The following is a 133,489-nucleotide window of genomic DNA, read 5'->3' as shown; positions in this document are numbered from 1 at the left end:
TAAAGATGCCAAATATGATAGAATCATCCAGTAACGTCCTTAATTCTTTCTTCTACATTGTTTCTTGGTCTTCTCTCATTGTCTTTATGTTGAAAACTACTATTACTCTGCTTTTGTTTTCTTTGGGTTAAATCCAATAAATTTTCTTCAATTTTATGCGTCTTATCTTAGTTATCATTTAAAACATTTTATTCTTGAAAATAATAGCTTACTTTTTTTTCTTGATTTTGACTATGTATCTACTTCAAAATTGGAGTTTTGTTGCTGAATGATTTCTTTGACCTTACTCAAAGTTGCGTTTTCTTTTACTCTTTAGTGACTACAAAAATTAATTAATCTCATGACCTTTTATCATTTTGTTCTTGGTGAAGGAAAAAAGAAACGACTTGTGAAAACTCAAAAGTTAATAAAAGTTGAAGTCTTGATAAAAAAGGTTTATTTTCAAAAGCAAGAAAAGATGAAAGCTCGAAGAGAAATGGATAAAAATGAAAAAGAAATTGAGAAACATGTTATGTGAAATGAGAAGTTGAGATAATACACTGCAACAAAAGAAGACAATAGCCAAAGGTCAAATCCTAAAAAATTTAATTAAGCAAAAATGAGGCCTTGCGAAGTGGGAAGAGCTTCTTTTGGAGGAGCATTCATATCAAAGTTATTTGTTTTTTATTTTAGTAGGATTTTAGAATTTCACTTTATTTTATAAATTAGTTTTTAGTATATTTTAGGACTTTTAAGTTTATTATATATTTTTAGATTTTAGATTGGATAAAGTATAAAGAAATGTTAGTTTGATTTGTGCAAGGAAAGTAGTTTTTCGCTCCAGCAAAAGATTTATCCGCTGGAGCAGCGCGACTACCTGATAAGTGCCGCAAATTTTGATTACAAAAAAAAGAAGAAGAAGAAGAAGAAGAAGAAGAAGAAGAAGAAGAAGAAGAAGAAGAAGAAGAAGAAGAAGAAGAAGAAGAAGAAGAAGAAGAAGAAGACTACTCAACCTTAAAAGAAATGTATAAGTGTAACTCACATATACAGCCCAAGTCCAGTTGAATATTGTATATAACCAAATTGAATAAAATCGTTTATTTATCAGCTTTCTTAATTTTTTTAATATATCTTTATTCTATAATATTTAAAAATTTCACTAATTTGAAAATAAAATATTTATTTTATTATGAAAACTAATTACAAATAGAATTTATTTGAATTAAAAAATTGTATAATCAAATTTTGATCAAAAAGTAAAAAGAGGTAACAAAGAATCGACACATGCATGCATCTTCTTTCTTCTCCATCGTTTAGTCGTTGTTCAATAAAGTTAATGACCATGATTCTTTTTCTTTGGGCCACCCTTGGCCGACCACTTTTGATTTAATTTCTTTTTGTCTCAAGATTCAAAATTAATCCTAAGTAAAATTATTATACAGGTTCGTGTGTTACGAATTAGATTATATTTTATTTTTTTCGTTAATAGAATAGATAAATTAGTTTTTACATGTTAGGTTTGATAGTAAATCGGTCTTTTTGATTAAATATTTTATCAGTTTCTGTTATTAAAAAGTCATTGTAATTTTTATGATAGTTAACTCTATTCCCTTTAGTCATGGTAACTTTAGTCATTACTTGATAAGCTTTATATATATATGTATGCATTTTAGTCATGGTAATTTTAGTCATATATGTGATCTTATGAAAAGTTTACGTATTTTTTGTAGTGATCAAATATTTATATGGTATTGTGTAGATGGATCGTAATCAACATCATGCAATTGTCGGAGTCGTGGCTTCAGTTTTAGCTTTTGGGGCTCTCTGGATTAAAAAATTAAAAACTAGGAAGGAAATTACTTCTCACCCTCATGTGAATAGAGATTATGAAAGAGAAAATTATATTAATAGTATTTTATATAGTGGTGACTAGCATTGTATTGATGTGATAAGGATGAGACCGATTGTATTTTTTAATTTGTGTGATATTCTTAGTAGAAATAATTTGTTACAATCAACTAAATCGGTATATATTAGGGAGCAAGTGGTTATATTTTTACATATAATTGGTCATAATGTAAGGTTTCGAGTGATAGGATCTAGATATTATAGATCAAATGAGACAATTGACCGTTATTTTAGGGTTGTATTGAGAGTTATTTTGAAATTGTATAAGCTAGTTATTAGATTACCTGATGAGTCAATTCCTAGTGAAATCAGAAACAATCCAAGGTTTTATCCTTATTTTAAAGATTGTATTGGAGCATTAGATGGAACTCATGTTCGTGCATCCGTTCCACTTAACATTCAAGGAAGATTTCGTAGCCGTAAAGGGGGGACGACACAAAATGTATTGGCTGCCATTACATTTGATTTGAAATTTTCCTATGTTCTAGCTGGTTAGGAAGGTAGTGCACATGATTCTCGTATTTTAAGTGATGCACTTTCACGCCCAAGAGGATTAAGAATTCCGAAAGGTAAGAATTATACAACATTAAATACCAAATAGTTCTAGTAAGCTCATAATTTATTAGTAATAATTATGTTTTGTCAAATTGTAGGTAAATATTATCTTCTCGATCTTTGGATATGGCATCCGTAATGGATTTATTACCCCATATCGTGGTGTTCGATATCACTTAAAAGAGTTTAGTGCTCAGGGGCCTGAAAATGCAAAGGAACTCTTTAATTTTCGTCATTCATCATTACGAATCACTATTGAACGTGTTTTCAGGATTTTGAAGAAACGGTTTCGTGTATTAGATGCTGAACCATTTTGGTATTTTCAAACTCAAGTAGATATAGTTTTGGCTTGTTGCATCATTCATAATCATATCATGGGAGTTAATCCTAGTGATTTACTTAATCAAGGATTATCGAGGAACTGAGTCGATTTGATAATATCAACTCTTACGGAGCGAGAAGAAAGAGAAGAAGCAAGAGAATGGTCTGCTAAGAGAGATGAAATTGCACAAACTATGTGGACTGATTATATGGCTAGAAATATTAGGTAGGTTTAGGGCTTAGGGTTGTTGTTTCTATGTTATGTATGTTTTAGTATTAAAATTGTTTTTTTTTTTGTTAATGTTGGATTCTAAAATTTTAGTTTATTATATTTGTTGGATTCTGAAATTATTATGTCTTGATTTTGCTAGATATTGATTATGTTTCAAGCTTGTTAGATATTGAGTTTATTATGTTTTAAGCTTGTTGGATATTGAAATGATTGACAATGACAATTATTAATGTAGAATGGGTAAGGGCAACAAAGAAGGGACCTCCAAGCAATTCAGGTGGACAAAACCGATGGAACATCTTTTTCTTGAAATTTTAGCAGAGGAGGCCCAGAAAGGAAATAAGCCTTCTAATACTTTCAAAGCAGTTTCTATTAATCGAGTTGTCGAAGCTATTTCTAAAAAATTTCAAGTCCAATGCGATGCAAAACATGTGGAAAATCATTTGAGGACTGTAAAAAAACAGTGGCAGATTATATGCACAATTCGGGGTGAAAGTGGTTTTGGATGGGATGATAACATGAAAATGATCACATGTGATAGAGCGACATATGATGTAGCAGTAATGGTAATATATGTATATATATGGTAAGTATATTTCAATTATTTTTTACTTGTTATTCTAATTTTGTATAATACCTAACAGGCGCACAAGAAGTATGAGCCATTTTTGAATAAAAGCATTGATCATTATGATGAAATGGCTTTGGTTGTTGGCAAAGATATGGCAACAGGGAGTTTTGCCAGAACATTTGCTGACATAGATTTGGATGATGATAACATAGATTCATTGCCTATCATTGCGAGAATGAAGCGATCGAAGAGGTAAGAACAAATGTATCTTCATCGGCACATCCAAACGTAAAAGAAAAAGGCTCAAGAAAGTGTCAATGATGAACAAATTAAATTTGTGGGTGAACAACTTGGCAAAATTGCTAATGCTTTGGAACAATTTACTGCGGATAAGACACCACATCTTTACTGAAGAAGTGATGTCAATGGAGGTAGAAGGATTTGATGATGACTTCCTTTGTTACGTGTTTGATTATTTAGTGAGTCATGAATCTGAGACAAAAGCTTTTTAGTTAAAAGTAAGAAGCATAGAAAAATTTGGCTTCAAAAATTTTCTCAAGGTTGAAGATATTGATACTTTTAATGTGGTGTAATATTAGTTATCATATGGTGTAATATTAGTTATGCAATTGGATAATGTTGTTGTTATCATGTGGTGTAATACTAATTATGAATTTGGATAATGTTATTAATTTCTAGTATTAATTGTGGTTTGGAAGCTAATTTATAATTATTCAATCCTTATTTTTATTTTTTATAACACAATTACAAATAATTTTATTTGACTTTAATTGTTTTCAATTTATGACGATTAATATTCTAATTTAATAATTGAGTATTATTATATATTTAAAATGATTTATTTATTTATAAATAAATCATTGCAATACACGTAAAAATAATTTAAAATATAAATTTATTGATATATATATAAAGTAAACTCAATCAAACAAAGAAAAGATAATAAATTTTAAATATATAAATTTTTATTAAAACGACTTTTAGGAAAATATTTTGAGAATCTGCCAAACAACAGAAAATATTTTACAGATTCATCCAAACAATGAGAAAAGTAAATCATTTTCCGAAATCATTTTCCAAGAAATTATTTTTCAGAAATCATTTTTCGGAAAACATTTTACCTGCAAACAAACGGAGCCTAAAATTCAAATTTGATCCAAATGCTTGAGAGAAGAAGCTCACTTCTACTTCTACTTCTTCTTTTTTCCAATCACTTGGTAATTTAGATACTAAAAATAAGTTTAGATATGACATATAGCATATTTAAAATAGGTAGATCTAATTGTAAGTACTGAATGTTCTTATCATATAAACAACTTAAATCGACATATTAAAATACATAATGTTTGTAATACATTAAATCCAAGTTGTCTACAAAATACATATTATTGATGATTAAGTAAATGGTTAAACACAATATAAATATAAATAGTTAATCTGATGAAAATATATTTTACAAAGGTAGAAGATGAGGGTCATACGATTTAAACTCGTGTCGAACGAGTGTCTAACAAAAATTTTAACCATCATTCTAAATAAACCAAGACAACTAGTGAAAATATTTGTCTTTATTAATAGAATATTAATACTTAAACAATCAATTAACCCATGTTAAAATTTACCTAAGGATTCAATGAACTCTAATAAAAAATCAAAACCACATACCACTTTTAGAGTTGATGTCAAAACGAAGTTCAAGTATTGGTACATCTCATGGAAAACAAATCAAAACAAAACAGGAACAAGATAAAAGCAGGAAATTTTCCTATCAGCCGTCTGAGGTTTTTTCTTCTTTTCTCTTACAATGGCTTGCAGTGCCACTGTTTAGCCTCTGTTCAACTTCCTACTCTCACAGTCACAACAACCCAAGAGACCTCTCTCTATTTATGTTCCTTCACCAGTAATAAGCCAAGACTTTCTCCTAAGCCGTTTTCTTCTCAATCCAAATATTACATGAAGATCCCATGTAAGTGTTGGAAGTTTTATGTAATTCAAAAAATGCAGAAAGCCTATGTTACTCGACTTTGAGGTTTTTGTTTGTAAGTCAGTATACTATATTAAATTAATAGAAATTAAGTTGAGAGGGTGCACTTGTGCATTGAGTTCAATAAGTTAATATAATATACATTTGAGTTTTTCTATTTTTGAAAATATATTTTATTAGATTTTTGAGAGTGTAAGAAAAATGAACTTCTTAACTTGTAACCAAAGGTAAATCTAGGGGGCGCTGGCAGGGGTCCGACTCCCTTAAAATGTAAAATTACTATTTAGGCCGTTAAAATTTTTCAAAAATTTTAAATTAGTAAAGGTAAAATTATACTTTGCTCCCTTAAAATTATAAAAATTTGATTTAATCTTTTAAAAATTATAAAGATATAGACCATAAAAAATTAAAATTTCATCTGCCCTCCCTAACAAATTGTTCTGGCTTCGCCCTTGCTTGTAACACCTATATTTCCCCTATTTTTAGCTTAAGACCATTTTCAAATTATTTTTAGCTAATTCAATCAACTTACATTTGTTAGATTTAGCCAGTAAAACTCGAGAGAGAGAGTAAATAATTACTAATTTACTAATTTAAATGATGGTGTGAAATGATGGTGCGAAACATTAATTTAAATAGTTTATTACTAATTTAGCCCTAAATTATAACTAAAATATAATTTTAAATTTTTTTAAAATTCTTAACGATAATTCTAAAATTTTTTTAAAAATCTTTAAAATAAAAATAAAATATTAAAATTATATTAAAGTATTTTTAAAAATAAAATTATAAACAAATAATTTCTAAAAATTCAAAATATATATGTAAAAAATCTAAAAATATTACAGAAAAAAATGTTTAAAATTTATCAAACTTTCAAGTTGAAACCTAGAAATCACCATCTTTTTACAAGACTTTCTTCCCAATTTTAAAAAATTCAAAAAAATCTAAACTTCCCAAACTTTATTGAAGCCCTACTTTACAAGATTTTCCCCTACTTTAGTAAATATTCATCTTTGCATCTCCTATCGTCTCTCCTGATGGTGTATAATATTCGTTATAAAATTTTGATTTATTTATTTTCACATCCCTTAGTTATTATAAACTTTTCCATTTGAATATGTTATTATTTAATAGCCTAAGAAACTTTAATTTTAAGTTCTGGGCTTTGAATTTTTAATATAAATATTTGGATTCTGAATAAAGATTCAATGGGTTTTGAAATTTTAGAAAATAATGTTTTAAATTTACGAAAAAATAAAAGATAAAAGGTGAAATTTTAATTTAAAATAAAATCTCAAAACTATCAACATGTTTCTAGAGGTGGAGAAGCAATGAAAGGAGCTCATTCTCTTTATCTTCTTCTTCGTTATCAAAGAAAGCTGTAAAAATCGAAAGATTTTGTTTATTGTAAATATGTTCTTTCTTTGGTTTTTTTATATTTTAATAATAATAAAACTATGATTTTATTGAAATGAGTGCTTTTAGAATTGCATTGGAAACCGTTGTCAACAGGTATCATTGGTGTCTCATTGCATTAGATAATTTTTAAAGAAGTTTAAACATAATTTTAATATATTTTTAATAATTTATATTTATTTTAAAGATTTTTTTAATTTTTAGAATTATTGTTAAGAAAAATTTCTAAAAATCAATATGATATTTTAGTTATATTCGGGATCAAATTAATAACTAACCATTTAAATTAACATTTCATGTCATCATTTAACTAATAAAATTAACATAGGGGCTAATTTGCACATTTGAAATGTATAAGGGCTAATTTGCCCATTTTTAAAAGAGGGGTCGAAATGCAATACGCCGCTATATACAGGGGCTTTCTTGGTACTTTTACCTCATGGAATGTTTTTTTATTGTTTTTCTAGGTTGCTGTCAAGAGTGATTATTCTTTAGTAGAAGAAGCAAAGTCATTTTCTTGGTCTTGAGTGATTTTTGCCTTACGGTTCTAGCTTGTTTTCTTCCCTTTCCAATGTTTTTTTTTAATCTTTTCCATTGTTTGCTAATTTCCTTTTTCTTCCTCCTTTCCTCTTTCTTAATTTTTGGGGTTTGAATTGGCTATATGTTTTTATTATTTGTTAATAATTGAAATTTTGAAGAGAGAACAACAAAGGACCCAAACTTGGGTGTTAGTGTTGGTTACAATGTATATCTCCTGTACAAGTATGGTTAGACATTTCTAAAAAAAATTATATATTTGGAGTATCTTACTAGAAACGGATATTTTTAAAAAAATGAAGATTTCTGTTTGGATTTGGTTAGTTTTTAGTAAATAAAATCCTTATTTTACTAGGATTTTCTCTTGTTACTTGATTGTGTTTGTTAGTTAAAATCTTTAGACTTAGATTATTTTTAGCTTGGTTTGTTATGTAAGACTCTATAATGTAAAGCCAATTTTGTTTCAGTTTAATGCATTAGATTTTCTCTATCAGTTCTTTTTCTTTTATAAATTCTCCTTAAGTTTATAACATTTGGTATTAGAGCAATATTTTTTTTAGTATTTTGTAATTCCAAAATGACAATAGAGAGTTCTTTTTTGCAATCGACATCACCAAAATTTAATGGGCACTGTGATTATTGGGTGATGCTCATGGAGAAATTTTTATGATCAAAAGAACATTGAGACCTGATGAAGAATGGAGTTCCTACAACAGAAGTTACGGTTCTAATAGAAGCACAAAGAAAGCAAATCGACGATAAGAAACTAAAAGAATTGAAAGAAAATAATTATTTATTTCAAGCCTTAGATTATTCGATCTTGGAAATGATTCTCAACATAGACATGACAAAAGACATATGAGATTATATGATGTAGAAATATAACGGTTCAAGACGAGTTAAGGGTGCATATTTACAAGTTCTTCACAAAGAGATTGAGGTTCTTCACATGAAGGAGGGAAAATCTGTGATTGAGTATTTTGCTCGGACTCTTATCATTGCTAACAAAATGAAAGCAAATGGTGAAGATAAGGGTGATGCTATTGTTGAAAAGATTTTGCGTTCTATGACTTCCAAGTTTGACTATGTTGTATGCTTTATAGAGGAATCGAAGGATACGAGTACACTGAAAATTGATGATTTACAAAGCAATCTACTTATGCATAAACAATTTACGAGCTCTCATATTAAGAAAGAACATGCCTTAAAGGTTTCTCATAAAAACCAATTCGGAGAAAGGGGTCAAGGTAATGGCAGAAGAAGATGTGAAAGTGAATGAGCCAAACAAAGTTTTAACAAAGTTACGATAGAGTGTTATCATTGTCATAGACTTGAAAATTTTCAATGGGAATTTCCACGAAAAGGAAAATAGGCCAATTATACAGAGACTCAGGAAGAGATGTTGATGATCGATACAAACATTTCCAACCAATAAGATACATGGTTTCTTGATTTTGATGGATGTTACAAAGATTTTGTAATTATATATGTGGAAAGAAGGAACAATTCTTTAATTTTGATGGATGTTACAAAGATTTTGTAAAGTAGGGAAACAACTCAAGCTTGATTGCAATAAGAAAGGGTAATGTAAGGCTTTGAGTGAATAAAATAATACAGATTATCACATGTGTTTTCTATGTGCTGGAGTTGAAGGATAATTTGTTGAGTATCGGGCAATTACAAGAAAAAGGGACTTTTCATTCTATTTCAATATGACAGGTGTAAGGTTTTTCATCATGAAAAAGGTTTAATTAAGGATGCAATAATGTCTTCAAATCGGATGTTCATTTCGCATGATGTATCTCAGCCTATAGCATTTGTTTCCTTCAACATAATTACAAAAGCTTTGGTGTAGTTTTGGCATTGTTGTTATAGACACTTAAGCTTTAAAGGCTTGAAGATTCTTCAAAAAAAATATGGTGCATGGCTTATTACAATTCAAGTCTCCTTTAAAGCTATGCAAAGACTATTTAGTAGGGAAGCAACAATGAGATCCATTTCCAAAGAAGAGCTTCACAAATTCTATAGTTGGTCCATGTTGATATTTGTGAATCGATCAAGCTACTTTCCAACATAAAAAAAGAGAGGTATTTGTTAACTTTCATTGATGATTTCAATAGAAAATTATAGGCTTTTTTTTTTAGTTGGCAAGTTTGAAGCTTTTGTTGTTTTTAAAAGATTTTAAACTTATGTTGAAAAGGAGACAAACTCTTTATTAGATGCTTACATGTAAATTGAGGAGGAGAGTTTACATCACAAGATTTTATTAGTTTTTGTAATGAAATTGGCATAAAAAACAATTGATAGCTACATACACATCACAATGGAATGAGGTTACAGAGCAGAAGAATAAAACCATTGACGGCAAGTTAATTTTGTGCTTTTAATTCATCTATTTTTGGCTAATTTTTTAATAGAATACTACTAAACTTATGATTTCTTGCTTAAATCTTATTAAGGATGAAATTGGAATGCCAAAATTTAAAATCAAGCAAAATGGGCTAAATTGAAACAAGAAACAAGAAAAGGGGTCGAATTAAAAAATTACAGAATTAGTAGATAATTAAATTAGATTTTTGAAATTATCAAATTCTATAAATAGAAAAAATCTAATTTTAGTTGATATATTCCTAGGAGGAATCATGCTAAATTTAGCATATGAAAAGTGTATAAATACCTTGTATGGGTGGCATGAAAAGACACACTTGAATGAAATTAAATACAATTGCTTTCTTTTATTTCATCCAACATCTATAGCTTTTTAGTTTACTGCCAATTTCTTTCTTTTTCTTTCTTTTAGGTTCAATTACTTTGTAAGTCCTTTCTCTTTTTCACCTATCACCATTACAATCAATTTCACTTTTAAACCCTAATTCAGTATGATAAATTTCATGTTCAATTAAACCCCATTTAGTCTTACGTCAGTCATCATTCTTATTGAAAATCGTGAGATATGAACCTGCACTAAAACCTTTCAACACGGTATTCGTTATCTTTCCAGAATATGGGATAGTCACAATCATCTCTTAAAGTTAATTCAATTTCAATTCAAAAAGCGCATGTTGGAATTGTTTGGCGTACAGTTGAGAAAACGAGACGGTCGTCTGCTAAGCTTAGATTCTTGCGAACAAATTGGCATGTCCAATTGGAAATAGCTAGTTGGGTTCCGTCAAGGGAGATAATGATTGAATTTAAGTGACCCACACAGTTGAGGTTGTTCATTCGAGTTGGGCTTTTCTAGATCGCAAGGCTGTAGAGATCTAAAATCACGAACGCGTGTAATGTGGTTAGATAATCGGTAAGATTTGGTTTGCAGGTCATACTGGAACCAACTACACAAGAAAGAGTTGGTGGTTAAGGCATTTATAACCAACTTATCGTTAAGAGAAAGGAAATTCATTTTCAATGATCGGTTCAAATTCAGAGTGTATCGAGGCTACGGCTAAGCATTCACACATTGATTTACCGACTTAATTTAAATTACTTAATATTTTTTTTTTGAAAATATCATTTTGTTGTTATTTCATTTCATTTTATACTTATTTTTATTTATCAACTAAACTCCCCCTCATTTATTTTTCAGCTCTACACATATAGGTCGTGGGCACGACAACAGCCTAGACTCAGGAATTTGGTCTTGTAAACAGGAAAATTAGGAATCCTAGTCCCTATGGGATTGAATCTACTACTCTATAATACTATTTGATTCAATTAAAGCGTAGGAAATTATATTTGGTGGTTTCGACGCCTATCAAATTTTGACACTGTTGCCGGGGATTGAAAATAAATCTAATTTTCATTTATTTTACTTATGATCGTGTCAGAATTGGAGACTTTAAAAGTTGAACCAAAAATCGAAAAGTTAGCTCGAACACTACAAAGAGAAGTTATTCGACGTGGAAATCAATAACAAGTGAGAGAGGTCAAATATGAAACATTGTCTTACACGGAAGCAATAGACGATACACTCAGTGAACTAGAAGAAATGGTGAATCTAACCATTCGTCAGCTCGCTGTGGCACCGAATAAGCAACAGTCGCTGTGCATAACTTATCCGAAGAGAGGGACACCATTTGAATTAAAGTCGGGCTTAATTCATTTATCACTCACTTTCCACGGTTTGCAAAATGAGAACTCCTACACTCATCTTAAGGAGTTTCACATAGTTTGCTTAAGCATGAAACCTCTGTCGAAACCATTTTCAAATCGAGTTTTGGAAAATGGGAATCGATTTTAAAAAACGAAAACGGGAGTCGCCACCAATCTTTTTAGGTGTGATTGGATCACCTTTAAAACATTTTGTTTTAAAATCATTAGTTTTGGTCCACGAAATAAAAGAATGGGTTCGAGTCGGTTACGTCGAGGAAGGATTAGCACCTCGTAACGCCCAAAAATTGGTACCTAATTGATTATCAAATGTCTTTAATGTCGGAAATTTAAAAATTTTAAGATATAATCTTCTTTAAAATACTTTGATTTTGAAAATTTGGGTTCACTCGTATCAAAACATTGACACTAAGTTAACCCTTTTGGAAATCCCTATCTCGAAACGACAAATCGCCACATCCAATAAGTTAGGACACAACGCTCTGAAATTCCAAGACAGTTGCTCGTATTTTGAAAATCTTAAAAACTTAGAAGGGTACTTGACTATTCGAACTCAACGAGAAAAGTTGCAACCCAATAAGTTAGGGCACTACTTTTCTCGAAGCTTTCAAACACCAAGTATTGCCTTTATAACTTTTGAAAATTTTGGAGCCTTATCTTTTTAAAGATGATGCATGGGAAATCGTATTACATTATAAATCATAATAATATATTATTGCACTAGGTAGATAAAAAATGAATACTATGATATAAAGAATAACTCATACGAGGCAAAAAATGCAAACAAAGATATATGTATAACATGTATTGAAAATGAATAAACAAAGTATATAAACACACGAAATAATATTTAAATGATGCATGATATAAAAAAACATAAATCAAATAATGTATGGTATACAAATAAAAGAAATATAGTGCATATTATAAAAATAAACTTAACACATACATGTACAATATAAAACATATGAAAAGAAACTAATATATATAAAAAAATAATTGATTGTTAACAAAATATACATACAATTAAAAAACAAGACATTTCATAACCATTTTAAAATAGCATTTAATAGATAATATAATAAAAGAATAATAATTATATGATAATATATTGGTTTAGAAGTATGTAAGAGATTTCATAATATAACAATATTAGTTTTAAAAATAATATATAGTAAATAAATAAATAATTAATAAAAATATATAGTGTGAGTTAAAAATATGATTTAATAATAATAATTTTCATTTTTTTGAAATAATATATACAATATAAATGTAAATAATATAATTGACTATACATGATATACATAACATATATAAAAATAAATATATATTATATAATAAAATGTAATATAAATATATAAGAATTATAATAGATATAATATAAAATAACATGTAAATATATATATAATTAATAAATATATAATATATGTGAAAAATATAATAATATATAAAAATAGTGATAATTTGAGGAAAATATTATATATTATACATATAAAAATAACACTTTTAATAATTTTAAAGTATAAAAGTAAAGTTAAAATTAATTAAATATTAATAAAATATATATAGTAATAAAATAGGAGCAAATTTAAGGTTTTGTAAAGCTACAGGGTAAATTTAAAAAGCTAAAACTGAATTAAGGCTCAATTTGAAACACCCGCAAAATCAAAGGGGGTTACTGAGAAAATAACACTCTTTCCAAAACGTCGCCGTTTCCCCCTAATACGATTGCAAATCATTAGGGGGTCGAATTGAAACAGAATAAAATGTTAATGCCAAATTTCACAATAAATAAAATAGAATCGAAAGTATAAAAATAGCGAGAGGATCAATTGGGCAATTAGCCCAATTCTCAAAAATGCGCGGACCTTCCCCGAGTAATCGGGTCAACGCGCGGATCCTATAGTTGTAAAACGACACCGTTTTAAACAGACTATATAAGCCACATTTCACCCCTAAAAATCATTTTAACATCCATTTTTAAAAAAAAGAAACAAAAAATCCTCTGAAGAGGATTCGGGGGCCGATCCCGGAGCTGCTGAGCTTCTGTCCAAGGATCTCCTCACGTGCTCACGCGGCGCCCTGTACGGTGGTCTGAGGGTTAAAATCCTCGTCCTTCCACAGGTAATCTCTTCCCCCTTCTTAAAAGCTACTATTTTTGCTAAAAATAATGTACATACATGCATATATTCTAAAAAACACACGTTAAATCACCTTTTCTTTGAAGCGCTTGTATTCTCTTTTATTTCGTATGAGTATCTGTGTGTATCATCATCGTTACAAGAGTTACAAAGGCTTTTTATAGCCTCTTGATTTATTACATAAGGAAAGAAATCTCGATTTCTTGTCTATGGTATCTTTGTGATATCTTGAGATTCTTTTAATTTCCTTTTCTTGCTCTTCAGATCTCTTTGTGTTTCCTTCTCTTGCGGTATCCCAACGAGAATCTCTCTCATTCACCGATGTTCGACGTTAATGAATCCAACGCCGATTCGGCATGTCTCGTAGCGTTGATGGTGGTGGTGACGAAGGTGGTGCTAAAGCGCGATCACGGAAATTGGATGACGCGTCTGGAACCTTCGCTGGCGCGAGAAGATAGTGGGAAGAAACCCTAGGGTTTCTTGCTTGGGGCTGCAACCATTTGGGTCAATTGGGCCTTAGGAAATTTTGGGTTTGTAACGGGTATAGGCATTTTGGGCTAAATGGTTTAATTGGGTCTTTCTGGGTTTGGGTTAGTAGGCTATGGGTGGCAATAGTGGGCTTGCTGAGTAGGGGTTAGTTTTGTAACCTGGACTGTTTATTTTTTTTTTAGTGGACTTTTAAAATATTTATTTATTTATTATTTTTTGCTTGGTTGTTTAAGGCCCGGACAAATTTGGCCTCTTACAACCTCAAGGAGTAATAAGAGATCAAATTAGACTTTGAGCTTTTCCTTTTTCATTAGCCGACTCTGCTAGAGAATGACTATGTTAATTACTTCTAAGATCTGTTAATACATGGTCTGATATGTCTCGTTTATTTCTTGACAAGTTCTTTCCAGCCGAATTAAAGAGAGATATTGTTGGAATACGGAAAAAAAGTGACCAAATCACTTTATGGCTATTAGGAGCGATACAAGAAGTTGTGTGCAAGCCTGGCCTAACTGAAAAATCACTTCTTCAATATTTGTATAAGGGGTTACTCCCTAGGGAAATGAAGATGATTGATGCCACCAGTGGAGGAGCACTTGTTAACATGACTCCTCAAAAAGCAAGAGAATTAATTTTAACTATGGTTACGAATTCCCAACAATTTCAACTAACTACAATACCTACAAGACGAGTTCATGGGTTAAGTACTCCATCCTTAGAAGATAAAATTGATAAACTCACTAATGTATCTCAAAATTTATTTGCAAGAAAAATGAACCCAATTTGGTTATGCGGGATTTGTGCCATGGCTGATCATCTAACAGATTCGTGTCCAATTTTACATGAGAATACAACAACAAAAGTAGATACTGTTGGGAACTTCCTACGGCCACCTCAAAGATGTTATGATTCACAATCAAATACTTATAAGGCGGGGTAGTGGGATCACCCGAATCTGAGCTATGGATCAAATCTCAAAACAATTAACCATATCAGCCAAGACTACCTCCGACTCAACAGTTTCAAACCTCAAGGTCATCTCTTGAGACCATAGTGGGGAAGTTAGCTCTTATTACCAAATTTTCAACAAAAGACTGAAGTGCACCTACAAGAGTTAGATAAGCAAATGAATAAGCTTACACTTACGGTTAGTCATTTGGAATCCCAAGCAAAGTTTCCATCTCAAACAGAACCATATCCACGACAACATGTAAGTGCTATGACTTTAAGAAGTAGAACGATTTTGGAACCAACACTTGGTACGAGTTGTGATCACGAAACTGATTGTGGAGCACAAAAACTTGATCCAGCAGCTACCATGGGTTCAGCACCATAGAAACTATTTGTGGTACCACCCCCATACCTTGGAAGGCTCGCCCAATGTAATAAGGAGCGAGAAGTGAAAGAAATCCTAGAGATTTTCCAAAAAGTTGAAATTAACATACCACTACTCGATGAGACAAAACAAGTTCCACGCTATGTGAAATTCTTTAATTCTTAAAAGAATTATACACTAGTAGGAAGAAGCTCATAATAACGAAATAGTAGGTATGGGAGAAAACATTTCCATGATTTTACAAAGGAAAATTCCACTTAAATGTAAGGACCAATGTATGTTTGCTATATCTTGCAAAATAGGTACTGTTGGTATTAAAAAGGTCATGTGTGATTTAGGTGCATCTATTAATGTTATACCTTTATCTATTTTTAAATTACTAAACACGGGTCCTTTGAAAGAAACATAGGTGATCATCCAATTAGTAGATAGATCAGTTGTGCATCCGGGAGGGATGTTGGAAAATGTCTTCATAGAGGTAAATGAACTAACCTTTCCTATAGATTTTTACATCGTTGACATAAAGTATGACAACTCAACAAATTCTTTTGATATTCTACTTGAGAGACCATTTTTAAGCACCGCATGAATAAAAATTGATGTTATGAATGGAACACTCACCATGGAATTTGACGTTGAAGTGATCAAGTTCAATGTTTATAAGGATATGGGTCGTCCCAATGCAATGACAAATGTTTCTATTGTCAATATAATTGAACCATTGACAAACTTTAATTTTGAATATAAAAAAGGGGATGAATTACAAACTTTTCTATGCAGAAATTTAGATCTCGATGGTATAGAAAAAATGAAGAATTATTGATGATCAAAGAACCAATACGTGAAGACGTCATTCATATAGAGGCCCCGAAATTGGAGCTCAAACAGTTACTGGAACATTTAAAGATTCCGATAGAGGAAAGACAAACCTGAATGAAAAAGCTCAAAAGACGCTTCAATCCACCAATGATGGAGGAATCCAGGAAGAATTTCAAGGTCAATAGGCAAATGTTGAAACATTTTTATGAGAACTTCCAAGTGAACGTAAAGGATGAGTTAATTCTCAAGGAGCCAAACGAATAAAATTAAGTTCGTCGAGCTAACGACGTTAAATAAAAGCGCTTTTTGGGAGGCAACCCATATTTATTTTAATTCATTTAATTTTGAATTAAGTTTAATTTATGTTGAAAATAAAAATAAAAATAAAAATATTTTTATTTAATCTATTTTAATGTGTTATTTTCCAAGAACGATGGTGAAGGCTGTCCCTTTTCATTCAAAAATAAATCAAAATCGGATTTATTTTATGGCATGGGCACACCTTGCCAAATTTTAGTGCTAACATTTGTTGAAACATACACCTAGGACTGAATCGACCAAAACCAACCCGAACTACCCAAACCACCTTTTGCCAAATTAATACGAGGAGTACACTTGACCCTTCTATTTATTATTCTTTTACAATTGCACATTGAAGGCAATGTGGGCTAAGTAGGGAGGATTCATAAGACATGCCATGTTATTACTTGTTCATCTTTGCATGTGTTAATTCTTATATTGAGGTTATTTTTTATTTTTTTCGAAATTGAACATTCAATTCCTATGCTTAGTTAATTCAAAAAATTGGGTAATTCATGAATAACTATTTATTGCTTAAATTTGAACGACATGTGTTTTGTAGAATTGAAAATATTATGGCTAAATTAACGTTTCATGAAATTGTTAGCTCTTTAAACTTGCTCAATAAAAGTACTCGAGTCTCATTTTAAGTAATTTTTCTGTAAAAAAAATTTGAAGTAATAAAAAATATATATACTCTACTAATGACTTAGCTATGAGTGAATATTTCAAAAAAGTGACCAAATTGAGTATCCGGGATAAGGTGCTTGGGTTGTCATCTCATTTCGCGTAAAAAGATTCGACTACATCCCAAACTTGTGGAAAATTTGATTGAGTATGTTTGCTTTGCAAGTTTGATTAAGCTTTAATTTAGTGAAGTAGTTGAATTTTGCGTAATGTTAGAAATTTTATAAGACACTTGTTGGTTAAACCTAGCAATTTCTTATTTTTTTATTCACCTAAATTGTTTGCATTACTCTTCGTTGAGGAATAAGACTTGATTTCAAAAAAAATTGTCGAATGATTTCTAGTATGAGAATACACATCATGATTGAGGACAAGCATCGATTAAGTAGGGGGAATTTGATAGCAAGTTAATTTATTGTTTTTGATGTATCTATTTTTGGCTAATTTTTTGATAAAATACTACTAAACTTATGATTTCTTACTTAAATCTTATCAGGGATGAAATTAGAATGCCAAAATTCAAAATCAAGCAAAATGGGCTAAATTGGAACAAGAAGCAAAAAAAAAGGGCCGAAGTAAAAAATTGTAGAATTAGTGGTTGATTAAATTAGATTTTTTAATTTGTCAAATTCTATAAATAGAAAAAAATATGATTTTTATGATTTTAGTTTGATATATTCTTAGGAGGAATTATGCTAAATTTAGCAAATGAAAAGTGTATAAATACCTTGTATGGGTGGCATGAAAAGACACACTTGAATGGAATTAAATACAATTACTTTCTTTTATTTCATGCAACGTCTATAACTTTTTAGCTTACTGCCAATTTCTTTATTTTTTTTTCTTTTGGGTTCAATTGCTTTGTAAGTCTTTTCCCCTTTTCACCTATCACCATTATAGTAAATTTTACTTTTAAACCCCAATTAAGTATGATAAATTTCATGTTCAACTAAACCCCATTTAGTCTTAGGTAATTGTCATTCCTATTGAAAATCATGAGATATGAATCTGCACTAAAACCTTTCAACACGATATTTGTTATCTCTCCAGAATATGGGATAGTCACAATCTTCTCTTAAAGTTAATTCAGTTTCAATTAAAAAAACATGTGTTGGGTTGGAATTGCTTGGCGTACAATTGGGAATACGAGATGGTTGTTTGCCAAGTTCGAATTCCTGCGAACAAATTGGCATATCCAATTGGAAAAAAGCTAGTCAGGTTTTGTCAAGTGAGATAGTGATCGGAGTTAAACAACACACGTGATTGAGGTCGTTGATTCGAGTTGGGCTTTTTTAGATTGCAAGGCTACCGAGATCTTAAATTGCGAACGTGTGTTATGTGGTTAGATAATCAATAAGGGTTGGTTTACAGGTCGTACCGGAACCAACTACACAAGGAAGAGTTGGTAGTTAGGGTGTCCTTGATTGTTATAACTAACTTATCGTTAAGTGATGCGGTCGTTGAAAGTACCAAAAATATCCTATCCTTATAATATATTGAAAATAATAGTATAAGGGAAGTAGGGTCAAATCCTCAATGATCGGATTTGCACAATTGCTTGTTCCTCGAAATCCTAGTCAGAATCGTGCCCAAGAAAACCTGTGTACCTGGGAAAAAAATAAAAAATAAAATTAAAAGTTTTGATCTGGAAAAAAAATAAAATAAAAACATAATTAAAAGTTTTTTATTGAAATTATGAAAATTAAAATAAAAATAATAGAATAAATAGAGTTGAGGAAAATGTGTTCTTATGGAGAGATTCTAGCCTCCGGTTTTCTAGATTCGCCTTGGGTTCAATCCTCGGCTTTTAGGTGATCCTTCTCAAACAGAATAAGCCAGTTATAGTGGAAGAGGACGCCTACGATCACCAGCTCCAAGAATTTAGACTTACAATTTAGCGGAGCCTGACTCTAGCCAACAATCACTTCTGTGGGATCATCTTATGTTAGATCATCACTTCTCAATGGCGAATCTCACATCATTTTGTCTCTTGGGCTCGCAAACCTCTAATGCAGTAAGATAACGAGCTAATTGTGCAACCTTCCCAAAACATAAAAAGTGGCCGCCTTTGCACACATTGAAAAGATCACCTTTTAAGGGACCTAGACGGAAGTGTCAGCCCTGTATTACAGAGAAACGATGAATATTCGTCGAGAATGCTAAGTACGAATTCTAAGCCTCGTGAACCCTTTTTGGGGAACTTTGACAACCTTTGGCTAGATAAATTTAGTGGCTCATGATTTTTGGGGAAAAAGAAATAAATATAATGAAAATAGAATTTTTATTGAAAAAAATATGGAAAGAACAAAAAGGCTAAACTTATGGGGGAGAGAGTGTTTATAGAAAAAGATGAGTGCAATTTGTGTCACTCCATCCCCTATTTATAGTACTAAGAAACATAACCTATTCCTAATTAAATTCTAAAAGATAAATACAAATAAATAAAGATAATTAAAGATAAATGAAAATAAATTCTAAAATTAAATCTAAATAATAATCCTTAATAATTATCATATAATTAAATATTAAATAGAGTCTTGTGCTATAAAATCTCTTCTTTTGCACTTTTGTCCTTATGTCTTCCATACTTGCATTTTTGGCACACATTTTTCCCTATGTTGCATGTTGGCCCATTTTATCTTCAAATTTGAACTTTTTGCCATTAAATTTCCTTTTACCTCCAATTTAGTCACTGAAAGATAAAAAACCATAAATAGCTCAAATTAGTAGGGTCATATTCAAAATAAACATGCAATTAGCATATAAAAATATGTCGTTCTAGAGTATCATCAAATTCCCCCTATTTAGCCCATGCTTGCCCTCAAGTATGGTTCCTATCCACTATGAAATTTAGAAATTGCCATGAAAGAAGTACCACTCCAAAGTTTTATAAAAATTAGTCAAAATGCATATGAGAAATAAAGAAAACCCTTATCTTGCTTTAAGTAAAATTGAAAAAGTATTCAAATTAACGCACACAAAAATTAAGAACAACTTAGATTATTTCATGAAAATTAAGTGATTTACCAAACCTATCAAGACACCCTATTTGTTTCTACCTTTATTCCCCAAATTTTATTAATACATCTCTTTTTTAAAAAAAATATTTATTTATTTTTGCTTAAGAATATATCGAACCTTTTGACGCGAAGAGAGATGACAGTCAAGCACCCCATCTCGGTTACTCAACCCAACACACTCCTAATTTTTATTTTTCTTAATAACATATCGAACCTTTTGACGCAAAGAGATATGACAGCCAAGCACCTCACCCCGGTTACTCAGCCCAACACATTCTTAAAAATTAATTCTGGTTAGTGGAGTTTTACCTGACACGTCACACAACCTTTTGACATGAAATAGGATGACAACCTAAGCACTCTACCCCGGTTACTCAGCTAGTCACATCTGAAGCTGTACTCATAACCACGGAAACATTATTATTAAACGAGATTTTAATTTTGAAGGACTTAGGAGCAACAATCAAGTGTCAAAAATAAGTTTCAGCAACTACCGTAATAGTCATGAACATATTTTAAGCATGCAATTGTATTAAGTGTCCTCTCTGTATTTAGACTTAATCAAATTTACTAAAAGCAAAATAGGGTTAACTCTATTAATCATAATTATTTTAACATACTATAAATAAAAAAGTTGAGATGAAATCAATTATAGCAAAACCATAATTTTATCAGAAGATAAAAATCATGCTTGTAGGTCAAACAATGGGCAATTCCTGGTAAAAATCTTGGGCATGAAAAGAGGCAGAATATTCTAAAAAAATAAATATGGGCAGAATTCAGCAACAACAACCTTATAACAGTAAAAACAGCAGATAAAATGACAGTAATAACGAGGAATACCTCCCCCTACTTAAAACACATTGTCCTCAATGTGGAAGAAAATAAACAAATAGGTGGAAAAAGTTTAAAAGAACTCCCCGTGTAATTACTGTTGTTCGCACATAATGGTAATGAGATCAGCTAGTTACTGGCCAAAAGTGTCGAGTTGAGCCTCGATGCGCTCTAAGTGTTGCTCAATGGTCATTGAAGGTTAGGCTTGAGTGGGTACTTCATTCTGATTTTACTGTAAAAAAACTCGTTCAGCCGGTGCGGAGCAAATACCTGGAGGGACAAAACGGAAAGAAGATGGAGTGCCAAGAAGCAGTACCATTGAGTCGAGGCATCGAGCATCCAAAGGATCAGCCTGACAAGCAACATGCAAATCTGAAATAGGAGAATTAGAATCATGCAGAGAAAATAATAGTTGTGTAATAAATGAGCCTAAAATTAGAGGACGCTTTGCATTTATAACATGTTCAAATTGAAGCGCATACCAATAGCCCAAATTTACTGGACGACTGGTATATATACACCATAATAAGAATAATTTCGTCTTCGAGACAGTAGACGGAGCATCTCGACGACCTGAAAAATTGTAAGCCAAATAATGGTGTATGTAACATAAGGCGGGGTTACGAAACCATAAATCCTTTGATGTTTTTGAGCTCTATATGGATTCAGTATTATCAGTTAACAAAGCAAAGGCCTCAACAACCTTAAAATCTGCAGGAAAAGTACATAGGCTATTTTTATAATTAATGGACATAGTATAGTCCTTAGTCACAAAAAATAATGCAATATTAAAATCAGTGAGGGATAAACTGTAACACCCCTAACTCGTGACCGACGCCGGTGTCGGACACGAGGGGTTAACGAGACAAATCCTCTTAAAGTACCGACCAATTTGGCATTTCTGGACAGGCTGGAAAACTGCGTCACCGTCGCCTTAAAAATCATATCTCGAGTTCCAAAACTCGGAAACTGGTTTCGTAAATTTTCCTGAATTTAGACTCATATATCCATCCATGGATTTATTTTTAGAATTTTGGTTGGGCCAATTGGTACAGTTTATTAGTTAAAGTCACCCATGTTACAGGGATCGACTGCTCTGACCTCCGCGCGTTACAACTTGAATATCTTTCTGTACAGGGCTTTAATACTGGTGCCGTTTGTTTCTAATGAAACTAGACTCGAAATGGAATCTGTACATATAAGGCATGACTCCTAATTCTTTCTGGATAATTTATGGTAAATTTTCAAAGTCACGACAGGGGACCCAGAAATCGTTCTGGCCCTGTCTCACGAGAACTTTAATATCTCCCAGTATACTGCTCATATGGTCGTTTCGTTTCGTCCATATAAAAATAGATTCATCAAGGATCAGTTCCATAATTTACTCACTATTTAATTCTACTTATACTATTTTTAGTGATTTTTCAATCTCATCTCACTGCTGCTGTCCGCAACAGTTACTGCAGTAGACTATGCCAATTTCATGAATTTTTCCTTGGCCTTAATCATCCATCATACATGACACAAATTATGGCCACCTTAACAAAATTTGAGTTTCTAAGACTCGTGGCTATAGGTTCTAGCATCCCACTCGGCGACCACATAGGCCATTTTCACATGGCTTAAAGTTTACAACCCACAATTCGACAAAATATAATAGCCTATACATGCCAAATGTTCTTCAACAACAAAAAACAATACCACAAGATTTCAGCCGGTGTGATGACTTCAACGACGGTTCCGAGCACGCAACAATACGAGTCCAAGAGACCTAAAATGGGTGACAAGAAAACACCGAGTGAGTTTACAACTCAGTAAGTCATAAGCATTCGTCAATCCACTGATAAAGTTACTACTACATGTACAACAAATGAGGCTAGGTACTCGTCCATATCGAATCTATACCATAATACCTCGGACCTTTTGGTCCAATCTCGTACCAATTCATACATCCACATTTCATATTCTACACAACAAGATAATCAAGCATTTTACACATTAACTCATTTTCCAGCACAACCATACAATTTCAATCATCACATAGATTTAAGGCTTACCAAATTCAACCCCAAGCATGAACGTATTACCTATTCGTCATGAGCTCAAGGTACTTACCGATCCGCTGTCCATACTCACTCGATGGAGACACACCCTCCATATAATTGTTCGATTGGAGATATTTATATATATATAGAGTACGCACACACAGTGCTTAATACTCGATTTCGCACACTTAGTGCCATGCGATTTAGGCCCACACACAGTGCCATGCCCTTCGAGCTCGCACACTTAGTGCCATATATTTCCAGCATGCACACTTAGTGCCATATATTTCCAGCACGCACACTTAGTGCCAATCTAAATCACCGTACACACGTATTGCCCGACACTTAGTGCCGAAAGCAAACTTTCTACACATTTCACTATTTCTTTTACATTCAACAATTGTCATCACTCCATACACATACATTTTCATTTATATATATATATCATCCCATTAAACACAATTGCATAAATTTTACAATCATTTAAGCAATATCAAATACGTGCTTAATGACTTACCTCGTGTTGGGTAAAATAGTTCCAAGTCGGCTACTCGATGACCTTCGTCTTTCCTTGCTTGATTCTCCTTCTTTAACTCCTTGAGCTTAATCAATAAATCACTAGTTTAACCATCTTGCTAAACATTCATAATTCAACTACACATGCATATGTATGCTTGTATATTCGGCAACCATTCTTACTAATCGTCCATTTGGTCGATTATACACCTAACCGAATATGCACCAAAAACTTGATTCAACATTACCTACATACTCACTTTAATGGCGAATATATATATATATGTACAATGTCAACTAACATCTTTTAATCACCTAATTTCATCTCATGAACATTTAATCAAATTTTCCCAATCTAGCATATTTTCACATCCATTTGTAACATCATGTACAAACACATATACACATATATCAAAACACAAATTTTTACCTATCATGCAACAAGCATAAATCGCACTTATGAGCATGCCATGGCGAATACATCCCACACCATCCCCTTTCAATTTTTGGTCATGGTTAAACAAAGAAAACTCCATGTCTTACTCAAGAATGCTAAAAGAAATTTCAAGAGTAGTCAATCCATCATTACATGTATCATCAACAAGCTTCACATTTAGCATGCAATGGCTTTAACACAATATCAACCTTGGCCAAATACCATTTCCATGGCATAACAAGGATTTGAACCATGGGCTAACATGAACATCAAGTTAGCAACTAAAACATGCATGAATCTCATGACACAACCTCAAACATACCTTAATCTTGACACAAGTATGACCAAATCTCCTTCTAGTTCTCTTCTAAACCAAGCATGAAGCAAAAATCCTTCCTTTTTCCTTAGTATTTTCAGCCAAGATTTTGAGAATGGATGAACAATTTTTTCCTTTCTTTTTCCTCTACTCACGGCAACAAAGGGGGGCATCCATGCTCATTTTTTTTCATTTCTTTATTTTTCTACATAATCCACTAACTAAACATGTTGGAAACATGTTCCCTTATATATTCTTGTCATGGCTGGCCACTCACCTTAGGAAGTGGGTTATTTGACATGCAAGGACAACTATTTTCCCACATGTATTAATAGGCCACCTTACAATTGCCTAGCACATTTCTAAATTTTCTCACATAAGTCCTATTTGATAAAAATTCACTTACTATTAACAAAATCCAAACACGAAATTTTCACACATGCATATATACATATAATGAGCATCAATTATGATGGTTAATTATTATTATGACTCGGTTTGGTGGTCCCGAAACCACTTTCCGACTAGGGTCGATTTAGGGATGTCACAACTCTCCCCACTTAGAAATTTTCGTCCCGAAAATCTTACCGTAAATAGGCTCGGGTATCGCTCTTTCATAGAGTCCTCAAGTTCCCAAGTGGCTTCTTCCATTCCGTGTTTATGCCACAACACCTTCACTAACGGGATTTTCCTATTGCGCAACTCTTTTACTTCACGCCTCATAATGCGAACCGGTTCCTCTTCATAGCTCAAATTAGGTGAATCTCAATCTCGAGATGGAGCAATTACGTGCGATGGATCAGACCTATATCGTCAAGCATCGAGACATGAAAACGTTGTGAATCCTTTCGAGCTCAAGGGCAAAATTAATCGATATCGATGGCCCAACTCGTTCGGATACTTCATATGGCCCGATAAACCTCGGACTCAATTTGCCCTTACGACCAAATCTAAGCACCTTCTTCCAAGGTGAAACTTTGAGAAAGACCTTGTCTCCAACCCGATATTCAATATCTTTTCTTTTCAAATCCGCATCGACTTTTGGCGATCCGGCGACTTTCAAACTTTCACGAATTACTCGAACTTTTGCTCGGCATCCTTAACCAAATCAACCTCAAGAATTTACCTTCACTAAGTTCGGTCCAGAATAATGGGATACGGCATTTACGACCGTATAAAGCCTCGTAAAGGCGCCATCTTAATACTTGATTGAAAGCTATTGTTGTAGGCGAATTCAATCAAAGGTAAATACTGTTCCCATGAACCACTAAACTCAAGGATGCAACATCTCAACATATCCTCGAGTATTTGAATTATCCGTTCGGATTGACCATCGGTTTGGGGATGAAAAGCGGTGCTAAAATGCACTTGGTACCCAAAGCATCTTGCAATTTCTTCCAAAATCGCGACGTAAATCTTGGGTCTCTATCCGACACGATAGAAATAGGCACCCGTGTAATCTCACAATCGAGAAGCGTACAATTCCGCTAATTTGTCCATTGAAAAATCCGTGCGTCACGGGGATAAAGTGAGCCGACTTAGTTAGTCTATCGACAACGACCCAAATCGCATCCTTCTTACTCACGACAATGGCGGTCCGGATACAAAGTCCATTGTGACTCGATCCCATTTCCATTCGGGTATCATGATCGGTGAAGTAATCCCGATGGCACTTGATGTTCCGCTTTCACTTGTTGACATATCGGACACCTTGAAACAAATTGAAATGTCTCGTTTCATACCGGGCCACCAAAATTGGCGTTTGGTCATTGTACATTTTAGTACTACCCGGGTGGATTGACATTCGACTACAATGGGCTTCATTTAGAATTATCGAAATAAGTTCAATTCTTTGGAACACACGACGACTTCTAAACCTTAAACAATCGTCATCATCAATTTGAAACTCGATTCCTTGCTCGTAACACACTCGGCCCGTTTTGCAAGCAACTCCTCATCAACTTTTCGAGCTTCCCGAATTTGATGAGCCAACAATGGTTTGGCCTTCAATTCGCTACTAACACATTGTCGGGTAGAATAGACAAGTGTACATTCATCGTCGTAAAAGCAAGCGGTGATTTCCGACTTAAGGCATCCGCAACCACATTGGCCTTTCGGGTGATAATCAATAACGAGTTCATAATCTTTTAACAACTCGAGCCATCGTCTTTGTCGCAGATTTAAGTCTCTTTGAGTCATCAAATATTTGAGACTTTTGTGATCCGAATACACATGGCACTTCTCACCAAATAAGTAATGTCGCCATATCTTTAAAGCGAATACGATGGCGACCAATTCGAGATCATGGGTCGGATAATTTTTCTCATGTGGCTTTAATTGTCTCGACGCATAGGCCACAACTCGCCCTTCTTGCATCAATCGCAACCCAACCCAAGTAGGGATGCGTCACTATAAATGACAAACTCTTTGCCCGATTCGGGTTGCACTAGAATTGGGGCTTGATCAAATAAGCTTTCAGTTGATCGAAACTTTTCGACATTTCTCCGTCCATTCGAACTTAACATCCTTTTGGAGTAAGCCGTCATTGGCGTGGCTATCATCGAGAAACCTTTACAAATCGTCGGTAATAACCGCAAGCCCCAAAAAGCTCCTAACGGTAACATTCCTTGGTGGTTTCCAATCGACTATGGCGAAATTTTGTTCGGTCCACCACCGACACCGTCACGGACATCACGTGCCCCAAAAAGCTAACCTCTTTCAACCAAAATTCACATTCTTGAACTTTGCGTATAAGCTGCTTATCTCGTAAGATTTGCAACACTAGCCTCGGTGTTCAAGATGTTCGGTTTCATCTCTCGAATAGACCAAAATGTCATCGATAAATACAACTACGAACCGATCCAAGTATGGCCTGAAAATTCTATTCATTAAATCCATAAACACCGCTGGGGCATTAGTGAACCCAAACGGCATCACCAAGAATTCGTAGTGACCGTACCTCGTTCTAAAAGCGGTTTTGGGTATGTCCGATTCTCGGACCCTCAACCTGATAGTACCCGACCTCAAATCTATCTTTGAAAACACCGAGGCTCCCTTTAATTGATCAAACAAATCGTCAATTCGTGGCAATGGATATTTATTCTTTATCGTCACTTTATTGAGTTGACGATAGTCGATGCACAACCTCATGGTTCCGTCCTTCTTCTTCACAAACAATACAAAGTCGCCCATGGAGAAAAACTTCGATCGAGCGAAACCTCTATCCGTCAATTCTTGCAATTGAACCTTCAATTCCTTTAATTCGTTAATGCCATACGATACGGGGCTATTGAAATCGGCGTAGTACCGGTACAACCGATGCGAATTCCACTTCTCGAACCGGTGGCAATCCGGTAACTCCTCGGAAAAACATCCGAATACTCACAAACCACTGGTACCGATTCGAGTTTCCTTTCCGTCTCTTTACTCCCAAACACATACGCAAGGTATGTTTCACACCCTTTTCACATATCTTGACGGTCATAGAAGATATTATTGTCGGCACTCCTTTAAATCGATGAGACTCGACTCGGACTACCTCATTATTTGCACTCCTCAAATTAATGGTTTTCCTTTTGCGATCCACCTTTGCATCATGTACGATCACCAATCCATACCAAGAATAACATCAATTCATGAAATGGTAGAAGCATCGGATCGGTAGGAAAGCAGATTCTCGAATTATTAGGGGCATCTCTTGCACACTTTATCAACAAGCACGTATTGACCCAAAGGGTTTGACACTGAATTACGAACTCAAGAGACTCAGCGGTAGAGTCTTCTTTGGATGCTAAGGTTTCACATACATATGAGTGAGTAGAGGGGTCAATCAATGCAATCACAATAGTATCAAAGAGAGTAAAAGTACCGGTGATAACGTCGGGGAGGATGCCTCCTCTCGTGCGCGGATGGCATATGCTCTAGCAGAGCACGGGTCTCGGATCGGACGGCCGTATTAGAGGCTCCTCTCGATTACCACCCCTACCTCCAGAGATTCTCGGGGCCTACCTCCACCGTCGTTCCACTAGGTCTTGCACCTTGCGTCTTATTCCTCTCATCTAGCTCCGTGCAATCTCTAATGAAGTGGTCCTTGAACCGCATCCATAACAGCCCTATTAACAGACTTACCCCAACATTCACCTAGGTGTCGTCTTCCACATTGGGGCATTCAGGTCTCTCTTGACGATTATTGCCCACACTAGCTCTGAAGTAGCTCGAGTCCGTCAATGGTCGGGCTCTAATGGAAATTCCATGATCGTCCTCGACTTCATTGGTGTCCTCCCGAACCTCTTTACACCGAGAACGGAGCTTTACTCGTCGATCTTTTACGGTAATCTCTTGCTTCAAATTCAGCCTTCTTCTTCTCCTCCCAAGTTCTTCCGCCTTGCGAGCTCGTTCGACTAGTGTCACGAACTCCTTTATCTCCAAAATTCCCACTAGTAACTTTAACTCTTCATTCAATCCTTCTTCAAATCTTTTGCACATCGCAACCTCATCAGCCACACACTCCGAGCATACCGACTAAGTCTTACGAACTCATGTTCGTATTCGATCTGATCATCCGGCCTTGCTTGAGTTCCAAGAATTCCTTACGCTTCGATCGATGAACCGTTGACTAATGTATTTCTTTCGAAATTGGATTGGAAGAAATCCCAAGTAACTCGTTCATTTGGGACTATGGAAATTAAAGTCCTCCACCAATAGTAAGTGAGTCTCATAACAAGGATATAGCACACTTAAGACATTCGTCGGGTGTGCATGATTCATCTAACACTCTAATGGTGTTATCGAGCGAACTTCGGCCTTTTCGGCATCATCAATAACTATGGCCTTGAACTCCTCCCCACGCTTCCTAATCAAGTCCACAGGTGGTTTACTCACCTCACAGGATCGAGAATCGGAGGCATTGCGGAGTCTTGGGGTGGAGTATTTAAATTCGGGAATGGTTGGACAGCCGGGTTGGTTCGGGCATATTCGCGACCCACTCATTCATCATAGTGAAGAAGGCATGTTTCGCCCTTCATTTTGATTATTCGCGGATGACCGAGGCTCAACAGGCGGTGTCCCTTGCGCAGAGCAGCCGCTACACTTTCAACGTCATCCGCCAAGGGTCTCTCTACCGGGTTCCATCGCTAATCAAAACAAAAATTTCAACCGTCGAAGTCATCACATTATTAAGCACTATCAATTTGGCATGTATAGCTAGACTCACACGCGCTATGGTAGTCCTAGAACCGACTAAACCATAGCTCTGATACCAATAAAATTGTAACACCCTAACTCGTGACCGACGCCGTGTCGGACACGAGGGGTTAACGAGACAAATCCTCTTAAAGTACCGACCAATTTGGCATTTCTGGACAGGCTGGAAAACTGCGTCACCGTCGCCTTAAAAATCATATCTCGAGTTCCAAAACTCGGAAACTGGTTTCGTAAATTTTCCTGAATTTAGACTCATATATCCATCCATGGATTTATTTTAGAATTTTGGTTGGGCCAATTGGTACAGTTTATTAGTTAAAGTCACCCATGTTACAGGGATCGACTGCTCTGACCTCCGCGCGTTACAACTTGAATATCTTTCTGTACAGGGCTTTAATACTGGTGCCGTTTGTTTCTAATGAAACTAGACTCGAAATGGAATCTGTACATATAAGGCATGACTCCTAATTCTTTCTGGATAATTTATGGTAAATTTTCAAAGTCACGACAGGGGACCCAGAAATCGTTCTGGCCCTGTCTCACGAGAACTTTAATATCTCCCAGTATACTGCTCATATGGTCGTTTCGTTTCGTCCATATAAAATAGATTCATCAAGGATCAGTTCCATAATTTACTCACTATTTAATTCTACTTATACTATTTTTAGTGATTTTTCAATCTCATCTCACTGCTGCTGTCCGCAACAGTTACTGCAGTAGACTATGCCAATTTCATGAATTTTTCCTTGGCCTTAATCATCCATCATACATGACACAAATTATGGCCACCTTAACAAAATTTGAGTTTCTAAGACTCGTGGCTATAGGTTCTAGCATCCCACTCGACGACCACATAGGCCATTTTCACATGGCTTAAAGTTTACAACCCACAATTCGACAAAATATAATAGCCTATACATGCCAAATGTTCTTCAACAACAAAAAACAATACCACAAGATTTCAGCCGGTGTGATGACTTCAACGACGGTTCCGAGCACGCAACAATACGAGTCCAAGAGACCTAAAATGGGTGACAAGAAAACACCGAGTGAGTTTACAACTCAGTAAGTCATAAGCATTCGTCAATCCATCGATAAAGTTACTACTACATGTACAACAAATGAGGCTAGGTACTCGTCCATATCGAATCTATACCATAATACCTCGGACCTTTTGGTCCAATCTCGCACCAATTCATACATCCACATTTCATATTCTACACAACAAGATAATCGAAGCATTTTTACACATTAACTCATTTTCCAGCACAACCATACAATTTCAATCATCACATAGATTTAAGGCTTACCAAATTCAACCCCAAGCATGAACGTATTACCTATTCGTCATGAGCTCAAGGTACTTACCCGATCCGCTGTCCATACTCACTCGATGGAGACACACCCTCCATATAATTGTTCGATTGGAGATATTTATATATATATAGAGTACGCACACACAGTGCTTAATACTCGATTTCGCACACTTAGTGCCATGCGATTTAGGCCCACACACAGTGCCATGCCCTTCGAGCTCGCACACTTAGTGCCATATATTTCCAGCATGCACACTTAGTGCCATATATTTCCAGCACGCACACTTAGTGCCAATCTCGTCACCGTACACACGTATTGCCCGACACTTAGTGCCGAAAGCAAACTTTCTACACATTTCACTATTTCTTTTACATTCAACAATTGTCATCACTCCATACACATACATTTTCATTTATATATATATATCATCCCATTAAACACAATTGCATAAATTTTACAATCATTTAAGCAATATCAAATACGTGCTTAATGACTTACCTCGTGTTGGGTAAAATAGTTCCAAGTCGGCTACTCGATGACCTTCGTCTTTCCCTTGCTTGATTCTCCTTCTTTAACTCCTTGAGCTTAATCAATAAATCACTAGTTTAACCATCTTGCTAAACATTCATAATTCAACTACACATGCATATGTATGCTTGTATATTCGGCAACCATTCTTACTAATCGTCCATTTGGTCGATTATACACCTAACCGAATATGCACCAAAAACTTGATTCAACATTACCTACATACTCACTTTAATGGCGAATATATATATATATGTACAATGTCAACTAACATCTTTTAATCACCTAATTTCATCTCATGAACATTTAATCAAATTTTCCCAATCTAGCATATTTTCACATCCATTTGTAACATCATGTACAAACACATATACACATATATCAAAACACAAATTTTACCTATCATGCAACAAGCATAAATCGCACTTATGAGCATGCCATGGCGAATACATCCCACACCATCCCCTTTCAATTTTTGGTCATGGTTAAACAAAGAAAACTCCATGTCTTACTCAAGAATGCTAAAAGAAATTTCAAGAGTAGTCAATCCATCATTACATGTATCATCAACAAGCTTCACATTTAGCATGCAATGGCTTTAACACAATATCAACCTTGGCCAAATACCATTTCCATGGCATAACAAGGATTTGAACCATGGGCTAACATGAACATCAAGTTAGCAACTAAAACATGCATGAATCTCATGACACAACCTCAAACATACCTTAATCTTGACACAAGTATGACCAAATCTCCTTCTAGTTCTCTTCTAAACCAAGCATGAAGCAAAAATCCTTCCTTTTTCCCTTAGTATTTTCAGCCAAGATTTTGAGAATGGATGAACAATTTTTTCCTTTCTTTTCCTCTACTCACGGCAACAAAGGGGGGCATCCATGCTCATTTTTTTTCATTTCTTTATTTTTCTACATAATCCACTAACTAAACATGTTGGAAACATGTTCCCTTGCCCATATTCTTGTCATGGCTGGCCACTCACCTTAGGAAGTGGGTTATTTGACATGCAAGGACAACTATTTTCCCACATGTATTAATAGGCCACCTTACAATTGCCTAGCACATTTCTAAATTTTCTCACATAAGTCCTATTTGATAAAAATTCACTTACTATTAACAAAATCCAAACACGAAATTTTCACACATGCATATATACATATAATGAGCATCAATTATGATGGTTAATTATTATTATGACTCGGTTTGGTGGTCCCGAAACCACTTTCCGACTAGGGTCGATTTAGGGATGTCACATAAACTATGCATGGTACCCAGTAACCGAAATTTGACAACACTAGGTGTATCCAATGAGATTTGACTGTGTCGTTGAAAACGAAATATGGAATAAAATTCCAAAACCAGCTCATAATAGGCACAGTGAGTAATATCAAAATTTCCAACCCAACTAATAGTGCGAAAATATAACAGCAGTTTCAAGACATAAAGCATCCAAAACAGGTAATGATAAAAATTTACAAGGCACGAGTTATTTATGGCGTAAATGATAGTAGTATCAAATGCTAAGTTACCATGTAAATGACACTTGGGTGGTAAAATATTTGCTCGAGATCAGTAGGTTCGACCGCGAGTGGGCAGTGGTTGCTGTCGTCGTGACTCTCGGAGGTACTGGAGCGAGTGGGTTATTCGGAGATGCTAGCGTCTGAGTCGTGTGAAGAACTCGTAAGCGCCTCTACTAGTTGGGTCGGTCAACATGGTGGACGTCAACGAGACCGGCGTTGCAATGGTTCAGGAGGCACGTCCGGGGGTGGCATTGATGGGTGTAAAGCAAGGGGTGGGGGCGACGATGGTGGAAGACAAAGAAAGAGGGTTGAGGGTGATAGTGTGTGGTCGGCACGCGAAGGAGAGGAAGAAGCTACCAGTGTCACGCGAAGTGGAGAGAAAGCGAAGGGTGCGTCGCGCGGGGAAGACGACGTCGAGGAGGGCGAGTCGTGCGACGGCGATGGGAAGGGGACGCGCGAAGGAGAAGAAGACGAAGAAGATGTCCCGTCGGTCAAATCAACGGCTTGAGGAGCGGAGAAGTAGAGAAGTGGAATCTACGAGAGTTGATGGTGAAGGACGGCTCATCAGTAGTGCGACTGTGGGTTCTTACCATGGCGTGCGGCAATTGGCGATGAGAGAGGTGGCTTCGATGTTTTGACAGCTCGGGGGAATTAGGGGAAAAATGGTTAAAATTTTTTTAAGGTTTGGGTTGTATTTGGCTGAAAGGTGGGCGTTTGGCTGTGGGATTAGGGTTGTCATGGAGCAAGGATAGGTTACTCCTGGTTGGAATAGGGATAGGATAAGGGTTGTATGCAAAAAAAAAAAAAATCTCATTTTTCTTCCTATTTTTGCCTCGATTTACCTAGACTCAAGAAGAGAATTTTATCAATATCCAAAAATAAAGTAATAAATAATAAAATAAATAAGAAATAAGAAAATATAAAATAAGTAAAAATAAAGGTTGGGTTGCCTTCTAACAAGCATTTGTTTAACGTTGTTAGCTTGACGCTGTGAATGGTTCTATGGTAGTTCCAGATGGATTTTTTCAACCATGTGGGCTTGAAAATTCTCGTAAAATGGCTTCAATTGTTGACCATTGACTATGAACCGCTTTCTTGATTCTTCACTTTCTATTTCAACTGCACCATGTGTAAATACTTCGGTCACAATAAAAGGTCATTGCTATCGAGATTGAAGCTTACCTGGGAATAGCTTTAATATAGAGTTATAAAGTAAAACTTTTTGTCCTACCGAAAAATGCTTCTAAGTTATTTTTTTATCATGAAACAACTTTATCTTGTCTTTGTAAATACGAGTATTCTTGTAGGCATCATTACAAATTTCCTTCAATTCTTGGATGTCTAATTTCCATGCCTTCCCTACGGGCTCTAACTCCATGTTACATTGTTGAACAACCCAATAAGCTTTATGTTCCAACTCTACCGGAAGATGGTAATCTTTTCCAAAAACAAGCCGATGTGGGGTCATGCCAATTGGTCCCTTATACACCATCCGATAGGCCCATAGTGCATCATTTAGTTGAAGACTCTAATATTTTTGGTTAGGCCAAACTGTTTTCTCCAAAATAGACTTGATCTCCCTGTTCAAAACCTTTGGCAGGCCATTTGTTTGGGGATGGTAGGCTATCGCTATACGATGATGAACTCTATATTTTTTCATGAGTGCTTCCATGACTTTATTGCAAAACTGGATGCCATTATTACTGATCAAAGCTCGAGATGTGCCAAACCTAGAAAAAATAGTTCGGTTTAGAAACTCCACAACAGTTTTAGCATTATCATTGCGAGTAGGCTTTGCTTCTCTCCACTTAGAAACATAGTCTACTGCAAGGATTATATATACGTTTCAAAATGAGGAAATAAATGGGCCAATAAAATCAATGCCCCATACGTAAAAAATCTCACATACATGAATGGGGGATAGAGGCATTTGATTTTGTTTAGTGACGTTACCTGTATGTTGGCATTTATCACAAGACTTATAGAAATTATATGCATCTCAAAAAATTGTGGGCCAATATAGGCCACACTTTAATACCTTATGAGCATTCCGTTTAGGACCAAAGTGACTTCCACAAGCTTCAGTATGATAAAAAAGTAAAGATAGAGGTTACCTCGATTTCTGGAACACATCGTTATATTATCTGATCTGAACAGTGTTTCCACAAGTATGGGTCATCCCAAATGTAACATCGAGCTTTACGTCTAAGCTTGTCCTTCACGGAACGTGCTAACTCAGTGGTCAACGAACCTGTGGTTAAGAGATTTACTATATCCGCATACCATGGGTAATGAGCCTCGGTCGAAAATAAGCTCTCATCAGGGAATTCATCTTTTATAGGAGTGCCATCATCAGGTATTTTTAACCTATTCAAGTGGTCAGCTACCAAGTTTTCACATCCCTTTTTGTCTCGAATCTCAATGTCAAACTCTTGGAGCACAAAATCTATTTAATGAGCCTTGGTTTTGCTTCCTTCTTCATGATCAAGTACCTGAGAGCTGCATGGTTAGAAAAAATAATCATCTTAGATCTCAATAAATATGACAAAAATTTATCCAAAGTAAATACAACAGCTAAGAGTTCTTTTTTTGTGGTGGTGTAGTTGCTTTGTGAAGTATCTAAGGTTTTTGAGGCGTAGCAAATGACATGAGGCTCTTTGTCTATCTTTTGCCCTAACACGGCTCCCACACTGGTTCGCTTGCATCGCATATAATTTTAAAGAGGTAGTTCCATTCTGGTGCTTTCACTATAGGAGCGGACACCAACTTTTGCTTGAGTGTATCAAAAGGCTCTTTGCATTTCAGACCGAACTTGAATTTCTTATCTTTCTGCAATAACTAGCATAGTAGTTCAACTACTTTAGAGAAGTTCTTTATAAAATGCCTGCAAAATCCTACATGGCCAAGGAAAGAACGTATCTCCTTTACAGTAGGAGGATATGAAAAAGAATTTATAATATCAGTTTTGGCCTTATTGACCTCAATTCCCTTAGCTGAAACTATATGACTTAGAATCAAACCTTTGTCTACCATAAAATGACACTTTTCATAATTCAAGACAAGATTAAATTCTATGCACCTATTTAAAATTATAGTGAGGTTTTTAAGACATTCGTCAAAATAATTCCCATACACAGTAAAATTATCCATAAAAACTTCGATAATTTTTTCCACATATCCAAAAAATATACTCATCATGCATCTTTGGAAGGTGGCTGGTGCGTTGCAAAGTCCAAATGGCATCCTTCTGTACGTAAATGTGTTGAATGGGTATGTAAAAGCGGTATTTTCCTGGTTCTCTAATGCAACTGGGATTTGGAAGAAACCTGAGTATCCATCAAGACAACAAAAGTGAGTTTTACCAGCTAATCGCGCAAGCATTTGATCTATAAAAGGAAGAGGGAAATGATCTTTTCTAGTGTAAGAATTAAACTTCATATAATTAATGCAAATATGCCACCTATTTTGTACTCGGGTTGGTACCGAGTCACCCTCAGCATTTCTCTTTACTATTACGCCCGTTTTCTTGGGCACGACTTGTACAGGACTTTCCTATCTGCTGTCAGAAATGGGGTAGATTATGTCAGCATCCAGCAGCTTGATTATTTCATTTTTTACTACCTCCATCATATTTGGATTCAACCGTCTTTGTGCCTCTTGCATTAGTTTTATGTTTTCCTCCAAGTAGATTCTATGTGTGCATGTCAAAGGGCTTATCCCTTTTAAATCAGCAATGGTCCAGCCAATCTCCTCCTTATAATTTTGTAGTACTTGGATCAAACTTTCTTCTTCGAGTTTAGAGAGTTTATTTGAAACTATAATCGGTAGGGCATTACCTTTCCCCAAAATTGCATACTGAAGACGTTCAGGAAGCTATTTTAATTCTAAATCTGGAGCCAGCACAACAGAGGGTAAAAGTTTAGTGTTTGATGGAGACAATAATTCATTAACAGATTCATAATCATCAAATATAAATTCAGATTTATATCAAATATAAATTCAGATTTATCTTCATAAATGGACTTAAAAGTCTTCTCTACTAATGAGTCAATTATGTCGACACAGTTTATGCTCAAGATTTTGCTTAGATGACTAATAGCATCGTAAACATTAAACTTCACGATCTCCCCATCAAATTCCATCATAAGAGTTTCGCTTCAAACATCGGTCTTGGTGCAAGCGGAACTAAGGAAAGGTCGTCTTAACAAAAGGTCTGAAGATCCAAGAGTGCTATCCTCCTCCATTTTTATCACATAGAAATCTGCAGGGAAAATAAATTCGTTAACTTTTACTAATATGTCTTCGAGAACTCCTTCGGGATGCACAATAGACCTGTCTGCCAATTGAATGATAACACCTGTTTTTATCAAAAAAAGTTGCATTAAGTGATTCATATATAGAATAAGGCATTACATTTATTGAGGCCCCTAAATCACACATAGCCTTCTTAATTCCCAAATGGCCTATTTTGCATAGTATTACAAACATACCCCTATTAATTTTCCGTTGTAACACTGCAGATACATTCTCACCAACACTTACCTTTTCATTACCTGTTAATTTTCGTTTATTGGTGCAGAGTTCTTTAAGGAACTTGGCATACCGCGAAATTTGTCTGATAGCATCTAACAGTGGTATATTGATCTCGACATTTCTGAATGTTTCGAGGATCTCGTTATCTTCTTTGCCCTTTCGATATTGATTTAATCGTCCTAGAAATAGAGGTTGAATTTTTGGCAATGGGGACTTCGCTCAGACCTGTTTGTTATTTTTGGGATTTTTCTGGGCGATTTCTTGGTCAAGATTCCAGTCAGGAATTGGTTCTAGTACCTTTCCACTTTGCAGTGTCACTGCATTCGCGTTTTATCTCTATTTCGGTTCTGTTTGTGACGACAGCTTCCCTTGAAAACTCATTTTCTCAATTGATGTGGTCAATTCTCTTATAGATGCCTCGGTTTTTGTTGAAAATCAAGCATATTAGCTGCTAATTTATTGACCAAAGTTTCCACAGAATTACCTGAATCTCATGGCTGTTGTGGAACCTGATTTTGGTATGGCTGGTTATATCGTGGATGGGCCCTATAACTCAAGTTAGGGTGGTTCTTCCATCCTGGGTTGGAAGTATTAGCGTAAGGGTCGTATCGCCTTTGTGGTAGCCCAGGGAAATTTCCCACAGCATCTAAATGAGCCATAGTATCATCATACAAACTGGGACATGCATCAGTTGTATGCTCAAATGTAGCACATATTCCGCATACTCGGGCTGATTTTGCTTTTTCAACAAGAGAATTCAAAATATTAGTAAGTCTATCAACTTTATCTTCTAATGTTGAATTACTTAGCTGGTAAACCCTTCTAGGGGGTTCAAGATTGGCTCGGAATTGCTGAGTATTTGCAGCTATCATGGATATCAAGTCCTTTGCTTGTTGGGGAGTCATGTTGACTAATGCTGCTCCACTAGCGGCATCCATCATGTTCATCTCTATGGGTTTCAAGCCTTCACAAAAATATTGGAGAAGAGATTGTTCCGTTATACCGTGTTGTAGGCAGCTCGCACACAACTTCTTAAATCACTCCCAGTAGTCATAAAGAGACTTTGCTTCTTTTTGCCTTATTCCAACTATCTCCCTTCTTAACTCAGTTGCTCATGATGTTGGAAAAAGGCTGATGAGAAATAAACGGGAAAGATCAACCCAAGATCTAATAGGTCCAGGAGGTAAATAAAATAGTCATTCCCTAGCTGAATCTGCTAGGGAAAAAGGGAAAGCACGCAATTTAATTTGATCCTCAGTTACCCCCTGAGGTTTTATGCTTTGACAAACTATATGAAACTCTTTCAGATGTTTGTGGGGATTTTTGTTTTGCAATCCACGAAAAGTTGGCAGTAACTGGATTAAACCTGACTTCAGTTCAAAATCAGCATCTATAGTAGGATACTCGATACATAATGGTGGTTGTTCTGTTAGAGCTTCGGCCAGTTGCCGAATCATTTGAGCTATTAGTTGATGTGCTAGATTTGGGTTGTCGTTAACCCTAGTGTTAAGCACTTCTTCTGGTGAACCGACTTATACTTTTTCACTTTCAAATGTTTGAGTAGGGTTTTCATTAACCCGAGACTCTACTTCATCATCGATTTCGATTTCTGGTGGTGGGTTACTCTGAGTGCCAACAACTCCTGACTGCTTTTTCCATAAATTTGTCTCCTTGCGATTAGCTCTTACAGTCTTCTCTATTTCTGAATCAAACGCAAGAGTACCTGGAGTAGATCTGGTCATAAGAAACAAAGAACAATATTAATATGTTATCGATCCCCGGCAACTACGCCAAAATTTGATGCAGTCGTTGAGAGCACCAAAAATATCCTATCCCTATAAAATATTAAAAATAATAAAAATAATAGTATAAGGAAAGTAGGTCAAATCCTCAGGGATCAGATTTGCACAATTAATTGTTCCTCAAAATCTTGGTCAGAATCGTGCCCAAGAAAACCTGCGTACTTTGGAAAAAAATAAAAAACAAAATTAAAAGTTTTGATCTGGAAAAAAAATAAAATAAAAACAGAATTGAAAGTTTTTATTGAAATTCTGAAAATTAAAATAAAAATAATAGAAATAAATAGAGTTGAGGAAAATGTGTTCTTATGGAGAGATTTCAGCCTCCTGTTGTCTCGATCCGCCTTGGGTTCAATCCCCGGCTTTTAGGTGATCCTTCTCAAACAGAATAAGCCAGTTATATTGGAAGAGGATGCCTACGACCACCAGCTCTAAGAATTTAGACTTACAATTTAGCAGAACCTGATTCTAGCCAACAATCGCTTCTGTGGGATCATCTTATGCTCGATCATCACTTCTCAATGGCGAATCCCACACCATTTTGTCTCTTAGGCTTGCCAACCTCTGATGCAGCAAGCTAACGAACCAACTGTGTAACCTTCCCAAAACATACAAAACGGTCGCCTTTGTACACGTTGAAAAGATCACCTTTTAAGGGACATGGACGGAAGCGTTAGCCCCGTAATACGAAAAAACAATGAATATCCGTCGAGAAGGCTAAGTACAAATTTTAAGCCTCATGAACCCTTTTTGGGGAACTTTGACAACCTTCGGCTAGATAAATTTAGTGGCTCGTGATTTTGGGGGAAAAAGAAATAAATATAATTAAAATGGAATTTTTATTGAAAAAAATATAGAAAGAACAAAAAGGCTAAACTTATAGGGGAGAGAGTGTTTATAGAAAAAGATTAGTGCAATTTGTGTTACTCCATCCCCTATTTATAGTACTAAGAAACATAGCCTATTCCAAATTAAATTCTAAAAGATAAATACAAATAAATAAAGATAATTAAAGATAATTAAAGATAAATGAAAATAAATCCTAAAATTAAATCTAAATAATAATCATTAATAATTATCATATAATTAAACATTAAATAGAGTTTTGTGCTATAAAATCTCTTCGTTTGCACTTTTGCCCTTATGTCTTTCATACTTGCATTTTTGGCACCACCTTTTTTCCTATGTCGCATGTTGGACCATTTTATCTTCAAATTTTCACTTTTTACCCTTAAATTTCCTTTTGCCTCAAATTTAGTCCCTGAAAGATAAAAGACCATAAATAGCTCAAATTAGTAGGGTCATAGTCAAAATAAACATGCAATTAGCATACAAAAATATGTCATTCTAGAGTATTATCATTAAGAGAAAGAAAATCCATTTTCAAGGATCTGTTCGAGTTCAGAATGTACCGAGGCTAAGGCTAAGCATTCACATATTGATTTATCGACTTAATTTAAATTACTTAATTTTATTTTCGCAAATATCATTCTGTTATTATTTAATTTCATTTTATATTTATATTTTTTTATCAACTAAACTCCTCCGTATTTATTTTTCAACTCTGCATGTACAGGTCGTAAGCACGGCAGCTACTTAAACTCAAGAATTTGATCACTTAAACAGGAAAATTAGGAATCCCAATCCCTGTGGGATCGACCCTACTATTCTATAATACTATTTGATTCAATTAGAGCGTAGAAATTATATTTGGTGGTTTCGATGCCCATCAACCATTATGAATATGGTTCGTAGCATGCTTTTAGAAAAGAAAACACCCAAGACCTTTTGGCCTAAAGCAGTTAATTGGGAAATACATGTTTTGAATCGGAGTCTCACATTAGCAGTGAAAAATATGATGCCAGAAGAAGCATGTAATAGAGTCTAGCCGTTAGTTGAGTACTTTAGAGTTTTTGGCTGCCTTTCTTATATGTATTGTTAAAGTTCACCACCAACTCAATTAGTGGCCTAAAATCTTGGGCATATGTAACGCCCCAATTTTTGGGTTTTCTGTGTTTCTGTGATTTTTAAAATTTGTGTGTGTTCTGACTGGTTAAAATATATATTTTAGTAGGTTAGTGGGCCTTTGGAAGGCCCAAACTTAAGTTAAATCCGTGGTAGTCTTCGGAATTTTAATTTTATGAACAGGTGATGCAATTGGCGTTTGGGCTTTTAAGAGTAAAGGGTAAAAGATGACACAAAAGGAGTGTGGTGTAGTGGCAAGGTGGCGCCACTTAGGGACAAGGAAGTGGCGCCATAGAGGAAGCAAGGGTCCAAGTTTCAAGTCTTGGCTCTTGCAATATATTTTGGTTTTTTTTTTCAATAAATCTAGAAGCAAGTAGGTGTGCTTTAAAGTTTAATGTGTTGCATTTATGACACAAATGAGTTGATGGCCTAGTGGTGGTGACGTGAGTTGGCGTGTGAGAGGACTTTAGTTCGAATCCCTTGGCACGCAAAGGTTGATTATTTTGCTATGTTGGGACGGCAAGAGTTGGTGTTGGTTTTAAACTCTGGTGATGGAGGGATCCCACATCGGGAAGCTAACGTAAGAGTAGATGGAGAGCTGGCTTTAAATAGAGCAAACCATGAGGAGAGTAGGCATACCTTTCTTGGCTGATCCCTTTCGCTTTGTGATGTGCTCGTTTGGGTTGGGCATCAGCTAAAAGTGTTTGGAGCGCGGATTAACTGCAGTCTCCTAACAGGTGTGTATTTCTCATTACTCTAGCAGTATGACGGTTATTTCGGGCTGCGATGGGCTGAAATGGGCCATGTGGTCCCAATAGGTTCGTCGGACCAAGTGGATAAGTTGTAGAATTACTAAAATACCCCTATAGGGTAGGACTATCAATTTACCCCTGGAGGGTAAATGACTATTTTGCCCTTCATGCGTAAATGACAAACTTGTGTGATGATTGGGTTAGTTGACGTGGATTTATGTTAGTTATCGTTAATTCGTAATTCTAATATGTTAGTGATAGATTGTAGGATTATTGCGTGGGAGATATCGTCATCAATCGTCATCAACCGGGTGTGTAAACGACACCCTCCCTTAGACTGAATCGGTAAAAGTCGAAATACCGAAACGTTGGTATTTTGTGAACTTCATGACGTCGCGAGCACTCGTGAATAGTTGTTAATGAATATGGTGTATTTGGATGATTAGAGTGCAGAGTGTGCATTTTCGTGCACAACGCTATTTCTGAGCTTAATGGGCCGAAAGCGGGCCAATGGGCCAACGGGCCCACTTTGGTAAAAAGACGAGGTAAATACTTCTGATTACTTGGTAAACGTTAGAATGAGCATGAAACCTTAGCAATAGGTAATAATTACTGAAATACCCTTATGCATGCAAAATTACGAATTTACCCCTAAGGTTATTTTTTTCTGAAAAGCATGATGTTCTGTTTCTGTATATGTATGCCATGACATATTATTTCTGTTGCATGGACATGGGTTTATATTGATGGAGGAAGCATTCTGGCAACCTCGCTGCAATCTGGTGGCCTCGTCACATATATCTGTTCTGGTGACTATGTCACAATATCTGGCAGCCTCGCTGCAATCTGGTGGCTTCGTCACACACATATATATATATATATCTGTTCTGGTGGCCTAGCCACAATATCTGTATCTGGTGACTTCGTCACAATATCCGCGACCTCATTGCAATTTACGTGTGTGTAGTGGTTGGGTGGGTCGAGTAGTCTCCCACATGGTGTTAAGACTGATGCAGGGGAGTTATGGATGGCTCTGGGTTGGGATTTACGTATTCATGATATATTTGTTCAGATCCGCTATGGGCCTATGGGTTTCATTCGATTTTGACTAGGCCAAGGCCCGGATAAGTCGACTCGAGGTTTGATCTGTTTTGGGCTATGGTTGAGTTATGTTACACATTGAGTTTACCAAACTCACCCTTTATTTTCATCTCTGCAGAAATCCCCAACCATAGTGGGCTTGGAGTCGTGAGGATTCGAGTGGCCACATCATCTCGCAAAGTTGGTTTTCTAAGTTAGTTTATTTTATTATTTTTATATTCGATTTAACTTTGGGTTTTAAGTTGTAATAAGGCCATTATTTAAATTTCTTTTTTTCGCTATGGTTTTATTTTCTGATTATATTTATACTATGACGAAACTGCTAGTGTTAGGCTATGCGGGTTTTCAAAATTCATGAACATTTTCAAGGCTCAACAAGCACAACAAATGGATAGCCTAAAGATTGATAAACCGGCTTTTCATTTAACCGTTCTTTTTACAAAGACCACCCCAATCACTTAAACCAGCGAATGCATACTAAGTCGTAAGTCCATGTGACACGTCAGATCTGGCCATAACGTCTGGGCCGGGTTTGGGGTGTTACATTTAGTTGTATTAGAGCCAAGTTGCAACAACTCGGCTGTAGAACGGGTCTAAAAATGGGAGTTTGTAAAGAAACACTGAATAAAGGTTTTCGAAAATCTTTTTTTTGGAACTTGATTATAAATTATTTTCGAGAATGTTTCCAATATTTTCTCTTTACAAATAGATGATTTTAAAGATTAAAATCGGTTTTCTAAAATTAAGTTTTTTTAGAAGGTGGCACATCGAATCTAAACCAAGTCTCGTAAGTTTTCGAGCCTTTTGATTGTTTCAAAATATCATTATATGCTTGTACAAAACCTTATCATGGTACTTTAGCTAGGGTAACACTGGAACTATAGAAACTCTGATAAGTAGACTGAGACTGTAGCTAGGCTACCGCAAAAGAAAACAAACTCAAACTCTGAATTACTGTTATTCATAAGACCTCTGTAATAAACACTAAAATATTAAACTGATTCATAAAATTCTTAATCAGATAATAAGAAATGAGTAAACGAGCAGCTCGTGGAAGAGGCTGTGGACGTGGTCGAGGTAATGCTCAGGCTGAATCTTCGTCTTCAGGACATGTCTTGGCGAGAGATACACCGTACCACTGCAACGGAGGTAGAGTCTCATGATTGAGGTGCTGGGACGATGCTCTGTCGAGCAATGTTCCAAGTTTTGGAAAGGGTTCTTTGGGCAAATACGTTAATGTAATTCGGGGTCTATTTTCGGCGGCTCGGGCCAATGGAGCAGAGATATTTAGAGGCGTATCTGGTGTAGCTCCGAATGTGGCTGAGTATTGGTTAGAAGACACAAAGCGGATTATGGATGATCTGGACCGCTCTTGGAGCAGAAGCTGAAGGGAGCCATATCGTTACTCAAGGATGAGGCTTATTAGTGGTGGCTCGCGGAAAGAGATGGAACTCCTGCTGACAGTGTGACTTGGGGGCTGTTTAAGACAGCCTTCAAAGGAAAGTATGTTGGGGCTAGTTATGTGGACGCTCGCTGGAAAGAATTTCTGAACCTGGTCCAAGGGAATAAGTCAGTGGCTGAGTATGAGTCTGAGTTTCTAAGACTGAGCCGGTATGCTTCTGGGATTGTCACTACAGAGTATGAGCGTAGCGTATGCTTCGAGGATGGTCTGAGAGATGAACTTAGGGTGCTAATTGCTCCGCAGAGGGAGCGTAACTTCGCTGCTTTAGTGGAGAAAGCTAAGATAGCTGAGGAAGTGAAGCATACAGAAAGACAGAATCGTGAGAAAGATCGGAACCATTTTAGGAGAGATTCACGACTTCCAGGTGGTATGAACAGGAATGTTAATAGAGCAAGGGTAATAGAGTCAGTTCGAGCAGTACCGATGAATGCTGTTAGACCGCAGGGTTGTAGGAATTGTGGGAAGATGCATATGAGCAAGTGTCGGAAACGTTCTGGTACTTGTTTTCGATGTGGATCTATGGAACATAGGGTTAAAGATTGTCCCCAAGAACCAGATCAGGTTCAATTTTTAGAGCAGAGGGTCGCTCAACCAGTGAGGGGTGGACCATAGTTTCCGAGAAGACGTGGGCAAGGCAGAGGTGGTAATGGAAACGGTGGAGAGAAAGGAGTGCCTGATAGGGGTGCTGGATTTGTTGAGGCTCATCAGCCGTCGTTGGTGTATGCTGCTCGTCGCCGAGAGGAGGGTGATGCACCTGACGTCATAACTGATACGTTTCTGATTTCCAGTATGCCATACACTGCGTTGATAGATGTTGGATTTACTCATTCATATGTTGCATGTGCTATATCTGGGTCGCTGAGTGTACGCTCTAAGGAGACCATGAATGGGGTATCTGTACTAAGTCTTTTGGGTCACTCGGTTAGAGTAGATAAACTGTATAGAGATGTGCCTATAGAAACTCAAGGAAAAGTTTTTTCTGGAGATCTAATAGAGCTACCTTTCGGAGAATTCGATCTCATTTTGGGAATGGATTGGCTTGTTAAGCATAAGGCTACTGTGGATTGTGCTACTAAGCGAATAATGTTAAAGACCACAAAGGATGAAGAGGTTTTGATGATAGACGAGCGTAGAGATTATCTGTCTAATGTAGTGTTGGCACTGAAAGCTGAGAAATGGATTCGAAAGGGATGTGATACTTATTTGGCATTTGTAAGCCAATCGGAAACTGAGGATCTGACAGTGGATAAAGTTAGAACCGTCAAGGATTTTTAAGATTTTTTTCCAGAGGAGCTTTCGGGTTTGCCCTCGAACCGAGAGGTTGAATTTGGAATTGACTTGTTGCCTGAAATGGCACCGGTGTCTATTGCACCTTATAGGATGGCACCGAAGGAGTTGGTGGAGCTGAAAGCCCAAATTCAAGATTTATTGGATAGAAGCTACATTAGACCAAGTGTGTCTCCGTGGGGAGCACCAGTGTTGTTCGTAAAGAAGAAAGATGGGTCAATACGGATGTGCATCGATTATCGGCAGTTGAACAAACTGACGATTAAGAACAAGTACCCACTGTCGAGAATCGATGATTTATTCGACCAACTTAGAGGAGCTTCAGTATTTTCCAAGATTAACCTTCTATCTGGGTGTTATCAGTTAAGGGTTAAGGAGGTGGATATTCACAATACGACATTCAGAGCTCGGTATGGTTATTATGAGTTCTTGGTTATGCCATTTGGGTTGACGAACGCACTTGCGACATTTATAGATCTGATGAATCGAGTGTTCCAGCCATACTTGGATCGATTCATGGTCGTCTTTATCGACGATATTCTGGTTTATTCTGAAACTGAGGAGAAACATGATGAGTATATTCATATTGTGCTACAAGTGCTGAGGGAGAAGGAGCTTTATGCGAAATTCAGTAAGTGTGAGTTCTGGTTGAGAGAGGTAACTTTCTTGGGGCATGTTATCTCTGCTGAAGGGATCAAGGTGGACCCTCGAAAGATTGAAGCAATTCTGGAATGGAAGCCACCAAGGTCAGTGTCAGAAATTTGAAGTTTTTTGGGTTTAGCTGGGTACTATAGAAGGTTTGTGGAAGGATTTTCTGTGATGGCAGCGCCTTTGACAAAGCTTATAAGGAAGGGAGTACCGTTTGTTTGGACTGAGAAACAACAAGAATCTTTTGAGAAGCTGAAGAAAGTTCTGACCGAGGCACCTGTACTGATTCAACCGGAGTCTAGAAAAGATTTTACCGTATGCAATGATGCATGACATGTAGGGTTAGGCTGTGTGCTGATACAAGAGGGTAAAGTGGTTGCTTATGCATCACGACAGCTTAAACCACATGAAGTTAACTATCCTACTTATGATCTGGAGTTGGCAGCGGTAATCTTTGCGCTTAAGATTTGGAGACATTACCTGTACGGAGAAATGTGTATTATATACACAGATCATAAGAGTCTTAAGTACTTGCTGACTTAGAAGGAGCTGAACCTTAGGCAGCGGAGATGGATAGAGTTGCTTAAGGATTATGACTGCGCGATTGAGTATCACCCAAGCAAAGCTAATGTGGTGGCTGATGCCCTAAGTCATAGAACTATATCTGATCTGAGAGCCATGTTTGCTCGTTTGAGTCTGTATGACAACGGTAGTCTGTTAGTAGAACTGCAAGTTAGGGCGACCTGAGTGGATGAGATTAAGAAAAAACAGTCGAGGGATAAGTCCATGGTTTCTCGATTCCGATAGGTTAAGAATGGGGATACTTCTGAGTTCAAACTGAACAGTGAGGGAGTTCTGTGTTATCGAGGTAGAGTTTGTATTCCAAAGGACTCTGACTTGAGGCAAGTTATTCTGAAAAAAGCTCATGGAGGTCTGTGTGCTATGCATCTTAGACGAGGTAAAATGTATCACGACTTAAAGGAGTTATTTTGGTGGCCTAGATTGAAGCGAGAGGTAACGGAAGTTGTGGGAAAATGTCTGACTTGTCAGCAAGTGAAAGCTGAACTTCAATTACCTTCCGAACTTTTGCAGCCAGTGAAAGTACCACTTTAGAAGTGGGAGAGGGTAACCATGGATTTTGTGAGTGGGTTACCCTTGACACCGTCGAAGAAGGACTCGATTTGGGTAATTGTGGATAGGTTGACCAAATCTGCTCATTTCATACCTGTCTGCACTGATTATTCACTTCAGAAGTTAGCCAAATTGTATGTGGCGGAAATAGTGCGACTTCACGGAGTGCCAGTGTCGATTATTTATGATCGAGATCCTAGATTCACATCTCGGTTTTGGTAAAAGTTGCATGAGGCGTTGAGTACGCGGTTGAACTTTAGTACAGCCTTTCATCCTTAGACTGATAGTCAGTCGGAAAGGGTTATTCAGATTCTGGAAGACATGTTGAGGGGATGCATTGTCGACTTTCGAGGAGTTGGGAGGATTACTTACCGTTGGCAGAGTTTGCATACAACAATAATTACCAGGCAAGTATTCGAATGGCTCCTTATGAGGCACTGTATGGGCGAAGATGTCGTACACCTAGTTGTTGGACCGAGTTGGGTGAACGACAAGTTATTGGACCTAAGTTGGTGGCAGATACTGAGGATAAGGTCAAGTTGATTAGAGACTGATTGAAGGAAGCATCTGATAGACAGAAGATATATGCAGATTTGAAGCGCAAGGAAATTGAGTACACTGTGGGTGGTATGGTCTTCTTGAAGGGTTTGCCTTGAAAGAAAATATTAAGGTTTGGGAGGAAAGGCAAGTTAAGTCCGCGGTTCATTGGGCCTTATCAGATTCTTAAGCGAGTGGGTCTAGTAGATTATCAATTGGAGCTACCTCTAGAGTTGAATAGGATTCATGATGTTTTTCACGTTTCCATGTTAAGGCGGTATCGTTCTGACCCTACTCATGTTGTTCCGGTTGCAGAGATCGAGGTCCAAACAGACTTGACTTTTGAGGAAGAGCCTATGCAGATTTTGGATCGAGATGTTAAGATTTTGAGGAGGAAATCAGTTCCGCTAGTAAAGGTACTGTGGCGTAATCATGGCAGAGAGGAAGCTACTTGGGAGCCAGAAGTGGCAATGCGTCAACAATATCCTCATCTTTTTTATTCAGGTAAAATTTCGAGGACGAAATTTCTTTACGGAAGGTAGAGTTATAACGCCCCAATTTTCGGGTTTTCTGTGTTTTTGTGTTTTTTAAAATTTGTGTGTGTTCTGGTTGGTTAAAATATATATTTTAGTAGGTTGGTGGGCCTTTGGAAAGCCCAAACTTAAGTTAAATCCGTGGTAGTCTTCGGAATTTTAATTTTATGAACAGGTGATGCAATTGGCGTTTGGGATTTTAAGAGTAAAGGGGTAAAAGATGACACAAAAATGAGTGTGGTGTAGTGGCAAGGTGGCGCCACTTAGGGGACAAGGAAGTGACGCAATAGATGAAGCAAGAGGTCCAAGGTTCAAGTCTTAGCTCTTGTAATATATTTTGGTTTTTCTTTTCAATAAATCTTGAAGCAAGTAGGTGCGCTTTAAAGTTTAATGTGTTGGATTTATGACACAAATGAGTTGATGGCCTAGTGGTGGTGGCGTGAGTTGACGTGTGAGAGGACTTTGGTTCGAATCCCTTGGCACGCAAAGGTTGATTATTTTGCTATGTTGGGACGGCAAGAGTTGGTGTTGGTTTTAAACTCTGGTGATGGAGGGATCCCACATTGGGAAGCTAACATAAGAGTAGATGGAGAGCTGGCTTTAAATAGAGCAAACCATGAGGAGAGTAGGCATACCCTACTTGGCTGATCCCTTTCACTTTGTGACGTGCTCGTTTGGGTTAGGCGTCAGCTAAGAGTGTTTGGAGCGCGGATTAACTGCAGTCTCCTAACAGGTGTGTATTTCTCATTACTCTAGCAGTAGGATGGCTATTTCGGGCCGCGATGGGCTGAAATGAGCCATGTGGTCCCAATGGGTTCGTCAGCCCAAGTGGATAAGTTGTAGAATGTAGGGTAGGACTATCGATTTACCTCTGGAGGGTAAAATAACTATTTTGCCCCTCGTGCGTAAATGACTAACTTGTGTGATGATTGGGTTAGTTGACGTGGATTTATGTTAGTTATCGTTAATTCGTAAGTCTAATGTGTTAGTGATTGATTGTAGGATTATCGCGTGGGAGATATCGTCATTAATCGTCATCAACCAAGTGTGTAAACGACACCCTCCCTTAGACTGAATCGGTAAAAGCTGAAATACCGAAACGTTGGTATTTTGTGAACTCATGACGTCAAGGCCTTCGTGAAACGCTTGTTAATGAATATGGTGCATTTGGATGATTAGAGTGTAAAGTGTGCATTTTCGTGCACAACGGTATTTTTGGGCTTAATGGGCCGAAAGCGGACCAATGGGCCAACGGGCCCACTTTGGTAAAAAGTCGAGGTAAGTACTTCTGATTGCTTGGTAAACGTTAGAATGAGCATGAAACCTTAGCAATAGGTAATAATTACTGAAATACCCTTATGCATGTAAAATTACGATTTTACCCCTAGGGTTATTTTTTTCTAAAAAGTATGATCTTCTGCTTTAGATATCGTATGCCATGACATATTATTTCATTGCATGGGATATGGGTTTATATTGATGGAGGAAGCGTTACGGCGACCTCATTGCAATCCGGTGGCTTCGCCACATATATATATATCTGCTACGGTGACCTAGCCACAATATTCAGATCTGGTGACTTCGTCATAATATCTAGCGACCTCATTGCAATTTACGTGGTGTGTAGCGGTTGGGTGGGTCGAGTAGTCTCCCACATAGTGTAAGGGTATGCAGGGGTGTTATGGATGGCTTTGGGTTGGGATTTACGCATTCATGATATATTTGTTCAGATATCGCTATGGGCCTATGGGTTTCATTTTGATTTTGTCTTGGGCTAAGGCCCGATAAGTCGACTCGAGGTTTGATCTGTTTTGGGCTATGGTTGGGTTATGTTACACATCGAGTTTACCAAACTCACCCTTTATTTTTATCTCTGCAGAAATCCCCAACCATAGTGGGCTTGGAGTCGTGAGGATTGAATGGCCACATCATCGCAAAGTTGGTTTTTCTAAGTTAGTTTATTTTATTATTTTATATTCGATTTAGTTTTGGGTTTTAAGTTGTAATAAGGTTGCTATTGCAATTTCTTTTTTCGCTATGGTTTTATTTTCTGATTATATTTATACTATGGCGAAACTGCTAGTGTTAGGCTGCGCAGGTTTTCAAAATTAATGAACGTACTTCAAGACTCAACAAGCACAACAAATAAAGATTGATAAACCGGCTTTTCATTCAACCGCTATTTTTACAAAGACCACCCCAATCACTTAAACCAGCGAATGCATACTAAGTCGTAAGTACATGTGACACGTCAGATCTGGCCATAACATCTAGGCCTGGTTTGGGGTGTTACAGCATATCAGCAAATGAAATATTCAAATTAGTTTCAATAAAGTTGTTGAATAGTTAGCTAAAATCGTGGTTTCATATCTAATTGTGATTTTGCTTCTGAGTTACCCTATTTTTTAGTTAAAGTTGTTGTAGTTTAGCCTATATAAAGGATGTAAATCAGTGAACAAAAAGTGTCTTGAGTTCTTGTTTTTCATTGAGTCTTTTGTATACAATTTATAAAGTGTTATTGAGTGAGTTTTTTTTGGTTTTTTTTTCACAAAAAATCCTCCTATTTAGTCTAACAGTGTGGTATCATAGCTAGGTTCCTAAAGGTAATCATAGTTGATCTTTCAGTTGTTGGAGCAGTAAAAAAAGCTTAATAACCAAAATTACAACACATGGGTAATAGGTATGAAGTCTTACTTGCAGGCTCAAGATGTGTGGGACATAATTTCATGAGATGAGCCTTCACCATTACCTCAAGAAGCTAAAACCTTAAAAAAGTGGATGGCCAATGCAGGCAAGGATATGTTTGCAATTAAAACCACTGTAGAGGAAGAAATGTTACCAAAACAGGCATGGGATACGTTAGAAGAATTTTTCTCACGAAAAAATAACACAAAGCTACAGCTCTTAGAGAATGAATTGTTATTAATTAAGCAAGGAGATTTGGAAATCAACCAGTACTTCACTAAGGTAAAAATCTTATGCCGTGAGATTTTTTAACTTGATTCTAGTTCTCGTATTGCGGATTCTAGAAAAAGAAGAATCATTATTCATGGATTGAGACCGAAGTACAAGAGTTTTGTTGCTGCAATTCAAAGATGGCCAACACAACCATCGCTTGCAGATCTTGAGAATCAAGAGGCTTTGGCAAAATAAATGGGTGGAGTCTCAATCAAAACTGAGGATATGACACTTTTTAGTGGAAAGAGCAAAGAAAAACCCAGGTATAATGTCAGAAGCAAACCAAGAAAGAATGATGGCAAATCAAAAAGTCATTATAGGAGTTCTCAATTTGGAGAAACTCAAAAGCGTAGCAACTGCAACAACCGATTCAACCAAAAGAAGAAGTTTGATGGTGATTGTTATAATTGTGGCAAAAAGGGTCACATGGCCAAAGACTGTTGGTCCAAAAAGAAAGTTGTTGAGAGTAATGCAGTGACATCTAAAGGATATGTTCAAAATGATGATGCGTGGGATGCTAAAGCATCATTTGCTGTGGAATAAGAAGACTTGGCACTCATAGTAACAACTTCTTAGAAGATTGGCTACAAAAACGACTGGATTGTTGACTCTGGTTGTTCTAATCACATAACTGGTGATTAAGAAAAGCTTTAAGATGTTACAGCGTACAAAGGAAATCATATGGTAGTAACGACTAACAACTCAAGGTTACCTATCACCCATGTTGGTAAGACGACTATCGCACCTCTATTTAGTTCTGATCCAATGTTAATTCAAGGTGTTTATCATGTGCTTGGCATGAAGAAAAGTTATTGCCTATGGCACAATTAACATCTGCAGGCCACCAAGTTTTGTTTAGTCCACAGGGTGTAAAGATATTCGAAAATATTAAAGTTTCAGGAACACCAACCATGGAAGGGAAGAGAATGGAATTTGTCTATATGATGTCGGCAGAAACTGCTTATGCAGACAAAACAAAGAAGAATGAGACGACAAATTTGTGGCACACAAGGCTTGGACACGTCAGCTATCATAAACTAAAAGTTATGATGAAGAAATCAATGCTAAAGGGTCTTCCTCAACTTGAAGTGCGAGATGATACTATTTGTGCAGGATGTTAATTCAGTAAGTCGCATCAACTACCATATCAAGAATCTAAGTACAAAGCAAAGGCTCCGTTAAAACTAGTTCATTCTGATGTATTTGGGCGTGTCAAGCAACCTTCAATTAGTGGGATGAGCTATATGGTGACTTTTATTAATGATTTCTCAAGGTATGTGTGGGTTTTCTTTATGAAAGAAAAATTAGAGACATTTTTCAAGTTTAAAGAATTTAAAGAAGTAGCTGAAGTAGAGGTTGTTAAAAAAATTCAATGCTTCCGCACAGATAATGGTAGGGAGTACACATTAGATTAGTTTTTTACCTATGTCAGAAATAATAAGATTCATCATCAATTCACATGTGACAACACGCCACAGCAAAACGGAGTTGCCGAGAGGAAGAACCGACATCTTGCTGAAACGTGTCGGAGTATGCTTCATGCAAAAAAAATACTTGAAAGATTTTGGGCAGAATGTATGAAGACTGTTGCTCATGTCATTAATAAACTTCCAATACCAAAGCTTAGTTTCATTTCACCCTTTGAGGTACTATGGGATACTAAACCTGTTGTTGGTCATTTTTGAGTTTTTAGGTGTATTTGCTATGTATTTATTCTAGGTCATTCAAGGAACAAGTTCGATAAGAAAGTAATCTGATGTATCTTCGTTCGATATGATAACCAAAGGAAAGGATGGAGGTGTTGTGACCTTATGACTGACAAATGCTACACATTAGACAATGTAGTGTTTGATGAAACTTTTTCTTGGTAGACTCCACAACAAATGAAGTTGCCAGATTCTAAAGTAAAATAAGATCAACCCCAAAGGAAAATAGAGGAGCAGTTTTTTGAGATACAACCAAGTCATGTAGCTAATGAAGAAATTAGAGACAATGAAGTTGTTGAGACAACAACAAATCCTCGGTGAAATGGTGTTCATCAGAGGCAGGAGGCCGAAATCAATCCAGAGAGTGAAAAAACTTTGCAGCCACAACTTAGAAGATCAACTAGATTTCGTAGGTAAAATCCAAAGTATGCTAATGTAGCTGTAGCGAAGAAAAAACCTTTGGTCGAACCAACAACTTATGAAAAAATGTCTTAAGATTCTAAGTGGGTAAAAGCAATTAAGGAATAGATTGCTACATTGAAACAAAACCAGACTTGGGAGCTTATGCCACGTCTATTAGATGTGAAACCCATATTTTAAAATGAGTTTATAAAATAAAGTATCATCTTGATAGATCAGTTGAGAGGTACAAGGCTCGGTTAGTTGCAAGGGGATTTTCTCAACAATATGGATTAGACTATGAAGAGACATTTAGTCCGGTTGTAAATATTGTTATTGTTCGAGTTTTTTTGGCTCTTGCTACTAGAAAAGATTAGAAGCTGTGGCAAATGGATGTGAAGAACTCTTTTTTGCATGGAGAGCTAGATCGTGAAATTTACATGAATCAGCCTATTGGATTTGAGAGTGGAAGTAATCCTAGTTATGTTTGCAAGTTAAAGAAGGCGTTATATGGGTTAAAATAATCGCTGAGAGCATGGTATGGTAAGATTGCTGAATTTTTAACTCAAGCTGGTTATGTTATGGCTCATGCATATTCTAGTTTGTTTGTCAAAGTTAGTGAAGTGAAGTTGGTAATAGTGTTGGTGTTTGTGGACGATTTGATAATCACTGGATATGATAGTGAAGAAATCCACCAAGTTTGACAAAACTTGTCAATCCGCAATGAAGGAACTCGGCCAACTTAAACACTTCTTAAGGCTAGAAATTGATCATACAAAAGAAGGCATGTTTCTTTGTCAAGAGAAACATGCAAATAATTTGTTGCAAAAATTTGGAATGCTCAATTGCAAGACCATCACTATACCGGTGGAACCAAACACCAAGTTTTGTGTTCATGAAGGGAAAGACTTGGAAGATAGGTTGATGTATCAACAACTTGTAGGTAATCTTATTTACTTAACTTTAACTTGACCTAATATTTCTTATATTGTTAGGGTAGTGAGTCGATATATGTAGAATCCCAAGAAACAACACTTAGAAGCAGTTCAATGAGTTCTAAGATATGTGAAGGGTACTCTTGATTATAGTATTCTATATAAGAAAGCTGAGGTTTGCAAACTAGCTGGTTATTGTGATGCTGACTATGCAGGGGATCACAATACATATCGATCAACCATTGGCTATATATTCAAGTTTGGTTTAAGGACAAATTCTTGATGTAGTAAAAGACAGCCAATTATGTCCTTATAAACAATAGAGGCAGAATACAAAGCAACAGCTATGGCAGCCCAAGAAAGTACATAGTTAGTGCAACTTGTGGAAAATTTACACCAAAAATTTGATTATGCAATACCCCTCTATTGTGAAAATTAGTCAACTATTCGTTTAGCAGTAAATCCTGTATTTCATACAAGGACCAAATATGTGGAGGTGCACTTCCATTTTGTTAGGGAGAAGGTGTTACAAGAAAAAATTGAGTTGTCATATGTCAAGACTGATAACCAGGTTGCAAACTTGTTCACGAAAGGCTTGAGTACAACTAAGTTGGAAAAGTTTTGCTCACAACTTGGGGTTGTGAAAAACTTTGGAGTTGGCATTGAGGGAGAGTGTTAAAGTTCACCACCAACTCAGTTAGTGGCCTAAAATCTTAGGCATAACAGCAGATGAAATATTCAAATTAGTTTCAATAAAGTTGTTGAATGGTTAGCTAAACTCATGGTTTAATATCTGATTGTGATTTTGCTTTTGAGTTATCCTATTTTTTAGCTAAAGTTGTTGTAGTTTCAGCCTATATAAAGGATGTAAATCAGTGAATAGAAAGTGTCTTGAGTTCTTGTTTTTCATTGAGTCTTTTGTATACAATTCATAAAGTGTTATTGAGTGAGTTTCTTCTAGTTTTTTTTTACAGCAAATGTTCCTATTTAGTCTGACATGTATGTACCTAACAAAATTAGAACCAAGCTCAATGATAATAGCTTTTGTTGTATTTTTTTATAAGTTAGTAAAGAATCAAAGGTTTAAAGACTACATGATCCAATTTCATATAGGATCATTTTCAATAGGGATGTTCTATTTGAAGGAGACAAGAATTGTATTTGGGATAAGGAACATGAATAATCCATTGTGTTTGATTTGAAATAGGGAGAATGTGATGAAGAAGTAGTTCTTATTGTTGAGATTGAAAAAGAGAATGATTTCGACCTTGATGATCAAGAGGAAAATTTATCCTTTAATTCTCTATCTGAAGGTCACTATTCAACTATGCATCAAGGAAGGAATAGGGCACCGGTAGTTTGGATGAGAGACTATGAAACATATGAAGGTCTCTTTAAAGAAGAAGCTGTTATGGTTATGTATACTGCTACTGATATTGACCCTATTCACTTTGAAGATACGATAAGAAGTAAAAAATGGAAGCAAGCCATGGATGCAAAAATAAAAGCAATAAACATCATCGATATATGGGAATTAATGGATTTGCCTAAATGAGGAAAAAAGATTTGAGTTAAATGAGTTTATAAGACCAAATTTGATGAAAATGGAGAAGTAAATAAACACATGGCTGGACTTGTAGTGAAAGGGTATGCCCAACAACATGGAGTGAACTACACGAAAGTTTTTGCACCTATGGCACATATGGAGACAATTCAGTTGGTAAATGCACTTGCAGCTCAAAGAGGATGGTCTATTTACCAGCTTAATGTAAAGTCTACATTTCTGCACAGTGAGTTGAATGAAAATGTTTTTGTAGAACAACCTTGTGGTTATATCCAAAAAGGCGATGAGCAAAAAGTTTACAAGTCGAAGAAGGCACTTTACTGGCTTAAGCAAGCCCCGCAAGTATGGTACAGCTGTGTAAAAGTATATTTCATGAAGAAAGGTTTTGAAAAGTGTGACTACAGTTCTACTTTATTCATAAAGACAAAGAAAGATGACAAAGTATTTATAGTTGTATAAAATTATATTTCATGAGCTTAAAGTATTTATGTCGATGATCTTATTTTTATCAGAATTCAAAGATTCCATGAAGCATGACTTTGACATGACAAACCTTGGAAGGATGAGATATTTACTTATTTTGGAGGTCTTGCAAGGATCAAGTGGAATCTTTATTGGTCAAAAGAAGTATCCTTTGGAAATACTGCAAAAGTCTGGGATGGATAAAAGTAATTTTGTCAATAATTCAATAATTTCTAACTTTAAGCTCATGAAGGAAGAGGGAGGAGTTAAGGTAGACAAGACTTACTACAAACAAATTGTGGGTAGTATCATGTATCTCACAACAACTCGATCAAATATGATGTTTGTGGTAAGTTTTATTAGCAGGTATATGGAGAATCTCATCGAGCTTCATTTACAAGCGACAAAAAGGGTGTTATGGTATTTGAAAGGTACAACTAAGTTTGGGCTTTTTTATAGGAAATGAGGAGATAATGAACTTTTTACTTGCATAGATAGTGATTATGCTGGAGATTTTGAAGACAAAAAAGCGCATTAGGCTATGTCTTTCTATTAAGCTCGAAAGTAGTATATTAGTAGTATATTAGTCTTAAAAAAACAACCAATAGTAAGTTTATCTACTACAAAGGTTGAATTTATTGCTCTTGCCTCGTATACATATCAAGCAGTTTAGTTAAAACGAGTCTTGTAAAAGCTGGATTCGAATCAAGGCAAGGCAACTATTATTTATTGTGATAATAGTTCTACAATCAAACTTGAAAAAAAAATCTCACAATGCATGGTTGTAGCAAGCACATAGCTGTGCGGTTTTATTTCTTACGAAAGCTCACGAAAGATGGTACGATGAAATTGGTGCATTGTGCCACACAAAAACATTTAACAAATTTGATGACTAAACCACTCAAGATGGATGCCTTTTTGAAGTTATGAGAACTTTTGGGAGTTTGTTCTAAGTCTAAAGTAGACTAATTGCTTACAACATTTAGTTTAAGGGAGGAATTGTTAGGATTTGGTTAGTTTTTAGTTAATATAATCCCAATTTTATTGGAATTCTCTCTTGTTACTTGATTGTATTTGTTAGTCAAAATATTTAGACTTAGATTATTTTTAGCTTAGTTTGTTATGTAAGCCTCTATATAAAGGCAAGGTTGTTTTAGTTTAATGCATCAAATTTTCTCCATCAATTCTTTTTCTCTCATAAATTCTCCTCTAATTTACAACAATTTCAAGCAACCATCATTGATTTCATGATAAATCTCCTCCAAGGTTCTAAATTACTTTTAATTTAGTAACTTATTTTTAATTATTGTAATCAGATTTTTGTTTCCTGCTTTGAGAGGGTTATTATTTGGTTATGACATTGGTGCCACTCTTGGTGCTACAATATTTTTGAAGGTGCTTCAACATATTACCGTTTTACTTGTAGCCTTATCAAATTAACCTGCCATCTTTCACTTAGCATTACCTACATTGGAAGATTTATTATTGTATCTAATGTAGGGGTGAAGCCATAAAATTTTTAAAAGATTAAATAAAATTTTATATTTATAGGAGGGGCTAAAGTATAATTTTACATTTACTAAGGGACCAAAATGATTTATTTTTTTCCATTTTTGTTGATAATATCAGTCACCAGAACTTAGTGGCATTATTTGGTTCAATCTTTCAACTGTTCAGCTAGGTTTGGTGGTTTGATTTCTTGGTTATACTTGAAGAATTGATGCATCATTTGTGGAAGTTTGCATTTCTTTCTTTCAAAAAATATGTTATAAATGCATGTTGGCTTGAGTGCAGGCCAGTGGTTCTCTTACGGGGCACTTCTTAGTTTCTTCCTTGTCTATCCATTTGCGGATTTCCACGGTACTCTTTTATTCGACTTCTTCATCATACTTAGAGCTTATAGGCATGAATTTATCTTAACAAATAAATTTCATTTTCGCATGAAGGAAGGAAGAATGATCTTATTACTGCTGCTCTACTATATGTGCTTTGTGGTCTACTGACTGGTTCTGCTCCAACCTCAGTGTTCTCTTAGTAGGATAGCTAGTGTATGGCACCAATATCAGACTAGTGAGCTTCTCAAAATCAACTGCTGGTGTTTTTGGAAGATTTAGTATGATGTGCTTGATTGTAACATATCGCATGATGCCATGTGCCAGGTCATGTATGGGGGCTCCCCTCTACATAGTAGAAACTTGCCCATCTCAGATATGCGGTACAGTAATATCTCTAAAGGAAATATTTGTAGTTTTAGAAACTTTGGTGAGTTTCTCTAAGATGCTATATTATTGCCAACGCTATCAAGCTCTTCTGAAGTGTAGATTTTTCTGTTGTTGGGCTATTTAGTGGGAAACTTCCAAATTAATGCTGTTTGAGGGATGGCGATACATGTACCAGTAATCAAGTATAGTGCTCCGATCGTAGTATTAAAGGGAATAGGAATGTGGAGTCTCCCATCATCATCACGCTGATTAATTCTCAGAGTGGCTGAAGGTGAAGGATCTTTACAAGAATATAAGAGAAGGCCACCAATGCCCTAAGCAAATTATGGGGTCGGGCTATGAAGCCTCCGACAAGCTAATATATGATTTCCTAATCTCCTTACAGACTACCTTTATGGACAAGGAAGCCGAAGTAAATTTCTTGGAGAAATTTCATGGGCCAAGTTTGAAAGCCTTCATAATTGGTGGAGGTTTAGTCCTTTTTCAACAGGTGTCTCTTCCTCCTCGCTTAACCATACTGTTTATTTATCTATTAGTTATTATTTATATTCCTTTTTGGCAAACATAAGGATACAAAAAAAGAGAATGCTAAGGCAGAATTTTATGTCTAAGGGGTTGATTTACAACCTGATTATGATACATAACCGACCGAGTGTTCTGTATTACGCTGGTCCAATTCTACAAGTAATCGGTTATTGAATGGATCACATATGATGTAAATTATCAAAACCATATTTAGTATATATAAAATTGGGGTTTTTTACTAAAATAGGACAAAAAATTAACAAAATACCAAAATAATTCAAAATAAAACTATGTACCAAATGGTACATTTGAAATTAGTGCCGCCTATGGCGAGCATGACCACCCATGTCGAGATCGAGAAAATAGCTGTTTGGTCAAATGCGGTATGAGGACTAAAATGTAATAATATAAAGTATTTAGGGACCTGTTATGCAAATGTTCCATTTAGAATGGTTGCTGAAAAAAAGGGGAAAGGGTGCCGCTTGACAATGTGGCGGCACCAAACTTTAAATAAGGCTAATTGCCTTGTAAGCCCTCCTTATTTATTATTTTTTTTATTCCTTCAAATTACTATATTATTTTAAACAAGCCCTTAACCTATTTTTGTAGTTAAATAAGCCCTTAACTTATGGTTTTTACTTATAAAAGCTCTTTTTATTTTAATATTAAAGTAAATATATTTTACCCAAAGTAAAGCTATTTAAAAATATAAACTAATTCACATTTTAGGTTGATGTGAATAGTTTATTAAATAAAAAATTTTAAAATTTCTTGAGAGTGCTTATATACATGATATTCTTAACTACTCTTTCAAAATTTTAATTACTTTTTAGATTTTATGTTGATGTTAAAGTGTATATAATTTTATTGCATCAACAAAAATTTAAGATAAAAGCTTGAAATTCAAAATATATTTACTTTAATATTAAAATAAAAGGGCTTTTATGAGTAAAACTATAAGTTAAGGGCTTATTTAACTAAAAATATGTTAAGGGCTTATTAAAAACAATATAGTGATTTGAAGAGGGAATAAAAGAAAATAATAAATAAGGAGGGCTTATAAGGAAATTAGCCCTATTTAAAGTTTGGTGCCGCCACACTGTCAGGCGGCACGCCTTCCCCTTTTTTTTCACCAGCCATTCTAAATGGAACAATTCATAACAGGTCCCTAAATACTTTATATTATTACATTTTAGTCCTCAAGGCCGCAATTTGACCGGCAGCTACAAAGAATTTTCGATTCGACATGGAGTGGTCATGCCTCTGCCATAGGCGGCACCACCCCAAATGTACCATTTTGGTACATAATTTTTACTTTGTATTATTTTGATATTTTGTTAATTTTTTTGTCCTATTTTAGCAAAAAACCCTATAAAATTGCTTCTCCAGAGTGCCAGATTCTCTGTGGCAGCTGATGCTACTCGCCTTTCTATTGCAGTACGCTTGTTCAAGGTGATACTTAATAGTTCTTGTAATTTAACTTTGGAATCAAGGGTTATCAAGTTAACTTCTTCCCTAAGCTGATTAAGTACTGCTAGAAATATACCTTCCTGTAGTTACTGATGACTTGGATATCTGCTGCAAAAGTTGATGATATTGGTAGAACACCTTTGCTGATGGGAGGTGTTGGTGGGATTGTATGTAACTTATACCCATCATTTCAGTTTAACCGTTTCGAGCCTCGAATATGTTAGTTCCCATGGAAGTTCTTATTTGCCATTATGAACTTGGTTGCATTGGAAGCCCTTTCCTTGTTTCGCTTAGTGCTTACTACCAATTTCTTGGAGAATACCATTTTGTTGCTGTAGCTGCTCTACTTCTCTATGTCGGTTGCTATCAGGCTGGTATTCTTTTCGTTTGCTTGTTGAGTGTGTTTCTGAGAGTATTCATATGCTTTCCTTGTCGGTGAGATAAAGTTAATCCGATAAGTTTACCCCACAAATGGTGTTGCAGATATCATTTGGGCCTAGCAGTTGGCCACTGGTGGTTTGCAGTTCTCACCAACTTCGGTTCAAACGTCATCCTTACATTCGCGTTTTCACCGTTGGAGGTAGTTGATTCTTTCAAAGTTGCTCTCTTACCATTTTTCATGCTTTCAATTCAACTTCAGTGTTTACGATTTAGGCAGGAGCTGCTAGGAGAAGAAAATCTTTTCCTTCTTTTCCGTGGTATCGCTTTTGTTCGTGGTACTCTATGTCCCATCAAAAAAAACATCTAGTGAGCCATTTTTGCACGAAAAGTATTGCAACAAGCTATGGAAACAATGAACCACTTACATTTACGGAGTCTTGTTCAGAGTTGAATCTACGAATTAAACCAGCACAACCGATGCAAGAATTGTTTATGTGAATTTACTTGACCAAACAATTTCACCTGCAGAACTTCACTTTATTCATAAAGAAATACAATAAGGTCTAGATGTGCACTAGTCAGAATGTTCCTCCGAGTAGCGAAGGATGACGGTTCCTTGTATAAGCTTAGGTCCAGCTTAAAATGGTGATGGAATCATTCTCCTCGAAACATGTATAAGACAGCAACTTGAATACCAATCCCTTAATTTCCTTGGTCGAAGTTCCTTTAATAAAGCAAACTACAAAGTCCAGAATCTTTTGACTCTCCTACGTCTAGTTTTCTTTTGCAAAAAAGTCCTATTTTTTATTCTTACTAAAAAAAAAATTAAGTCAAGGCATTTTTCTAAATTTTAGAATTAATTTTTTTATTTTTCTTTTAAGAATTTAATCTTTTACTTTTTCAAATTTTAAAATTCAGATTATATTATTAATATTATTATTTTGTTAAATTTTTATTGCAGATGTACGGAAAAAAGTTGCCCAACACTTATACAACATTGATAACAAATACTCAAAATATTGCTTTGTAATGTTACAACAGCATGTGTAACAAACAAAACATTAGCAGATTAGACACACGCATATCACTCTTGTGATATTTGTCTGTCTTGCATTGCACTCCACCCACTGCTTAAAAAATCTAAGATATGAAATCACAAGTTGGAAACTGGAAAATGGAAAATGGAGCGACCCTTGCCCTTATTGAAAGGTCAACTTTTCTTATCTACTTGTTCAACTGCCCTAGTTTTATATGATGTATTCATGACTTAGTAGATGATGATATAAACAAACATGGCTCCAAATTAATTTCTTTTTTTAAATTACTTCTAAACAACAGTAATAATATCATTATTAGGTAGCCAAATTTGTATTCCAGTTATCATTTTAACATTTTATCAATAAAGATGAAGTCTTAATTTGATTGGTATCAATATTATTGTCAATATAGAATTATGTAAATTTAAGTACTTTCAAATATATTTATCGTTTTATTTAAAGGTTAGGAGAAATTATGAGTAATTCTAGTTATTATATATATAAAAAAACATTTACCAATAAAAATCCATCATGTCTCTAAAGTCATGCCATGTCCATAATTTTTTTTATTTTTATCCTTTTAAAACAAAAAATTACTATATGTTAGAAAATTTATCTTTTGCTTCAAATGAAATTATTTTCTTTTACAATAGAGAGATAAATTTACTATTCATCTATATATATATATATATATGGATCACCAAATAGTTTATCATGGACTGCTATAAACAAGAGATGTAATGTTTTAATATTAATTTTTTTCTTTAAAATTATATTTGAATAAATAATTATAAAAAAAAAGGAAAATGAAAGTAAATGAAATGAAACTTAAAGAAAGAAAATGATATATGTGTATATTGTTTGTACAATTATATTAAAGAGAAACAAGTAAAAGAATGTTCACAATTTTTATTTGGTTCAACAATGGAAAGGAAAATATTAATTATAAATGATATTTTCCAATTATTATAAAATAATTTTTAAAAGATTAACATAATAAAAAATTTATTCTAAGAAATTTACTTTTATTTAGTCAGCTTTTCTTTAAATTGAGATAACACAAAAATCTGAGTGTTTTAAGAATACACAAGGATATTCAATTCTCTTTACTTTTCCTTAGATAAAAAATTATACCAAAAGACTCTCTTCCCTTAATTTAGTCCAATTCAAACATAAGTATTAAATAGAAAGAAAAAAAAAATGCACTTCGAAGATCAATCTGAGTTTTTTATTTATTACTCATGGTTTTTATTTTTTTTCTTACAATGTCTTTTTCTAATTTTTTTCCTCTACGCTTATGGGTATAATTTTTTTAAAAAATTCAAATACAATGATTTACAGCCTCCTCATGATTAAAGAGGAGAAAGTGTGCTTTTTCTTTTGGGATTTGGACATCTACCCTTTAAATCCCATAGGATTAGGAAGGAGAAAAAAGAAAAAGAGAGAGAATCTTAGCTGAAAAAATTGAGCTCGACACTTGATGTTATTGTGCATTTCAATTCTTAAAAAAATTCTTTTAACCAAACCCTAATCAATGGAGTTATAATAACTTGTAATGTTTCAGTGTTTGATTCTGACAAAAATATTGACTCTTTGTTTTGTAAGAACAAAGCAATCTTGAAACTTAGTTTATTTAAGTTGATTATTGCTTTTTTATTATATAATTAAGGTATCTTTAATTTCAATTTCACGGTTTATAATATTAATTTTTAAAATTTATGATAGAACAAACAAAATCTATTGGTACACACTAATATGATCGATATCAACTAAAGTTTATATTGAAACAAAACTTAGACTTTGTTTTTCGATTTAGGTTTATTATCAAAGTGAGCACTCTGTCCATTACGAATGATATTGGTACCAAGTTGACTTTATATTATTTATTAACTAAGGGTTTCAAAAGTTTAAAATATTTTAAAGTTTGACCGAATTTAAAGAATAACTTAATAAAAGAGCCCCTGAAAAGAAGATTTTATCATGAATTCTAAAAAATGCATTAAAATTTTCAACTTATATCAATACTAAAATTTTTCAAAAAAAAAACATTGAAAATTTTGATAAATCTAAGAAATTTTACTTAAATTTTTTTTCCAATAAAAAGAGTGTAAGCCATAAGTTGAAATACATTGGCGCCGAGGAAAATCAATTCTTAAGGACAGCCAATCACTTGCTATTTTTTTCACTATTATAATTACAAAATGAAATTTAACCTTAAAAAGAATTCAAAATTAATTATAATAAAAAATTAGCATGCGGTTCACGTCTTTGTTTCTGTCCTTAAATTATGTTTTAAGTTCAGATTTTGACTCACATCTCCTCTTTTGGTGTTAAAACCCAAGTGCTATGTTGTTTTTGTAATCACAATAAAAATATTTTAAAATTTGAAATTTCGGATTGAAGAAATCATTTTAGGAGGTAAGTAGGAAGGATAGTAGGGATTTCTTTAGTTTTCTTAGAAAAATAAATAAATGAGATGAACTGAGTTTAGTTAATTGATGAAACCTCGACGCTATGGATGTTACCATCATGTTTCTCAATTCAGATTCTCCCCCCTTTAAATTTCAAAGTCCAAGTTAATAAAATAAAAAAAAAAAACCCCACATTTTCCCTCAATCCAAGGGTTTAGAAATCATTACGTTTGAGTTTTCTTTAAAGTAAAAATAAAAAATAAAAATAAAAAAGCATAAATTGAAAATTAATATTAAAACATCCATATTTACTATAAATTAAAAAAACAACAATAATAGAAATTAAAAAAAAAAAAAAAACCCTCGACTAATTTGCATGTTAAACGTGCTGAGAAATATGTTTGTTTTCAATTCAACATAATCTAAATGCTACCAATTACTTCAAGTTTAAATCAATTGAAAAAGGATAAAAAGTTTGATTAAGAAAAAGTAGAAAAAGCAAACTAAAAAGAAAATGTCATAATGTCATAGTATTTCCTTTTGTTCCATGGGAAAAAGAAAAAGGAAAAAAAAAAAACAGAGTTTAATAATTCAATAATACACAAGTTAATGTCAATTACCAAGTGAATTAACAAGTTAAGACTGTAGTTCCTGGAGTTGCTCTAATGTCTAATCTAGGTAAAAGATGCTATCATCTAAATCAATTCAAGAAAGCAATAATACCCTGAGAGTGAGAGGCTTGCTTGTTCATCTCTTTGTCAATTCTAATTCATAACTGGAATTCTCCACCTATATATACTCCAATAATTCGTAACCAACCATGTCTTTCTGTCTGCCCATAACAACCCACGCACACTCAAGTGAGCGCCCCATTCATCAAAAAGAATTTAACAACATATAAAGAAATCAGTGATCAGCAAACATTAAAAAACTATGGTTTCTTCATCAGCGTAATCCAAGAGCAATCTGCAGCAAAACCCCTTCAAAAATGGCTATGGTAAATCAGTCTGTATGCGGCTACAAAAACTAGTAACCGGGGGGAGAGAAGAGACAGTAACATAAAAACAAAGCTGACTCCTTTTCTTCTAGATGAGCAAAAACTGTCACACCCTTACTCGGTAATAGCAATTAGCAAAATAATGTAAGCTCAATCGCTTTCCATTCTGAAGACTCCCAAAAACACCCATGATGCAAGTTCCAAAGCCAACAGTATTGTATAGCACAGAATATCTTAAGATTACTTGTAAGAACCAAAATTTCAAGCAAGTTATCATGGTACACTTTTAAGTTTATAACTAATATTCAACCAGTCAATAAAGCTGAAAAATCATATTCTAAAAGTGAATAAAAGAAAGAAAAGAACCGACCTTTGTACAAATATCGAGCTAATTTAACTTATCATTGGGAGCCATATGATTGGGATACGACATGACCGATCCATATTTATTCCCACCAGACCAATCTCTGGGCTGCATCCCGTACGAATTTGCCTCATACCCATTCTGCGGGTGACGATATCCTCCTTGATGCATACCCATATCTCCATACATCGGCATCGCTACAGGCACCAAAGGTGCCCCATAAGGCATCGGTATAGGCATCCCCACATGCCCATTGCCATTCGCACTACCACCAACAACACCACTCCCTCCTCCGCAGCCGACGCTTCCACTCTCATGAAGACTTTGTGGGACCGGCGTTGATGCAAACAGCTGATCGGAAGCCGTTGGTCCTTCGTTGCTTAACCCTTGCATTCTCTTCAAGTAAAGCCTGTATTTCTGCAAATGACTGGCGACGTTCTCGCGGGTCAAGCCTTCTACATTCATTAGCTGCATGATCGTTTTGGGAACAGCGTTTTTTATGCCTAAATGGGCCACCACGTCTACGAATCTCTTATGCAGTTGTGGCGTCCACACTAAACGCGGCCGTTTCAATGTCCTCGCTGATGGATCCTCCGAATTCTCCGTTGTCCTAACTGCCGAATCCGCTTCCTCCGCGATACCGATATCCGTCTTTCTCATCTTCTTTGGTTCGGATCCGGAACCCGAACCCGATCCGTCAACTTCCGCCTCAACTACCATCGGGTCATTAAAAGAACGGAGATTGTTATTATTGTTGTTATTGTTATTTGCGGTGAAGAAGTGGGCTCCACTTGACCGGAGGGAGGAGAGGGTATCCTGAGAAGCGCGGTTGACATCGTGAGCAGTCCGACGAGGCTCCGGCGAGATGCTGAAAGCGGAGGCGAGTTCCGGCGGGATTAAAGATTGAGATAACGGAGTTAAATCATCGCAGTCAGGTAACCCTCTTTCCCATTCGAGAACTCTTTGGTCAACATCATCTTCATCGTCAACGACGGTGGTGTTGGCCGTCGCGGTAGCGTCTTCGTCGTCTCCGCCGTTAACTTCGAATTCACTCATCTTCACTTCTTCTCCCATGTTTTTTGCCTTCAAATTAACGAATTTTCAAATTATTGTTGCTTGGATCGGAAAGAAAAGAGTAAAATCTAAAATGATTTTCAGATATTTGCGTGAAAATCGGGCGGCTGTTTGGGAGGAAAGAAAAAAGAAATGGAAATTTTCTTTCTGAGGGAAAAGAAAGGAAATTGAAAAAGGAAAAAGTGCAAATTTTGGTTCCAGATCGGTCTGCCAACGTGGACGACTTAGCCAGATATTTTTGATCCGCTAAATATCTCTTCATCTTAAATATCAAAAATCAGGGATCCTCCAATGAATTTTCGCCACGTAAGTGATTGGATGGTCGTACGGGTGGAACCGGTCGTGCTGGATCGTTGGTGTGGGGATTGTTTTACGAAAATGGACATGATTTGGTTGGAAAAGAGACGGCCAAGTAAGTAAAGTTGGTTCACTTTTGAGGGTATCTCTGGGAATAACTTACCCTTGGGCTTTCTTTCTTTATAGCGGACTAACCAATAGGAGAATAGAATGATGGTGAACAGCTGGGATGAATATTGGACAGCGTGGAATATTGCGAGCCGTTAGATGGAAAACATTGACCCACTTTACGACCAATGTTCTTTTCTACAAAACATAAAATAGATCTTTTCTTTCTTTTTCCTTTTTTTTTTTCGAACTTATCTTTTTAAGAGTTTTGGATGATTATTTTCAGTGTAATTTATTTAGTTCTTTTATCTTATGCTATAAAATTTAATTATATCACTATTGTCATTTGTATATTAACAGCATATAAACGTATTATTCATCTAAAGAAATTCTAAATTTAATGTCGGATTGGGTGATTATTTTTTTCTATTTATTTAAACAACATCAAATTCATGAATATTTAACTCAATGTTGATACATTCAAAATAAAATAATTTACAAAGAAAACAAATCCCAGCTCAGCGTAATTAAACAAATTTAGTTACATCCATATAGATAACGAATTTTAAATTTGAATTTCAGACTGCCAACACCTGATTTTGTCCAATTAAATAAAAAGTAAGAGATAGTTTTTTGAACTGATTACAAGCGTAGTGAGCCAAAGACCAAAGCGGATCCTACCATATATGTTATGCCTAATTCATTTAAGGAAACTTTCAGAAAAGAAAAGGGATTACTTATGAAGAAAAGCCTATTTCATTTTTCTTTACCCTCACTGATTCAAACATTACTTTTATTATGAATAAACAAATCTAAATAATTGGATAAACAACCTAACTTATCACCTGACTATTACTAAATTTTTAGTCAGGACTCAAAATTATCAATTTTATTTTTTTTAGTCTATTTCCATTAAATCACTAACTACACTGTGATGTGGCCATTAAATACATGACATGGATTTTTAAATATAAAATAAAATTACACGAAATTTTCATGTAATTTATTGGAAAAATTAAAATCTAAAACTCACCGTTTTGGGTCCTTTAAAACCAAAAAATTGTAGCCCCGACTTCATCTTCTTCCATTGTAGAGAAAACCCATGTGTGGAATTCCACAGCAACAAACCCCAGGGCTTGACCCTTATCATCAAAGAGCTGCCGTTGGCCTCAACGAATTCCCTGGTTGAGTATAAGGTTACTGTCGAAATCCCATAGGAATTTGTTGAAGAAAAGAGAGTGTAGTGGTAGAATTTCACCACCTTTGGCCCTTTCTAAGAAGAATGGGGCTTCAGTTTACAAACTATAAATTTTTGAAGAGTAGAAATTGTAGGAGTGTAATTAAACCTATAAATTTACTATATTCATGTTGATTTTGCTTTGTATATATCGCAATAATTGTCTGCGTGTGTTTTTAACCTAATAAATAAGCATTGTAAAGAAGTAACGACATTAAATATTATCTTATACAATGGATGGAAGATCCCCACATTATTTAATCAAAGATTAGGTTGCTTAAATAAATTAAGACTAGCCACTTGTGGTCAATTAAATTAATTCAAAGTTTGGTTCACAAACATCCATGGAATAAATAAAGTAACTAATTTAGATGGTTAAACATTTTTACTAAAATCTTGGTATTTTTTGAATATTCATTTAATAATTGAATTTAGCTATGATAGTTTGTAATTACATTTTGGGTATGTTTAGATAATCCTTATAATTGGTAAGTTTCATTAAATGACACCGATAGTAAAATAAATTGTATTTTTAATATATTTATTTTTAGTTAATTATCAAATAAAATACTATTAAATTTAAATTTTTCTTACCAGAATGAAATTAGTGTGTTAATTCAAACTCTTAAAAAAGGTTAAATTGGAACAAAAATAAAGAGGATGGCTTGATTGAAAGATTGAATATTCAAAGATGATTGGATAAAAATTGAAGGGTTGAAGATTTTTTTAAAAGTGACTGGATAAAGATTGAAGAATTTTTATATTGTTATAACTCTATAATTAATTTAAATTATAGTTTAAATTTAATTTTAAATTTAGAATTATTTAGTAATAATATTTAGAATTTTTAATGATAATATTTAGAAAAAAATCTAGCTAAATTTTAGCACTAAAAGTATGTATAAATACGTAATGGCTGTAACCAATTGAAGACACTTGGTTTTAGGCTTTAATAAATTCTTTTCTTTGTTTTTCCTTTCCATTACCTGCGTCACTTTTCATCCTGCTATTTTGTTTTATTTTTTTTACTTTCAATCTTTTGATTTAATTGCCTTCCAAGGCCCTTCCCCTTTCCATCACCCACAATTTCACAAATCTATTTTCAATACATGATTAACTAAACCTTTTTTAGTTTTAGCTCGAAAATTGTTCCAATAAAACAATCGTGAGATACGAGCTCGCTCAAAAAAACCTCTCAACGCAATATTTTCTATCTCTTCAGTATATGAGATAGTACAAATTCGTCCTTTAAAGTTGATTCAGCTTCGATTCAAAAAGTGCACGTTGGGTTAGAGTTGTTTGGCGTACAGTTGGGAAGACGAATCGGCCGTGTTGTGTTCAAATTCCCACAAACAAATTGGCGTGTCTAGGTGGGAAAAGCCAGTTGGATTTCGTCAAGGGAGATAGAGATCGGATTTAAACGACCCACGCGGTTGATGTCGTTGATTTGAGTTGGGCTTTTCAGATCGCAATGTTGTCAAAATTTTAAATTGCAAACACGTGTATCTCAATTAGAAATTTGGCAAGAGTCAGTTCGCAGGTCGTACCAGGATTGACTACATAAGGAAAAGTTGGCGATCGAAACTTTCTTGGTCACTATAACCGGCTTTTTGCTTGGAAGGGAAAATCTATTTCAATGATCGATTCAAGATTGGAGTACACCGAGGCTAAGGCTAAATTTAAAAATATTGTATTTACCAATTTATTTTATTTTCTTAAACTTATTTTTGCATTTTTGAATCTATTTTTATTTTATTTTGTTACACTTCATATTTCTTTATTTATTATCTTAATCAATTTAAACTCCTATTTTTAAATTTTTTTAGCACTACTACACACAAGTCGTGGGCATGACTGAGGCCGACAACTAATTTGGTCACAAGAAAAGGCAAAATTAGATAACTAGTCCTTGTGGATTCGACCCTACTACTCTATATTTCAATTTATTGTTATATTTGTCGTAAGAATTTGATCAAGAATTACATCCAAATTAAATTTTAAAAAATATTTTTATATAAGTTTAAGCTATAAATTTTCTATATTATAAGTATGAACATATATGAATATTTGGAATTGTTATAGCCAAAAATTATTATATTATAAATCTTAAAAATATATATTATAAAAATAATTTATGTGTATTTTATAAAGTTATAATCAAATATTATATTATTTAAATCCTATTTTTTACAGTTAAAGATTTAGTTATAAAAATAATTTACATATTATAAAAGTGTTATAATATATTTATTTATAAAAGTTATGGCCAATAAATATGGATATAACTTATTTATGTGCTCATGCTATATATATTATAAAAATAATATTCTTATTCATGATATATATATATCATAACTTATTTGTAAAAAATAATTTTCTAAAGTTATGGAAAAAAACCATATTATTTATAAGAAGAGTTATGAAAACTATTGGACACTTTATAAAATCTTTTGTTATAAAAGTTATATATTATCAATTTTATATTATTTTTACTTAATTTACATATTATAAAAAAGGTTGTAACCTAGTATAATTCTTTCTCCAAATTAAGTTTATATAAGTTTTATGATTAAAGCTTTTAAACTATTTGCACCGTGAACCCAAATATTATGTAGATGTTATTATGCAAATATAAAATATTTTCTTATACCATATCGTAGTGTATGATACCATTTGAGAGAATAGAGCTACATACAAGTATCAAACACTGTTTGCGAACTCTTTAATTTGATACATTTAAGACTTCATAATGTTGTTGTGTAATAACCCGAAAATCACTACAATAAGAAAGTAATGATATAGTTAAGTAAGGAAATAAAGTGACAAAAGAGAAATTTTATTATGTCAACAATAGGAAGTATATTATGATATATTACATTATTAATTTCTATTATGTCAACAATAGGAAGTATATTATGATATATTACATTATTAATTCAAGTAAGGACTAAATTGTAAAAGGAAGAAAAGCTTTGTTGCCCAAGAGTAAATATTCAAAATTTGAGGGGTTAAAATGTAAATATGAAAAAGTTGAAGGACCAAAAGTGAAAATATTTTAAGGGTGGAATAATCTAGAAACTAAGGAAAATGGATGAATTAGGACCAAATCAAATAGGTGAAGAATTATGAGGGACTAAATCTTAATTTTCCCAAATTAAGTGATGACTCAATGATAAAATTTTAAAATATTATGAAGGGCAAAATGGTCAATTAGCAAGAGAGAGAATTCTAGAATGTAATGATTATGTTGATGATATTCTAAATTAATTAATTAGATAAACATTATTTTATTAATATTTTAATAAGATATTTATGATTATTTTATTATTTTATTTAGTAAATATATGTGTGTGTGGAAAAAAAAAACAACACACACACATACCATCCATCATCTTTCCATGCATTTCACGTTAGAAGAGAAGAGAAGAAAGAAAGTTTTGCTTTCTTTACAATTTAGTCTTTCCACCAAAATTTCACTATTTTCACCTAGAAATCAAAAGAATTTCCATAGTTGCCAAGAGAGAAAAATGTTAAGGAGACTAAGGGGAGTTAGAATATCAAGTTGGATTCAAGAAATAGAAGCTGGAGGAGAGAGAAAAATCAAGTTAAAGATTGAAATCATTAGGATAAGGTAAGAACTTTAAGACTTCAATATATTTTAAGTAGAGTTTCTCATGGAAGGTAATATCAAAAGAATGAAAATGATGTTAAGGTAGAGTTTTCTCATATAAGGTTCTATGTTCTTGATATATTAGTGAAGGGAAATAAGAGAAAATGGTGGGAAATATTGTAGAGAATGGAAATAAGGGTGTTATAAACTTGGTAATCAATATGTTGTACTAAAACAGTTTTGGACAGCAGCAGTAGTTAAACTTTTAAAAATCACCAAAAATTGTAGAAATTGAATTAGAGGTTGAATAAAATATGAAATTAAATTTTATTGAATCTAGTTTTTCATAGAAAAAACGGTGTAAGCAATGGAATCGTAAATTGTGAGACATAATAAACTTTATGAGACAAGGTCAGAATAATTTTGGGTTCCTCTGTTTTAACTTTGGAAAATAATAAAAAAATTGGAGAAAAATAATTAGGGGCTTAAATTTATATGTTTAAGTCCTTAATGAGTCTATTTTCAAGAGAAACAAACAGAAACATCATCTAAATTCTTGACTAAAAGATAATTATTTTTTAGTAAGGAAAGGTCAAAGCTGTTAAATAGCAGAATAGGGGTAAGTTTGAAGATTTTACTGTACTTACTGGATAAATTATAAATTCTTAATTTTTTATGGTAGAAAGATATTTGAGTCTAGTTTCAGAAAAATCAAGCGGTTCTTAATTTAGAATTCTGTAGCTCAAGATATAAATAATTTAGTGATTATGACTCAATTGGACATTAAGGATGTGGAATAGAGAGGAGGAAGAAAATATATATATGAATATTTAGTTAGCATGGGTTACATTAAAGTGGTTAAATTGCATTTTTTAGGTTCGGGGGCTAAATTGAATAAAAGTAAAATTTTAGGGGTAATTTTGTAAAAATATAAAAAATGATCAAATTGAGTGAAATGAATTATTTTATTGTCTAAATTAATAAATTGAATGAAATTATTAATTTAGAGCAAGATTGGTTGAAAAATCGAGAAAAATAAAAAATTACCAAAATGCTCCTGAATCTTGGTATTTTTGCAATTTATCCAAATAAGTTCATGAAACCTAATTATGTGATATAAGGAAATATGACTTGATGGTACATGAAATATTGATATAATGAATTAAATGATTTATGTTTATGAAGAAATGGCAAGAGAATGATATTTATCATGACATGTAAATATGTGATTATCTTTGATACGTTGATACAAGGAAAATAAGTATGTTTAGGGGGCAATATGTTTGATTTTGATTGGTCCCAAATATGAATGTTAGATGAAATAAAATGTCTGATAAATAAATTTGTAACTCTGGTAATGCCTCAAACCCTGTTCCAGTGACGAATACGGGTAGGGGGTGTTACAGTTGAGAGGACATTTGTTGTTTTCTCATATTAACTACATCACTATATTCTAGAATAAAAAAATAAGGTTGAATTGTATTAGCATGTTGCATACTTTATAGCTTCATTCATAAATGGATTTGGGATGAACCATACTTCAAATAGTATATGGAAGAAAGATATATTGATAATTTTAATGATACATATTCAAATGAAAATGATGATGCACTCAGTCAAGGACCAATATTTGATGAAAATAAGCTTATGCTAAATATTAAAGAGGGAATAACCCAACAAATATGGAACACTAGAACAATTAGATAAAATTGCATATGATGTTTATTTTTCTTATTTTTTATTAGTAATTGTATTATCAACTATTTTTTGAACTAGCTTTATAAATATGATGATTTGATTTTAATTTTTGTTACTTGTTTAGAAATTTTTTATTGCACTAATAATTTTTATAGTAATTAATATTTTTAAAATATATAAATTATGTAATGATGTCCACTAAACCAACTAAAAATTCGACTAAGGCAAGTGCACCTGTCAATTAATAGTATAGCTACGGTGAGCAAAGATATCATTCCCACAAAGACTAAAAGTACTAGTAATTATTGCTTTTTTATTATTTAACTGATAAATTCGAGTGATTAATGGAAAACTAAAATTAACTAATTTAATTAACTACGAATGCGACAAAGAAAAAATTAGGAAAATAACCGATTAACAACGAAAAAGCGAAACAATACCCAGGAAAGAATTCACCTAGACTTCATCTGTTACTATCAATCTAAATTACGCAATTTCTTCATTTAGTTACTTAATCCGTAGAAATCCCCAAATTATGCTAATATCTCTCTTCAATAATAAGAGCAATTGACTTCAGGTTGATTAATTGAAATTTCTTTATAATTAAAACCCATGTTATCGCATTAACTCGATCTATGAATTACTCTATTAGAAAATTAGTTCATGCTAGCAAATAAAAACATCCAAAATACAGTATAACCACAAGAAACAAAGAAACTCATGATAATCTCCAAAGAAATCAAATGAGAATCTTTAATCTTGATAGAAATTTGCTTCAGAGTCAGATTCAATAATGTTTTTCGACTTGTTTTCTTGAATATTCTATGAGGGCTCAATCCTATCATCTTATTTTTGTTATATATAGGTCCTAGAATGCTTGAAAAATCCTAAAAATCATGTTTTTTGGCTATTCGAAGTGCAATTTGTGAAATCGATACGGCCTGCCACATGGCTTACGACAACCCGTGTGGAATGGTCCAGCCCACGTGGCACCTATACCTTGCTTTCGCTCCTTTTGCTCAAAAATGCTCTCCTAAATATAAAAAAAATGAATTTAAAGGATTAGGAGTATAAAGTTCACCATTTACACCGAACAATTACCCAAAAACGCATTAAGAACGGAATTAAAACAAGTTATTTTTAGCACTTATCATGTAACTGTGTAAATTACAATTTGTACTACCAAACATGACAGAGAATTACAATGTAATTATACTCTGTCAACCAAACACGTTTAGAGAATTACAATTTTTTGTAATTATTACCTCAATAATTACACTTTAATTCAATTATTTTGTGTTGTCCAAACAGACATCTTTAATAAATTTAAGGCAAAAAATTGTAGTTCAACAGACATATTGCCTTTGATTGCTAACTTCTAGAACATAATATACATCATTCAAGGTTAAAACTTTTCCATAAGTGAATTGTAGTTCAACATGCATTTGTCTTTGATTGCTGCGATAGAAGAATTTCTCATGTACAAGTCATTGTCATATTCACATTGTGTGAAGTTTATGAACATGTTTTTATCTTTGCACACATGTTTGGTTACTCCAATATCAATCCATCATGCATTATCATCTTGTGCCATATTAATTTTAGAGATCATGACAACAAAGTTTTCGTTACTATCAACCTTTGGAGAAGATTCTTCTTTAAAAAGCGACATTCATTCTTGAAATGTCCCTGCTTACCACAATTGTAGCATGAGCCCTTTTGATTCTTTTTGAACTTAGGTGCTCTAACAATCTGTTTGAACTTTCTCTTGGATGGTTTTGGTAGTTTGTACTTTCTTTGTAACATGCACTTTGGCATTTTCAGAATCTAAGTTCTAATCTTGCTTTCGGTATTCTTCTTCAATACGAAAATGATTTGCCAAAGCCTCAAGAGATATTTCCTCTTTCCTTTGTTTTAGACTTATTTTATAGTCTTTCCAAGATGGAGGAAATTTGTCTATAATGGAGGATAATCATTTCATCCATTTTCATATCGTGTACTTAGACTGATTCAACATTTTTTTCAATATCACAAAATCGTTACATTATAGAATGACCATCAATCATTTGATAACTAGTGAAACGACTAACAAGAAATTTCTTACTTGTAGCATCTTCAGTCATGTATCTTGTCTCCAATTTGTCCCATAGTTCCTTAGCAATGGCCTCGTTTTGGTAGGTTCGAACAAACCATCGGATAAACCATTCAATATGCGACCTATGCATATGTAATCAACATTGTCCCATTTTTGCCTTTCTTGAGTCACTACAACATATTCATTTTCATTCTCGTCTAGTCCTGGAGTATCCCAAACATAAGCAACCTTTAAAGTTGATAGTAAAGTAGTCATCATGAAAATGAATAGAACCTTAAAATTTTTAAAACGAAACTTCAGTGAGGAAAATCTCGAAAACACTAATAGAACATGAACAACAACTCGAACAGAAAAATAAAATAATAAGATAAGGCTCCAAGGCATGTATCATGTAATAGCCTAAATTTTCAGTGGTGTCGGAACAGTGATTCGAGATCACTAAATCCGACAAATGAGTAGAAAATATTAATAATTTAGTGAATATAAGTTCAGTGTGAAGTTAGAAAAATTTTTGAAATAGCGAATAGTGTACTAGAAATAAAAATTTTAAAAATTAGTATCGAAATGAGATATCGAGAGTTTGAAAATTCTAAAACGAGCCATAAATATTTTTATAAATATTTATGGAGTATTAATAAGTTAGTATTAAAGTTTCGTTAAGAAATTTTAAAGTTTCGATAGTTAATTGAATAAAAAGGATTAAATTGTAACAAATGTAAAATTATGAGAAATGATTAAATAGCTTAAATGATAAAAGAAAGAGGGTTTAAAAGGGAAATAGACCCAAGGTCTATTTGGGCTGGACGGCAAGGTGCATGAAATCAGCAGGAAAATTGATGAATTAAGGGCAAAATTGGAATATTGCAAAATTTACTTAATAAACTAGGACTAAAGTGGAATTATCTAGAATTCTCATTATTTTTCTGCATTCTCATCAGCAAAAACACCATATAAGGGTTTTCATATTTTTACTGCAATTAAGTTCAATTCTTGATTATTTCTTGAAATTTTTGTGTTTTTATGACTTTTACAACTAGGTCCACTTGTTGAATTCATTAGTTTTTTATTCTATGAAAGAAATTGGAAGTTTTTATGAATATGTGTTGGAAGTATTTGATGATTTAGCGTGGAATTAGAGTTTTAAATTGTTTATATGCTGATTTTATTGAAAGAATTGAATAGAAAGTGAATGTTTGGGACCTAATGGTGAAAGAGTTTGAAGTTAGGGTTTTATGTGGAAATTATGAATTTAAATAACTATGAAATAACTTATAATGTCTAGGTAAAGCATTAATTGGGAAAAATTAGCTTCATTGAGGGATTAATTGAGTAAGGACTGAATTGTATGAACTGTGAAATTTGGGGCAAAAATCAAAATCAACATTTGCACTAAAACAGTTTTGGACAGCAGCAGTAGTCTAACTTTGAAAAATCAGCATAAATTTTATAAATTGAATTAGAATATGAAAAAATAATAAATTAAAGCTTATTGAGTCTAGTTTCTCATAGAAGAAACGGTGTAAGCAACGGAATTGTAAATCATGAGATATAATAGATTTTGTGAGACAATGTCAGAATGATTTCGTGTTCCCCTATTCTAAGTTTGGAAAATCATAAAAAATTGGATAAAAATAATTAGGGGCTTAAATTTATATTTTTAAAATCATTAATGAGTCTATTTTCAATAGAAACAAACATGGACATCATCCGAATTCTGTACGAAGAGATAATTAATTTTTAGTGAAGAAGGGTCGGAATTGTCATACAGCAGAACGGGGGTGAATTTAAAGAATAAACTGTACTTAATGGCTAAACCAAAAATTCTAAAAATTTTATAATAAGAAGATATATGAGTCTAATTTCAGGAAAAATTATTGGATTCTAATTTGGAGTTCTGTAGCTAAAGATAAAAATAATTTAGTGACTATGGCACTGATGGACAGCATTGGAATATACATAAGTAAATAATGAAATTATAAATAATATTACTTATAAGCGGGTTGAAGATGAAATCAATACTGATAAGTGAATGATTTTACAATGATAGATCGAGAACCCGAAGCAAGTCAAGGAAAAGAAAAAGTAGCTGATTAGTCCCTAAACTTTCACAAATTTTGCAGATCGACCAGGTAAGTTCATATGGTTGAAGTTTAATGATTATATGTTAATTTTATGAATTATATAATGTAATATGTATGATGAAATATATTTATTGATAAATAGAGAATAAAATAACAACACGAAAATCGAATAAATGATTAAATTGAGCGGAATGTTGGATTTGAGTACTTCTGATCAGTGACAAGTGATAAATGGTAGCCTCAGCTACACTTATCTGATCAGTGATAAGTGACAAGCGACAAGTGATAAGTGGTAGCTTTAGCTACACTTATCTGATCAGTGACAAGTGATAAGTGATAAGTGGTAGTTTTAGCTACACTTATCTGATCAGTAACAAGTGATAAATGTGATTAGTGTAAGACCGTGGCAGGACTATGACTTCAAAAGGTGATAAGTGATCATACGTAAGACCATAGTTATACTATGGCAAAGTGAAAGTGAAGTACTCAATTTTCCGCAACCATTCCCTAATTTGGTTAAAGAATGATATGTGACAAATGGGCCCAAAAGAATTAAAGGAAATGGATAAGTGGTAGTAAGTTTATACAAGGGAACTCACCAATGGCTGTGGTTGACAGGTGAACTTAATAATTGTGTATATTGTATAAGTGTATAAATATTTGGTAAGATTTATGTTTTATACCTATGAACTTACTAAGCTTCTATAAGCTTACATGAGTGTAATCAATGTCTCTTGTAGATTGACGTGGAAGTATACGGAGGATCGGATCAACACAGAGGATCACACTATCTAGATTATCTCCGGTAGCTTTTGTAAATTTCTTTTTGATTTATATGGCATGTATAAGGTTTGATGATTATATAAATATTAAGACTTGTTTAAGAAATATACATTAAAGTAAAGAATGATGAATATGTTAAATAGTACAATTATAATAGTAGTATAATTTGGTATCAAATTGATTGAAATGAATTGGTTGGTTGGATTGGTCTCGATTTTAAAATTTGCAGGAAAGGTTAGATATTTATAAAGGGGTTATATTGAGCCAAAAAAAAAACTTTAGGATTTTGCTAAAAATTCCCTATGGTTTCGATTTAATTCTGGTTTGGTCTCGAAGTATGTTTTGGGCTTTGGAGGCCCATCTAAAGGACTCCATGACATGTTTTAGTAAATGAATAGTATTTAACTCGTGTTAATGGAAAATTAATTCGGTAAACTCCGGTAATGCCTCCTACCCTATTCCGGCGACGAATACGGGTAAGGGGTGTTACATATCAAGCCACTATCTTTAAGGTTCTATTTGCTCCCATCTGTACTCAGTGTATAAATGAGTTTCAAGCAAATGAACCTCGATGATACAATGAAGCCTAGTGACTATTTGTATTTTGAACTGACGAAAATAATCCAGTAAGCACTAAGCAGAGTATAACAAGAAAATCAATTTCTATAAAGAATTTCTGTAGTAATTCTTTATAGAACAACCTAATAATAGTAGAAGATGGAGAAATGATAGAAAAAACTTTTAAAAATTTCTGGCATGTCTTCTAAATGAAATCTCACTCCTATTTATAAAAACTCTCATGTCTCTTCATAAAGGCATAACTTTACTAGGTGTCTTTTCTGAATAATCACATCTTTAAAAGAGACCTAATTATTCAACTAATATCCCATAACTATTTAAGTAATATTACTTGTATAGCTATAATTCTTTGTCAAAATCAAGTAATATAATCCTTAATCAATAACCAAAAGATATTACACCCTTTCATTTGTAGTTATTGAAACACTATAAATATTTAAAATGTTCCAACATCTATAATAAATTATTTATATAGAAAAGTTTGACGGTACTTTTTGGACAAATAATTTACTTCGAACTCATAATGTGTTGTTGGTGAAGTTAAGAAATACTTTACTAAAATGTGGTTGAATGTGACCTAATAACGTAGTCTTAAAATTTGAAATATTCAAATAAATTTGTTATTACCTTTTATTCTAATTTTTAATTACTTTAATTTTTGTTTTATCTTATTTCTATTTTAAATATAATTGTTTATTTTTACCTTTATAAATAGAGGTTTTATTAATAAATCAAATGTAACCATTTCATAAGCCTCTCATTACTTCAATATGATATCAAGCCTTTTGTTTAACAATATACTTTTCGATCTTAACTTATAGGACTTTTTTTTACCTTTTTTTTCCAAACAAGCATATTCGTGGATCTTCATATAGCTCTAACTTATAGCTTGTTTGGTTGGCTGTAATGCTAAACCATTACAGCCTTATTCAGTGGGCCCAACCCTATTCCATTATTTGGTTGGCTGAATGGGCTATTACAGCCCTATTCCTTACAGCCTTATTCAAGGCAAAACTATTGTTTATCATTCAGCAACCTCCTCATAAAACCTATTCAACGTGAAATTTTATCGACTTTGCCCTTCTCTTATTTCTCACATCTGACCATTTTTCTTCTTCTTCTTCTTTTTTTCACTTCTGATTCCTATTTCCTTCCAACCTTCTCCATCTTTTTCACCTCTGAACCATCCTCACCAACCCTATCCAAGCCAGAACCCAGATCCAATTTCAAACTAAAGCCACCAAATTCTTACCTACCGGTGAATTCCATCGATTCTCACCCCTTAAGCTCCGGTTGAATTCCATCGATTTCCATCGATTTCCCATTTCCATAAATTCATCCTCAAGCTCCGATTGTGAAAAGTGGATAAAAACTTCATCAGGATCCTTATCATCTTCAACCGCACATGCAGATTTATGTGGATTTTGTTTTTAAAACAGGAACGAAGCATTTCTATTAAAGAGTAATACAGCTGTTGTTGAAGATTTCTTTGTGCACCTGGTATGTTTCTCAATTAGTCATTTTCTATCGATTGGGTTAAGAAAATGTACAAAAATTAATACTTGTGTAATTTAAGTTGACTTATGGTTTAGTGCTATATCTGAACAAGACCAGAATAGTTATTTATACTAGTATTGGACCACCTCTAATCCATATTTTCCTAAAATTAAAAAAAAAAACCAATAATAAGAGACACTTTGTCCTCTCTTCTTTCACAAAGGATGTCCTGGTTTCTGCTTTGTGTTATTTGTATATGTATAGCATTAAATAAATGCCAAAGTAGTTTGTGTTTAAGATTTTAGTTCCTCCTTTCATAGAAAAGGAAGTTGTTAATGCTTCGTAGACATAGAGATATATTATAGATAAGCACAGGGGTCATTGTATTGGATCTTCCAAGTGAGTCTGTAAGGTATGTCAAAGTAAATTTAATAATTTCCCGTTTTGTTGCTTTATTAATTTGGTACATCGAACCTTTTGAACATATAGGCAACTTCATAATATATTCAAGCAGTTTCTTTATTACTTTATACTAAATTCAATTGAATCATTATTTGGTATGGAGTGATGAAAAATCATGATTGATAAATCTGATAGTCTGAAATAGGCTCCTTGTTGCCCCATCCTGCCTGAAAAAATGGCCCTCTGAATAGTTGTAAGATCTGTAAATTATGAGGGCTTGAATTCTTGAAGACCTTTAACACTATATTGTGCTAGATTATTATGATGGCAGTGTTAAGTTGCTCTATGTAACTTATGATTTGTAGCTAAAATATTTTCTTTATTCAGTACAAAATGATGACAAACATGTAGCAAGGGGGCTTGATTCATGAAGGAAGTCAGTTTATTTTTTTATTCAAACAGTAGAAACAAAATTCAAATATTAGTTACTCCTAATAACTATTAGAGCTTTGATGAAGGTAGCTCTTCCCCGCCAAAGGCCCTCTTATTACTTTTATCATTAACGCTAAAAAATAGATAGACCAAATGTGTCACTTCTCTACTATCTGTACAAGCATGTATACCTCTCAAGTCCTTGCTCCTGCCACTCAACCCTGCCTGTATAGCCCATGTAATCTACATAGCATAAGCTAAGCTGCCTTTGTACTAGAACAGCTGCAAGTTTAAGCCCCATTGTTGTCTACTATCTAAATCAAATTGTTGGAATGCCTTGTACCATATTTAAGCACAATCAAGATTAAGTGATCTTCTCCTAAGAACATAGAAACTAGTTCATGAAATGATTTTAAATCAAATAGAGATATACCTTATTTTGCATTTTTTATATATAGTTCTTATAGATTGTAAATGATATTATTTTAATAGTCAATTTTTGATCTTTTTTTTAGTATTGCTACAACTATAAAAATTATATATAAAATCAAACATGATTTTAATTAAAATGTTAAAACTTAAAATCCATGGTTCGTTTATTTATTTAATATAAGAAGACAAAATCTTTTTTATGATGCTCTCTATTCTTGTCACCAAATTAGTTGCTAATGCTTCTTGTTTTTCTGATGAGGTTTACATATTTTCCTCAAGAGAACCTGTTATGTTTAGTGATTAACCTGGCATTATACATAGGTTTCACCTTCAAAGCTCGGCATAATTGTCGTGGGAAGCTTTTCATCGAGGAAAAGCCATAAATGTGACATAGCACATTCTATTCTGTTGATAAAATTCTTGCTTTTATCTATTGTTGCATCTGTTGGATAGTCTTGACAAAATTCTTACTATTTCATTTACAATATGCTACAGGGAAAAGGCAAATTATAATGAAGTTATGTTTTCGGCATGATACATATCTTTTGTCGGCTATTCTACCCGTGATTAACTTGTAATCTTTCACTTGTTGCAGATCATCTTATCAAAAGAGAAGAACATTCAGAGACTTTAGGAATTTGTGCGGAGCCTTCAACAGCAACTTTTGCCTATTTTTTTTTTTTAACTTTCTATTAAATTTTGCCTAGTTTTATCTTTACCTAAATTTTTCTATTCAAATTTATTTAAAGATAATTTTAATTAAAACATATTTTAATGTTTTATTTTAATAGTTAAAATAATAAATTAATTAATATAATTTTAAAATTAAAGTTAAGTTATATTTAATTTTCAAGTCTTTTAATTTAATAAATAAAAATTCTAATTTAATGTATTATATTTTATAAATTAAGTTATGGTTAACAATTAAAATAAAATATTTGAAAGAATATTTTTCTTGTTAAAATTTATTTTAAATCATCAAAATCAATACTGGGTGGTAAACTTTAATTAAAAAATCAAAGTTGGTGGAAATATTCAATAAAATTTAAATTTTAGTGGTAAAATTCAATCACATTAAGTTAATTGACAAATTTACGTATATTCTCATAGTATAATGACAAGTGTAAATTAAAATAAAGTATAATGCTATTGTGGGTGCTCTCTAAAGAGGTAAACAAGATGAAAAGTCATGAAATGTGCTCCATTCTCATGAATGGGGATCAAACTCCCGACCATAAGATAAAGTAGTGAATTTATTTTGTATTTTTTATTTTGTATTTTTTTGTGTTTGTAATCTTTGGATGGTATAATGAGATGATAGAATGTCATTACAATGTTGTAACTTTTGATATTGTAAAATTTTAAAACCTATGGATTATGACATATAAACTAATGAAATCATGTAACTTTTGTTAATATATGAATATTATGCTTGGATGTGAAACATAATTCTCAAGTTATTTATTATTTTTTAGTAACGAGTTGTTTATTACTTCTAATATTTAATTATTTTTATTGTAGAATAATTAAATTATTTGTTTTAGTAATGATATTTTAGCACATTAAATATGTATTGTAGTTTAAAAATAATAAAGTAGATTATATATATTTTATAGTATTATATATTTTGATTTTTAATTCATATAATAATAATTATATTAAGAATGTTATTAAATTTTATATAATAATTATGTTAAAATATGGTTAAACTATTTATTATTTTTATTAAATTATTTTCAATAATAATCTTATTAAAATTTAATAACAATAACAATAATCATCTACCTTAAAAAAATCATGCTGAGGGTATTCTGGTCATTTTAGTTTTTTTCCTTATGCTATTACAACATCATTCTATTCGACCAAACACAAGAATACTATTACAGTTCTATTTCATTCTATTTAACCAAACAGTTGAATTACTTATTGCAACTCTATTCAATTACAACCTATTCCATTACAGTAAACCAAACGCACCATTAATCTTTTTTGACTGAAACCAAAATCACCTAATCAGTTTTCTCTATTGCTAGCCAATCATCTACTTCTATCTACTAGATCAAAGTGACAAAGTTTGTACTCAATTATCTTAGTAGTCGGTTGAAGAGTATTGCCTAATGGATGTCAAACCACATCTTGAATTCAATTCTACGCTGCCGCAACTCACAACAAGAATTCATTATTATATGTTCTTAGTTGAAAACCCCACTGTTCTTTACCATAAATTGTTCAAGCTTTTCTTGTCATCGTCAACCCCAGATTGCTGCTCTACCAACCATCAATCTTGCAAAAGCGTAATAACGTAATCTTAAGACTTGACATATTCAAAGAACTTTTCTCCTAGTTTTAAATTGTTTTAAATTATTATTCTGTCCTAGTTCTATTTTAACTATTCTATAAATAAAGGTTTGTATTAATAAATTAAGTGGAATTATTTCACAAGCCTCCTATTACTTCAATACTAATCATGTTGAAATTTATTAAATGCGACAACATCCTAATGAACCTTAATATAATTTGGTGGTGACCTCTACAATAATCACATGAATATCTTTTGTTGAATGAGGGCTCTTAAAGGCAATCCAATCCCTTCTCGATCGAGCGATTGGTGATTAGATCTAACACCTTCTATAGGAAACGTCGGAGAAGGTTAACAAACTTTGGGCAACCCCAACCAAGGATGTTGAAAACCAAAACGGACTGACCAATCAAAGAAAGAAAATCTCAAAAGGATAAATTTTGGATAGAAGAAAGCCCAAGCTTTTTGGCTTCTCAGCCTGCTTTCGACATGGGGAGTTCAATCTAAGATAGAGGCTTTTGATTTCCAAGTGTTCACAGGTGAATCTAGCTAATTTTGGCCCCTGGGTTTTTAGTGGATTTAAAGTATCATTACAACATTTCATTATTTAATTCTTCTCTTGACCTTTATTTTTGTTCTCCATTATAAATTTGGATGGCGTTTACGACTTTGTACAACTGTTGTCGTTATTTCCTAGGCTAAAAAAAAATTTATTCTGAAAATAGTTCTCTATATTTTCACTCATTTTCTATTTTTCATAAATTAGATCAATGATTGTATAAATCGGACCAATTAAGTTAAAAACCGATTAAACCAACAATCTATTTTTTTTTTAAACTTTGGCTCCAACTATTCTCTTACTATTGGGATAATTTCACCTTAGGCGCAATGCCGCACTCGCGCACTTATTTCGATAGAATTCGAGGAAAGGGAAAGAAAACTTTGCCACACTAAACCATTTTCCCTCCCATGCCAATTTCTCTCCATCACTTCCCCCATACTCTCCCTTCTCTCTCAACCCTTCTCAGGTCTTGCAAATCCCAAAACCAGCTTCACCAAATCCACGCCCACATAATTAAGAAGGGCCTGCACCAAGATCAATATCTCATCAGCCTTTGTATTTCCCTTTCCACTTCCCTCTCTCTCTCCGCTTCCATTTTCAATAGCTTTCTCCAGCCCAGCACTTTCCTTTGGAACTGTCTCCTCAATGGGTACTCTAAAAATTCCTCTTTTTTTCAAACCATGTCGCTTTTTATCCGTATGAAGAGTGAAGGTGGGCTTCCTGATAAGTACACCTACCCTTTGGTGATCAAAGCTTGTTCGAGTGAGGTTAAGGCATGGGAAGGGAAAATGCTTCATGGGTTAGCTTTAAGAAGTGGATGCGAAAAAGATGTTTTTGTTGGGACAAGTTTGGTTGATTTTTATGCGAAAATTAAGGAAATATTGAATGCGAAGAAAGTGTTTGATGAAATGTCTGAGCGAAATGTTGTGTCTTGGACGGCTTTGGTTGTTGGGCATATTAATGTTGGTGATATTGTGGAAGCTAAGAGAGTGTTTGATTTGATGCCGGAGAGGAATGTGGCTACATGGAATGCTTTGATGGGGTGGTGGGTCAAAACAGGGGATTTAGTGACTGCTCGGAAAGTGTTTGATGAGATGCCTGAAAGAAATGTGATTTCTTATACGATGATGATTGATGGATATGCAAAGGCTGGCGATATGGCATCAGCAATGTTTTTGTTTGAGCAGGCTCCGGAGAGAGATATCTTTGCGTGGTCAGCAATGATTTCGGGATATGAACAAAATGGTCAACCAAATGAGGCTGTCAAAATGTTTATTAGAATGTCAGAAATGGATGTTAAACCGGATAAATATATTCTGGTTAGCTTGATGTCTGCCTGTTCTCAGGTGGGTAGTTTGAAATTGGCTAAACGGGTTGATGGTTATCTAAGCCGAAGTGATATTGATGTTAGCCAAGCACACGTTTTGGCAGCTCTTATTGATATGAATGCAAAGTGTGGAAACATGGCTAGAGCAGCTAAGTTGTTTGAGGAGATGCCAAAACGGGATTTGATTTCATATTGCTCAATGATACAAGGATTGGCTATCCATGGTCAAGAGGCTCAAGCTATTGAGCTTTTCAATAGGATGATAAGCGAAGGGCTGGTTCCAGATGAAGTAGCCTTCACTATTATTCTGAATGCTTGTAGCGGTGCTGGCCTTGTTGAGGAAGGTTGGCATTATTTTGAAATCATGAAAAACGAATACTCCATGGTTCCTACGCCGGATCATTATGCTTGCATGGTTGATCTTTTAAGTCGAACAGGACAGCTAAAAGCAGCCTACGATCTTATAAAATCTATGCCTGTGGAACCTCATGCTGGTGCTTGGGGTGCTCTTCTTGGGGCCTGTAAATTGCATTGTGATGTTGAGTTAGGGGAGTTGACTGCTGATAGGCTGCATGAGCTAGAGCCGCTGAATGCTGCTAATTATGTGCTGTTATCTAACATATACGCTGCTGCAGAGCAATGGGTGAATGTTTCTCATGTGAGGAATAAAATGAAGGAGGGGGGCCTAAGAAAAGTACCTGGGTGCAGTTGGATTTAATTTATTAAGGGAATTTGTTATTGGCTATGCCTGTTAATTATGCACTTTATTTATTTAATAAATAATATACACTTATATCTTCCACATTTTTTACACATCCCTTACATACATTTTAATATTATTTATTTATGTTACCTTGATTCTTTTATTGTATTATGAAAAAATTGTATTATTGTTATTATTATTATCATCATGTAAATGTCTTATTTATTTCATTTATTTAATTTTTCTTTTTATTATTGCCATTTTTAAAGAGTTTTAACTTTTCATTAGCTTTAACCAATTTAATTATTTTGTTACTATTGGTTTTAAAAGAGGAAATTTCAGGTCATTTTTCAATCCTATAATTGTTGACATGAAGTTAGTTAAGTATGTGTTATATTTTAATGAAACAATAAGGTTTTACATTTGAATTTAGGTTAGTCCTTAATATCTCACCTACCATTTACCTTAGAAAATTATAAATAATCTGCAAGATATTTTTTAGGGTTTTAAGTTAGTTTTAAATATAGTGTAGGATTAGAATCTTAAGTTAATATGTAAATATTTAGGACTTTATTTAAGATTAAAATTAAAGATTTTTGTAGGTGAATTGTAAATCATGAGTAGGTCTTTCTAAGTATTTTATTTTAGAAATTTTTTAAGAAAGCTAATAAATGTTATTTAAGATTTATTATTTTAGGATTTTGACTAATTTAAATTTTAGATCAAGAATTTTAAAGTAAGATAAACCATAAACCCAACATAGGATACTTTCGTAAGATATCAATAGGTTCAACGTTATTAATTAAATATTTTAAAATAATAATAATAATAATAAAAGATCAAATAAGTTGTAGATGTATTTTAATATTTCTCTTAATTCATTGGTAATTTCTAGGGTTTTTTTTTTTGAATTCTAAAATAGAATTAATTTTAGGAATTGAAGGTATTTTACTACAATTATTTAGTTATCCTTTAGGGTGCCCGTTAAAAGTAAAAATCTCTAATTTAAGTTTCAAATTAGATAAGTTTGGTGAATACATCTTAATCGAGCTACAAGTAAACTAGAGACGTTTCCTTTAGAGTTTTTATTTAAGATTTCCATAAGATTTTAGCTTAAATTAAGACATTAATATGCTTAAAGAAAAAATCTAGCTCTTAAGACCCCGTAGGACTATCCCCGGATAGGCGTTGTGGGGGTGTTATAACCTTCCCCACATGTAACTGTACTCTCGAACCTAAAATTTGGTGATGAGATCAAGTCTAGATTTTTAGGATTTTTCCGTAGTATTAATTCTAGATTTTTAGACAATAGGTGGCTAACCAACATAGCCTTAATTGGTTAGTGGTGACTCTACGCAATTTAGTCCCTCCGTGTCTAGCTTTGCTTACTAGGCCCTCGTACTCTTATGTAGGCGATGTTGTGACAGCTTGGCGACTCCACTGGGGACGTTAGTGAGTCGACTTACTTAGGATTAAGAGCTACGTTTTTTAATATTTGTGCATATTAGATTTATTTATTCGTACATTAATTTGTTTAATTGTCTAATGTCATTTTAATTTGTTGAATATATGTTAAATATTGATTTATTTGTTCATTTCATTTACTTATCCTATTTTGATATGAATGCCAATGCGTTTGTTTATTCTTTTATTGATAAAATTGATTAATTTGTATGTCGACTCTACCGTCGTGGGGCGGCTATAATTGTCATTCATGTTGCATCTTGCTTTTGGTCCTACGCTTGTGCCCATCCAGTTTAGGAGGAGTAGCCTTAGGCTTTCGTGTGACAATATTTCACTGCATAAGTTTAAGGACTACTCCATGGTTAAGATAGACATAGATGTTCGTGTAGTAAATGCTACCATATACGTTATGGAAGTCTTACCACCCAAGGGCCAACCCTTTTTAAAAGGGGAACATGGTACGTGATATTCACAGTAGGTTTTAAAAATTTATAATTATTCATTCTTGAAACTAACTATTATCACGATGAAGGCAAGTGTACCTATCGAACAGTAGTATAGCTTTAGCAAGACCGGATTGTCAAACCCAAAGGAACCAAAAGTACTAGTAATTATTTTCTTTTTATTATGTAGCCTAAAAATTAAGGGATTTGTTTATCTAAACTACTTAACTAAACTAAGGGTGCACAGAGAGAAAATTGGGAAAAAGCTTTTGGGAAAACTCAATTGATTAAGACAATACCCAAGGAAAAATCCACCTAGACTTCACTTGTTATTTGACTCTGAACCAGACGATTTATTCATTTGACTTGATCCGTAGAAATCCCTAAGTTATATTATTATCTCTCTCAAGACTAATAACGTTTAACCCTAGGTTGATTAATTGAAATCTCTTTCTAATTAACGCCCTAGTGTTACATTAACTCGATCTATGGATCCCCCTATTAGGTTTCACCCTAATCCAGCAAAATCTTATCACCCTATCTCTAGGCGTGCAATCAACTCCGCTTAATTATGACAAATTTACTCTTAGACAGGGTCTTTTCCTCTTCTGAATAAGAGCATTAACTTGAATCAATAACCTGGAATATTAAAACAAGAATTAAAAACACATAATTAAAAACAAGTCAAATATTTATCATACAATTCAAATAATAATAACAAGATCCGTCTTACGTTCATTCCCCTTAGGTATTTAGGGGGTTTAATTCATAATTATAAAAGAAAACATCTCAGAAGAATAATGAATACAAAACATAAAGAAAACCTAAAACTTCTGAATGGAAATTGAAGGGAGATCTTCAGTCTTGATGATGAATCCGACTTCTAAGATAGACCAATTGGCTTCCCTTGAGTAATTTCTTGCTTCCTACTCTATGTCCCCCTTCCTAAGTGCCTCCCCAGGTGTTTAAATAGGCTTTAGAATGCCTAAGAGCCCTCAAAATTGGCCTTTTCTGAATAGGACTATACTTGGGCTCGGCAGGGACACGCCCATGTGACACGCTCGTGTGCGATTACTCCAGCTCGTGGTCAAGGCTGTTGAATAGGCACGGGTGTGTAGTCTACCCGTGTAAGTCGTGCTTCGATCCTGCCAAATGGACACGGCCGTGTGACACACCCGTGTAAGGAAGTCCAGGCCGTGTTAGTTTCCCATGTGAGTCCATTTTCTCCGTTTTTTGCCCGTTTCTCGCTCTTTTTACTCTCCTATGCTCACTTAAGTATAAAACATGAAATTAAAGGATTAAGAGCATCGAATTCACCAAATCTAAGGAGAAACCATCCATAAATGTGCTAAGTATGGGATAAAAATATGTATAAATTACGGTTTATCAAATACCCCCATACTTAAGCGTTTGCTTGTCCTCAAGCAAAATCCTCAACTCACAATCAAAATAAATTCTTCTCAATTTATAATCCCTATCAATAATATCTCAAAATAATCCATAAGTATTCATTCATTGAAAATTTAACTAAAAGTACATCAAAGTTTCAAACATTCCAAGTTGAGCATTTTATCACGAAAACATAGGTGTCTCCCCTTATCTAAGTGATTACCTTTGATCAAAATATCAAAGAGTTTAACATCTTTACTAAAGATTCACTCAAATCACTCGAGGTGTTTAAGGACATCAATTAAAGCACTCATTAGTCAATATGAAGAGTTATTACCATAGGCTTGCTTGAAAATCAAATCTCCACCACTATATATTGAGCTGATACGTCAATCAAAAAGGTCTTTTAGAGGATTGTAACGTGGCTTTGGTTAGGGGGTATGGTCACAAGCTGAAGAAAAAAGGTTAGAATTGAGATTGAATTGAAAAATTACCTAGCTAGAAAAATAACTAGCCATCAAATGAATACAAGTGAGCTTCTTCTCAGAATATGGAATTAACACTCAAGCTCAAGAACGACGAATTACTACTAATATGTATTGAATTATATATATATATATATATATATATATTTAAGAATAAGTCAAATAACATAGAACTTAATTATCACAACGAAGAATAAAACATAGCTAAGCAATTATTTCAAATTAAATCTCGACAAAAATAGGGGTCAAATTAGGGGATTTCAACAATAATGGGTTATGGGTTAATATTGAGGGTAAATCAATTAATGGCTTGTTAGGCTCAAAGGGGTTCACTAAGGGTTAATTATGAAGGTAGGCTTCTGTAGAGTGAGTGGGTTAAACATAAGTGCCTTTATCATCTTGACATATCAACTCAAATGGTGTGGTCTCGACATGCATAATCAAGCAAGTTCTAAAATAACAAATCAAAACTGACGCACTCTTAATGAAAGTGAGCATGAAAGAAATAAAATATGATCTAAATGCTCAAGATCTCACAAAAATTATGGCTTTTTGATGTTTAAACTTGTGCATTTCAACTTAAGATAATACCTAAACTTAGGGAAACAACCTAAAAGTTTTTAATTCTTCGAAAATCAACTTATCATGCTTGATTCCCTAACGTCTTAAAGTTTAAACAATCAATGCATAAATACCAATGTTTTAATTCAAGACATATCAATAAAAATCATAAATTAATTAAAATCTATTCTAATAGTGATAGAAGTGATTCACATGAAAATAAGACAAAATTTAGGGATTTGTAATAATGATATAAAAGACCTCCCACACTTAAGATGTAAATTGCCCTCAATGTACAAAGATAGATATATTGAAAAATATAGATATATAATCATAAGATAAGGAGAGAAGTGAAACTTCCAAAATGATGAATGAACTCCTTGAATTGGAGTTATGGAGACTAATCGGCCAAGGTAATGATGAGAGTAGAGGAGGATACTCCGGTGGTGGTAGAAGTTCATTAGTCCATAAGTCCTGCGCCAAAAGAATATTATATCTGGTAGTAGCTATGGTCGTAGTCGAGCAGGACATGGCAGTCGTGGAGAACCTTTCCCAGTGAAGTTTTTAGTTCCTATGCGATGATGAGCTTTAGAGCTCTTTATAACTATGATAGAATCAGGAACTTTTTAGGGAATATAAGGAAGCATAATTACTCGTAGTGAAATAGCCAAAACTATAAATTATTCAATAAAAATTATAATAAGTAAAATTAAAATAATATTAAAGAAAAATGAAATAAAAAGTACTTAAATAAGATAAATAAAGATAAAAGTGAAAATAAAAATAATAAATAAAAAGTTTTTAAACATCGTCATCGCCGGATGGTTCGCGAGGTGGGGGTGGCGATGAGATGTGAAAGTGCTGACAAATCTAATATAAAGTTGCATCAATGTAATCAAAGCGCTGAAAATATTGCTGCTCAAATCATGTAAGACGCTCAGAGATATCAGACAGTGAAGCCGCCGCATGAACTGGATGATGGATTGGTGGTGGCTGAGACGGTCGGTCCTCATGACATGGAGGGACATTATCAGTAATGTCCTCTAGGTCCTCCTCCTCGGTAGATTGAATGAGGCGTTACTGAGGAGGGTAGGTGCCACGTCGTTTCTCGATCATCCTCATATTTAGCATGCTCGATATGCCCGGTGGGAACATCTGGCCGATGAGAGTGGGGGAGGATGATTGTGCTACTGTGTTGAGGAGCCCAAAGTACTTAGCCAGTCGAGTCACATAGGGCCCGATAGAGATGACCCATCTCTTATGTCGCTCCGTCTGATGGCAGATGGGGAGGGTGATGAAGTAGGCAAGGTCAAAGACGTGCCCGTTCGCCATGCTCCATAAGAAATAGGCATCGTGGGTGCACACGGCCATACTTCATTCGTTTTTCCCATGCCCATTTAAATAGGTCCATGCCCGTGTTAGTTTGACAGTGTTGACCACGAGTGAATGGCACGGGCGTGTCGCACGTTCATGTTAAATTCTCAGTTTCAACTACGGTTTTAAGGCACGGGCGTGTCTCACGTCCGTGTTGTTTTGGCAATTTTGCCCACGGCCATGTTGCACGACCGTGATAACTTATCGCATCCAGTGTTGGGGAAAACTTTTTTACCTTGTTTTCACACGGCCGTATCGCACGGTCGTGTCTCTTCCTGGTGTGAGCACGGCCTAAGGAATGCCCATATGTCTGGTCGTGTAGATGGGAAAACCCTGTGTTTCAAGACTCAGTTAGTAGGTTAGATGTGAAAAACTAGAATTTAAATAAATCATTACTGTTAGTGCTAGGGTTACCTTCCGAGAAACTCTTATTTATAATATTAAGCTGGACTTACCTCTCTTCTGCATGGTCAATGTGGTGCGAGGAGTTTACACTCCCCATCCCTGCTATCAACTTTATCAACATAAGGTTTAAGACGAGTATTGTTTACCTTAAAAGTACCGAATTTGGGATAAATTACCTCAATTGTACCATATGGGAAAATATTGAGTACCGTGAGAGGAATTTTTTTATTAGGTTCAGAAGTGGCAATGCGAGGATCTGCTGCATCTAGTAGTACTTTGTTTCCAACCTTAAGTTAATTTGGTGCGACATTGAGCTTGTCCTGGCTCGGTTTCAGTTTATCGGGTGTTTTCAGTTTCTGTGTCCGCCATTTATCTAGTTCCTCGATTTGTAGCCTACGTTTTTCATAAATGGGTCATTTGTTGTTGCTTGAACATGGCTCGTGTAGGTTCTTTAAACTTATTTCCTGCAAAGTAAGTTGCACCACATGGTCAGTTTTAATAGAATGATTTATACAACTACCTTTAAATTTTTATGCGTTACTCGAATTAATAGCTTGAAGGGTGATTGTTTCGTCTCCCACACGAAGTGTGAGTTCACCTGTGCCAACATCAATTATTGTTCTAGCTGTTGCTAAAAAAGGGTTCCCTAAAATTAAAGGAACGTTACTATCCTCCTCTATGTCTAGAACAACGAAATCAACTGGGAAAATAAATTTGTTAATTTTAACGAGTACATCTTCAATAATCCCCCTAGGAAATCTGATTGTTTTATCGGCTAATTGAATATTCATCCTAGTTTGTTTGGGTTTCCCAAGACCTAGTTGCTTAAACATTTTGTAAGGCATGACATTGATACTAGTCCCTAAAACAGCAAAATCATTATTAACATCTAAACTACCAATTAAACAAGGAATCGTAAAACTCCCTAGATCTTTCAATTTGTTGGGTAGCTTATTCTATAAAATGGCTGAGCAAACTACATTCAACTCCACATGCTACGCCTCATCCAACTTTCGTTTGTTTTATAGAAACTCTCTTAAAAATTTGACTGCATTTGGCATCTACGAGAGAGCTTTGATAAACGGTAAGTTAATATGTGATTTCTTTAATAGTTTAAGGAATTTACCGAATTATTCATCTGGACGGTCTTTCCTTGTCGCATTAGGGTATGACACCCGTGGTTTATACTCTTTACTTACAGTTTTTTATCATTATGGACTGCCTCACCTTTAACTTGACTTACCACAATACCTTGCCTCGGTTCTGATGCAGGCTCAACTAACCCTTCCTTGTCTTGAGTAGTAATCGCATTGAGTTGTTCCCTTAGGTTAGATTCCGTGTTACTCGGTAGACTACCTTGTGGTCGTTCAGAAATCAGTTTGGCGAGTTGGCCTATCTGAGTTTCAAGCCCTTGGATTGACGCTTGTTAATTCTTAAAGGCTGTCTCGGTATTTTAGAAACGAGTTTCTGACACCGAGATGAATTTTGTTAGCATCTCTTCAAGGTTCGGCTTTTTTTCCTGCTGGTAAGGTGGTTGTTGAAAACCCGGAGGATGTTGTGACCTTTGATTTCCTTGACCGCCCTACGAGAAATTGGGATGGTTCCTCCAACCTGCATTATAAGTGTTACTATACGGGTTATTTTAGGGTCTAGAGTTATTGTTACCCATATATTGGACTTGTTCCTCCTCGATGCTAGGGTAGAAGGATTGATATTCTGTGCATGCTCCTCCTCTATTTGAATCACACCTCATCACTGGATGTACCTGAGTAGAACCACACAAACTGTCAATCTTTTTATTTAAGAGTTCTACTTGGTTAGATAGTATAATAACCGCATCGAGGTTGAAAAGACCAGTTGTTTTCATCGGCTTTGTCCTCATAACTTGCCACTAATAGTTATTCAGTGAAATCTCCTCAATAAATTTGTAAGCCACATCAGATGCTTTGTTATTCAAAGTTCCACCGGCGACTACGTCGATGAGTTGCCTAGTTGAGGGGTTCAAACCGTTGTAAAACGTTTGAACCTGTAACCAAAGTAGTAACCCATGATGAGGGCATCTTCTCAAAAGATCCTTGTATCTCTCCCATGCATCATAGAGTGTTTCTAGATCCATCTGCACAAAGGAAGAAATGTCATTCCTCAACTTAGTTGTTTAAGCTGGTGAAAAATATTTAAGTAAAAACTTTTCGGTCATTTGTTCCCAAGTAGTGATTGACCCTCGTGGTAACGAATTCAACCATTGTTTAGCCTTATTCTTCAATGAAAAAGGGAATAACCAAAGGCGAATGACGTCATCAGAAATGCCATTAATTTTAAATATATCACATAGTTCCAAAAAGTTTGCCAAATGAGCGTTGGGATCTTCGTCCTACAAACCATCAAACTGAACAAATTACTGTATCATTTGAATTGTGTTAGGTTTCAGTTCAAAAGTATTTGCAGCAACAGCAGGCCTAACTATGCTCGATTCAGTTTCTGTTAAAGAAGGTTTAGCATAATCATACATAGTGCATGAAGCAGGATTCTGATTAGCAGTAATCGCAGGAGGTAGCAGATTTTCATGGTTGTCGGTCATCTCCTCGGTTGTGGCGTGAATATCGTCTTCTTGCTCTTCCTTTGTGTATCTTAGGCTTCGCCTTATTTCTCTTTGGTTTTTGTGAACTGTGCGGTCGATCTCACTATCAAACAATAATGGTCCCGACAGGTTTCTTCTAGTCATACACTATAAAAACCTATCAGGAACAAATAAACGAAAAATTAGAAAAGAAAAGAAAATTTTAAATTGCAAATAAAGTAAAATGGCTAAAGTAATAAAATTGAGTGTTCCAATATCCTAGTTCCCCGAGAACGGCGCTAAAAACTTGGTACGGGATATTCGCAACAGGTTTTAAAAATTTTTAATTAATCGTTCTTGAAACTAACTATTATCACGATGAAGGTAAGTGTACCTATCGAACAGTAGTATAGCTTTAGCAAGACCGGATTGTTGAACCCAAAGGAACCAAAAGTACTAGTAATTACTTTCTTTTTATTATGTAGCCTAAAAATTAAGGGATTTGTTTATCTAAACTACTTAACTAAACTAAGGGTGCACAGAGAGAAAATTGGGAAAAAGCTTTTGGGAAAACTCAATTGATTAAGACAATACCCAAGGAAAAATCCACCTAGACTTCACTTGTTATTTGACTCTGAACCAGACGATTTATTCATTTGACTTGATCCGTAGAAATCCCTAAGTTATATTATTATCTCTCTCGAGACTAATAACGTCTAACCCTAGGTTGATTAATTGAAATCTCTTTCTAATTAACGCCCTAGTGTTGCATTAACTCGATCTATGAATCCTCATATTAGGTTTCACCCTAATCCGGCAAAATCTTATCACCCTATCTCTAGGCTTGCAATCAAATCCACTTAATTATGACAATTTTACTCTTAGACTGGGTCTCTTCCTCCTTTGAATAAGAGCATTAACTTGAATCAATATCCTGGAATATTAAACAAAAATTAAGAACACATAATTAAGAACAAGACAAATATTTATCACATAATTCAGATAATAATAACAAGATTCGTCTCAGGTTTTATTCTCCTTAGGTATTTAAGGGGTTTAGTTCATAATTATAAAAGAAAACATCTCAGAAAAATAATGAATATAGAATATAAAGAACACCCAAAACCCCTGAAAGGAAATTAAAGAGAGATCTTCAGTCTTGATGATGAATCTGACTTTTGAGATGGACCAATTGGCTTCTCTTGAGTAATTCCTTGCCTCTTACTCTGTGTCCCCCTTCCTAAGTGCCTCCTCAGGTGTTTAAATAGGCTTTAGAATGCCTAAGAGCCCTCAAAATTGCCCTTTTTCCGAATAGGACTATACTTGGGCTTGGCAGGGACACGCCTATATGACATACCCGTGTGCGATTACTCCAGCCCGTGGTCAAGGCTGTTGAATAGGCACGGGCGTGTAGTCTACCCTTGTAAGTCGTGCTTCGATCTTGCCAAATGGACACGCTAGTGTGAGGAAGTCCAGGCTGTGTTGATTTTCTATGTGGGTTCATTTTCTCCGTTTTTGGATTGTTTCTCGTTCTTTTTACTCTCCTATGCTCATCTAAGTATAAAACATGAAATTAAAGGATTAGGAGCATTGAATTCACCAAATCTAAGGAGAAACTATCCATAAATGTGTTAAGCATAGGATAAAAATATGTATAAATTACGGTTTATCAGAATGCATCCCTATAGATGTCATATTTAAGGCTTGGGTTCCCCGTGCATTAGAGTTAGCCGTAAGCCAGCATGTAATGACCATTTTAAATGTGAAACCTAAACATAAGAGCCGTACCTTACACCTCGAAATAATACCCTATAGGAATTCATGAGCATTTATTCGTATGTTTTGTGTTTGAATTTTTTTCTTCGCAATGCTTTATAATTTAATTTCACATTTTTTTCATTTGACTTTATTTTTTTTACTGACTTGTTTTTCTTGTGTCTATGTCTCTCCATGGCATAATTCATGCATTATTTAGATACTTGGGGTACAGTGTTACATCTATATTCGAGAAGATTTAGTTGTTCGGCATGGGGTAGAAAATGTAGGGATAATAGCGAGAATGTCAGAGGATACTCAGAGTAGAGAAGACGATTACCAAATAACTTGTTTTGATTCGAGCCTACCTCAGATAGTTCGCATGGACTGTAGGAGGAATCGCGAAGACGAGTTAAAGGGAATATGGCAATCATAGGATGATGCTAAGAAAACACACTTCCGGGACAAGTATGGCGATGTAGCACAGCTTCTATTCGTTAATCCGGATGATGCCTTATTGAAGGCTATGGTATGTTTTTTGGATCCCACTTATAGGTGTCTTACATTCAATGAAGTGGATATGGTACCGACTATCGAGGAATATTTTACCTTTCTCTACTATGAGTTTAGAGATCCGCTCAGGATATATTAGAAGCAGAACGTCGATTTTCAGAGACCTTTAGCCAATCTGATGGGATTACCTGTAGATCCAATGAAAGTAAAGTTAAAAGATTAAAACGATCATTGTATTTCTTGGTCTGACATTAGGGATGCTATGGGAAAGACCTGCGGTGATAGACATTTAGCAGTGTTTGCGTTTACCGTGTACGGGTTGATTGTGTTCCCAAAAGCTTTAGGATATGAAAGTGAGGAGCTAGCTGATTTTCTGTTTCAGATTGAAAAAAAGGGTGAATCCTGCTCCAGCAGTCTTAGCTGAAACCATCATTTCACTCAACTTCATCAAAAGAAAAGAAGATGAGCGTTTCGTAGGATGCACACAGTTGTTGTTTGTATGGATGAAAAGTCATTTTAGGTGCCTCTATAAGCACTTTTGTCAGGTGTTTGTTCCTTCGACTAGGCCTATAGAGGAATTTCTGAAAAGTGAGTGGCCTCCAAATCAATCGATTGAGAAGTGGGTTCAAAACCTTAGTACATTGACATACCAATAAATAGAATGGGGGGCTTCATGGATGATTCGGAGCACAGTAATCATTGGGTCCAATGGTCATTTGTAGGTTCCCATAATTGGCATATAAGGAGTCATCAGTTATTCTTCGTTGATGGTTCTGAGCTAATACGGGTATGATCATTGTGTACCTGCTACAGCTGGCTTAAATAGGGTGGAAGTTTAGGTTCAGGACCAGGGAGTTTGGAAGAGATACGAATTACGTGGCGTCAAACCTTGAGTTTGCAATCAAGAACCTTTTTCAACCATTCCCCCTCGAAAATGTATATCCAGTTGCACCTAAAAAGAAGCAAAATCTCTGTGTGAGCACAATTCAAGGGAAAGAGGAAGGTCTCAGATGACATAGCTGAGCTAATAAAAAAGATACGCGATTTAAAGACGCGTCTAAAGGGTAAAGATGAAAAGGTCAGATGGCAACGAGAGCAGTATCAAGCATATGTAAAGAAAAAGGAGGAGGAAATCATGAGACAACAGTAGTAACACTGGTTAGACATGAAGGTAAGAGAGGAGAAACTAATAATATAATTAGAATGACGTCAACGAGAAAAATATAACTTGTTCACTCAGATTCAGAGGTTGGAGGTGGATCCAAGTTTGCGGGCTAATGAACTTCAAAAAGCGCAAGAACAAGAGCGAACTTAGAGGAGGGTGTCTAATGAGAAAACTGCTAAAGTTGAGGTGTTGAAGGAGGAAATTTGTTGTCTGACTAAAGAATTAAAGACAAAAGAAGAGCAAAACAAAGAGGTCATGGAAAAATATACAGAGTTTGCGGAACGTTTTATCGTAGTGGAACAAATGGCAGTAAGCCGACAAGAGGTGTTTGCAACAATGCACAGGGAGGGTCAAGTTTTCGCTCAGCAAGCTGAAGACATATGTGAACAGATTGAAGAACTCAAAAAAAGTATCTACCCCTTTTGTGACTAAGGACTAGCCTGTAATGAGACTTTTGGAGGTGACTAAACCACATTACCAAAAGTTCATCAAGCTCATGAGGGGGAAGAAGAAGAACGACGAGTAGAGATTTGCCCTATGGCAATATGATCGATTAGGATTTTCTTCAAGTATGAATGAAAAAAAAAAAAAAACTTTGTAAACCAAACAGTTTTTGAACCTTCTATGAAAGAAAATGTTTATATTAGAGTAAATTTAAGACAATGTGCCCATATTTCATTCATTCATTCATCCATCCATTCATTCGTTCATTTGTTTATTTAGAAACATCATTTTAAAAAAATAAAAATAAAAGAACATTTTTTATGACGAATCTAAATGATTTTCTAACTTTGGAAAAAAATGTCATTTGAAAAAAGACCAAGGATAGCTCACCGGCATAAAACCCACTCAAAAGCCCAAAAGATGATGGTAGTAGAATTAGCACGCATGGCCAAACTAAAGGAAAAAAAGGGAAAAGATGATGGAAATGATGATTATAATGGTCAAAGACAAGGCCAAGGTAGGAGAAGGAAACAACACTTTGGACAATCCAATCCCTTTTTTATAGTGATACAGGGGTATATCGCGAAGATTTATCGCTTCAAGTGCTAGATGTGACCATTCAGATATTAAGAGTAAACAAATTGCTTGTAAGCGAGGAGCCAACAGAATTGGACAAGGGAAAGTCAATTATGGATGAAGAAGCTCATAAATTCAACCTAATTGAGGAATGCCTAAAAGCCATCGAATGATTAGACACCTTCGGATATGTAAAAGTAGAAGGCCTGTGTCTGGTACTCGATGTGGTCGTTCCACCAAAATTCAAAGTTCCTGACTTTGAAAAATTCAATGGTAGTAATTGCCCCATTACTCATATCGCCATGTACTGTAAGAAAATGGTTGTTTACTCCAAAGATGAGAAACTGAAAATACACATATTTCAAGACAGTTTGACAGAATTTGCAGCTCGCTGGTATGTAAAGTTGGACAGGATCTGGATTCGAACTTGGGGAAAGCTCGCACGGGTATTTATTGCTTAATACAAACATATTGTAGACATGACCCCAGACCACCTAACTCCACAGAACATGGAAAAGAAGTCCAATGAGAGTTTTAAGGAATATGCACAATGGTGGAAGGACCTGGTATCGCAAGTACAGCCCCCGCTTACGGAAAAAGAGACTACTGTTCTAATCGTTGGTATGCTAAAAGGCATATACTACGACAGGATGGTAGGAAATGCCTCTAAAACTTTCACGAATATGGTATTATCCAGACAAATGATAAAGAATGCTTTGAAGTTGGGCAAAATAGATGACACTTTGAGCGCGAATAAAGGTGTCATTGAGAAGAAAAAAGAAGTAGAAATGCAAACAATCGCACCAAGCTGATACCTATACTCTTACTTTCCATACCTGACCCCAATACCTCCACGCCCCCAATATCTGGCTGTAAATACTTCCAATACTTCACCGTTTATGTATCATCCACCTGTGCCTGTTACAAATCCCCTCATGTTAACTATGCCAACACGGTCCCCACAGACCTGAGCCCCAAGGCCACCACAGAAGAGGCATCTATTTGATCCAATTCTTATCCCCTACGTAGAACTTTTTTTGATTCTAGTAGAGAAACACCTCCTTGTACCTACACAGAATGAACCAATGCAACTGCCATTTCCAAATTGGTATGATGCCAATGCTCAATGTGAGTATCACTTTGGCAATCTAGGTCATACTATCGAGAATTGCTTAGCATTGAAATATAAAGTGCAAGATCTCATAAGGACAAGGAAGATAAATTTTCAGCGAGAATACACCGGATGTTAACACTAATTTGGTACCAAACCACAATTGAACAGTTAATGCTATAACTGAAGAAAAGAGCCTTCAAAGGAGAAGAGTGGAATAAATTACAACTCCACTCGAAAGACTCTTCGACATCTTGAGTAAGTTAAATCTAATTCACGCTAAGCCATCTAAGTCTGTAATGGGAATTGATATGGATCAAATCTGCAAATTCCACCAGCAGAAAATTGCTCTGATTGAAACACAACACGTGTATCCAGATATTAAAATAATGACAATTTCACGGGGAATACAATAAACATGTCATGAAAACCTGCACATTTCACAAATTTCATCAGTAAACATATATATGAATGTGTACATAACAATCAATTACCCGTCATAAATTTAATAAACTTAATCGTTTTGATTATTCAAAATTTGAAACTAAATTACTCATATGCATGAGAAAGACACTTATATAATATATGACACTTTAACATAGACTTCAGAATAACAATCCAAACCTTCATTTCCTACACTCTTTTTACGAACTTCCTAACAAGCTCACGAATGTCACTTTATAACCTCCACTCGTTTGGGGAGCAATTGTTATACCTTGTGTAACGGGCTTTGCGGACCTTACAGTGTACCTTGTGAACCTGACCATCTATCTATAGAAAGCTAAACACATGTCCCCCAATGGAACCAACTACATTTCGAACCTAGGCTGGTTCACAAACCCTAACTCGACGAACTTTGGAAAGGGATAGCTCTACTAAGACTATGTGAGGACCACGTGGAGAACTAAAGTAATTAATTGCTAATTGCCGTAACATGTCTCATCCTAGGACGTCACGTGACCGTCACTGCCAAGGGTATCAAATTAAACTTCCACATCAGCAATCTTAGGGCATATAGCTAAGTTTGTTCCCCACTATAAAATGGTCATGCAAACAACTCACGTAGGACATTCCTTCTTCTTGATCTTTAAACTCTTTTCCCAAAACCAAAAATATCTTCCCAACCTTCATCTTCCTCTCCTTTATTCTACCTTTACCTTATTTCCTTATTCACCTCACTGGTTAACAACATCAATAAATTTAGCACAACTTTTATTGACGATAAAATATTTTAACTAATAATTATAAATTATAATTATCACAATTTTTTCCTCTCTATTTTATGCTTATAGTTCTATTCAAATAATAATTCTATCTTAACACAAAAATTAATTAATAATTATAATTTAAATTCTAATTATTTTTAAATGTGTAATTATCATGACTTGATTAGATTATAGTTATTTTTAAATGTATAATTATCACAACTTCTATTTTATTTCAATTTTTAACTAATAAATCTAAAATAAATATTATAATTATTTTTAAATGTGAATTTAATAATATGATGAAAAATAAAGGTATTCTTGTTAGTTCAAAAGTTTTTTCCTAACTCGTGCTTTTATATAGACTAGCTTTTAATGTCATATGTGTTGCATGTAATTTTATACGTTTAATATTTAATTAATTTTAAAATATTGTACTTTTAATTGCAACAATTAATGCAAAATAATATTTCTTATTGGAATCATTCCATATAATTAAAATATATTAACTTATCAATTCAAATAATATAATTGAAAATTTTCAATAATAATTAAATCATTTTTAACGTATTCAGCATATGATATAGTTTTACTTTATATAATTAATGCAAAATAACATTATTCAAATTTCAAAGTAATAACTAACATAATTAATTCTAATATTAATTAAGTGATAATAAATACTAAAAATAGTAAAATATAATTATGACAACCTTTTTCTCCTAATTCTATTTTAAAATTAGCACAAATTTTTAATTAGTAATTTTAATTTTAATTCTAATTATTTTTAAATTAAATATTATAATTATTTTTAAATGTGAATTTAGTAATATGATGAAAAGTAAAGGATATTCTCATCTATTTAAAAGTTTTTCTAAATTTATACTTTTATGTATATATATTATAAATATAGATTATAGATTATAAATTGATTAGAGTTTAGATTTTCTTTTTCTAACTACAAGAAATCATAGTTTGAAAATAAAATAAATAAATAATTGGTAAAGGTTACGATTAACCTATTAAAATAGATTAATTATTCTTATAAAACCATAAATAAATTAATCATAAATTCATTTGTTTAAAGTGTAACAGGTAAGTGATTGTTCAAAAATCGAATAAAAATTTATATAAATTGAAAATTTAAAACTTTTAGACTTTTTATCACTTTGCTATCTAATAGAAGTGTAGTGTGCTGAAGTCTGGAAGCGTATTGAACTGCAAAATCTCCTAAACCCAAGGGGAAGAAGAGCAAATCTGTCAAAAAGACAAATTCTAAAATTAGTCCCTGTACTATACGTGAATATAATTTATGTACTTTAATTTTTAAAATTTATAATTTTAGTTCTAACACAAATAGTAGCCGTTAATTAATGAATTTATAGTTATTGTTTGAGTTAGTATTAAAATTTTAAAGTCTTGAAAATATATAGTTTAAAATTAATTAAATTGAGAAATAGAGAGTAAACTCATAATTTATACGTGAAATTAATAGTAGAATCTAATCTAATAAAATTAAATGATATTATCTGTGTTATGATATTAAAATTCAAAAAGTATGAAAAAATTAAATTAGAGCACAATAGTTAAATTAAAATTTTTAAAATCAGTTTGGTGATCAAGTTGAATTAAATAAATTATTAAAGAATATTAAAATAAAAATGAAATCCATATTTACACACACACAAAACCTAAGTGAAAATAAAAGGAAAAGGGGTAGTTGAGATATTTAAGTAGATTAAAGGGAAGCTGTAGTTTCCTTGTTTTACTGAGGGGTGCTAATGGGAATTGCCTTAAAGCACAGCATCGAATCTAAAGTGCTAACGTGTCAGTTAAGATTCCCATTTCTGGAACACGATGTAACCAAACATCATTATCTTTTGCTAAAATATGTTCTTTTTTTCCCTACATCAGTCGGTTATCACTTGGTCAATCGCCCCTGGTTTTTAGGACAAAAATAAAAATTAATCAATGATCTCATTTATTTCCCTCACTATTAAAATAACCCCAACCCCAAACCAAAATTAAATGGAATTCAGTTTTTCCCCCTACTCGGTCACAGTATTTAATCCTAACCTTCCTGAATTTGTGTAACAAAACCCTAGAAGGATTCTTGTAAGAACCAATCGCCGCCTCACTAAAGCTTATTTGATCTCTCAGCTTCTAATATAAAGCTTTCTCCTTTCCTAGCCCTTCTACTTTAGTTTTAGCTGTATCTAACCCCCCTTTTTATTTATAATTTATTTATGATGTTGATGGTTTTACTTGGAAAACATGGTGCTCTTATCTGTTCCTTTGATTAACTTTGTTCCATCAAAACTTGAACAGTATATAAATTTGGGTATTTCTGAATTTTTGTCATCTTAGTTTTTATAATATTTAGCAGATGGGTCTTTGATGCTTTTGACTTATGATGTTAGGGTGATTAAATTTTTTATCTTTTGACCGTTTTGGTAACTTAAAATTAGCATCTTGAAGCTTGTAAATATGTGTTTTAGGTGTATTAGTTTTGAAAAGTTTTGGCTTCCTAGGGTTTAGGGTCTGATTTTTTGTTTAGGGTAGTGATCGTTTCTTTTTATATTTCTGATAAAAGGGTAATGATCAATTAGGGTTTTTGAGAATGTTATCTGAATTGGGTAGGAGACCAATGATAGGAAGTGGTGAGGGATCATTTGGGGATGATTTGGAGAAGGAAATAGGGCTACTGCTCCGTGAACAGCGCAGTAGGCAAGATGCCGATGATCTCGAACGCGAGCTAAACTTGTATAGAAGTGGCTCTGCCCCTCCTACCGTGGAGGGTTCACTGAGTGCGGTTGGTGGGTTGTTTGGGGGTGGAGCTGCTACTGCAGCTGCCGGTAACCCTGCCTTTTCTGCTTTTGCTCAAGCTAAAAGTGGGAATAGTTTTATACCTGAAGAAGAGCTTAGGTCTGATCCGGCTTATCATTCATACTATTACTCGAATGTGAATCTCAATCCAAGGCTTCCACCTCCTTTGCTTTCCAAGGAGGATTGGAAGTTTGCGCAGAGGTTGAAGGGAGGGAGCTCAGTGGTAGGTGGGATTGGAGATAGGAGGAAATTGAATAGAGCTGATAATGGTAGCAATAGGTCGTTGTTTTCGATGCCACCAGGGTTTAATTCTAGGAAACAAGAGAACGAAGTAGAGGTAGAGAAAGTGCATAGCTCAGGGGATTGGGGCGGTGATGGACTGATTGGTTTGCCTGGTATAGGACTTGGGAGCAAACAGAAAAGTCTCGCTGAAATTTTTCAGGTAATAACCAATTCTAGTTTAACATTTGTCATATGTTAAGGTTTTTGATTTTGTAATGTTAACAATTTGCTTACCCAGGACTGTCTCTTTATGGATTATTTGTGGTGCCTTTTTTATCTCTTCATGTTTATGTTTTGACATGTAGCATGCTTCATATCCTCAGGTTTAATGCTATTTGCTTAGTGACGCATGTGATGCACAGTTATATCTGCAGTATGCCATGTGTCTCTGACAAATTTGTGGCCTTACTTTATTTCACTAAATTTTTATTGCTATTAAATATTTTCTCATTTATCTTTTATTGGTAAATGGTATGCTCATTCATGCTATTGCATGGGCCTTATTACTTTCATTGGAAATGTGACTTGGGAGTTGGAGGTAATTAACTTCAAGGCATGTAAATAGGAACACAGAAACCATAATAACATCATCCGTTTTATTTTTTATTTTTATGTATTCTTCAATAATGACAATTGTTTCTTTAGCATGCCTTTTTTAGAGATGTCTATGTTTTAGTGGTCAATGCAGTTGCTCTTATAGTTTCTGTGTCAGTTCTTTTAAAGTCTACAGTGTGCATTCATCTTTGAGTTGCCTCAAAATTTGTCCTTTGCATGTACTCACAAATGATCATATGCATGAACAATAAATTTATTTGCCATTCTTGTCATTTCCAAAGTACTGAAAGTACTGTGTTAAGGTTAGTAGGCATATTTGTGATCAATGTGTTCTGGTTTCACTAATGGTTACCTTGTTTACAGTACATCCTAGGTTTCAGAATCATTTAATTTTTTTTATTGTTTTCCCTCTTCCCCTAACTTTCTGTATAGCTATTACACCAAGTTTTTGTTGTTTGTATATGAAGAACTTCTGGAGGTTGAGTTTTTTTTAACTGATTTAATATCTATCATCTTTGCAGGATGATTTGGGGCACCCTGCACCAATCGCAAGAATACCATCTCGTCCTGCTAGTCGTAATGCTTTTGATGAGAACTTTGACAATGTAGGCTCTTCTGAATCAGAGCTGGCTCATTTGCAACATGAACTGACCTCCTCAGATACTCTGAGGTCAAATGCAAGTGTTCAAGGATTATCTGCAGTCCATAATATTGGATCACCTTCTTCATACACTTATGCTGCTGCTGTAGGTGCTCCCTTGTCTAGGAGTACAACGCCAGATTCTCAACTTGGTGCTAGGGCTCCTAGTCCTGGCCTGACACAAACAGTAGGAGGCAGAGTTGGTAACTCTGATAAAAGAAGCATAAGTAGCCCAAGTCCACTTGGCGGTGTCGCACCTGGTGTCAATGATTCTGCAAATCTGGTAGCAGCTTTATCAGGCATGCATCTGACTTCAAATGGTGTGATAGAGGAGGGTAATCAGTTACCTTCGCAGATTGAGCAAGATGCTGAAAATCGCCAGAATTATTTGTTTGGTCTGAATGATGGTCAGAATCATATCAAACAAAAGCTTTACTTGAAGAAATCTGAATCTGTGCATATGCCTTCAACTAAGAGTAATGGGGGCAGATCAGACTTCAAAAACCCATCCTTGCTTTCTGATAGGCAAGCTGAGTTCCAGAAATCTGCTGTCTCCTCAAACACTTCTTACATGAAAGGATCACCTACTTCCACTCTCAATGGTGCAAGCAGTTTTCCTGCTCAGTTTCAGCATGGTGATGGTGCAAATTCATCATTTTCAAACTATGGGTTAAGTGGTAACTCTTTAAATCCTGCATTGGCCTCTATGATGGCTAGTCAATTTGGAACTAGTAATATGCCACCATTATTTGGAAATGTTACTGCTTCATCAGCTGTACCAATCCTTGGAATGGACTCAAGAGTGCTAGGGGGAGGTTTGGGCTCTGGACAGAACATTTCAAATGCTGCATCTGAGTTGCATAATCTTGGTAGAGTTGGAAGCCAAATAGCCGGGAATGCTCTGCAGGCACCTTTTGTTGATCCTATGTATCTACAGTATCTGAGGACCTCTGATTATACTGCTGCGCAGCTTGCAGCTCTTAGTGATCCCTCCATGGATAGGAACTTCCTTGGTAATTCATACATGAACTTGCTTGAGCTGCAAAAGGCTTATCTTGGAGCTCTGTTATCACCTCAAAAGTCTCAGTATGGTGGTGTTCCGTTGGGTGCTAAATCTGGTAGTTCTAATCTTCATGGTTTTTATGGTAGTCCTACCTTTGGAACTGGCATGTCATATCCGGGAAGCCCCTTAGCAAGTCCTCTTATTCCGAACTCTCCAGTTGGACCTGGTAGTCCTATCAGGCATACAGACCTAAACCTGCATTTTCCTTCTGGGATGAGGAATCTTGCTGGGGCAGTCATGGGACCCTGGCATTTGGATGCAGGATATAACATGGATGAAAGCTTTGCCTCCTCTCTACTTGAAGAGTTTAAGAGCAATAAAACGAAGTGTTTTGAGCTTTCAGATATCTCTGGTCATATTGTTGAGTTCAGGTATGCCATTATCTTAAACCCTGTTTTATGTTGTCATACTGTCATGTCACATTTATATGCTTTCTATGAGCAGCGCGGATCAGTATGGCAGCCGCTTTATTCAGCAAAAACTTGAAACAGCTACAACTGAAGAGAAGAATATGGTTTATGAGGAAATCATGCCTCAAGCTCTTGCTTTGATGACAGATGTGTTTGGTAACTATGTCATTCAAAAGGTATCCACTTCTTAATCTGTTGCATATCTGCTCAATTGTGTAGTTTTATGGTTTGTTCTATTTTTTACCTCTTAAAATCTGTCTCTGCACACAGTTTTTCGAGCATGGACTTCCAGCTCAGAGAAGAGAACTTGCTGGCAAGCTTTTTGGTCATGTTTTAGCACTTAGTCTTCAAATGTATGGTTGTCGAGTGATCCAGAAGGTATTAGGATATGGTTGCTATCCACTAACCCTTATTAGTTTATTTCTTGGCTTTCCTCTGTATGGTTTGCTGATAAATCATTATGTTGCACGGTAAACAACTTCTGTTGTTTTAATTCATCAAACACTTCTGCATGATCATCTTACAGTTTCTTTCTAAATGAGATCAGCAAATTTTGTAAATGTTTAAAGTGAAAAAATTCGTTATATTTATTGTACTTTTGATTTCGTATATAAAAATTTCTCAAGCATTTGCTATCTTGTAAAAATATGCTACTTATGTTTCAATTGTAATTATAGACTAATAGTGCTTACCTTTGACATCGCTGTATCTTGCTTTTTATAATAGATTTCCTATAAGCACTTATGCATGTGTTTTGTTTAACATTCAAGGCAATAGAAGTTGTTGATCTGGATCAGAAGATTAAAATGGTCCAAGAGCTTGATGGTACTGTTATGCGTTGCGTACGTGACCAGAATGGCAACCATGTCATCCAGAAGTGCATTGAATGCGTTCCTGAGGAAAACATTCAATTTATAGTCACAACTTTTTTTGATCAAGTTGTGACACTTTCTACTCATCCATATGGGTGCCGAGTGATACAGGTTCGTAACTTATATACTTTTGGATATATTTTCATCTTCTGAACTGTTCTATTTAAGAATGAGTAATGTGTATTTGTATTTGCAGAGGATACTGGAGCACTGCAAGGACCCAAAAACGCAAAGTAAGGTTATGGATGAGATTTTAGGATCTGTCAGCATGTTGGCTCAAGACCAGTATGGCAATTATGTCGTTCAGGTTTGCCATTCTTTTTGGAAGCTTAAAGTTTGCATATTATACCAAAAAATCTCGAGGGACTTTCAATCTTTTGCCTTTATGTCCATTATCCTGTGCATGCTTTTTTTCTGGTATTTGTTTTTTTGCGGAGTCCATCTTTGAAATATGTTTGTTTATACTTAGACATCTCTATGGTATTTTTTATACTGCTTGACGCGTGAACTGACCTCTTTCATTCACTTAACAGCATGTGCTGGAGCATGGAAAGCCTGACGAGCGTTCAGTTATAATTAAGGAATTAGCTGGAAAAATTGTCCAGATGAGTCAGCAGAAGTTTGCCTCTAACGTTGTTGAGAAGTGTTTAACTTTTGGTGGCCCAGATGAACGTCAGTTGTTGGTGAATGAAATGCTTGGTTCTACCGATGAGAATGAGCCTCTTCAGGTTTACCTATTTCTGGTCCCAATTCTTTTCTTCAAAATGAAATGTTTTCTAATTTTCAGTCCTTGTGTTTGAAGAAAAAAGTGTAAGATGGCTTCACCTTGTTTGTAAGCCATTGGAGAAGAGCCACGAACCATTCCCACCATAGTTGTGCCTGTTTTGGCTGAATATATTGACCTTGCTTGTTTATGAGAACTATGCATACATTCATATTTGTAATCTGAGTGTTTATATTTGCTGGAGGGAAAACTTTCATGCACAGTATTGAAACTCTAGACATTTGCATATCACACCAATGTCTCGGGATGTCATAACTTTGAGACTGTAACTGGGAACTGTCTTTTTAAAATACACTGCATGATGTTAAGTGTTGCCTTTGGTTAATAGTCTCTAGAAGTAGTTCCTTGAGAATTTCATGTCATCCATGCCATTTTTACTGACAACTGCTAGTCCATCCTAGGCAATGATGAAAGATCAGTTTGCAAATTACGTTGTACAGAAAGTACTAGAGACTTGTGATGACCAGCAACGTGAGCTGATCCTTTCTCGAATTAAGGTCCACTTAAATGCATTGAAGAAGTACACTTACGGAAAGCACATTGTTGCACGTGTAGAGAAGCTTGTTGCTGCTGGGGGTACTGATTCTTCCTCATCTTTCATTGTTGCTTTAAAAACCTTTTAACAAATAATGCGATCATGATTATGAAACCATAGGAGTTTCAAGCACCAAATGTCACATTTCTTTTGGATCGTTTGAATTTGTCCCTATTATCATCATAAGTTCTCCGTAACAGTATCACATTATTTTAACTTCTTTTCAGAGAGAAGGATTGCTGCTCAGTCTCCGAATCCGGCTTAGCTGGTATATGAAGGAACATGTTTTGTACAGCTAACAGAAGCTATGTGTTCATTTCCTTATCTTTGATCTTCAGCCATGGTACGACCCCATCTTTTTAGACAGGTAAGAGCTGTATGGAAATAAAAAGTTGTCTGTACTGGAAAACTGTACATTGTGTAGCTTAAGGTTTATACATAGAATCAAGCAAAGCTGAGGTTTAGCTGTTGAATACATAGAACCGATGCGCCTGCGGCGGAGTTAAAATGATTATACCCGAGTTTCAAAGGGTGTAAAATTTTTAACGGTGAGGTAATTTATATATCATAGCGTGACTGTACAAATGTTGGGATGGAGAGCTGTTGATGTAGTTGAGGCCTGAGTTTTTGCCCTCTCAATGTATGGTTAATGACATTTTCCCCCTAAATGCGCAATTTTCTTTGTGTTATATCAGCCTGGTTATATGTATGGATTATATTACTGAACGATCTTATGTTGCTTTTAAGGCGTTCATTATTTTCAATATATATTGAACCCTCATTAGCAAGCAAGCTTTGAGCCTTTCCATGGCATTTGCAGCCTCTTTCCTTTTTTTCAAGGTTCCTTCCCTTTCTTCCAAGAAGCCTTGCACCCCGCATATAGCCTGGAACCCGATTCATAGCATTCTAATCCATAGCATTCTAATCCATAGGTAGCCCATGTTTCACAGATAACTTGTAGTTGAGAACATAAGAAGTTCAATTTTTTCAGGAATTGTCATGGTTTGAATTGCAGGAGTTTTGTCTACTATGTTGTCTTTTGTTAGTGGTATGTGAGTTGTACCCCCCCCAAAAAAAAAAAAAAAAAACCCCATAGTTCAAAATCACAAATTTAAATAGATTAAGTAGGTATAGGAAATAACCTTTAGGTCTCTGTTTTTCCTATTCGGACGGAAAGTTAATGTCTATTTTGTAAAATAGAAAATACAAGAGTTATATAAGATTTAAATTTGTCAAAATCTTAAAATAATAAATCTTATTAGCTTTCTTAAAAAGTTACTAAAATAGGACATACAAAAATTTTTAGTTTTAATCTTCATAATATCTTAAAAATATTTATATATTAACTTAATATTCTACTTCTATACGATATTTAAAACTAATTTAAAATCTTAAAAAATATATTATTTATAATTTTCTAAGGTAAATGGTAGGTGAGATATTAAGGATTAATTTAAATCTAAATGTAAAAATCTTATGGTTTTATTAAAATATAACACATATTTAACTAACTCTATGTCAACAATTATAGGATGGAAAAATGACTTAAAAGTTCTCTCTTTTAAAACCAATAGTAATAAAATAATTAAATTAACTAAAGCTAATGAAAAGTCAAAACTCTTGCAAAACAGAAATAATAAAAAGAAAATTTAAATAGATGAAATAAATAAGACATTAACATAATGATAATAATAGCAATGATACACTTTATTCATAATCTAATAAAAGAATCAAGGTAACATAAATAAATAATATTAAAATGTATGTAAGGGAATGTGTAAAAATAATATAAATAGACATGAAAATAAATAAAACGAAAAATAAAAATAAAAATTGTACAAGTGTGAATAAATATAAAATATTAAAATAAAGTGCATAATTAATATTAAATATATAATATATAAATGCAAATGAAATGGAGGATGTAAGTGTAAATTATTTATTAAAGATGGAAACAAATTGACATATTTTGATTTTAGGACTAAAAGATAAAAATATGGAAGATAGAGGACTGATGTAGTAATTAATTTATCTTTAATTTTTAAAATCGTGATTAAATTAAACGTTTAAATAAATAAAAAAGTTACGGGTGTAAATAGGTCAGAGAGCGAGGGTGATGCTGCAAAAAACAGGGTTTTTTTTTATAAATTTAAAAAGTAAGGGGGTGAAAATAAATTGCACATTTTTTGTACCTATAAATGAAAAAAAAAACTATTTATTCTTTTATTTTAACCTTATTATTTTTCAAAAAAAAAAAATCTTCCTCTTCCTCTTTCAACTTTTATGTTGGTCATGATTCCACCACTGGAGAGTCCAAAGGCTCTCCAGCCTTCGGTGGTGGGCTGCCATGTACGGTAGCCAATTTTTTTTTTAAATTAAACTTTTCTTTAGAAAAAATCATTACTTTTTTAAAAATCAAAACCTTATTTTGAAATAGTTAACAAAATCAAAATTTTGTTTTAAAATTTAAACTTTTCTTTAAAATGATTTAAAAAACAGATTTTATTTTTCAAAATTTAAACTTTATTTTTATTTTTCAAAATCTAAATTTTCTCCTTTTTAAAAAAACTATTTTATTAAAGATTAAAGTTTTTACTTTGAAGTAGTTAAAAAAGTTTAAAATTTTGTTTTAAAAATTTAAACTTTCCATTAAAATAACTAAAAAAACAAATTTTTATTTTACAAAAACTAAACTTTTAATTAAAAAATACTATTTTTCTTAAAGATTAAAACTTTTACTTTGAAGTAGTTTAAAAAAATCAAAATTTTATTTTAAAATTTAAACTTTCCTTTAAAAACTAAAAAAACATTTTTTTATTTTTGCAAAATCTAAACTTTCTCATTTTTTTTAAAAACACTATTTTTCCCAAAATCAAGCTTCTGTTTTAAAAAGAAACTTTTATTTTAGCAAGGGGAGAGAATTTGGCATGGGAGGGAACAAGGTTTACTCATTAGTGTGTGGCAAAGCTTTCTTTCCCTTTTCTCGAATTCTATCGAACGAATGCGCGAATGCTGCTTTGCGCTTTTTCTTTTAAGTCTTTGTTTATCCTATTTGGACGGAGAGTTAATGAGTATTTTACAAAATAGAAAATCCAAGAGTTGTCTATTCACGTTTTGAAGTATGAACCTTTGTTAGTATGATCATAAGATGCTATTGAAAGATTAGAACCATGAAATATGAATAGGTTATTGTTGAAGGGAGTCGTCTCTCTTTTAGGAAAAAACTTTAAAATGTTGTCCGTCAAGCAATTGACAAGACCTTCAAATGAGGGCATTGTGCCTAGGATGTCTATGTTTGATTTTAGCCTTTGGTTTTATCTCCCGACTCTGAGGAGGTCCAAAGAAACTCACAGAGTTTGAGGAGCGCTTCACCACCAAGGAAATGTTTAGCATTTGTGTAATGACCCGAATTTTTCAGTTATCGAAAAAGTACATTTTCGGGTCTTTATTTCTGAAAAGTGGATTCGTAAATATTTATTTAAAAATATTTACAAAGTTAAGTGAATAGTTAATTAAAGTTTAATTAAGTATAAAGATTAAATTGAATAAAGAATAAAAGTTTAATTATAGAATAAAGAAAAGTGAAGGGACTAAATAGGCAAATAATCTAAAAAGGAGTGACAAATGTATGGTTAAAATAAGTTAAATGTGTACAAATATAAATGGTACACATGTATTATACATGTGTATTTACTTATTATATAAGTAAAATAATAATAATTAAAGTATATTATATTAATATTATTTTAGATTAAATAAATAAATAAATAAAAGTTATGAAAAGTTTAAGGTGATAAATGAATACATTTGTATTAATAAATATACACATGTATAAATAATAAATATATAATAATTTAATAATAAAAACAAAGAAATAAATGAAATAAAAGAAATGAAAAGAGAAAAAAAAGCAAACGAAACAGAGAAGAACAGGGGAGAAAGAAAGGAAAGAAAGAAAGAAAGAAAGGGAGAAAAGAAAAAATTAAGGTTTTGAAGCTTTAAACTTTAATAGGTAAGTCAATCAAGCCCTTTTTACTTAATTTTGATGTTTTAAAAGCCTTGGAATAAGGTTTTGATGAAATTAAGTTAAGTTTTGAAAGTTATTAGATTTCTAGATATTGTTTATGTTAAATAAAATGATGAATTAAGAGCTAAATTGATAGAAATTCAAGTTAGAAATGAAATAAGGATTGAATTGTAAAGTAATTCATAAGTTTTATGTTGTAGGGGTTAATTTGAGGAAATTTTGAAATTAATGAGATAAGCTGAAATTTTAATAGTTAAATTTGAGTTTGGATGGAATTTGAATAGAAAGGAGAATGAATTAATTTAGTGAAAGTGAATGAATTAGTTAGGACCTAATTGGAAATATGGTGTAAATTGAATAGAAATTTAATTAATTGTTATAATGTTAGCTTGGAAACTACGATTTATATTTCTATAAACTGAACTTAATAGTTAATTGTTATGTTAATATTTGAATTGCTTGAGAATGGAAATACTAAGGTAAGAATTATAATGTTTTATAATTTATTGAATTTAATTATTGATTGTTGTATCATGACCGATATGTGACAAGTAATTAAAGGATGAAATATTTGAATGTGTGATTATTGGAAAATGAATTAAAAGGTATGTTGTATTAAAATTGAATTACATGTGAATTGATAAAGAAAGGTATTGAAATGAAGTGAGCAAATTAAGAATGGAAAGTAGAAATTGAAAGTTGACTGAATACCCTATTAACAATGTCGGGCTAGTCAGATATAGTTGGCATGCAATAGGATTGGAAGTGTTCAGGGATATTCCGACTGTGTGTCGATGAGACACTATATGTGTCGACCATCGTGGATCGCTCCGGATTCGTTCAAGAGGTACTCAGACCGACTATTATCATTATTGTTCAGATTTGTTCTGATGAGGTACTTTATGTACCGCTACGCTATCTTATCGTTACCCTTACGGTATATTTCGCTCGGCGGATGAAACATCAGATACTATCCCGCAGTATGGATGGATCCGTATCCGCCGTGTCCGAAAGTCATGCTAATAGAGGTAATGAAAAGTTTTAAAGACTGCTCACATCTTGAATAATTGATCGTTACAAAATAAACTATCGACATTGAATAAATAAATATTACTTATTAACCGATTATTACTGTTGGATCGATGGTATCGAATCGTAACGCCCTAACCCGAATCCGCCACCGAATAGAGTTACGAGCATTACCGAGTTACCGATTCATTTATCGATATTTCATTAATCCGATATCTTTTCTTTTCCACGTTCAAGTCTCGTATTCAAGTCATCCGGATCTTTATAAAGAAATTTGATCGTCGTTTTCATTTATTTCATGATATAATACATTCAACTAATGCTCTAAACAAAATTATCATTTTACCCCTAAACTTTTAATTAATGACGATTTCATCCTTAGGTTAAAATAAAATAAAATTATTGCAATTTAATCCTTATTTCCAGCCATTATTCTCACACAAATTGATAACAACCTATGAATTCTATAAAATGTCAGAATTTTCCACAATTTCAACACTTTTCAATTTAATCCTTAAAAAATGTTTTTCCCTGATCTTGAGCTAAACTAATAATTTCATTCAATTTTGTAATTTAAATAATAAAATAATTCATTTCATGCAAATTGGTCATTTCTAACATTTTTTTACAAAATTGCCCATAAAATTTTACTTTTATTCAATTTAGTCCATGAGCCTAAAACATACAAATTAGCCATGCTAGCTGAATATTCATACATATTTTCCTCCTCCTCCTCTCCATTCCACATCCTTAATTTATATAACATGCAACAAGTAACATTATCAATAATTTCACTAATTACTTATGTATATTCAAAACTGTCCATTTGCGTCATAGTCACTAAATTATTTATATCTTAAACTACAGAACTCGAAATTAAGATCCGCTAATTTTCCCTGAAACTAGACTTACTAATCTTATTCCCATAAAATTTTTAGAACTTTTGGTTTAGCTAATAAGTACAGTTTATTCTTTAAAGTTGCCCCTGTTCTGCTGTCTGACAGTTCCGACCCTTCTTCACTAAGAATTAATTATCTCATTGTACGAGATTCAGATGATGTTCCCGCTTATTTCTATTGAAAATAGACTCTTTAAGGATTTTAAACATATAAATTTAATCCATTAATTATTTTTATCCAATTTTTTATGATTTTCCAAAGTCAGAACAGGGGAACCCGAAATCATTCTGACATTGTCTTACAAAACTTATTATATCTCATGATTTATAATTCTATTGCGTACACCGTTTCTTCTATAAGAAACTAGACTCAATAAGCTTTAATTTCATTTTTATTCATCCTCTAATTAAATTTATAAAATTTTTTGAGATTTTTCAAAGTTAGACTATTGCTGTTGTCCAAAACTATTTTAGTGCAAAATGTTGATTTTCATTTTGCCCCAAATTTCACAGTTCATACAATTCAGTCCTTACTTAATTAACCGCTCAATTAAACTAATTTTCTCAATTAATAGTTTTCCTAGACATTATAAGTTATTTCATAACTATTGAAATTCAGAATTTCCACATAAAACTCTAACTTCAAACTCTTTTACAATTTAGGTCCCAAACATTCACTTTCTATTCAATTCTTTCAATAAAATCAGCATATAAACAATTTAAAGCTCTAATTCTATATCAAATCATCATATACTTCCAGCACATATTCATAGAAACTTTCAATTTCTTTCATAGAATCAAGAACTAATGAATTCAACAAATGGACCTAGTTGTAAAAGTCAGAAAAACACAAAAATTTCAAGAAATAATCAAGAATTGAACTTACTTGAAGTAAAAATATGAAAAAGCAGCTTAAGGGAACTCTTCCATGGTGTTTTTGCTGATGAGAATGCAAAGAAATAAAGAGAAATCTAGATAATTCCACTTTAGTCCTAGCTTTGTTAAGTAAATTTTGCAATTTTCCAATTTTGCCCTTATTTTTTTGGTGATTTCATGCTCTTTCCATCCAGCACAAATAGACCTTGGGTCTATTTGTCTTTTAAACCCTCTTTCTTTTATCATTTAAGCTATTTAATTATTTCCCACAATTTTACATTTGATACAATTTAGTCCTTTTTGTTCAATTAGCTATCAGTACTTTAAAATTTCTTGACGAAACTTTAATATTAACTTATTAACACTCCATAAATATTTATAAAAATATTTATGGCTCCATTTAAAATTCGAGGTCTCGATACCTCATTTTCAATTCTAATTATTTTAATATATATAAATATTTTGTACATTTCACTATTTCAAAATTTTTCCTAACTTCACATTTAACTTATACTCACTAAATTAATAATATTTCCTACTCATTTGTCGCATTTAGTGATCTCGAATCACGTTCGACACCACCGAAAATTAGGTATTATAACTCTCCCCTTTAGGGATTTTCGCCCCGAAAATCTTACCAAAAGAAGTTGCTTTCAACACTCATAAAACACCTTTACTAACTTCTCAGAATCACAATTTGATTTAACCTCGAATATCTTTTTTCATTCACCTTTGAACTCTAGAACACAATGTTGGAACATACTGTCAAAATTCTAAATTACCCTCTCAGGGATACATATACTCAGTTGATCTGTCAAATGAAAACTTTGTACCTACTGAAATGATCATACAGATCTTTCTTTGTCAAATGAACAACCATAAACTAAATAACATTTTCCTTTCCGATGTTAATGACAATCCCAATTCGAAATCTATAGTCATTTTATCTCATAACACACTAGTATTATCATTGACTGCAATAATCCTAAATGTTCTTAATGTTTGGCTTACTTGCTAACAAATAGACATCTGAACATGAACTCAAAGATATTATGTAACGCTCGTGCAATCACTAGTACATCTAACTCACAAGAAGATAATAAAGATCTTGATAATTTCTCAAAGAAAACCAGAAGAAAAACACGCTATCGACTCTGGACTTCCATCATAACAGAGATAATATATTTCCCGCATGTATAAAACAAAATCATAATCAGTAGAAACATAAGAATAGTCTCACATAAATTTTTACCATTAACTTCATTTCCAACATATTAAAATAGAATTCCAAGAAGATGAAGAAATGACGATCATAAACCCACTGCACCAATAGGGCTTTCGCCTAACATCATAATTAACTAGCATTCTCAAAACATCAGAACTCCACCAGAGACTGAACAACCACACACACATATCTTTGAGGATAAAAGAATATATAGAATACCCAGAAAAGATGATCATATTCATTTCAACTGTAACTATCACACACAGACATCTTTACTACTCAATTATCATTTTTTTTTTACTAATTCTATCATCATGAACCCCGCATCATTCCATTCACTAACGAAAACCAATTCGGGAAAAATTTCAGCAAACACATACTTCAGACATTGAATAAGTCGACTAGCCGAGGTTAACTTTTTCTTTAACCGTGATATTACGTAATCTGAATGATCTTTAGAATAATCTGATATCTTTTTTTTTTAAATTGTATTCACTTGTCAAACTATTTTCAACTCTGTCTGCATTATTAATTATTCCATTACTGTACTCATTAGTTTCACATTTGTGAACTTATTCAACATTTTTTTTTATAAATTTTCATTATAAAATACTACATTGGTAAGAGGGTGAGGTCGTAAAGCCTCTAACTGAGTTCTCATAAATACACACATATAACTTAGCGTTTATCATCAACATCATATCATCACAATTACATAATTCACTTCAAACAAATTAACATACATGATTATGTTACACGAACTTTTCAATTATCCATTTCAAACTAGTGTACTTAAACATACATTCCATGAATTTTGAGTAAATTTACTCATAGCATTTACTTAACCAAACAAGTCGACACATAATATCATATGAATGCCACACAAACATAGATAAGTTTATCACAATATAAACTTTCATTTCATTCACGTTTCATCATTTCTCAACTTTTGATTATCTCATTTCGTACATTGTCACATACATATCATGAACTTCTATTCTTACATTTCTAAGTTCCTTCTCATCATAAACACATTTCAAATATCTCAATATCACTAACTCATACTTTTCTTACTATATAGATAATTTAAATTTAACATTTAATAATAAATAATTTGAATTATAGTAATATAATCGTACGTTGAGTATGTTTGTACTCATGGTATTACCATAATTCAAATTATAAATACTATAATAAATAATAGACATCAAACATGTAACAATATAAGTCATATGTGTTAATTATGCTTTAATTTCATATCTCGCAATAGTCTTTCATCAAATGGCATCATATATCATCTATATTATTTTTAATCAATTCATGAACCTTTGGTTCAAGCTTTCAATCTCATATCTCTATTTCAATTCACAATTCACATTTATTTTCATAATTCCACTTTTTCACACTTTCTATAGTTTAATCGATCAAATTCATTCGATTTTCTCATTTCATTTACTCAACCCTATTAACATAACTCGGACTCGACGGATACACGGATCCAACCAAACACACCAATAAGGCACATTGTGCCTAAAACGGTACATAGTACCTGATCAGAATACGACACATAAGTGCCTGAAATACGACACATAAAGTGCCTGATCAGTAAAGCCGATAAATCCCGTACACTTCCAGTTCCTATGGCATGCCAGTTATACCCGACTAGTCCGACAAGTTAATAGGGAATTCAATTCTCATTTCAATTTCACTTAATATTCATATTTACCCCTATTAACAAGACTCGGACTTTGGCGGATACACGGATTCCATCCAAACACACCAAAATGTCCAACCAAAACACACCAAGATAATCCTCCAAAACACATCAAGATCATATAATTCTCCCAAACACACCGAATAATATAATCCATCCAAAACACACCAGAATAGCACAAAGTGCCTCTTCGGATAAATCCGAAGGATATAAACATCAGCATATCCAAATCTCATCTCCAAATCCCTTCTCAAAATCTTATGGCATGTCAACTATATCTGACTTAGTCCGGTACAGTTAATAGGGTATTCAATTCACTTTTCAGTTTCCAATCAATACACATTTCAATTAATCACATATTCATATCAATTTCATCACATTCCCAATCAATAAAATTTTCAAATATAACATATATCCAAAATTCTATTTCCACATCAATCACATATATCCATACAAATTTAATTCAGTATTGATACTTACCTTAAAATTTTACTTACTATACACATAAATTTAAATATAACATTTATTCATATCTTTATGAGTTCCGACTCATTATAATCTACTTTTGCTCACATATTTGAGTATCGCTTTCAACATTATCGTAATTAGCTCGGCTGGGAAAGTATCTCTATCTTTAAGTAAAATAAATCTCATCAGAGCTGGAAGATATTAAATTATCTTATCACAAGTTATATAATGGCATGTATTTCTAGACTTCACATATGCTACGTTCAGTCCGAGAACCGACTAAACCTTAGCTCTGATACCAATAAATGTAACGCCCCTAACCTGAATCCATCACTGGAATAGAGTTACGGAGCATTACCGGAGTTACTGATTCATTTATCAGATATTTCATTCATCCGATATCTTTTCTTTTCCACGTTCAAGTCTCGTATTCAAGTCATTCAGATCTTTATAAAGAAATTTGATCGTCATTTTCATTTATTTCATGTTATAATACATTCAACTAATGCTCTAAACAAAATTATCATTTTACCCCTAAACTTTTAATTAATGACGATTTCATCCTTAGGTTAAAATAAAATAAAATTATTGAAATTTAATCCTTATGTCCAGCCATTATTCTCACACAAATTGATAACAACCTATGAATTCTATAAAACGTCAGAATTTTCCATAATTTCAACACTTTTCAATTTAATCCTTAAAACATGTTTTTCCCTGATCTTGAGCTAAATTAATAATTTCATTCAATTTTGTAATTTAAATAATAAAATAATTCATTTCATGCAAATTGGTCATTTCTAACATTTTTTTTACAAAATTACCCATAAAATTTTACTTTTATTCAATTTAGTCCATGAGCCTAAAACATACAAATTAGCCATGCTAGCTGAATATTCATACATATTTTCCTCCTCCTCCTCTCCATTCCACATCCTTAATTTATATAACATGCAACAAGTAACATTATCAATAATTTCACTATTTACTTATGTATATTCAAAACTGTCCATTTGCGTCATAGTCACTAAATTATTTATATCTTAAACTACAGAACTCGAAATTAAGATCCGCTAATTTTTCCTGAAACTAGACTTACTTATCTTATTACCATAAAATTTTTAGAACTTTTGGTTTAGCCAATAAGTACATTTTATTCTTTAAAGTTGCCCCTGTTCTGCTGTCTGACAGTTCCGACCCTTCTTCACTAAGAATTAATTATCTCATCATACGAGATTCAGATGATGTTCCCGCTTATTTCTATTGAAAATACACTCTTTAAGGATTTTAAACATATAAATTTAATCCCTTAATTATTTTTCTCCAATTTTTTATGATTTACCAAAGTCAGAACAGGGGAACCTGAAATCATTCGACATTGTCTCACAAAACTTATTATATCTCATGATTTATAATTTATTATGCATAACCGCTTTCTTCTATAAGAAACTAGACTCAATAAGCTTTAATTTCATTTTTATTCATCCTCTAATTAAATTTATAAAATTTTTGAGATTTTTCAAAGTTAGACTATTGTTGTTGTCCAAAATCGTTTTAGTGCAAAATGTTGATTTTCATTTTGCCCCAAATTTCACAGATTCATACAATTCGGTCCTTACTTAATTAACCGCTCAATTAAACTAATTTTCTCAATTAATAGTTTTCCTAGACATTATAAGTTATTTCATAACTATTGAAATTCAGAATTTCCACATAAAACTCTAACTTCAAACTCTTTTACAATTTAGGTCCCAAACATTCACTTTCTATTCAATTCTTTCAATAAAATCAGCATATAAACAATTTAAAGCTCTAATTCTATATCAAATCATCATATACTTCTAGCACATATTCATAGAAACTTTCAATTTCTTTCATAGAATCAAGAACTAATGAATTCAACAAATGGACCTAGTTGTAAAAGTCAGAAAAACACAAAAATTTCAAGAAATAATCAAGAATTGAACTTACTTGAAGTAAAAATATGAAAAAAAAGCTTAAGGGAACTCTTCCATGGTGTTTTTTCTGATGAGAATGCAGAGAAATAAAGAGAAATCTAGATAATTCCACTTTAGTCCTAGCTTTGTTAAGTAAATTTTGCAATTTTCCAATTTTGGCCTTATTTTTTTGGTGATTTCATGCTCTTTCTGTCCAGCCCAAACAGACCTTGGGTCTATTTGTCTTTTAAACCCTCTTTATTTTATCATTTAAGCTATTTAATCATTTCCCACAATTTTGCATTTGATACAATTTAGTCCTCTTTGTTCAATTAGCTATCAGTACTTTAAAATTTCTTGACGAAACTTTAATACTAACTTATTAACACTCCATAAATATTTATAAAAATATTTATGGCTCGATTTAAAATTCTCGAGGTCTCGATACCTCGTTTTCAATTCTAATTATTTTAATATATATATATTTTTTGTACATTTCACTATTTCAAAATTTTTCCTAACTTCACATTTAACTTATACTCACTAAATTAATAATATTTCCTACTCATTTGTCGTATTTAGTGATCTCGAATCACTGTTCCGACACAACTGAAAATTAGGCTGTTACATGAACGATAAAAATCAATTGGTTGTTACCAAAGTGATTAACAAGATCTTAGCATTGTATATCAAAAACAAATGATTGAACTATTAGGAGTAATAGATTGAATTCTCAAAGTTCATTGATATATGATTTATTATTGACATAAGTATCGGTTTATAGAAATACCACTGTGTTCATACTTAGCGTACGGTTTATTTCCGTGCGCAGGTTAGGTTAAAGACAGATCGTCAAATCAGCATCTTAAGCCGATCCCAAACTCAAAAAGGTAAAGCATGTTAATTATCGATAGTGACATGTACCTAGGATGTCTTAAGTGTGTCATATTGAATCGTGATTGTAATAGTGAAATAAGTAAATTGATAATTGATAATGATACGTAATAAGTGTTTAAAATTGGATAATATATAAAATGCGTTTGGATTGGTATTTCTATTGGTTGTGGATTGAGATTTATAGGATTGGTAAATTTTTCAAATACAAGGTTCATTTTTAGTTCACATAGTTTGTCACATGGACGTGTGCCTTGGTTGTCACGGCCGTGTCTTAAAGTCAGTTTAGTACACGGGTAGGACACATGGACGTGTTCTATGACCGTGTTAAAAAGTCAGTGTTGCGTACGGCCTGAGGACACGGGCGTGTCCCAAGCCACACGGGCATGTTAATTCAGCCACACGGGCATGTGGTACTGTTCATAAAAAAATTGTACGAAAAATTTTCTAAGTCTCCGATCGAACCTTGATTGGATTTAAATGTATATAGTAAGCATTGTGGGCCCATTAAGGATTTAATAAGATTCATATCAAGTAACATTACTCAAATATTTTTGTTTCAAGTGTTAAAGTACTGTAATGACTGGTAATACTCTGTAATTCTGTTCCGGTAACAGGACGGGGTTAAGGGTGTTACAATTTGGCCTTGGTGGGGTTTTAATTCATGCCCTTAAATGACATTATAAGGTAAGAACAGTACCACTTGATTGTAAGGGTGAGTAAAATTCGATTCGATTCGAAACAATCGAAAAAAAAGTTCAAATTTTGAATTATACGAATTGAGTTAATCAAATCAACTTGAATTTTTTTTTTTTGAATTTCGAGTTCGAATAAAGTTAAATTTTTGAATTCAAATAACACAAATAATTCGAATAAACCATATATCAAACCATTTTACCATCCTTCCCCCTAACCACCCCAAACCTTTTTACTTTCCCCTCCAAAATTTAATTTCCCCAAACCCCCTAAAACTTTTTTCCTTTTTACTTTATTCTCAAAACTTTTACTTCCCCTCAAAAAATTTACTTTCCCCCAAACCCCCCAAAATTTTTTCCTTTTACTTTCTCCCAAAAACTTTTACTTCTTTAAGACCCACTAAAAAAAAATTTCTTTTATTTTTCCCCAAAAATTTTACTTCTTCTAAATCCCAATTTTTTTTTTCAAATTTATGTCTACTATTATATTATTTAAATTCTGGATTAAATCTAATGTTTAAATAAATGAAAGGGTTACAGGTGTAAATAGGTCAGAGAGCGAGAGCATTGTTGCAAAAAATAGGGTATTTTTTGTAAATTTAAAAAGTAAGGGGGTGAGAATAAACTGCACATTTTTGGCACCTATAAATGAAAAAAAAAACTTTTCATTTTTTCATTTTAACCTCATTGTTTTTCAAAAAAAAAAAAAATCTTCCTCTTCCTCTTCCAACTTTTATGTTGGCCATGACTCCACCACCGAAGAGCCGAACGGCTCTCTGTTCTCCGATGGTGGGCCGCCGCATATAGTAGTCGAAATTTTTTTAATTTTTTTTACAAAATCAAAATTTTATTTAGAAAAATCATTAATTTTCTTAAAATCAAAATCTTATTTCAAAATAGTTAAAAAAATAAAAATTTGTTTTAAAATTTTAAATTTTCCTTTAAAATGACTTAAAAAACAGATTTTTATTTTTCAAAATCTAAACTTTCTCCTTTTTTTTTAAAAAAAAATTGTAACGCCCCAAAAGTCTCTTATGTATTTATTTTCACATGTTTTGACACAAGGGTGTATCTGTTTCAGTAGTTAAATGTTCTGGGAGTGCTTGAGAGGTCTCAAGTTCAAGCCTTAGCTTGGGTAAAATTTTTGTTTTAAATAAATAAACCCCTATCTCTAATCAGTAGGCTTATAAATAAATGTTGGTAAAATATGTTAGAATGGGCCTGCTCATCAGGTGGATAAGTGGTGTGTTAAAATGCTAGAGGATTTATGGGAGTGATTAGACGGTTTTAGGAGGGATTTGGGGAGAAAAGTAAGAAGTGGAGAGTTAGTAGAGAAATCTGAGGAGAATTAAGGGGAGGAGTTACCAGATTTTAGGCATTTTGATTTTATTTTCCCAAATTTTGGCTTTCCTACTCTTTTGACGTTTTTGAATCCATGTTCTCTGCTGAATTGTTCCTTTAGTTCTTCTTTTCTTTTTATTTTGTTTGTTGCCGATTGCTTGCGGAAAATTTCCTTTTTTCTTTGCTTTATTTTCTTCATTAATCCATTCCTGCTTTAATCTCTTTTACGTAGCCGTAACTTGTTATCTCCATTCTGCTTTCGTGAGTTGTAGGTAAGCTTTCATAACTGTGTCGTAAGTTAGTTTATGGATTTTTTGTAATTTGTGATTGTTTCATTGGTGAAGGTTAAAGGCTAGAGTGATTCAGTGAGCGTTGGAGCGGTGTGGTTCTGCTGTTACTCATCTAGTAGGTAAGGTGGTTATTTCTTGTTAATTAGGGGAAGCTTTTCTATTCTGGTGGTTGTTCAGATCTGAATTGTTGTTAATATTGGGTCTTTCAGTTTTTTACAGCAGCGAATTGTGGGAGTAGTAATCTATCTCGTTGAACCTGTAGTTGGGGATTGCTCGGTTTGAAGGTAAGTAACGAATGGATTGAACGAATTATTGTCAACGTTTTGGTTTCAAGTTAACTGCGATTTAGGATTGATTGTGGAATTGTTTATTGACTATAGGTGCGGATAATCTCGGGTGCGCTTTTGCGTTAAAAACAGATCAGGTGTGTAATTACAGCACTGATAATCTGTAATCAGCGAAAAGTTGAATAATGGAACTGTCGACGCCACACAGGTGTGTGGCCGCCTGTGTGGTATGCCGTGTGACCAAACACAGACGTGTAATTGACGAGACTGGCCGTGTGCGATACACGGGTCGGACCGTAATGGATCATGTGGGCCACACAGGCGTGTGGGCCCATACGGGCAAACATTATAGGCTTGTGGGCCCATTTTTCACTGCTTGTTTGTTAAGGTTGCATGGGTCGCCTCAGTTGACTATAGACCCACTGGAGGGTTGGTAAGCTTATTTAGACCCCTAATTGACTGAAATGACTGTGTGACTGATACGATTATGCCTTGATTTTATGCTTGATATTATGTTTAGAATGCCATATATGTACATTACATTGCATTGAGGTAGAGTTATATTGTTCAGAGGAAGTGTACTGAAAGGCCTCGAGCCTAAATTACTGGCAGCTCAACTGCAAACTATTGTCTAGTGCCGCATTCGGTACTTTTTGGAGTGTAGGGATGGGTGGGTTGATTATATCACCACATGGAGTGTAGGGTTGGACGGAGTTGGAGTGTAGAGGCTAGTTGGGTAGGATTTGATACTGTATATCTATTACTGTACTAAATATTAATACTGTAATGGGCCAAGGCCTAAATGCATGACTGCTTCTGTATTGTATTGGGCTAAGGCCCTAACTGAAACTGAAACTATTACTGAAATGGGCTTAGGCTAGACTATGATTGCATGCTGACTGCTTGTTTATATACGGGTTACACACTGAGTTTTCGTAAACTCACTTTTTTGATTTATCTGTATAGATAATTCTTAGGCCTAGGCGGATCGGTGCGGCGGAGGACTCAGCGGTAGCCACACAACCCTATTTGACTCTGATTCGTACTTAATTATGATTTTAAATTTTATTTGGGAATTTTATTGTAAATATGGCCTCTATGGATTTTTCTTAAATTTGGGATTTTTATTAGTTAAGGATTATAATTACTAGTTTTAAGAAAACTCTAGTTTTCAAAAGAAACAAACTTTTAACAAAATACTCACGAACACGCAAATTGTTTTAAAAGCTTCTGCATAATATAAACGTTTTGAAAGCTTCCAATGATTAATTAACATTAGAATTAATAAGTAATAATGAAGAGATTTTAAACGGAAAATGTTTTAAGCAGAGTTACAGTTTTCCAACACAAGCTATGGTTTTCAAACACACTACCATGTGACATCACCAGGTTCGACCATAACGTCCAGGTCGGGTTTGGGGTGTTACAAAAACACTATTTTAGTAAAGATTAAATATTTTACTTTGAAGTAGTTAAAAAAATCAAAACTTTGTTTTAAAAATTTAAACTTTCCTTTTAAATAACTAAAAAAAGATTTTTTTTCAAAATTTAAACTTTCTCATTTGAAAAAATACTATTTTTCTTAAAGATTAAAGCTTTTACTTTGAAGTAGTTAAAAAATCAAAACTTTGTTTTAAAATTTTAAACTTTCCTTTAAAATAATTAAAAACATATTTTTATTTTTTCAAAATCTAAACTTTCTCATTTTTAAACTATTTTCCCCAAAATCAAGCTTTTTTTATTAAAAGAAACCTTTATTTTAGCAAGGGAAGGGAAAAAAATGAGATTTTTGGGGGCTCCTAGGGGTGAAGGACCGACAGTTCGGTGACGTCCCCTTCATCGGAACCTAAAATCCAATCCCTTATGACATGCCTATGGCCAAAATAAAGATAGAAGAAAAGAAAAAAAAAAGAAATAGAATGCTTGTAGTTGTGTTTTTTTTTTTTACCTTTTTTTTAAGAATAAAAATAATGAAAAGCCTCATCTTTTTCATTTCATTTCATGTTTATATATTATTTTTTAATCTTGCTTATTTGTAAAAAATGATAATAATAATATTTAATAATAGTAATAGTAGTGATGATAGTAATAATAATTTGGGCCTTTTACAGGCCCAAAAAGGAAAGAAGAAAAAAAAGAAAAGAAAAGTAAAGGTCTCAAATAGACCAAAATCGGATGGGCTTCGAATGGCCCAAGAGAAAAAAAATTTAAATAGGCCCAAAAAGGAAAGAAAAAAAAGAAAAAAAAAAGAAAAGAAAAATAATGGTCTCAAATAGACCAAAATCGGGTGGGCTTTGAACAGCCCAAGAGAGAATAAAATTTAAATAGGCCCCCAATCGAGCTCGGATAAAAAACGGGTGTCTACACTCATTAGTGTGCGGCAAAACTTTCTTTCCCTTTCCTCGAATTCTATCGAACGAGTGCACGAGTGCGGCTTTACGCCTTTTCTTTTAGGTCTTTGTTTTTCCTATCCGGATGGAGAGTTAATGTGTATTTAGCAAAATAGAAAACCCAAGAGTTGCCTATCCATGCTTTGAAGTATGAACCTTTTTCATTATGATTATAAGATGCAATTGAGAGATTAGAACCATGAAATATGAATAGGTTATTATTAAGGGGAGTCGACTCTCTTTTAGGAGAAAACTTTAAAATGTTGTCTGTCAAGCAATTGACAAGACTTCAAATGAGAGCATTGTTCCTGAGATGTCTATACTTAATTTTAGCCTTGGGTTTTATCTCCCAACTCTGAGGAGGTCCAAAGAAACTCACAGAGTTTGAGGGCCGCCTCACCATCAAGGAAATGTTTAGCATTTGGCCTTGGTGGGGTTCTAATTCATGCCTTTAAATGACATTATAGGGTAAGAACAGTACCACTTGATTGTAGGGGTGAGCAAAATTCAATTCGATTCGAAACAATAAAAAAAATTCAAATTTGAAATTATTCGAATCGAGTTAATCAAATAAACTTGAATTTCTATTTCAAATTTCGAGTTCGAATCATGTTAAAATTTTGAATTCAAATAACACAAATAATTCAAATAAATTAAATATCAAACCATTTTACTTTCCTTTCTCCCGACCACTCCAAACCCTTTTTCTTTCCCCTCCAAATTTTAATTTCCCCAAACCCCCCAAAACTTTTTTCCTTTTTACTTTTTTCTCAAAACTTTTACTTCCCCTCAAAAAATTTACTTTCCCCCAAACCTCCTAAATATTTTTCCTTTTACTTTCTACCAAAAACTTTTACTTCCCCAAAACCCCCTACAAAAATTTTTCTTTTATTTTCCCCTAAAACTTTTACTTCCTCTAAATCCCAATTTTTTTTTCAAATTTATTCTATTATTATATTATTGAATTAAATTTCACATTTGATATTATTTATATTATTGAATTATTTAATCTTGCTAAATCTTTATCAATTTTATTAAAATTGAATTATTGATGATGCCATAAAATTTTCTGTTGTTATCAATTTCACAATTTATCTTTAAAATAACTTTTATTAAAAAGTCACATTTTTACATTTAATTTTTTTAATTTTAAAATACATGGTGACAAGAATCAGAAGATAATTGAAGCAACTAAACAAACAAAGTAGCCAACTCATATATAAAAGATTAATAAATAAATTATGAGGGGATGAAACTTAATAACAAGTTTGATTACGGTGGATGGCACTGACTACAAGGACCCGAAGTCATTTTTTTTTAATTTAACTTGAACAAATATATTCGATTCGATTCGATTCAAATTTCATCTCATTCGACTCAATTTGAGAAAATTTCAAATCGAGTTAGGATGATAAAATATGATTAGTCAACTCGATTAACTTGAAATTTTTCATTCGATTCGATTCGATCGAATGTTCACCCTTACTTGGTTGTGGTAGTGTTCTTACTCACCATTTTTGTTGAGGGGGATTGGCTCTCTTTTTGGAGAAGTCTTTAAAGTGTCGTTCGTGAGCAGCCAATGAGGCCCTCAAACGGAGGTATTGTACTCGAAATGCTTATGCTCAGTTTTAGTCTCAGGTTTTTGTCTTCTTATTCTGAAAAGAGCCCAAACGGGTTCATAGAATTTGACGAGAGCGCATAGTCCACTAAGAAAACATTTTAACAATTTTTACGTTGGTGAGGTTAAACCTCATAACCTTATATAGTATTGGTGGATAAGAACACTACCATATGAAGCAAATTCAACGAAGGTGGTCTTGAGCGATGGGAAATCAGTCATCTTTATGGAGGGAACGGTTCTTAGAAGTTATGTGGGAACCTTCATGCTCTAAAAGACTACCGTGTTGTTCAAGCCACATGGAGAAGCTTGGTACCTCAGCCTGCCCAATAAAGATTTTTCTTGCTTGCTTCTAAACCTTTGTTATGTGAGAATCATGTGGTGCATATTGAATGTTGGAGGATTGGGAAGAGTAGAAACTTGTACTTGTTTTTGTAATGATCATTATTCTTCTCAAGATATTGTTCTTGCTAGTTTATCATCGGCTAGGAATGTTGATTGTGAAGAACCTAGCTTTTTGCATTTTGTGTATTTTGTTAAGGGACAATCAAGGTTCCACCCTTGCTAGCCTATTTAATCTTGAGTAGCCTATTTTATTAATAATAAAAATAAAAGTTTAAAAAGATGAATATGTGATTATTGATCCATCGTATCGATTTATTGTACCGATCATCGAATTGTCTTGGAGCTTGTTAATCGGATTTTTTTAATAAAAAAAACTTAACAGTCCAATGACTTAAATAAAAATTTTCGAACAGTTCAATTATCATTTTGTAATTTTTTAAAATCCACTGATCAAAATATAAACTTACTAATAATTTAGTGATTTTAAATTAATTTAACTTTTAAAAATTAAAACCACAAATTTCTTAGTTGTTTTATTTGATTTGTTAAACCATGATTTAAATAATAAACTTCTACTTGAATCAAATATTAAAATGTTTAAATTTATTTAATTTAAGTATATTAAGTTCATTTAATCTATATTAAAAATATTTAATTTTTAACATTAATCTCATTATAGATTCTTATCATATTTATTATTTTTGATACAATGTTTAGAACTATCTATAGCCCCTCCTCAACACTTAAATAAGAGGATAATGCACATCAGAGCACTCAAACCCACATACTCATGCATAACAACAATTCAAATACCAATAGAACTAAGACTCAATCAAAGAAAGTTATTTAATTTAAAGTATAATTTGTTTGTTAATGCCATAATCATGTTGTATCTTAGTTTATAACACTTTGTGCATATCAAATGTATATTTAGTGAAAATTTATTCTTCCGTATCATGTTTTGGTTATCATTTTAGTTTCAAATATTGCAAATATATATAGTTTTAACGATTTAATACTTGATATACATAATTTTTAACACATTTAGGTATTTTGTTGTATTCATTTTATAATTCCTCAAATGACATATTTTAATTATTTTCGATTTTATATCATAATTTGTATAGTCATAATGATTTAATTTAACCCTAAATTTATTTATTAATTGAATTATTACACCAATTAATATCATACTAGGGTGGAGGTTGAATTAAATTGTAATTTTACAATAGTAAAAATGTAATAGATTTTATAGAATTAAATCAAAATTTTATCATTTTTAAGGGCCAAAGTGTAATTTTACTTTTATTAATTTAAAATTTTAAAACGTTTAAAAATCTAAATGAAAATTTATTTATTTTAGAGGTTCTGGACCCCTGCAAACCCCTAATTTCGCCCCTATATCATACGTTAATGAAAATACATGTTTAATTAAAATTTTAACTTAATTTGATGAAGTGTAGCAAAAGAATGCCCAAAAGAGAGAGGCCTGCCAAAGGGGCCTCGTATGAAAAGTGAAAACCCCCTCCTCCAAAAAACCCATGAGTCACTAATGACCCAAAATCAGAGCATTCCACAGCATGATTTCATTCATGGTTTCATAAACCCACCACTTTACACCCCTAAAACCCTATGAAATTGTAAAGGGTTCTGAACTTGACATCTTTCTCTAGGCCCTGAATATTTTTTTTCAAGTTAGAGCCTAAACTTCACAATTGTTTCCACATTTAGGCTTATCTCTAGGACTTTCAAAAACCAACATGGACAAAAATAAATTCAATCCCTAATATGAAAACAATTACCAATTTCAAGGGCTAACTTGGATAAAAAAAATTTAGACTCCAATTTAAAATAATTGTCAAACTCAAGCCCCAATATGAAAAAATTACCAAGTTCAAGACTCAAAAAATGATTTAACGCAACTAAAAAAAAATTAAAGAGGAATCACAACATTTAGCCTATTGCCCATAGGTGTTCATCTCATATATCACAGGTCATGTTGTAAGTTTTAAATCCCAAAGATATGTGAGTAATGATTTGCTATAGGTGTACGAGTTATACCGAAGAGAGAGAGTAAGAATAGGCCTATGGAAGTTACCAGATAATGACTTGGAATAATTTTTCCTATTCAAAATCTATATGCCCAGAACCTTTATTGATTCTGTAGTTCTACTTTGCCAAAACCACATCTAGTATTTGTTTCCAGCATCACTCAAGAGAGAAATGAATTAATACTTGAAACTAGATGGAACATACAAAATTGATCCTTAGTCTCAAATTAAATTTTCTATAATTTGCAGTCATTTTCCAGTCCTAAGAAGGCTTGAGAGGTGCAACAATTCTAAATGCTTCACCCTAGTTCAGTTCCTTTGAAGCATGAGAGTATCGGTCAAGTTCTTCAAACTCAATCCAACAATTAAACCTTTGGGAACCAAAATTGCCCTTAACGTGTGTCAAATTGCATGACAATATGTAGTCTAGGAAC

General features: G+C 33.7%; 3 protein-coding genes, 1 non-coding gene and 1 pseudogene across 4 annotated transcripts; 4 read left to right on the top strand and 1 right to left on the bottom strand.

Annotated features, from left to right (window-relative positions):
- The first annotated feature begins 56,531 nt into the window (after positions 1–56,531).
- LOC108481792 (D-xylose-proton symporter-like 3, chloroplastic) lies at positions 56,532–62,301 on the top strand (annotated as a pseudogene).
- A 3,890-nt stretch (positions 62,302–66,191) lies between these two features.
- Positions 66,192–68,148, bottom strand: LOC108482450 (transcription factor BOA-like). The gene has a single exon (XM_017785583.2). It carries the CDS (start codon positions 67,412–67,414, stop codon positions 66,365–66,367), a length of 1,050 nt encoding a protein of 349 aa, XP_017641072.1. The 5' UTR covers positions 67,415–68,148; the 3' UTR covers positions 66,192–66,364.
- A 17,495-nt stretch (positions 68,149–85,643) lies between these two features.
- On the top strand, positions 85,644–87,663 carry LOC108480793 (putative pentatricopeptide repeat-containing protein At5g37570). The gene has a single exon (XM_017783893.2). The coding sequence runs from the start codon at positions 85,934–85,936 to the stop codon at positions 87,569–87,571; it is 1,638 nt and encodes a 545-aa protein (XP_017639382.1). The 5' UTR covers positions 85,644–85,933; the 3' UTR covers positions 87,572–87,663.
- Positions 87,664–95,719: 8,056 nt separating this feature from the next.
- On the top strand, positions 95,720–95,826 carry LOC128281984 (small nucleolar RNA R71). Its single transcript, XR_008272295.1, has one exon. It is a non-coding gene; the product is annotated as a small nucleolar RNA R71 (small nucleolar RNA).
- Positions 95,827–104,934: 9,108 nt separating this feature from the next.
- LOC108483029 (pumilio homolog 2-like) lies at positions 104,935–111,659 on the top strand. Its single transcript, XM_053027098.1, has 10 exons — positions 104,935–105,118; positions 105,613–106,271; positions 107,188–108,740; positions 108,814–108,955; positions 109,050–109,157; positions 109,550–109,762; positions 109,848–109,958; positions 110,185–110,379; positions 110,837–111,011; positions 111,198–111,659. Exons 2-10 carry the CDS (start codon positions 105,624–105,626, stop codon positions 111,233–111,235), a joined length of 3,183 nt encoding a protein of 1,060 aa, XP_052883058.1. The 5' UTR covers positions 104,935–105,118; positions 105,613–105,623; the 3' UTR covers positions 111,236–111,659.
- The last annotated feature ends 21,830 nt before the right edge of the window (positions 111,660–133,489 follow it).

Source organism: Gossypium arboreum, chromosome 1, assembly GCF_025698485.1.
Source record: "Gossypium arboreum isolate Shixiya-1 chromosome 1, ASM2569848v2, whole genome shotgun sequence".
Taxonomy (NCBI): domain Eukaryota; kingdom Viridiplantae; phylum Streptophyta; class Magnoliopsida; order Malvales; family Malvaceae; genus Gossypium; species Gossypium arboreum.
The sequence above is the reverse complement of the archived record's forward strand: the minus strand, read 5'-3'. Positions and strand labels throughout refer to the sequence as shown.

Coding starts and splice junctions, on each gene's coding strand:
- LOC108482450 (XM_017785583.2), bottom strand. CDS start 67,414: ATGGGAGAAGAAGTGAAGATGAGTGAATTCGAAGTTAACGGCGGAGAC.
- LOC108480793 (XM_017783893.2), top strand. CDS start 85,934: ATGCCAATTTCTCTCCATCACTTCCCCCATACTCTCCCTTCTCTCTCA.
- LOC108483029 (XM_053027098.1), top strand. CDS start 105,624: ATGTTATCTGAATTGGGTAGGAGACCAATGATAGGAAGTGGTGAGGGA. Junction 109,763..109,847: donor ATGGGTGCCGAGTGATACAG/GTTCGTAACTTA, acceptor TTGTATTTGCAG/AGGATACTGGAGCACTGCAA. Junction 111,012..111,197: donor GAAGCTTGTTGCTGCTGGGG/GTACTGATTCTT, acceptor ACTTCTTTTCAG/AGAGAAGGATTGCTGCTCAG.